General features: G+C 50.3%; 19 protein-coding genes across 19 annotated transcripts in view; 18 read left to right on the forward strand and 1 right to left on the reverse strand.

Moving 5' to 3' along the window:
* Positions 1–308: 308 nt before the first annotated feature.
* C4H6orf58 (chromosome 4 C6orf58 homolog) lies at positions 309–11614 on the reverse strand. Its single transcript, XM_060190835.1, has 6 exons — positions 11314–11614; positions 8263–8346; positions 5945–6129; positions 4465–4565; positions 2735–2973; positions 309–340 (listed from the first exon to the last, which is right to left on the reverse strand). The coding sequence occupies exons 1-6, from the start codon at positions 11612–11614 to the stop codon at positions 309–311; spliced, it is 942 nt and encodes a 313-aa protein (XP_060046818.1).
* A 33617-nt stretch (positions 11615–45231) lies between these two features.
* On the forward strand, positions 45232–46908 carry LOC132538216 (ubiquitin carboxyl-terminal hydrolase 17-like protein 6). Its single transcript, XM_060190836.1, has 2 exons — positions 45232–45450; positions 45592–46908. The coding sequence occupies exons 1-2, from the start codon at positions 45232–45234 to the stop codon at positions 46906–46908; spliced, it is 1536 nt and encodes a 511-aa protein (XP_060046819.1).
* A 3468-nt stretch (positions 46909–50376) lies between these two features.
* LOC132538217 (ubiquitin carboxyl-terminal hydrolase 17-like protein 24) lies at positions 50377–52065 on the forward strand. The gene is made up of 3 exons (XM_060190837.1): positions 50377–50490; positions 50737–51542; positions 51639–52065. The coding sequence occupies exons 1-3, from the start codon at positions 50377–50379 to the stop codon at positions 52063–52065; spliced, it is 1347 nt and encodes a 448-aa protein (XP_060046820.1).
* A 3470-nt stretch (positions 52066–55535) lies between these two features.
* LOC132538218 (ubiquitin carboxyl-terminal hydrolase 17-like protein 6) lies at positions 55536–57218 on the forward strand. The gene is made up of 2 exons (XM_060190838.1): positions 55536–55649; positions 55896–57218. The coding sequence occupies exons 1-2, from the start codon at positions 55536–55538 to the stop codon at positions 57216–57218; spliced, it is 1437 nt and encodes a 478-aa protein (XP_060046821.1).
* A 3468-nt stretch (positions 57219–60686) lies between these two features.
* LOC132538219 (ubiquitin carboxyl-terminal hydrolase 17-like protein 24) lies at positions 60687–62375 on the forward strand. The gene is made up of 3 exons (XM_060190840.1): positions 60687–60800; positions 61047–61852; positions 61949–62375. The coding sequence occupies exons 1-3, from the start codon at positions 60687–60689 to the stop codon at positions 62373–62375; spliced, it is 1347 nt and encodes a 448-aa protein (XP_060046823.1).
* Positions 62376–65849: 3474 nt separating this feature from the next.
* Positions 65850–67538, forward strand: LOC132538220 (ubiquitin carboxyl-terminal hydrolase 17-like protein 24). The gene is made up of 3 exons (XM_060190841.1): positions 65850–65963; positions 66210–67015; positions 67112–67538. The coding sequence occupies exons 1-3, from the start codon at positions 65850–65852 to the stop codon at positions 67536–67538; spliced, it is 1347 nt and encodes a 448-aa protein (XP_060046824.1).
* A 3470-nt stretch (positions 67539–71008) lies between these two features.
* On the forward strand, positions 71009–72697 carry LOC132538221 (ubiquitin carboxyl-terminal hydrolase 17-like protein 24). The gene is made up of 3 exons (XM_060190842.1): positions 71009–71122; positions 71369–72174; positions 72271–72697. Exons 1-3 carry the CDS (start codon positions 71009–71011, stop codon positions 72695–72697), a joined length of 1347 nt encoding a protein of 448 aa, XP_060046825.1.
* A 3470-nt stretch (positions 72698–76167) lies between these two features.
* LOC132538222 (ubiquitin carboxyl-terminal hydrolase 17-like protein 6) lies at positions 76168–77853 on the forward strand. Its single transcript, XM_060190843.1, has 2 exons — positions 76168–76281; positions 76528–77853. Exons 1-2 carry the CDS (start codon positions 76168–76170, stop codon positions 77851–77853), a joined length of 1440 nt encoding a protein of 479 aa, XP_060046826.1.
* A 3470-nt stretch (positions 77854–81323) lies between these two features.
* On the forward strand, positions 81324–83000 carry LOC132538223 (ubiquitin carboxyl-terminal hydrolase 17-like protein 6). Its single transcript, XM_060190844.1, has 2 exons — positions 81324–81437; positions 81684–83000. Exons 1-2 carry the CDS (start codon positions 81324–81326, stop codon positions 82998–83000), a joined length of 1431 nt encoding a protein of 476 aa, XP_060046827.1.
* A 3464-nt stretch (positions 83001–86464) lies between these two features.
* LOC132538224 (ubiquitin carboxyl-terminal hydrolase 17-like protein 6) lies at positions 86465–88147 on the forward strand. Its single transcript, XM_060190845.1, has 2 exons — positions 86465–86578; positions 86825–88147. Exons 1-2 carry the CDS (start codon positions 86465–86467, stop codon positions 88145–88147), a joined length of 1437 nt encoding a protein of 478 aa, XP_060046828.1.
* Positions 88148–91617: 3470 nt separating this feature from the next.
* Positions 91618–93294, forward strand: LOC132538225 (ubiquitin carboxyl-terminal hydrolase 17-like protein 6). The gene is made up of 2 exons (XM_060190847.1): positions 91618–91731; positions 91978–93294. The coding sequence occupies exons 1-2, from the start codon at positions 91618–91620 to the stop codon at positions 93292–93294; spliced, it is 1431 nt and encodes a 476-aa protein (XP_060046830.1).
* A 3464-nt stretch (positions 93295–96758) lies between these two features.
* On the forward strand, positions 96759–98435 carry LOC132538226 (ubiquitin carboxyl-terminal hydrolase 17-like protein 6). Its single transcript, XM_060190848.1, has 2 exons — positions 96759–96872; positions 97119–98435. The coding sequence occupies exons 1-2, from the start codon at positions 96759–96761 to the stop codon at positions 98433–98435; spliced, it is 1431 nt and encodes a 476-aa protein (XP_060046831.1).
* A 3464-nt stretch (positions 98436–101899) lies between these two features.
* LOC132538227 (ubiquitin carboxyl-terminal hydrolase 17-like protein 6) lies at positions 101900–103576 on the forward strand. Its single transcript, XM_060190849.1, has 2 exons — positions 101900–102013; positions 102260–103576. Exons 1-2 carry the CDS (start codon positions 101900–101902, stop codon positions 103574–103576), a joined length of 1431 nt encoding a protein of 476 aa, XP_060046832.1.
* A 3464-nt stretch (positions 103577–107040) lies between these two features.
* LOC132538228 (ubiquitin carboxyl-terminal hydrolase 17-like protein 6) lies at positions 107041–108708 on the forward strand. The gene is made up of 2 exons (XM_060190850.1): positions 107041–107154; positions 107401–108708. The coding sequence occupies exons 1-2, from the start codon at positions 107041–107043 to the stop codon at positions 108706–108708; spliced, it is 1422 nt and encodes a 473-aa protein (XP_060046833.1).
* Positions 108709–112188: 3480 nt separating this feature from the next.
* LOC132538229 (ubiquitin carboxyl-terminal hydrolase 17-like protein 24) lies at positions 112189–113892 on the forward strand. The gene is made up of 3 exons (XM_060190851.1): positions 112189–112302; positions 112558–113363; positions 113466–113892. Exons 1-3 carry the CDS (start codon positions 112189–112191, stop codon positions 113890–113892), a joined length of 1347 nt encoding a protein of 448 aa, XP_060046834.1.
* A 3482-nt stretch (positions 113893–117374) lies between these two features.
* LOC132538230 (ubiquitin carboxyl-terminal hydrolase 17-like protein 6) lies at positions 117375–119072 on the forward strand. Its single transcript, XM_060190852.1, has 2 exons — positions 117375–117488; positions 117747–119072. Exons 1-2 carry the CDS (start codon positions 117375–117377, stop codon positions 119070–119072), a joined length of 1440 nt encoding a protein of 479 aa, XP_060046835.1.
* Positions 119073–122550: 3478 nt separating this feature from the next.
* LOC132538231 (ubiquitin carboxyl-terminal hydrolase 17-like protein 6) lies at positions 122551–124221 on the forward strand. The gene is made up of 2 exons (XM_060190853.1): positions 122551–122783; positions 122874–124221. Exons 1-2 carry the CDS (start codon positions 122551–122553, stop codon positions 124219–124221), a joined length of 1581 nt encoding a protein of 526 aa, XP_060046836.1.
* A 3002-nt stretch (positions 124222–127223) lies between these two features.
* Positions 127224–128921, forward strand: LOC132538232 (ubiquitin carboxyl-terminal hydrolase 17-like protein 24). The gene is made up of 3 exons (XM_060190855.1): positions 127224–127337; positions 127584–128389; positions 128495–128921. Exons 1-3 carry the CDS (start codon positions 127224–127226, stop codon positions 128919–128921), a joined length of 1347 nt encoding a protein of 448 aa, XP_060046838.1.
* Positions 128922–132375: 3454 nt separating this feature from the next.
* Positions 132376–133322, forward strand: part of LOC132538233 (ubiquitin carboxyl-terminal hydrolase 17-like protein 24) — a 1704-nt gene continuing 757 nt past the window's right edge. Inside the window, exons 1-2 of the mRNA XM_060190856.1 lie at positions 132376–132489; positions 132736–133322. The exon at positions 132736–133322 is cut by the window's right edge and continues 219 nt beyond it. Of these exons, the coding sequence (XP_060046839.1) occupies positions 132376–132489; positions 132736–133322 (701 nt within the window). The remainder of the gene's footprint in view (positions 132490–132735) is intronic.

Here is a 133322-nt window from a genome sequence, read left to right on the forward strand (position 1 = left end):
GATGGTGTATATGATACTGCAAATCCTAACAAAGGGATTTTTTAAGTTAACCCAATTGCCAAGCAATGTGATTATAGCAATAACTTTCTATTGTCTTCTTAAACCCTAAGACAGCAGGAACCTCCCGCTCCCACTATAGAGCTTATATTTCCCAATCTCCTGGAACCTCTGGGGTGGGGCTCACTTTCCTGCATGCTTCTCTCAAGTCATACCGAATGATACTGCATCCACCACTTCTTCTTCTAGCGTTTGCCCATCTACCACTGATCCCAACCTAATCAATGCAACGTGTACCACCTCAGCATGCCTCACTTCAGACTGTCCAGAGTCTGAATCAACCCTGGAACAACAACAGTAGAGAATGTTCCATCCTCTGAAGGGAGGATGGACAACATACTCTATGCTGCTCCTGAGGAAGATGGGTTGATACCGGGGCAGCATGGAATGTTCCTACTCATGACCACAGAATGTGAGCTCAGATTTACAGGGATGCAGAGGTCACATAGGCACTTAAGCTATTTATGGGCCCCAGATCACATCAAATTGACGGGGTTTACAGTCAACAACATTCATATCCCTTTCCCATATTAGGGAGCTACTCTCTTCCCTGATCCAGCTTTCTGGTCCCTTCTCCAGCCATGACATCATTTCCCCAGACAATAACTTAGATCCACTGGCATAGCAGATTTCAGGCTCAGGGGTGAAAAGAAAAGGGGAAAAAAAAAAAACTAGTATAGCCACAGGCCCTTTGGAATTTAACTAAAATATGTCTACTAGCTATCTATATAATAGAGGACCCCCCCCCCAACTCTCCATCTCCACTATTCCAGCCCTTAGGTCCATGATTGGTCAACAGTTTGTTTGGCTCTGTATGTTAATTCTCTTGTCCACCACCAGGTTCCAGATGCTAGCATGATGCCAACCAGACTTCCCTGGACAGACAACCTCACCAATGTGTCCTGGAGCTATGCTTCCCCACAAACCCACACCACTAGGGAAAGAGAGAGGCAGGCTGGGAGTATGGATTGACAACGTCCATGTTCAGAGGGGAAGCAATTACAGAAGCCAGACTTTCCACTTTCTGTATCCCACAATAACCTTGGGTTCATACTCCCAGAGGGATAAAGAATGGGAAAGCTATCAGGGGAGGGGATGGGATACAGAATTCTAGTGGTGGGGATTGTGCGAAGTTGTACCCCTCTTATCCTATGGTTTTGTCAATGTTTCCTTTTTATAAATAAAAAAAAAGAGCTATTTTGCAGGTCTGTTTTAGTTTTTTTTTAATTGACTGTCAGTATTTTATGTTAAAATTATCTGAATTTTGATTATAAGTCTGCAAGGCATATTACTCTAAAGCTTATTAAGTTAGGTTACATAGGATAATAACAAAAATTGAAAGTTTAATATGTATTTATTAATTTATGATTTTGAATAGCTTAATACAATCTTCATGATGCTCAAAATATTTGAAGTACTGATAAATTTTTAAAAATTAAAACTTAATAATTATTAGTAATAATAATTCCATTTCTTTGAATGTAAGACTAGAAATGTACAAATGAAATCTTGTCAAACATCAACTATAAACAAAGAAACTATGTCTTAATCACATAAAATTTTTGAAATTATTATTGTTTTGTCGGTAATAATTACTCATTTTTATTCATTAGACAATCAGAAACACAATTAAGTATATAATTCAAGAATTACTTCCACAATCTTTTGCATTAATTTTTTTATACCAGGTATCTTCAGTAAAAGTTTCCATATAGTTAAGAGTAATGAGCCTATAAGAGAGATAAAAATATTGTATGTAAATATAAACAAGCATTTTGATCATTTGCAACAAAATGAATTTCTGCACATAAATATTATCTGATCATAATATGTTATCTACATAATATTTCCTAATGTATAATTTACTTACAAGGTCTTTATATTTGCTTTGTAAATATTTTGTGCCTTTCTTTTTCTCTTGTTCTCTGTTTATTTAGCCACTTTCTCTAGGAACAGGCTCAACTTCTTTTTTTTTCTCCCTCTCTTTTGTATTTCTACTGTAGACTTTTGTTTTATGTTTCCCACAAAATTTGCATAAGTACTCTATCCCTCTTTCTGAAACCTCCATACTGTGAATATATTTAGTTCAATCCAATAAGTTCTGCAAAGTATCTGCACTCTTTTTAACTTCATTTTTCTTTGTAGTCCTCTAATTAGATGAATGCACTGCTTGTTTATAAAGTTCGCCCGTATTTTCTTTCAGTTTATTTATTTGCTGCTGAAACTCTCCACTGAATTTGTCAGTTATTTGATAGGTGTAAAATTAGAAAATTGCCTCCAGTCTGCAGCTATTTTAAACAAATGAATGGAAACTTTACAGTGTACAAGGACCCTAATTCACGCCCCCCTGTCCCCACATGCAGAGTGGAAGCTTCACAAGTGGTGAAGGAGTGCTGCAGTTGTCTTTTTCTCCCTCACCTCAATTTCTCTCTGTCTCTATCAAAAATAAACAAGCAAAGAAAATATTATGAAAAATAGCAAAATACATCTAGGTTGTAGATTAAAAGAGTAAACTTAGTCTGGTGTATTAATCTGGTTTCCTTGGTTAATACGTTCCACAAGAAAGATAAAGGCATGAGTCAGAGGGCCAAAATGTGTGAAAGGAATGTTTCCAGAAAACCATGACTTCCTTTCTCATTAGGAGTTGTAGTTAAGATATTCTTTATAATATCCTTACCTGCTTTGCTGTTAACACAGTAAAGAATATTTACAAAAGACAGAAGCATGTTCTGTAAGTCAGTAAAGTCACTGATGAAGGGAGCTTTGTCATCAGTAGCAAGCAATCTTGGTGGCAGGCCCTTCTGGAATGCATATACTTTATGAAGAACCGTAGGAAATTTATAAATAGCTAAATATTCCACCACCACAATCCAAGCTTTTCCAAAATTTGTCTCTGGAACAGCGTAATTATCAAACCTAAGAGATGAATGGAAATATATACAATTATAATTAGTTCACTCACAATTTCAACTACACTGTTTTATGAAATGCTATCTACCCAAAACTATTTCTCTTCACAATTTCATTAATTAGAATATAAGCTTTAGAACATGATGGCTTAGAATATGATAGCTAGTTTATGCTTTTGAAAATATAAGTACATGTGGTTAAAATTTCAAAAGTGAGAAAGGTTGGCCCATCAATAAGTTATACATTTATATCCTATTATTTCCACTAAAGAGACAGAGATAGATAGATGACTGAATAAATAGGTAGACAGACAGATGATAGAAGGTATGCATTACAGCAGCAGATTTTACCCTGGTGGCAGTTTGTCCCCATATATGCCAGAGGTTGAACATGAGGTAGCACAAGGCAAGGAACCCATCATACTATGTTATCTATCTCCTGGTCCCTTAGTGAATTACATCTCATTTTTAAGTTTTTATCTCTGTAACCAGACATTGTATACTTGAATATCATATATTAATCAAATACTAAATCATTATTAAGTATTACATCCTCCAATCAATTTATCATATTTATCATGTATAAGAAAAATTCTCCTAAATGATGATCTTTAAAATGAACCGGGTTCTCCCAGGTTCCACAGTGGCTGCTAAACTTTGAACCTTTGAACTGAAATAAAATAGATATCTACAAATAATAGGTAAGTCAGACTCTATTATAGGGGTTAATTATCTATTGTTCTATCATATATATATATATATATATATATATATATATAGTATTTATCTAGGCAACACTAATAAAGTACTACTCATAACAACACAAAAATCATTTTTACACTTTCCCATCTGAGTGCATAATGCTGTATGTGGAATGTTGTGTTCATTTAATGTAAGTCTTGTGCTAAATCTGAGACTGGCTGATATTTTCCCTGCTTATGTAACATGTATGTCTCTGGTCAGTAGGATACAGATAACTTTTATTTAAAATTTTATTTCTTTATTCCCTTGTATTGCCCTTGTTTTATTGCTGTAGTTATTGTTGTTACTGATGTCGTTGTTGTTGGAAAGGACAGAGAGAAATGGAGAGAAGAGGGGGAGACAGAGTGGGGAAGAAAAAGACTGACACCTGCAGACCTGCTTCACCGCCTGTGAAGCGACTCCCCTGCAGGTGGGCAGCTGGAGGCTCGAACCAGGTTCCTTACTCTGATCTTTGAGCTTTTACCCGCTACGCTACCACCCCACTCCCAACAGATAACTTTAATAGTGAGTAATCAATTGAATATTTTATCAGTTTGTTGTAAGACTGTCTGGTTGACTGACTAGTCTATAATGTTTTCTTAAAAATTTCCCCTTCAGAAGACATTTTTAAATTTAGAAAATCTCCAATTATTTGATATATTGCTTCCAGGAAGATTTACATTGAAAGTAGAAGAATGAAAAAAGGCATTCATAAGACCAAAAATCACATACCATGTTAATTAGGTATTATTCTTACCTATCTTCAAAATATTTGGAGGTTGCAAAAAGTGTTGAGGTATGTGCAGCCCACAAGTCCACCAACAGGCCATCAAAGTTCCTACAATCTGACTTTAAATGCTATATTTTTTAAAAAAAGAGACAAACATAAATAATATTTGAGCCACTGTCACAGTTTCTATAGCTATAATGTATTCTTGCTCAAGTTCACATTTCTCATAGACTAACATTTCTACATAAGAGGGACAATTTTTTTCCTGAGAAATCATTTCTTTGTGCTTTCTGTGACACTTGTAAGGACTATCATAGTCTATTAGTTTCAATAACACTGTATCAACAAACGAACTATCCCTAGTAAACATTTTATACTGGTGTGGAGATCTTTAATTCTGTTTATTATGTGTTTTGTTATTGTTATATTGAAATCACCACCAAGGTCAATATTAAGTAAAGGGATTAAGTAAAATAATTTTTTTCATTTTTAATTTGGAATTAATAGCAGGTTACAAAATTGTAAAACTGTAGAGTATAGTTCCACACCACACCAAGCAACAAGAGTTTTGTGTCCTCACCCTCCTATCTCCCAAAGATAACCACCATAGTTATAACTATATTCTCACAGTCTTAGCAACAGTTTCCTTCCTTTTTTCTTTTTCTGCAAGTTCATGCATACCAGTTCAGTAAAGGGACTTTTTAATAGTATGCTTAATTATAGAGAGAAGTTAACTAGTGATTTGTAGAATTGGTAAATCTGTCTTTTTGGCATTGTCGTAAGTTAGTAGCTATACTTAACAATTGTATTTCAACTGAGTTGTTGTATATTCAGTTTTGATTATCACATGAGCTTTTTGTTCTACCAATATGAAATTAAAAATTCATTTGAACTAAGTTAATGTACTGCTGTACAACAACAAAATGCATTGTCATATTTCTGCTCAAGAGTTATCTCTTGATTGACTTCAATATGCAACTGGGAAAAATTATCTTGTGCATCTTGATCAGAAGTATTTTGAAATTTGTTCTCACTGCTTGTGTAGTTTATTTAGGGTGGTTAGATATGAGTGGCTAGATATTAGGTTAACATTGTATTTATTGATCTAGAAGAGATTGGTGATATATAGCACCTTATTGCAGGGGCTGTGTGGTGTTGCACCTGGTTAAGCACACATGTGGCAATGTGCAATGACCAGGATTCAAGCCTCTAGTTCCCACCTGAAGGAGGAAAGCTTCTTCACTAGTGGTAAAGCAGTGTAGGAGGCATCTCTCTTTCTCTTTTCTATATTCATCATCCGCTCTCAATTTCTCTCTATATCAAATTTATATATAAAAATATTTTAAAGTCTTATTGCAATGTAATAAGGATAATATATCTTACAAACAATTTTAGATTTTTATATTTAGGAACATAGTCTATACTTAACAGAAGAAACAACTAAACAAATGCAATTTTCTAATCCTCTCTTAAGATAATAAGCCACAGAATTGAAAAAAAAAGAAACCTGATAAAAGGTATTCCACTTTTTCATTAACTCAGGATAGGATGACCAACAACTAGAAACCGTAAGACAAAACTTTGTCTGACTTGTAGGTGGCGGCAAAAGTATCACTTGGTCTGGTTGTATCCCCATTATGCCAGAGTCAACAGCAGAAAGGAATGGTAACACACATAGAAAGTAATTCAAATCTGTAAGTACAAAATACTTAATATTAACACAAACACTAACAAAGATGTTAAAGACATTATTAAATAATATGTAATTATCCGGGACACACACACACACACACACACATATATATATATATATGCAGTTGGGAATCTTTTGAAAGATGATATACATATATATTAAGTATTCCTTTGAATAAATAGCACCACAATCATAAAATATATATGCTAAAGTAGTTTGCTACTATTTTAAAACATAAAGTAATTTTAATGGATTTGGTAATTTAATTTTTTTAAGAAACTAAATATAAAAAGAAATAAAAGTGCACAGAATCATACAGCACCTCTAACTGAAATTTTAACCTGAAACATTATTTACTAGAACATTTTGATATATCTAGAGCATTGATAGTTTGTTTTTTATTTAGGAAAATTGAATGTACAATCATGATTTTACAAAGTCCTTCTGTTAGGTCTTGAGAGAAAAAATATTTGCATTAGTATTGACAATAACAATCTGGATAGTTAAACTGACAATGATTCATATTATTTATATCTATCTGAATAATAGCTCTTCCAGGAAATTTAGATAGTATATATAGTTGAATAACTTGTGTCGATCCCTACTGGTGATGTAATGCATTTTTGTCATAGACATGTGTTTCTAAATGTTGTCCTCTGTCTCAGTGAAGCAGGGCTGAGAACTTAAAAATCCTAAATGAAACTGAGATTAAACAAGTCTAGATTATAAATCTGTGGCCATGATCATCTGTACTCTTTGAAAAGAACAAATAGGTGCTATAATAGAACAATATGTAAAAGTATAGATGTCATGTATATGCCAAGAAAGTGAAATTTAAGGTGGTGATGGTTCTATTATAAAATGTCTCTAAGAAATTGTATGTTAAAAAAAGCATCATTGCTGCCCCATATCACATCAAATCAATGGGGTTTACAGTCAACAATATTTATACCCTTTCCCATATTTCCCTCTTCCCTGATCCAGCTTTCTAATCCTTTTTCCAGCCATGACATCATCTCCCCAGACAATAACTTGGATCCTCCTGCATATCAGATTTCAGGCTCATGGAAGGGGAAAAAAAGAACTAGTATAGCCACAGGCCCTTTGGAATATAACTAAAATATGCCTACTACCTTATCTATAAAATGGAGGACCTCCCAATTCTTCATCTGCACTATTCCAGCCTTTAGGTTCATGATTGGTCAACAACTTATTTGGTTTTATATATTAACTCTCTTTTCAGCTACCAGATTCCAGATGCTAGCATATGCCAACCAGACTTCCCTGGACAGACAACCCCACAAATATGTCCTGGAGCTCCACTTCCCCAGAGCCTTGCCTCACTAAGGAAAGAGTTAGGAAGAATCGGAGTATGGATTGACCTGTCAATGCCCATGTTCAGCGTTGGGGAAATAATTACAGAAGCCAGATCTTCCACCTTCTGTATGCCACAATGACTTTGGGTCCATACTCCCAGAGGGTTAAAGAATGGGAAAGCTCTCAGGGGAGGGAATGGGATATGGAGTTCTGGTGGTGGGAATTGTGTGGAGTTGTACCCCTCTTATCCTATGGTTTTGTCATTGTTTCCTTTTCATAAATAAAAAAAATAAAAAGTATCATTGCTAAAGTAAAATAAATTAAAAATTTGAAGATATCTTTCAAATGTCTTATATTCAATGTATGACTGAAGGCCTAGACTACTGATTGACACATATTTTGTGGTAGATTAACCTCTAGTGGGTTTATAGGGTTAAAGGTTAAGCACATTTGGTCTAAACAAGTGGGAAAAAGTGTCATTTTCTTGTTTTCTAAGTTTTCACCCTTCTTCATTCTGGAGACTCCTGTTCCCTGGTGGAAACTCTCACTAAGAACATCATGCCTCCTACTTTTCTTGTTTTAATCCTTCTGAAAAGATGAATATGTGAAAAAATATATGTGTGTGTGTTGAAGAGTCTATTAACATGGTGACTATAAGTCCTAGAATGTGACATTAAATCCACAAGATACTCAATGAAGCATACTTTATTTTAGAAGGAAATTATAGTTTTTTTTTAATTTTGTCTATAACCCTATGATTTAGGTGAATACTTTGGGTTAGGTTGTTACCAACTTCACTATAATAAAGAGCCTACCAGCCCACCAGCTTTCTTCAGAGATACAGAAAGGATTTGATTCATAACCACAGTCTGTCCTTCCTGTGGGATCAGCTAATCTGCCTAGAAGAAAAGATACAAAGGTTATTATGCATATTTTAAAGATGATTATAATTTTTACTTAGCTGATATATTTTATTTATGACACAAAATATTTATCTTCTAAATGGTTTAACTTTATGTATTTTATTCATAATTTTCCATCTTTGAATCAGTTTGTTTGCATTATTTAATGCCACAATGGTCTAGCTTTGAATTATTTGCTTTGACTAGCTTTTGCCTTTAAATTATTCTCTTCTAAATCTTCTCTACTTATAGTCAAAACTTAAGGAATAGTGTGCAGAGATGAAAAAAGAAAAAACAAAAACCCAAGAACCAACACAAATCTAGCTCTTTTAGTTACTACCTTGACCTTTGCTAAATAATCTATTAAAAGTTATATTCCTTATCTAAAAAACAAGGTCAATAACATGAACTACATTAAAAGAAACAGTGTCAAATGGGAAAAACCAAAAGAAGTATATTTTCCATTACTATGATTTTTTTCTTTACTTCTCTGAATGACAGTGACTATTTCCTAAATCTCTGGTTGTTTTTTTTTTTTGGGGGGGGGTATTTTACATCATTTTCTTACCTCCTTTATTTTTCCTTTGGTCATCTCTTCATATTTTCTGCCATGTGCCCCCTCATCTGTTCAGCTATTGTTTCTTCCAATGTCACCATTTTTCATTTAGTTTATTATGCTTTATTTGTTTTGAATTTTTAGCCTAACTCATCTATAATTTATTATCTTCATTCCTGCTAATACTCCCTTCCTTGTCTTCTAGGGAAAATGAAGGACACTTTTATTTCAGCTTTTCCCTTACATCTGTATCTCTACAGAATAATGTGTTCATTGTACATTTTATTTTATTTTCTACTCTTCTCTTTAACTTACATTCTTTACTTTTTACTTTCCAAAACATTTCCATCTTTATTCTTTCTTCCACCTAAATGTGTCCATCTCTTTACCATTTATATCTTCAGCTGTAGTTTTCTTTTTCATCTTATATTCCCCCCTCCCCCCAGTTTTCCTTTACCTGATCATTGTCAAAGCAATGTACACTGAAGAACTTAATACTTTAATTTTTTTTTCTTTTTTGCTTCCAGGGTTATTGATGGTGCTCAGTGCCTGTACTATGAATCCACTGCTCCTGGAGGCCTTTCCCCACCCTTTTGTTGCCCTTGTTGTTCATCGTTGTTGTTGTTATTGGATAGGAAAGAGAGAAATCGAAAGGAGGGAAAGACAGAGAAGGGGAGAAAAAGATAGACACCTGCATACTTGCTTCACTGTTTGTGAAGTGAACCTCTTGAAGTTGGGGATCCGGGGATCGAACCCGGTTCTATAAGCCAGTCCTTGAGCTTTGCGCCATGTGTGCTTAACCTGCTGCACCACCGCCCGGCTCCAATGCTTTTTTTAAAAAGAAAGAAAGAGGAGTAAGAAGGGCACTGGTGCACTAGCACATTCATCTTCACTCACCACATACCTCTGACTTCCTGAGTCAGACATGCTTCTAATAGTTAGTAAACTTTATGCCAGATATTTATCTTGGACCCTGGTGATTCTGATCCCAAAGAAAGAAAGATAAATAAGAATAGGTTCAGGCCTCAGGTTGTCCTTTTAAAGATGAAGCTTTTTCAACTTCAGTAGCTCCTGCATATGTCTTTTGCTCAAACCTCCAGATAAACCTTAACTTTCTCCCATTTTCCCCTGACAAATTTTCCTATTGACAGTGCTGACTATATAGAGTAGGCAGGAAGAACAACTTTCCTCACTTAGGAATCACTGGCCCAAACATATCTTCCAGCGTACACCAGTGTGTACTTGATTTTTAAATGGAGCTAAAAACTTGCAAAGAAATATCTTCATGAACAAAATGTCACTTGGTGCCTAGCACATCTCTATGTAGACAAAATCACATTCACTGTTTTAAGAAACTCAAACTAATTAGGGGCCAGGTGGTGGCTTATGAGCACATAGCACCATACGGAAGGACCCCAGTTCAAGTCTTGGTTCCCCATCTGCAGGGGCGACGCTTCAGGAGCGGTGAAACAGGTTTGCAGGTGTCTTTTTCTCTCCCGCTAAATCTCCTTTTCATCTCTTAATTTCTCTCTGCCCTTTCAAATAAAACAGAAAAAATAAATGCAGACTGAGTTCTAAATCAGTTTCTGTTTGAAACTTGTATCTCCTTGTTTTGTTCAGATCAGTACTTACAATAGTCTGACATCTAGTAGAAGATCAGTAATACTTGGAAAAGTTTCAGTAGATTCAATTTAAAGTTCTTTTGCATATTACACCTATATCTCTCCTATATATCATTTCTTTGTTTCTTTTTATTATTTATTTATTTATTATTGAACAGAGACAGAGAGAAATTGAAAGAGAAAAGGGAGAGAGGGTAAGAAATTCCTGTAGCACTACTTCATACTTGCAAAGCTTTTCCATTGCAGATAGAGCCCTGAAGCTTGAACCCAGGTCTTTGTGTATTATAATATGTGCTCTCAACCAGATGCACCAGCAATTTTTTAAAATAAATTATTTGTTTTTGGATAGAGACAAAGAAAAGTTGAGAGAGAAGGGGAAACTAGAGAGAGAAAAAGACAATGGCTGCACTGCTCCACCACTTCTGAAGTCCTCCCATCCTCCTTGCCTGTGGGGACCAGGGTTTGAACCCCAGAGCCCTTATACACTATAATATGTGTGCTCGACCAGCTGCACCAATTCTTGGACCATCCCCAGAATTTATTTCTTATATCTCAATGCATTGCATTTTTCAAAACAAGGACAAGGAGGCAGACAGAGAGTGAACAGACATCAGCACTGAAACTTGCTTCAGTGTGGTGGGGGATAGGCTCAGACCTGGGCCATTCATATGACACAGCAGCACACTATCCAAGTGAGCTATTTCACCAGACCCTCATTTCAATGTCTACATTACCATGTGGCTATATAGGTAGATGGTTACAAATGAAAACACCAGTCCTTCTTACCTGAGCCATATTGCCAGCCATGTTGCAGGGGCAACCCCCATAAAGTATTTTGCTCATTTTCTGGTCCATATGTTTCAAAATATTTGGCTGTCTTGTTCAATAGGATTCTGTACATCCCCATTCTCTCAAGGTATATCCAGGGATCAATAATGTATTTTCTATTCTCTACTCTGTAGTCACTGAGCTGACCAGGACTCTCATCCCACAGAGGGGGATACACAGCTGAGAGATTCAATGCTTCTGCTAAAGAAGCAGAGAAACAACCAACTAGCACACAGGCCCACAGAGAAAAGAAAGCCATCCTTTCAAGGTTGGGGATGAAGTTTTTCACAGAGCTTTTATTGGGAAACAGAGGAAGCAATCCTGACATTTACTAATGATCCTTTACAGCAATTCTTTGTTTACGTTTCCATAGGTCTAATAAATGACTGACTCATAAAACAAAGCCATTGCTTCACTTGTCATGCATGAAAATTTTAATGATGTGTAAATATTTGTATAGTTTTTAGAAAAGGGCTGTGATTTTACACTGTATTTTATACCTGTCAAAATAGTACACACAGAACTTTATTCATCTAAAAATGTAAATAGATGGCATTTACTAAGTTTACTTTATTTGTAAAAGTTTGTTTTTTTAATCTTAAGCCTTCTGTCCTTATAAAATGTTTAACTGCATGGTTGATTTAGGATGCTACCTAGGCATATGACTTTCAAAATTTCCAAGCAGCTGTGAAAAGAAATAGAGTAAGGCACTATGCCAAATCCATGCACACTATTATTTATGCTAAACATGTGGTTTCCTGGTAGAAGCTGAAATTTTAGCCTTACAGAGCCTCTGATAAGTTGGGTCTTTGGGGGACAGGTGGTGGTGTACCTGGTTAAGCACACATGCTACAATGCACAAGAAGCGAGGTCTGAGCCTCTAGTCCTCACCTACAGAGGGAAAGCTTTGCAAGTGGTGAAGCAGTGCTTCAAGTGCCTCTCTGTCTCTCTTCCTCACTATCTCTCCCTTCTCTCTCAACTTATGACAGTCTATGCAATAAGTTAATTTTAAAAATAATAAATTTTTTAAAGAAATTGTGTTGAGTCTTTCATGGACAACTTCATGAGTAGATATGTCACGGACATGTAACTACTTTTCTTAGTGGAGAAGAAAATGTTTTCTGTATGATCTTTTACAGAAGGACTATGAGGTAAAGGGGAGAATACTTACTGCATTTTACAGGGACATTCCTTCACACTTTGTTTATTTCCTTTCCCTTATGTAGAGAAGAAATTAGTATGGAGAAAGTATAACAGGCCAGGTGGTGGCACATCCGGTTGAGTGCACGTTACAGTGCACAAGGACCTGGGTTCAAACCCCCAGTCCCCATTGGCAGCGGGGAAGCTTCAGGAGTGAAGCAATTCTGTATCAGTGGCTGCATGACAAGCTAAGCAATGGCTTTGTTTTATGGGGGGTACAAAGGAACTTTTCTACACTGCTTGTGGGAATGTAAATTGGTCCAACCTCTGTGGAGAACAGTCTGGAGAACATTCAGAAGACTAAAAGTGGGCCTACCTTATGACCCTACAATTCCTCTCCTGAGGACATGTCCTAAGGAACCAAACATATACATCCAAAAAGACTTTGTGTATACCTATATTCATAGCAGAACAGTTTGTAATAGCCAAAACCTGGAAGCAACTCAGGTGTTCAACAACAGGTGAGTGGCTGAGTAAGTTATGGTGTATATGTAAATCAAATACTACTCAGCTATTAAAAATAGTGAATTCCCCTTCTTCACCCCATCTTGGATGGAGCTTGAAGAAATCATATTAAGTGAAATAACTCAGAAACAGAAGGTTGAATATGGAATGTTCTCACTCATAGACAGAAGTTGAAAAACAAGATCAGAAGGGAAAACACTAAGCAGAACTTGAACTGGAGTTGGTGTATAGCACCAATGTAGAAGACTTAAGGGTAAGGATTCAGGTCCTGGAATATGATGGCAGAGGAGGACCTAGTGGAGATTAAATTGTTACATGGAAAACTAGGAATTGTTATGCATTGAAAAACGACTGTATTGTACTGCCACTGTAAACCATTAATCCCCCAATAAAGAAATTAAAAAAATATATGATATTGTGAGAAAATCTAGTCCCTTAATAAAAACTATTGAGTTTTCTTTTACATATGTTCTATTTAACTAGAACTTGGTTGGTTATGTACAGACAATCAATGTGTTGGTTTATATTTAAAATACAGTAGAGCTTTGAACTCCATCTCAGAACTTAGGTTAGGCTAACTCTAAATTATTGATAAAACTACTCATCAAATGTAATATTTTAGCAGTTCCCTAGCCTAAATTATGATTGCAAAATACTGTATCAATAATAATGGGCACTTCTTTCTAAAATGAATAATTAAATAAATGAAATCAGCATTCTAGATAAATAGCAGCTCAGCTAGTAGAGCACAGACCTTGCACACCTGAGGCTTTTGGTTCAATTCCCCATGATGTACCACTTATTCCTTCCTTACATTGCTGTTGGATTATGGATATGATGGCCAAAATTGTACCCTGCATTTAAAGACAGTGACATTAAGTTAGGAATGGAAGAATACAAAATTGAAATTTGTGTGAGTTCCAGAGACTATGGAACAATGAAGTATGCCTTAATCCCAACATCTGAATTTTATTTGAGAAAGAAACAACATCTAGTTTTATTTAAACCACTGGCATCTGGGTTTTTAATTGTCTTCAGTGAAAATCATGACTTCATTAGTAAGAAATGCTTCTAGAAAGCCCTAGTTTTCTTATGGACATTTGTTTATAACAGATAAATGACATGACTTACTCCTGGATAGTCCAGGAGAGGTATACCTTAAAAAATACTCAACTGTCTTAATCCAGTCATCTACCTAACAGCCTTCTGTCACTAATTATTCAACTTTCCAACAATAGTAACAAAGGAACATAGTGGTAATTACTGTTTGGTTCTGAGTGGAAAAAGAAAACTATTTTGGACTTGAAAATGTGGATAACATGTTACTTTGTCATATATGTGACCCAAGTTTGTGTCTGCCCCCTGCCCCATTGCATTGAAGGAAGCGTCAGTGCTGTGGTTTCTTTGACTCTCACTCTGTTCCTCTGCCTTCTCTGTCTTTGTTTAGTAAAATTAATATTCCATCTTCACTTTTAATTTTTTATTGGGGGATCAGTGGTTTATACTGAATAGTAAATATAGTAGTATATGAGTAAAACTTCTCAGTTTTCTGCAAGATATTCTAACCCACAACCTAGGTCCTCCTCTGTCATCATGCACCAGAAACTGAAAGCCTTCCCCTTCCCCTAGAGTACTTTAGTTTGGCACAGTACACCAAACCCAGTCCAAGTTATGTCTTGTGTTTCCCTTTCTGTTCTTATTTCTCAAAATCTGTCTATGAGTAAGATTGTCCCATGTTTATCCTTTTCTTTCTGGCTCATCTTACTTAACATGATTCCTTCAAGCTCTATCCAAGAGGATTTGAAGAGGAAGGTGAATTCATTATTCTTTATAGCTGAATTGTATATACCACAATTTTCTCAGCCACTCATTCATTGTTGGACATCCAAGTTGCTTCTAGGTTTGGGCTATTACAAATTGTACTGGGTATGTCTGACTCCTTCGGATATATCCCCAGGAGGGGAATTTCTGAGTCACAAGGTAGGTCCATTTCTAGCCATCTGAGAGTTCTCCAGACTGCTCTCCACAGTGGTTGGACCAATTTACATTCCCACCAGCAGTGCAGAAGGGTCTTTTGTCCCCAGAACCTCTCCTGCAGTATCTCATTATTGAGAGAGTGAGGGGAGGGAGTCAGCTGTTGCAGACCTGGAGAAATTTTTCCTAAAGTTGCACAACTTTAGGGACTTTCTCATGCTCCTGGGTCTGCAATTTCAGTAACTCCCATGTTAGCTTCCCCATTCACCTTTGCAGTCTAGACCAATATTATACCTATAGCCTCATACTTAGATGGTACACACTGAATAAATGTTAAAAATTAAGACCCAATGTTTATAATTATAATCTGATCAGGTGTTACCAGACTACAGTGTGATCTCCTTTGCTCTTGCTTTTTGGCCAAAAGATTTCTGCCAAGAGATAAATCTGCAAGCAGAATAGACTTACTGCAGAAAGTAAAGTACAGATTTATTTGCACAGATAGCACCCCCAAAGAAATTCAGAGTAGGTTGTTTTCAAAGGAGGAAATACCTATGGTATAACAGCAAAATAGGAGAAGTATAATTGAAGAGAGTGGCAGTACCATTAATTGGGTGCTCTGTTTTAAGGGCTTCCCAGGTGTTATCTCACACTGCTCACTTCTCCCACCTAATACATATAGAAATTTGTATTGTTGAAGATGCCTCTAAATTCTAGATGGACAAGAGTGCTGTCAATATTTTCCTCTAAGTATTTGATAATTTATGGTCTAACATCCAAGTCTTTGCTTTATTTGGAGTTTACTTTTGTGTGTCATGAAACGTAAGTGTTCAGTTTCATTCTTCTGCATATTTTACTTCAGAAGAGACTCTCTTTTTTCCATTTAATAGTTTAGGTGTCCTTGTCAAAAATTAAATGCTAATAGGTATGGAGGCTCCATCTGCATCTTTAAAGATAAATATATGAATATGTCCTATGAGATATATTTCTAAAACCAGATACCTTCATTATGATTATGGAAGTGTACTTTTAAAATTCTTTTTTTTGAAATTTTTTAATTAATTTTTTTATTTTTGAGAGAGATGAAGAGAGAGAGAAGAGAGAGGAGAGAGAGAGAAACATCAGAGCACTGCTCAGCTCAGGCTTATGGTGGTGCAGGGGATTGAACCTGGGACTTAGGAGCCTCAGGCATGAGAGTCTATTTGCATAACCATTATGCTGTCTCTCCTGCCCTAAAATTCTGATATAGGAAAGGCCCGGGGTAGCTTACCTAGATGAGTACACACATTCTTATATGAAAGAACCCAGGTTCAAATACCATTTCTTGAGTGGTAAAGCAGTGCTGCATTGCAGCAAGTGTCTCTTTTCTTCTCTCCCTCTCTATTTATCCCTCCCCTTTTAATTTATCCTATCACATAAAAGAAATTTGAAAAACAAAAAAAGAAAGAAACCTTCCAATGGAGGGGATGGGATATGGAACTCTGGTGGTGGGAATTATATAGAATTATACCCCTCTTTTCCTAAAATCTTGTTATTCAGTATTACATTACTAATAAAATAAATAAATAAGTAAAGGCTACTGGGAGTGGTGGATTTGTGGTGCAGGCACTGAACCCCAGCAATAACCCTGGTGGCCAATAAATAAAATAAACAAATATAGATATAGAGAAAAATATCACTATAACCACAATAACTTGCTATTATTTGAATTATCATACAGCTTAGAATAAATAAAATATACTAATATTAGATTTATAAACTCGTTAATGAGAAAATGTTATTATAGTTACAGATGTACAACTGTATTTGGAAAGGACTTTAAAATCAGTTTAAGGTTCAATTTCATAGAATAAAAGAATTGAATACAATGGCCAAAACTAAATTAGCATAAGTAATCCAATACATTGGTTTTTTATGTAAAAACTTGGTAATAGGGCTGGGGATCTACCATAGTGGTTATGCAAGTAGACTTTAGTTCCTGAAGCTCTACATTCTAGGTTCAATCTCCAGAGCCACCATAAACTAGAGCTGAGTAGTGCTCCTGTAAAACAGGACCTTTCTGGTCCTTTTTCCAGCCATGACATCCTTTCCCCAGACAATAACTTGGATCTTCCTACATATCAGATTTCAGGCTCAGGGGAAAAATTAAAAAAAAAAAAAACACTAGTATAGCCACAGGCCCTTTGGAATATAACTAAAATATGCCTACTAGCTATCTACAAAATGGAGGACCCCCCTCAACTCTTCATCTGCACCACTCCAGCCCTTATGTTCATGATTAGTCAACAATTTGTTTGGCTTTGTATGTTAACACTCTTTTCAGCCACCAGTTTCCAGATGCTAGCATGATACTGACCATGATGCTAGCATGATACTTCCCTGACCAGACAACCCCACCAATATTTCCTAAAGCTCTGATTCCCCAGATCCTCGCCCTGCTAGGGAAAGAGAGAGGCAAGTTGGGAGTATGGATCGACCTGTCAACGCCCATGTTCAGTGGAGAAGCAATTAAAGAAGCCAGACCTTCCTCCTTCTGCATCCCACAATGACCTTGGGTCCATACTCTAAGAGGGTTAAAAAATAGAAAAGCAATAAAGGGGGGGTGGGGGTGGGATATGGAGTTCTGGTGGTGGGAATTGTGTAGAGTTGTAGCCTTCTTATCCTAATAGTTTTTGTCAGTGTTTCCTTTTTATAAATAAAAAAAAGTTGGTAATGTAATGTGTGAAGTTAGAGAAAAGTTTTTATTTAAAATTTCAATAGGAGAATTAAATAATGTAGGAATAAATTTCAGTGTCCTAAATAAAGACAAAAAAGTCTTTCAAATGTGTGATCTAAACACTGACAGTTGATAGAGTGGCTTAAACAAGACAGGTGAGAAAGAGTACCCACCTGCAGGGGGGAAGCTTCATGAGTGGTGAAGCAGGGCTGCAGGTGTCTTTCTGTTTCTCTTCCTCTCTACTTTACCCTCCCTTTTGTTTTCTAGCTATCTCTGTAAAATAAATAAATAAATATAATAAAAAAGAATGAAAGAATACCATTGAGGCTCCTGTGTTTTATAGATCTAATTGACTTAGACAATTGACTGTTGGCAGTCACTTGTATCTGAAACCAAGAACAAGGAAAAAATATTGCAGGCTGTTAGGGAAAAGAAGAAAGTCACAGGTTAAGGCAGAACCAGGATTATCACTAAATATCTATACCTGCACTTACTCCACTAGCTGCAGAGGATATTTTGGAAATCATCAGGCAATACAGTAAGGTGTCAGGCTACAAAATTAACATGCAAAAGTCAGTGGCATGCCTCTATGCAAACACTAAGTTAGAAGAACATGAGATCCAGAAATCAATTCCTTTTACAATAGCAACAAAAATAATAAAATACCTAGGAGTAAGCCTAACCAAAGAAGTGAAAGATTTGTATGCTGAAAATTATGAGTCACTACTCAAGAAAATTGAAAAAGACACAAAGAAGTGGAAAGATATTCCATGTTCACGGGTTGGAAGAATTAACATCATCAAAATGAATATACTACCCAGAGCCATCTACAAATTTTATGGTATCTCCATCAAGATCCCAAGCACATTTTTTAGGAGAATAGAACAAATGCTACAAATGTTTATCTGGAACCAGAAAAGACCTAGAATTGCCAAAACAATCTTGAGAAGAAAGAACAGAACTGGAGGCTTCACACTCCCAGATCTCAAATTATATTATAGGGGCATTGTAATAAAAACTGCTTGGTACTGAAACATGAATAGATACACTGACCAATGGAATAGAATTGAGAGCTTGGAATTAAGCCTCCACACCTATGGACATCTAATCTTTGACAAAGATTCCCAGACTATTAAATGGGGAAAGCAGAGTCTCTTCAGCAAAAGGTGGTGGAAAAAAATGGGTTGAAACATGCAGAAGAATGAAACTGAACCACTATATTTCACCAAATACAAAAGTAAATTCCAAGTGGATCAAGGACATGAATGTAGACCAGAAACTCTCAGATACTTAAAGGAAAATATTGGCAGAACTCTTTTCTGCATAAATTTTAAAGACATCTTCAATGAAATGAATCCAATTACAAAGAAGACTAAGGCAAGCATAAACCTATGGAACTACATCAAATTAAAAAGCTTCTTCACAGCAAAAGAAACCAATACCCAAAAAGACCCCTCACAAAATAGGAGAAGATGTTTACATGCCATACATCAGACAAGAATTTAATAAGTAAAATATATAAATATCTTGCCAAACTCAACTATAAGAAAACAAACAACCTCATCCAAAAATGGGGAGAGGACATGGACAGAATATTCACCACAGAAGAGATCCAAAAGGCCAAGAAACACATTAAAAAATGCTCCAAGTCTTTGTCAGAGAAATGCAAATAAAGACAACAATGAGATACCACTTCACTCCTGTGAGAATGTCATACATCAGAAAAAGTAACTGCAGCAAATGCTGGAGAGGTTGTGGGGTCAAAGGAACCCTCCTGCACTGCTGGTGGGAATGTAAATTGGTCCAATCTCTGTGGAGAACTGTCTGGAGAAATTTCAGAAGACTAGAAATGGACCTACCCTATGATCCTGCAATTCCTCTCCTGAGGATATATCCTTAGGAACCCAACACACCCACCAAAAAAGATCTGAGTACACAGATGTTCTTAGCAGCACAATTTGTAATAGCCAAAACCTGGAAGCAACCCAGGTGTCCAACAACAGATAAGTGGCTGAACAAGTTGTGGTATATATACACAATGGAATACTACTCAGCTATAAAAAAAAAAGGTGACCTCACTATTTTCAGCCAATCTTGGATAGACCTTGAAAAATTCATTTTAAGTGAAATAAGTCAGAAACAAAAGCATGAATGTGGGCTGATCTCACTCTCAGGCAGAAGTTGAAAAACAAGATTAGAAGAGAAAACACAAGTAGAACCTCAACTGGAATTGTTGTATTGCACCAAAGTAAAAGACTCTGGGGTGGGTTAATACAGGTCCAAAATGGATGACAGAGGACCTAGTGGAGGTGTATTGTTATATGGAAAACGGGGACGTCATGCTAGTGTTGTGAGAGAGAGAGATGACCCAGGAACCAAGCTCATGGCAGCAGGACAATTCAAATCTTTATATTCATTCAAGCATCCCAGAGTCAGGCAGTAACACACCTGGTTAAGCCACGTGGTGCAAACCGCCATGGCTGGAGTCCACCTCCTGTTCTGTCCACCTGCACTCCTCCATCTCAGAACATGGAAGAGACAAGACAGAGATGGAAGTGGCTTGACAATACCATACATGATCAGGAAAGGGGTGGAAAAAGGCAAAGGATGCCAGGAATTGTATGGACCTCCCCAGCAACTATTGCTAGGGGCTTAATTGGTAGGATTAGCAATACCCTGTGGGGAATTAAGAAGGAGACATTTAGTCATTTGTAAGACAAAGCTGAAAATTGATATGTACATAATAAAAGGAGGGGCCATAGTATTAGGGAATGTAGGCTGGAGCAGGCTTAATGTTTTAAGGAATGCCAGCCTCCTGGAGGAAGGAAGATGCAGGATGTTTTTGTGAGGCAGGGAAGACTTAAAATGGCCACCAACCTTTTGAGGTTCATGTGTTCCCCTTTTTGCTCAACCCTTCCGTAGAGAGAGAGGCTTACCAGGAGGGACTCACCTCTCAGGTCAAACCCTGCCAGGCTCCACCACATCCCCACAACCTCCCTACACTGGGAAATGGTATTCATGTACAAACTATTGTATTTACTGTCTAATGTAAAATATTAATTTCTGCTGGTCTAGCTTCACAGGCAGGAGAGAGACGACCAGGGACTCATGGCTGAGTGGGACGCAGTTCAATCTTTATTGATGAGGAATACAATGCAATCTATCTAATCTAAGCTCTCTTCATTAGAAAGCCCTGTCCTTTATATGTCCTGAGGTGGAAGTGTCAGGTCAGAAGAGGATGTACATATAGGATAGGGGGTTGGGAGAAGGAAAAAGCGCACTAACCAGTGGGGATTAAATGGTGGAAAACGGGATGTGACTAGGAGAGGGGGCAGAGTGGAAAAAGAGCTCGAACCAATGGGGATTAAACCAGTGCAAACAAAACGATTATGTAAATAGACCACAGTGTCAAGCAATGCAACAGAAGGGGTCTTAGAAGCAGAATTTAGAAGCAGACCAACAAATTTCCCAAGAAATAAATTAAAAATAAAATAAAATAAAAAGAAAGTACAGACTTCTAAATGAAATGTTTCAGGATTAAGCTGATAAAGATAAAGGTCTTCCAGAAGTCATCCTGACAATTTCCCACTAACTAGGAGATATTTCACTTTAAATGGAAGGAATCATGCTGGTTTATTGTAAATGGTTTACAGTGTTTAAATATCTGAACGCTGAAATAAAAAAGAGAAAATGGCTTCTTTTTTTGATATTTATTTATTTATTCCCTTTTGTTGCCCTTGTTTTATTGTTGTAGTTATTATTGTTGTTGTCATTGTTGGATAAGACAGAGAGAAGTGGAGAGAGAAGGGAAAGACTGAGAAAGGGAGAGAAAGACACCTGCAGACACCTGCTTCCCACCTGTGAATCAACTCCCCTGAAGGTGGGGAGCCGGAGGCTCGAACTCGCATCCTTACGCCAGTCCTTGCACTTTGCACCACCTGCACTTAACCCGCTGCACTACTGCTTGACTCCCTAGAAAATGTCTTCTTAAGTACAGTTCAATTTTATGATTTTGAAATGACAAAAGTCTAGTGAAGTTCTTTCTGTGATTTACTTTTCTTTTAAGATTTGACCCAATCTAAATCCAAGGATTCTTTACACCCCCACCACCATCCCTGGATCCCTAATCTTCATTCTAGTCCTGTGTCAAGAACCACCCCTTAAAGGAGAACCTCTCACAGCTGGAACTAAATCAGAGCTAAATCAACCCTAAGGAGTCACTTAACTGGGTTATGATTTTACTTTTCTGTTGTTACACTGAATCCTTTGATATTTTCCATTGCATCCTTAGCTTCACTTAAGCAACTGGTAAATATAATCCTGTTCTCTTTGCAGATTGTCCTTTTGTTGAGGGATAATTCAAGACACAGAGGGTCCTGAAGAGTACACACATGAACTGTAATGCACACTAGCATGTTTTATTTTCACTGAGATTGCACAGGTAGAAGAGAGCTTCACTTGGTGAAATATTTCCCTTTTTCCTTTTTGTGCTATATGAAGGGGAGGGGTTTACTCCACTGGGCCAATGAAAAGTGAGCCCCAGTGTGATGTAAGAAGGGTTATAAAGGAGGAGAACTTGGACAGAGGGGGATCTTTAGCCTTGGTCATTGTCTTTGGTTTTTTTAGCCTGCATTTTTGGGCCCAAAGACCCTTGGGAAATCTATCTGCCAAAACTTTCTCTTAACTTTGTACATCTAATAAAGAATTTAGAAACCATGCACCAGAATCTGAGTCCTTTGAAATTCTTTTCATCAGAGCAGCAGTGAATCAAAAGGGGGAATCTTCTTGACCCCACTGTTCTCTCAACACTTATGTCTCTATTTCTTTGTCTTAACTGACACTAGTCTTTCCTTTGACATTGTTTTCCCTAGATGAATAGCTCCTGGGCATTGTTATCCGCTAGCAGCTCACTAAAATGGGAACTAAACCCTTTAAATAGTTTATTCACACAGTTACATAACACTTCTTTTTCTGTCTATTAGTATCTTTATTTGTCCATTATTTTGGTTATTCCCATTGATTTTTTTTTTCTTTTACAGACAGAATGAGAATTGCAGAGGGAAAGACATCATAGCATAGATAGCATGATACTTTCTCCAATATGGTTGGGGGTCTAGCTCAAAGTTGGGTTACATGCACAGCAAAGCAGACATCTTCCTAGATAATCTTGCCTGCCCTGTTGCTAGTGTTATTTTTTTTTTAATATTAGCCTGGAAATCTATATAGTGATTTATACAAACTCAAAGAATTTTCTTGCCTGAAACCTGGAAATCTCAGGTTCAATCTTCCACACTAGTATAGCTGAACAGAGATCTTGAAAAAAAAAAAAAGTCTGGAAGGTTGTACAGTGATTAGAATGCTGTATTTGTAAGCATGTTATTTTGAGTTCATCCTGGGCATTATATATGTTTGAGTGGTTGTCTGATTCTCTCTTTTGTAAAGAAATAAATTATCATCAATAATTTTGTTTGTTTTTAACCAGAATACTGTTCAGTTCTAGCTTATGGTGTTCCAGGGAATTGAACCTGGGTCCTTCAAGTATCAGAGATATAATAACCAGAGATTATTTTATAATCATTATCTTATTATTTCTTCTTTAAAATTATCAATTTGTGGGCTCAGGTGATAGTGCACATGGTTGAGCACACACACTATAATGTGCAAGATGCAAGGATCTAAGTTCAAGCCCCAGCCTATACCTGCAGAAAAGAAATATCATAAGAAACAAGAATTTCTCTCTCCCTCTCTCTCTCTCCCCCACTATTTATTTCCCTTTCTTTCAATTTCTCTCTATCTTTATCCAATAAACAATAAATAAATAAAATATATACAAATAATAATAAATATTAAAATAATTTCAGTTTGGTCCTTCATGTAATAGTAGTGAGGTAGGTTGGCTAGACAGATGGGGAACATAGAAGAGTTGTGTTATTCAACATACATCGACAAGGAATTCCTAAAAAAAAAAAAAAAAAAAGGAATTCCTTCAAGGCAGCAGAAAAAAAAATGTATATGAAATCTCTTCCTCACCCCTCACATGGCTGCAGTCACCATGTGATATACTTCAACCTATAGCACCAAGATAGAAGGATACACCACTCACAAAGCTTTTCCTCTGCAGGTGGGAACTGGGGTCTTGAACCTGGGTCCTTGCACATTGTGATAAGTGTGTTCAACCAGATGCGCCACCCTCCATCCCCTGAAAGATGCAAGGAGATCATTTATGAAGACTTATCTCAGTGGTCTGGGAGTTGGTACTGTGGATAAAACATTGGACTCTCAGGCATAAGGTCCTAAGTTCAATCCCCAGCAGTACATACAGCAGAGTAATGTCTTGTTCTTTCTCTCTCTCTCCGTCTCAGTAATAAATAAAATCTTTAAGAAAAAAAGATTTATCTCACAAATTTCTTGCTTTTCTCTTAACCCAAGATAAAGGGAGAGTTACATTTGCGAAAAGTCTGTGAAACTTGAAAAACTAAACATTCCCCAGCCCCATGGGTTTTTACATCCTAAGTAGTATGCACATGTTAATGTGATAGTGGGAGGAGCAGTCAAAGGAATTCAGTTCTTTCAACAGCCATTTAATTCTACCTAACATTATTATGAGCAAGTTTCTGTTTCTTACTAAAGACCAGCAAACTCACTGTCTCTATTTCCCTCCTACCTTTCCAATAAATAAATTCTTTAGATTTTAACTTTGGAAGTTTTTTTTTTAATTTGCTCTTACCCCCTTTTGTTTCCCTTGTTGTTTTATTGTTGTTGTTATTGATGTCATTGTTGGATAGGACAGAGAGAAATAGAGAGAGGAGGGGAAAATAGAGAGGTGGAGGAGAAAGACACCTGCAGACCTGCTTCACCACCTGTGAAGTGACTCCTCTGCAGTTGGGAAGCTGGGAGCTTGAACCAGGATCCTTACGTGGGTCCTTGTGTTTCACGCCTCTTGAATTTAACCCACTTCACTACCATTCAACACCCAGGAAATTTTTTTAAATATATTTTTATAGGAGGGATTAATGGCATGCAGTAAATACAGTTATTGGTATAGATGTAAAATTTTTCAGTTTTCTGCAAAATACTCTGACCTTACCCTGGTTTGGAACATTGCTTTTACTTACAGTGAGCAAAAGGAATTATGGGACATGAGCATAATTGGTGTACAGCTGATGTCAGTCTAATGTCAAGAGTACACAACAGACATTTGTAAACTCACAAAGGATTGTGGGTATAGGAGTTACTTAACTAAGCATCTGACTAAAATTCAGCTCTTCGGGCTCTTTTCCTGCTTGCTCTTTGCCTGGTTGTCTCCGACTTCACTCTGGACCTGATGATAACATTTCCCCCAGGGAAAAAGCAGGCAAGTAACGCCCCCCCAGAGGCAAAAAACGCCCCCCTCAGGCCTTCCCTTGGCAGTACACTGGTTCTTGTTGCTCTCTTACATGTTCCTCCATGTTTGTGCCAGTTTCTTTTTTAAAATATGCCTGTACGATATAGGTTTCTGTTCACCCCACACCCCTGATACTATGGTCAGTTGAAAAGAAAAGGGGGAATTGTTGCTATGTTTCACATTGGTTTGGTCTTGCCCCCCACCCCCCGCCTCTGGGAGGTGGTGGTTTAGCCTCTGCTAGTTTTGCACACCCCCTTGCCCCTGCCCCCAGCCCCTACGGACTTCCTGAGTTCCTGCCACTGTGACCGGAGGAGAAGGATGCAGGACAGATCTGTGTGGTGATTAGTTTTAGGTTAGTTTTTGAATCGTTGCTCCTGAATAAAGAAAAACAGCTTCTCTGCCCTGCCGTGTGTCCCTGAGTCTCTGTCTACTGCCGCGAAGCTAGTCCAGCCTACTGGAGCCCCGAACTCTAACGACAAATTTGTTTGACTTTATGTTAACTCTCTTTTCAGCCACCAAGTTCCAAATGCTAGCATGATGCCGACCAGACTTTCCTGGACAGACAACCCCAACAATGTGTCCTGGAGCTCTGCTTCCCCAGAGTCCCACCGCCCCACTAGAAAAAGAGAGAGGCAGGCTGGGAGTATAGACCAACCTGTCAATGCCCATGTTCAGTGTTGGGGAAGCAATTACAGAAGCCAGACCTTCCACCTTCTGCATCCCACAATGACCTTGGGTCCATACGCCCAGAGGGTTAAAGAATGGGAAAGCTATCAGGGGAGGGGATAGGATATGGAGTTCTGGTGGTGGGAATTGTGTGGAGTTCTACCCCTCTTATCCTATGGTTTTGTCAGTGTTTCCTTTTTATAAATGAATAAATAAATAAATAATAGTAAAAAAAGAATTGCTGAACAGAGATTCAGCAAAGGGGAACTAAGTTGTCCTAAGACATGTACTTTACTCACTGAATTTTAACTCCTTGACCTAGTCTAGATTTGAAATCCTCTCGATGCAAGATGGTAAAGAGGATAGAAATTTTGAGATAGAAAACAACTGATTGGATGTCAGAACTAAACAAATGAATTATCTGGTGAGGATTATTTAATTATTGAGGGACAGGAAGTACCTGGAGGGGGCACCATGATGGAATTCATTCTGCCTATCAAATGGAGTACTGACAGCTGTGGCTTGGAAAAGTGGAGATGGGGCTTGGGTATTATAAGCTAGACCTATAGGCATTGTGTGGCTCTCAACCCTAGGAGAGCACCCCATCAATATGTGAGTAAGAAAGCTTTGAGTGGCTTCTCTCTCTTTGTGTCTTTCTCTCACTCTCTTGCATAGGTTGGCCTCTGAAGAGATGTAAGGGGGCTTCTTTCTCTCTCTCTTTTGGCCAAACATGTAAATGTTCTAAATTTTCCCAAATAAAGTTTAAAATTCTTGAAAATCACACACCCTCATCAGTTCTTTGTTGAGATTATGCGTGATGAACTTTTAAATGCTGGGAAAACAAATTCTTGGTCAGTTCCCCCAATACATAATGAATTATGCCAAGGGAATATTCCTTAGTCACACTGAGAACATTTTTTAACTGAGTAAAATTTATAAATAAATTAATGTTTGGATAATAATATGCTCACAGTGTTACAGAAAACAGAATTTCATCTTTTCTTCTTGGACAAAAGATTTCCTCCTAAAGGCAGTTTCAAATAGGAAAGATTTACTAGCATGGTCTCCTCATTTCTTGTCTTCTCAGGTCAATGATTTCTACTGAGAGACAAATGGTTGCAAACAGAGAAGATTTACTACCATTGTGAACTTACAGACTTACTTATTACAGACAGTAAGCACAAAAGAGTGTATTCATTTTCTAAGCTATTTTTCTCTCCCTCTGCTTCCATTTTTGAAATTGTGGTCATTTTTATCCTTGAATCTTGAACTTCTCTCCTCTACATGTTGGGTCATCTTCCAGGGTTTACCAATTGAACCTACATCTGATTTATAAAATCTGTCATGCACATGGAAAGTTCTCAAGGACTGGCCATGTGTTGGGACACAAAGACATCCTTAATAAATACGTGAATATTTAAATCATAAAAGTATCTTTTCTAATCATGAGGTGTTGGGTGAGGTTAGAAATGAACCACAATATATATACACAATATATATACACAATGGACAATATACACAATACTACTCAGCTATTAAAAATAGTGATTTAACCATTTTCAGCCCATATTGGATAGAGCCTGAATAAATCATGTTAAGTGAGATAAGTCAGAAACAGAAGGATGAATATGGGATGATCTCACTCACCAGCAGAAGTTGAGAAGCAAGATCAGAAGAGAAAACACTAATCAGAACTTGGACTGGAGTTGGTGTATTGCACCAAAGTAAAAAAAGACTCTGGGGTGCGGGGGTGGGAGAGAGAGTACAGGTCCTGAAAAAGGATGACAGAGGTGGGACTTTATTATTATGTGGAAAACTGAAAATTGTTATGCATGTACAAACTATTGTATTTACTGTTGACTGTAAAACATTAATCCCCTAATAAAGAAATTTTTAAAAAAGAATAAACCACAAAAAGAAATTCTCCCAAACTATAGAGCTTGGACAATACATTTCATTTTTTTTTTTTATTCCCCCCTTTCCCCACTTTCTTTTTTTTTTTTTAATTTCTTTCTTTTAATTTTTTTCAGATAATACATTTCTGAATAACACCTGATTCACTGAAGAAATAAAAATAGAAATTAAAAATTACTTGGAGAACAATGAAAATGAAAATACTACCAGATCCTGTGGGATGAAGCAAAAGCTCTCCTAAGGAAAATATATGGCAGTACAAACCCATAAACAAGCAGCTAAGATCTCAAGTAAGCTATCTACTGTCACAACTGAGTCAACTAGAAAATAAGTAACAATGAGATCTCAAAAGTCAGCAGGACAAAATAGTCAAAATCAGTGCACAAATTTATAAAATAGAGTCCAGAAAGATTATCCAAAAAATTAATGAAACCAAGATCTGGTTCTTCCAAAGGATAAAAAAAAATAGATAAGCCACTGGCTAAACTCACAAAAAAGAAAAAGAAAGAAAAATGTGATAAAAAATAAAGCAAGCAGGAATGAGAGAAATGAAATTACACCTGAAGATAGAAAGACACAAGGAATCACAAGTGAATATTATGAACACCTCTGCCACGGACCACTACAGCGGAAGAGCAGCAGGAAGGATCAGGGAACTCTGAAGGCGACCACCTGGTGGGTCAGGAGTTGGCACAAGGGAGAACAGAATACACCACACTCTGTTGGAGGGTGAATCTGAGCTCAATTTTTATTCAGCCAGTGAGAGTTTATATATCTTTCAGTCTTACATAAACAATATCTGGAAAAGAAAGTAAAGCTCATTTCTTGATTAGATGGCCTTGTGGTTTTACACATAAATGTCATACTTCATGAGGTGATGCATTTCTGAGTAATAGACTTAGCAGATAGTATTTTATGTAGAGTTTTAACATATTTCATAAGAGGAGGTGAGTAAGTATTATTAAGATTTTTTCCTAAAACTTTATGTACTTGATGACCCATAACTTCGTCCACCTCATTTCATGTTCATCTGTATCTAATCTGGGAACAGGGGCTGTTCATCCCCGATTACACGGCATCATTACCATGTACATAATGAAAACAATAATCAGAGTTTCCAATTTAGATCTGCTCAGGATGCCAAGACCCACTCCCAGAATTCTTCTTTCTTGAAGAGAGTTTTCCGGGGTGCTGACCCTGTCAGACCCGTCGTTCTGGAGTTGAGTGGGGCATGGCATTTCTTCCTTTTTTATTTAATTTATTTGATAATAATTTAATGAGATGAATTTTTGTCTGGAGTTGTTTGAGGGATCTCAACAGGAATCTGAGGATGACTGGTGAACAGAGAACAAGAATTAGTACTAGAGTAACAGTTCCAAGCATGATAAGAAAATGGATCTAACTTACAGGATTAAGTGAAATGATTTTATCTTAACCCACCTAAAGAAATCTTCTGCTGCAAAGCATGTAGACTCTTCTTTGGCCAACTCCTGCACATATGAAAGTTTACCAAACCCCAGCTAACTAAAGTTTACTTACCCTTACCCACACAATCACTTACTCTTACCCACACAAGTTCACTTACTTTTACCCACATATCTTCTAAACCTGACAGCTTTTCTTTTTCTAACCCATCTTACCCAACTAAAGAAATCCTCTGCTGCAAATCATGAGGACTCTTCCCTGGCCAACTCCTGCACATATGAAAGTTTACCAACCCCCAGACAACGAAAGTTTATTTACTCTTACCCACACAAGTTCACTTACTTTTATGCACACATCTTATTTACATCAAACCTCATTATCAGAGCCTCTTTCTAATTTCACTTTAGTTTTCTTTTTACTTTTGCCTTACTGTAACATTTTTTTAGTTTTATCTACACACTCTCAAGTATGATTATCATTCTTAAAAACTTAACTCAATTTTACTTGATTAGAACTTCTGCTTTTATACAATTTCACAGTTACATAAACATTGGTACAAAATGAAAGCAAAAAATAAGCATCAGGGTTTGTGGTTTTGCCTAGAATCATAGTTCCTGCTCTGTACTGTACATGCAGCACTATTTTCTTTTAGTTAATTTGTTTTTACCGGGACATTTGTATAATCAGCTGGCTTATCAGTGACTTTATTGTTTGTCCTGCAAATTCTTTTAGCTCGGATTTTTGGAGCATGAGTCTTATGAGTGCACGCCTAGTATGTTTTTGTGGGGGGTGCCATCTTCTAGTCTTAGGGGATTTATCATGCATAGGGGCTGCTTTTGGAAAGTTACCAGGTTCCCAAGCTACTACAGCTAGCTCAGTCATCAGCCCTTTGCGGTGTCTTAGCCCCTTCCTGGGGATGCAGTTTTCTTGAAGTCTGTCATCCTCATGGCCATGGCAGTTGACCTTGTCAGCTCCACGGGGGGGGAAGGGGGGGGGTCGAGGCATGGGGCACCTCACAACTCTATGAAAATCAACTGGAAAGCCTAGATAAAATGGATGAATTTCTAGAATCATACCACTTGCCAAGCTTAAATAAGTCAATAACTAGTATAGAAATTGAATCAGTCATCAAAAATCTTTCCAAGAATAAAATTCCAGGCCCAGAGGGCTTTACTAACAAATTCTAAAAACTTTCAAAGATTTGAAAAAATAACACTGATTCTCCTCAAACTATTCCAGAAAATTGTAGAAAGGCAAACACAATCAAACATGTCCCATGAGACTAACATCACTTTGATCCCCCAAACAGGAAAGGACTCTACCAGAAAAGAAAACTATAGATCTATCTCCCTCATGAACATTGATGCAAAGATCCTGAACAAGATCTTGGAAAACTGAATCCAACAGCATATCCAGAGAATAATTCATCAATACCAACTGGGATTCATCCCTGAGAAAAAAAGATGGCTTAACATTCGCAAATCAATCACTGTAGTTCATCATATGGTCATATCAATTGATGCCAGAAAGGCATTTGACAAGACCCAATGCCTATTTATGAGAAATATCCTCCAGAAACTGGGAATAGAAGGACCATTCCTTAACATAATAAAGACCATTTACAACAAACCCACACTTAACATCATTTTCAATGGGGAAAATCTTAAAGCTTTCCCTCTAAAATCAGGAACCAGACAAGGGAGTCCACCATCTCCACTCTTATTCAACAAATTGCTTGGAGTCATTGCCACTGTAGTCAGTCAAGAAAGAGATATCAAAGGTATACAGATTACAAAAGAAGAAACCAAAATATTATTATCTGTTGATGACATGATACCTAGAGAACCCCAAAGACTCCACCAAAAAATTTACTGGAAATAATTAATAAATTCAGTAAAGTATCAGGATACATTATCAATACCCACAAATCTGTGGCATTTCTGTATACAAACAAGGAGTCAGAGGAAAGAGAAATGAAGGACTCAGTCCCATTTACAGTCAAACCCAAAAAGATAAAATGCTTTATGGCGAATCTTTACAACGAAAGCTATAGGACAGTGCTAAAAGAAATAGAGAAGGACACACAAAAATAGATGACTGAAATAAGGAAACAGTGGAATATATATATATAAATGTATATATATTCAGTGAAATGCTACTTAGCCATTAGGAAAGATGACATCCCTCCTTCCTAAACTAAATGGATGAGGAGCAGGGTAGTAAAGCACCTAGTTAAGCACACACATTACAGTGCTCAAGGACCCAGGTTCAAGTTCCTGGTCCTCACCTTCAGGGGGAAAGTTTCACAAGTGGTAAAGCAGGGCTGCAGGTATCTGTCTCTTTCCCTCTCTACCTCCCCCTCTCCTCTCAGTTTCTCTCTGCCTCTATCCAATAATAAATAAACATTGTAAAAGAATTTATTAAATAAAAATAATAATTTTTTAAAATTAAAAAGAGGATGGAACTCAAGGTAACTAAGTAAAATAAGAAAGTGAAAGACTACTGGATAATTTTACTCTTGTGGAATATAATGGAAATAAATGAAATTACAAGAACAACAATTGCAAACTCAGTTTCTAGATTGTGTAATCAGCTTGGTTACTGAAGGACATAAGGGACAGCAGTAGAGGAATTAAGTAGAGTTCCTTTTAATATAAGGACACAGACATTTTCATTATGGTTGTGAGGAGTTTTTCATTAAATTATCAACTTTTATAATACTGTAAGCCAGTGTGAACTCAATAAAAGTAATAAAAGCTGAATGTGTGCTTTGTTGTGTGCATGACCCAGGTTTCCAAGTAGCACCCCATTGTGTTGAAGGAAATTTCAGTATTGTCCTCTCTCTCTCTCTCTCTCTCTCTCTCTCTCTCTCTCTCTCTCTCCTTTTATCTAAAAAATAACCAAATGGAAATAAAGAAAAGTTTATATCTATTTCCTGTTATACATGGGTTAAGAGAAGTCCCACTATTCTTTCACCTCTCAGTAGAGTTTTTATAGCTAACATGAATCAATGCAAAGTCCTCAGAAAGTATGAGCTCCAACTCCTAACAGATGTCTTTTTCAACCTAGCATCCAGCTGCTTTGGAGGAACAGATCCTGGGGTCTGGTGGTGATGCATCTGAGAGAGAGCACACATTAAAATATGCAAGTACTTGGGTTCAATCCCCCCAGTGCCCACCTATGGGGTGACAGTTTCACTAGTGGTAAAGTAGTGCTGCAGTGCTTCCTCCCCTTCTTGATCTACCATTTCCTTCTAGATTTCTCTCTGTCTCTATCCAATCAATAAGGAATAGAATATTAAAAATAAACAAATAACCTGTTTCAATTTCTACACGTTACTTGCAAGTTGAGTTTATCTGCTTCCTCTTGTGTCAGGATTGGTAATTGGTAAAACACCAAGAATTTGTCCATTTCTTCTAGGTTGTCAGATTTATTTGCATATAGATATTTTGTTTGCATATAGTTCATAATTGTCTTACATCATTTTTGTATATCGATATCATCATTTGTAATCTCTTATTTCTGAGTGAAATATTTTTATCATAGCTTTCTTTCTCAATTTTTCTCTTAGTGAGTGTAGCTAATGGTTTATCTAATGGTTTCATTAGTCTTCCTGATTTTTTCCCGTTAATTTCTACTCTAATTTTTAACTATTTCATGTCTCCTGATAATTTTTGGGTTTTTTAAAAAATATTTATTTATTTTCTTTTGTTGCCCTTACTGTTTCATTGTTGTAGTTATTATTGTTGTTGTCATTGTTGGATAGGACAGAGAGAAATAGAGAGAGGGGAGGAAGACATAGAGGGGGAAAGAAAGACAGAACACCTGCAGACCTGCTTCATTGCTTGTGAAGTGACTCCCCTGCAGGTGGGGAGCTGGGGGCTGGAACCAGGATCCTTAAGCCAGTCCTTGCACTTGGTGCCACATGTGCTTAACCCACTGTGCTATCTCCCGACTCCCTTGGATTTTTTTATTTAGTAGGGCTCTTTGATGATTTTTTAGTGACCTCTCCTCTTTGTTAGTGTGTGACAGTAGCTATGAAATTCCCTCTCAGGACTGCTTGTGCAGCATCCCATAGTGCAGTGTGACTACAGTCATGTTCACACAAGATTAATAAAATTTTGTTTGATAAGTCAGATGAATAAAATAGGTCTTCTGGTCAAACTTTCTTAAATTTCACCTTAGTATTCTTCCTTCTTCTTTCTTCTTCTGGCTTGTTTCACTTGTCGTGATTATAAAGTTCTATTCATATTGTAACAGAAAGAAAATATCACCTTTTTTATAAATGAGTAGGATTTCATTGAAAATCATGATGAATTAAATTACTGAAATTAAATTAAATTACTTACATGAAAATTTATTTACAAACTTACAAAGTTTATACTTTTCTACAAAATAAATTCTAAACTAAGTATAATTGCCTGAGCCCAACAGCTAATATGCAAGTGGGCTACCATGATGACAACCTGACTTCCCTGGGTAGACAACCTCACCAATGTGTCCTGGAATCCCACTTCCCCAGAGCCCTACCACCTAGGGAAAAATAGAAACAGGCTGGGGGAGGAGGGGCTGGATGGTGGTGCACCTAGTTAAGCACAGGTATTATAATGCACAAGGATCTGGGTTTAAGCCCCCGGTCCCCACCCGCAGGGGGAAAGTTTCATGAGTGGTGAAACAGGGCGCAGTTGTGTCTGTTTCTCCCTCTCTATTGCTCCCTTCCCTCTTGATTTCTGGCTGTCTCTATCCAGTAAATAAAGATAATTTTTAAAAATTAAAAAAAAGAGAGAAAAGAAATGTGCTGGAGGTATGGATCAACTTGTCAATGCCTGTGTCCAGCAGAGAAGCAATTATAGAAGCCAGAACTCCCACCTTCTGCTCCCCATAAAGATTTTTGGTCCATATTCCCAGAAGGATAAAGAATAGGGAACCTTCTAATGGAGGGGGGAGGGGATAAGAAACTCTGGAGGTGAAAATTAAATTGTATGAAATTGTACCCCTCTTACTCCACAATCTTGACAATCATTATTAAATCACTAATAAAAAATAAGTAGGAGTCAAGGCTATAGTGCAGTGGGTTAAGCACAGGTGGCGCAAAGCACAAGAACCGGTGTAAGGATCCCGATTTGAACCCCCAGCTCCCCACCTGCAGGAGAGCTGCTTCACAAGCTGTGAAGAAGGTCTGCAGGTGTTTATCTTTCTCTCCCCCTCTGTCTTCCCCTCCTTTCGATTTCTCTCTGTCCTATCCAACAATGACGACAACAATAATAACTACAATAATAAAACAACAAGGGCCAACAAAAGGCAATAAATAAATAAATATTTTTTAAAATAAAATAAAAATAATTAAAAAACAAAAAAATAAACAATTGTACACAAAGCAATCAAATATTACGTATTTTACTATATATAGGAAGAAACGGTACATCACGTTAGTACTGAAGTATTATTTAGATACAACCTTCTTTTTTAAAAAATTTCTTCATTGGGGCATTAATGTTTTGATACACCCTTCTACTAAGGCTACACCACATAGGTTTTGCCTTTTAAAAGTCTATCTGCCCAGGAAGAATGCGTGACAATGTTCCAATGCTGCCATCATGTGGCAAAAGAGAACATCAGATTCCAACTAACAGGCAGAAAAGAATGGTTTGATTTATTTGTAGAATTTGAAGCTTTCTGTCTCCCCACAAAAAACTGCTCATATTTTAAATAAATTTTCTTGACATACTTTTCTGATGCTTTTATTTGAAAAATATATAAACAATACTATTTATGAAGTAGGAAGTGAAATATTTGAGAAACTAAAACTGATTGATATGTGTCCTTAATGATTTGTAATTTATGGGAGTTGGGTGGTAGCACAGTGGATTAGGTGCACGTGGTGCAAAGCGCAAGGACCAGAGTAAGGATCCCAGTTAGATCCCCCGGCTTCCCACCTGCAGGGGAGTCGCTTCACAGGTGGTGAAGCAGGTCTGCAGGTGTCTGTCTTTCTCTCCCCCTCTCTGTCTTCCCCTCCTCTCTCCATTTCTCTCTGTCCTATCTAACAACAACGACATCAATAACTACAACAATGTTAACAAGGGCAACAGAAGGGAAAATAAATAATATAATTAAATAAATAAATACAAGAAGGGCAACCAAAGGGAAAATAAATAAAATTTAAAAATTAAAATATAATAATTTGTAATTTATTTATATTTGTAACAATAATAATAAACAAAGCAAGCCTTTGGTAGATGTTCTTCACATATTTTTACATTCTTACTTTCATCAAGTGGAATTATAATAAAAGTTTTATAGCTGTTATTGCTACATTAAGTTTAATCCTCTTATCCATTCAGACACATTGATACTTTTAAAAGGTCAAGCTCTTAAAAATTTCCTTGTTATTTCTATGGTTAATATAAGAATACATTTTATGGACCGGGTATTGCCACACCTGGTTGAGTGCACATGTTACAATGCACAAGGATTCGGGTTCAAGCTCCAGTCCCCACTTGCAAGAGGAAAGTTTTACAAGTGGGGAAGCAGAGACGCAGGTGTCTCTCTGCTTCTCTTCCTCTCTTTCTCCCCCTTCCCTCTCAATTTCTGCCGGTCTCTATCTGATAAATAAAGATAATAATAGCATAAATTTAAAAGAATACACTTTACAGGGTGGGGGTAGATAGCATAATGGTTATGCAAAGAGACTCTCCTGCCTGAGTCTCTAAAGTTCCAGGTTCAATCCCCTGCACCACCATAAACCAGAGCTGAATAGTGCTCTGGTAAAAGAAAACAGAAAAAAAAATACACTTTATATACATAACACCAGCCCGTTAGCAGTGAAAATTTAATGATTATAGATTCTTATTATATGATTTAGCATACCACTCCCAGTATTTCATATGCTACCTAGCACAAAATTGACAATGGATATTTTATAATAGAAAATGTGTAGCTTCAATAGGAAATCATTTCCTTCAGGTCAAAACAAATTAAACTTGAATTTTTGTTCCTGCATGGAAGTTCAGAGAGATTAATTTAATTACACTACTATGTGCATTTAACCAGATATGCCACTGTCCAGGCCCTGGTTATTTCTTTCTATTGTAGCAGACTCTAGGATTCTAAGTGAGGAGATAGGAGGGGAAGAAGCAGTTTAGTGACCCATTGCCCTATGGTGAAGGACAAAGACAAATTGCTAGAGGGTGTGTGGTACTGAAAGGGGGATGTGAACTTGCACTACATACCTGTGACATCCTTGTAAATCAACATTTCTTCAGGAAAGAAATCTGTAAACAGAAGGAGGAAGAGAAAAGAGGAGGAGGATGAGGAAGGGGGGAGGAAGGCCAGGCAGTAGCACACCTTGTTAAAAACACTTATTATAGTGTGCAAGGACCTGGGTTCAAGCCCCTGGTCCCCACCTGCAGGGGGAAAGCTTCACGAGTGGTGAAACAGGTCTGCAGGTGTCTCTCTATCTCTTTCCCTTTCTACCACTCTCCCCTCTCAATTTCTCTCTGTCTCTGTTCAATAATAAATAAAACATTTTTAAAAGAATTTAAAAAGAGAAGAAGTAAAAGAAGAAGAAGAACAACAAAATAATGTCAATCACAATCAACTAAGAAGTTACAAAGATGGTAAATTATACCTATCATGATCTGTATCATTGAAGACTACTTGATTTATGATGGAGGTATCTTTACTTCAGTTTAAAGGTATAAAAGGAAGAAAACATTTGCAAACTTATAAGAATGAACACCCCTTATTGATTAGTTTCTGTATAATTTAGAGTGTGGGAAGTAAATGTGGTCAGTGTTCAAGGCAGAGCCATGATAAGCTAAGTGTTCAGTGCCTCAGAAATAATACACACTCTTATCCCCAACTTCAGCCTTTTTCTGTCATACACCAGGATCCCTAGGTGTTCCCCACTCACCAGCCTTCCTTTTTCACCATCACAGGGAAATGAGAAACTGTACCTATGTGTCAACAACTATAATGTAATCCATTAACCTCCAATAAAGTAAATAATAATAATAATAATAATAATAATAATAATAATAATATATACTTTTATGCTGTTGTGTCTTCAACATAGTCACAATCATTAAAGTGAAGTTGGAGTGTAGATTAAAAAAAAGAAGACTGTGAATAGATATAGGATTTGATTGCTATGTCAGTAGGTTTTTACCTTAGAAATCAGAATGAGAGGCAGGAGTGACTCAGCTGGTGTGAGTGATAGAGTGCACCTGTTGCCATGAGCTACGCAGAATAAAGGTTAAGTAGCTAGTCACCATTAATGGGGGGAAGGTTCACAAGCAATGGAGTAGTGCTATGATTTTCTCTCCCTCTCTGTCTTTCACCTCTATAAGAAAGAAAGAAGAGAAGAAGGAAGGAAAAGGAGGGAAGAAGGTGTGCTATTCAGAGAGAATAATAAAAAGTTCTCCCTAGTTAGTGTTTAGTGTTCATCTAAAGCCCACCATTGCTTCTTAGGAAAGTTCTTTACCAACATAAAAAAAAAAAAAGCATAGAATGATTTGAAGGAGCAACCAATAGCACAGCTATATACAAGATACTGGGTACTGTACAGCAAACCATAACAAAAGGACTTTTCAAAGTTAACCCAATTACCAAACAATGTGATGATAACATTAACTATCAATTGTCTTTTTGAACCCTAAGACAGCAGGAACCTCACATCTCCACTATAGAGCCTCTACTTCCCCCAGTCCTGGAACCCTTGGATAGGGCCCACTTTCCTGTATGCCTCTCCCAATCCATATCAAATAATATTGCATCAGCCAATCACAACCTAACCAACACAACGATTGCCACCTCAACATGCTTCACTTCAGACTGTGTCCAGAGACTTCACGTGTGGAATGACAACCCTTCAACTTCAATACTCGGGTGAGACCTTTCATTTCATAGTATACTCTAATTTCATCTCAGGTGGTTCACTTTCTAAGAAAGTCCCAAAACCTAGATATACACCAGTTTCTGTGAGAGAGAGCATATGTTCACACGTATCCGTAAACTACGGCAAAATATATACCTGAAAGCAGAAGTGCACTAGAGTTTGCAGTGAGTATCCCCCTAAGGTTTCATCTCCACTATTCCAAGCTTTGGGTCCATGATTGCTCAACAATTTGTTTGGCTTCGTATGTTAACTCTCTTTTCAGTCACCAGGTTCCAGATGTCATCAGGATGCTGGCCAGGCTTCCCTCGACTGAAGACCCCACCAATGTGTCCTGGAGCTCAGCTTCCCCAGAGACCCACCCTACTAGGGAAAGAGAGAGGCAGACTGGGAGTATGGACCGACCAGTCAACGCCCATGTTCAGCGGGGAAGCAATTACAGAAGCCAGATCTTCTACCTTCTGCAACCCACAAGGACCCTGGGTCCATGCTCCCAGAGGGATAGAGAATGGGAAAGCTATCAGGGAAGAGGGTGGGAAATGGAAATTGGGTGGTGGGAATTGTATGGAATTGTACCCCTCCTACCCTATGGTTTTGTTAATTAATCCTTTCTTAAATAAAAAATAAAATAAAATAAAGAATGATTTGAAGGAAAGCACTCTTTCAACACATATACTTAGTTTTCCCTTTCTGAATACAAAAACAAAAACAACAAAAGAGCTAATCTATTCACATTCATATTTACACTTTGGAATCACCACCCTTAATTTAATGTTAATTAAGCAAGTGGACATTTTTAATAAGCAAGCTAACATCACTGGTTTGTGGTAGATCAGTTTTAATGCTCCATTTCCATTTGTTTTTATTAGTTGAGGGAAAAGTAGCTTACATTTCGACATTTGAGAATTTAGATGATGTTTTATTATTTTAAAAAAGAGGGGACAGGGGAGATAGCATAGTAGTTATGCAAACAGACTTTCATGCCTGAGGTTTCCAGGTCCCAAATTCAACCCACCATACCACCATAAGCCGAGATGAACAGTGCTCTGGTTAAAAAAACAAAATCACATAGTCTGGGTAGATTTGTTTTCTTGCCACTAATATTAAAATGAAATATTTGTCTAAAATAAGAGAAAGGTGATTTTAGCAATTTCTGGAAGGTATGACACTGATTAAAGTGGTGAGTAGCACCCAGCATTTTAATTGCCCTGATAAAGAATCAATAAATATTTTTCAGAAAGGTTTGGGACATAGTCAATCTCTAAGGGGCAAGGAACAGAGGCAACTCTGGCCTGAAGTTGACAAGTAATGAACGAAGGAGAAAGGGAGTTCTATACTTTACCCTGTTGGAAAACGAATGTAATCAGCACATGGCTGACATCAGTCTGACAGGAAACCCAAGGATCATACAGATATAAGCAAACCCACAAGTGATTGTGGATGTGTTGGAAGTTATTTAAATGAATGTCTGGTGGAAATCACTCTCTTTTCCTACTTGTTCCATTATGGCTCTTCTCTGGTTTGGCTCTGTTCCTGTTGTTGCTGCTCACCTCTCCCGATCCACCATGCTACTTCCCTGGGGACTGGAACACATGTATAAATACATTGGTAACTAAGCTTATGGTGAAACATGGCTCCACGCCATCATTGCTAACCAGTCTTTGCCTATTTTGCTGCCACCATTTTTATATACCCAAATAACCTGCAATGTAATAAACCACCCATTCACTAAACCCCAACAAAACACTGCAGAAGTTTTCATTTTTAAAAATTACTTATTACCTTATTGACATTTTTTTCCCATAAGGGTTATCATTGGGGCTGGTTGCCTATATCACTCCTTCATTCTTGACGGACTTTTATTCTTTCCTTTCCATAGAGGATGAGAGACAGATATAGAGAAGGAGAGGAATGAAAGGTGAGACACTTGTAGTACTGCTGCACACTCAGTGGACTTTCCCCCACAAGTAGGGATTAGACTCTTTAATCCTGCTCCTTGCACATGGTAAAATGTGTGCTCTCACAGAATGAGCTGAGATCTACTAGGATGCAGAGGTCACATAGGCTCCTAAGCTAAATATGGGCCTCAGATCACATCAAATCAGTGGGGTTTACAGTCAACAATACTTACACAACTTTCCCATATTTGGGAGCTACTCTCTTCTCTGATCCAGCTTTCTGGTCCCTTTTCCAGCCATGACATCATCTCCCCAGACATTAACTTTGATCCTCCTGCATATCAGATTTCAGACTCAGGGAAGGGAAAAAAATAGTATAGCCACAGGCCCTTTGGAATATAACTAAAATATGCCTACTAGCTATCTACAGAATGGAGACCCCCACCCACCAATTCTTCATCTGCACTATTACAGACTTTAGGTTCATGATTAATCAACAAATTGTTTGGCTTTGTATGTTAACTCTCTTTTCAGCCACCAGATTCCAGATGCTAACATGATGCCAACCAGACTTCCCTAGACAGACAACCCCACCAATGTGTCCTGGAGCTATGCTTTCCCTCAACCTTGCCCCACTAGGGAAAGAGAGAGGCAGGCTGGGAGTATGGATTGACTTGTCAATGCCCATGTTCAGTGGGGAAGCAGTTACAGAAGTCAGATCTTCCACCTTCTGCACTCCTTACTGTCCCTTGGTCCATACGACCAGAAGGATGAAAAATGGGAAAGCTATCAAGGGAGGGGATGAGATACAGAGTTCTGGTGATGGGAATTATGTGGAGTTCTACCCCTCTTATCCTATGATTTCTGCCAGTGTTTCATTTTTATAAATAAATTTTTTTTAAAAGTGTGCTCTACTGAGTGAACCCACATCTGCCCCCACCCTATACACACATAATACATATCTTTTGGAGGCATAAATGGGTGCTAGTTCACAGAATCCTATCTTCACTTGAATGAGATGATCACAGGTAAATGAATCTAACAATCTATATTATACTTAATCATTTAAATTATAAACAATAAAAAACAGACCTAGAAATTAAAATTAAAATAATGATGACTCTATTATACATGAGATGAGACTGCACCACTGCTTATTATTGCTCAGTATTTTCTCAGAAAGTGTTTTGTTTGTTTGTTTTACCTAGAGAGACAGAGAGACAAAGAACCTGAGAGAGAGAGAACGAGACCATAGCACCCAAGCTTAACTCAGTATAGTGTGGGCAGGGTTCAAACCTGAGTTGTTCACATGGCAAAGTGAAGCACAGAAAGTTTTAACTGAGAGAAAAGGTGGGAGAATAAAAGAGAAAAATTATGGCTGGGGAGATAGCATAATGGTCATGCAAAAAGTCCTGAGGCACCAAGCTCCCAGGTTTAATCCCTAGCACCATCATAAGCCAGAGCTGAGCAGTGCTATGGTGTTTCTTTCTGTGTCTTTCTAATTAAAAATAAAATAAAATATTTTTTTTAAGAAAGAAAAGAGAAAAATTAAAAATGGTGGAGAAGAGTGATGAAAGGTGAAAGACAAAAATAGGATATACATAAGTATAAAGGAGAAGGAACTTTATTATTAGTTATAAGTCAAAATAATGTAGAGGGTCGGGAAGTAGCAGAGCGGGTTAAGTGTATGTGACACAAAGCGATGGATAGACAAAGGATCCCTGTTTAAACCTCCGACTGCTCACATGCAGGGGAATCCCTTCACAGGCAGTGAAACAGTTCTTCAGGTATCTATTTTTGTCTCCCCCTCTCTGTCTTCCCCTTCTCTCTCCACTTTTCTCTATCCTATCCAGCAATGACATCAATAATAACAATAATAATAACTACAACAATAAAACAACAAAGGCAACAAAAGGAAAAAAAAGAAAAATATGAATGTAGAAATTCTTAGATAATCAAAGAAACATCAATATAGGAGCTTAGAAAAGGGAGCAAATATATACCTATGTGTGTGTATATGTTATTTATATGTGTGTTATGTACCCTCAAGACTAGTAGTAGATTTATGGTGGAGGCACTAACCCCTGCAAGAGCCATGGTGGGACACAGCCCTTCTTCAAAGGAGAACACAGCCCCCACCGCTAAACGCACCCACACTGCCTCTGCAGCCACCACTGCTCCAGCCACGACCAGAGCCACCAAGAGGAGGAACAAGAAGGAACAAGAAGACCAACAAGAAGAAGATGCAGCTCACCTTGCCCAACGCACAGCACTGCCATGCCTATAGGTGTAGACAACAAGGTGCTTGCTCACCCCTTCTTCAGGACCAGGGAGCCCAAGGACTGGACCAAGGCTTCAGTTGCAGCCCCCCAGCAAGACACACCACAGCCCTCCTATCCACACCCGGGTCTTTTCCTGCAGCCTCCCTTGCCCAGAAAAGGAGCACACTCTGCACTCCTCCGCATCTGCACCTTTCTGCACTTCCCTGGAAGAAGGACAGACTCCTGGCTCTGCCAGGAGATGGGGCTGGAAGGCTCAGCCCATGCAGGACAAAGCCCTTCCAAACAGCATTCCCCTTATGCCCCTGAAGAAAAGACCCAGAACCACACCCAGACCAAGAACCGCAAACACACCCAGACCCAGACCCAGACCCAGACCCAGACCCAGACCCAGACCCAGAACCAGACACGAGTGGCTGCTGCTCAGGGAAATCTGTCTTCACAGCTCATCTCTCATGCCCTGGAAACCCTTCCCTTGGCAAGCGTCACCTCAATCACTCACCCCCTGGTACCTGGTCAGGGTTCACAGCCATTTCCTCTGGACTATTCGTGGACTGAACAGACAGCCCTGTGCCAGAATTTTGCCAAGGTTTCATGCTGGGAAGGAAGGAGCCTCGACATTTCCCACACAGTCTGCCCTCCTGCATTGTGTGATAGCTGTAATGGACTGTAATAATTCCTCTTTGAAATAAAGTGCTTCAAACATCAGAAAGTGTCTCCAACTCTCCTTTTTACTGAAGATGTTGTTTCCGTTGAGTCTTGCTTGATCTTGAAGTTAGGGAGATAGCGGAGGAGGAGCAGCTAAGGAACTTAGCAGGGTGAGGGTGAGGTGGAGATGTCCGCCCGATGGATGATGGATGGGATGCAAGAGCCTGGCATCAGCAGTGCTCCTTGCATGGGAAGAAGCTTCATTCCTGCTCGGCTGTTTGAGCAAGGGTCCTCAATCTCTTTCAGCTTGAAGGGCCCCTCCCTTCTCTCTCTCTCTCTCTCTCTCTCTCTCTCTCTCTCTCTCCCTCCCTGCCTCTCCCCCTCTCTCCAACCCTCCCTCCAACCTTCCTTTGCCACCCCCTCAGCAGACTTGACTGCGTCCAAGGAAGGCATGGAAACATTCCCTGTTGTCTCTTTGCACAGCTGTTTGGGCTTGACCTCAGCCCCTCAGGTGAAGCTTATGGACTGACTGAGAATCCCTTGGCATCTTGCCAGGGCTGTGGCTGGGACTCATCTCCCCTGAGGGCTATTGGTGCCAGCCTATGGGAGCCGATCAGAGGCAGAAGTCCCTGTTTTATCTTAATCAATTACTTCCTCTGGATTGAGGGATCAAACAGGGTGGAGGTTATGCTAATTGACAGTGGTTATGCAAATTGACAGTGGTTAAGCAAACTGACTCTCTAGCCTGAGCTCCCAAAGCCACAGGCCCCATCCCACCCACACCACGAAACAGTGTGCATTCATGCTCTTTCTCAGCTCTTGGTGACTAGATAGGAATGCAAGACGTCATCGAGTTTGATCTCCCAAGGGTTGTAGATATTCTGCTTTTTCTTACACTTTTGAAAGACAGTAAGAGATTGGAGGATGGTGCACCTAGATCAGAGCCAACATTCCAGAGCCCAAGGACCCTGGTTTAAACCCCAGTCACCTGCTGGACCTGGGAAGCTTCATAAGTGGTGAAACAGTATAGCATGGTGTCTCTCCACCCCTCTCCTCTGTTCCTCTCCTCTCCTCTCCCCTCCTATCCCCTTCCCTGTCCTCCCTTCCCCTAATCGTCCCTCCCCTCCCCCTCCTGTCCCCCTGCTTTTCCCCTACTTCCGTCCTATCTCCTGCCCTCACCAACCTTCTTCTCTCCTCTCCTTTCTTCTCTACTGCTCCCCTCTCCTTCCTATCCACTCCTTTCCTCCTCTCTGCCCTCTCTCCACCCAAGCTCTGATTTCCTTCATTCTCTATGTGGACTCACACATGAGAAAACAGTGGAAAAGGGACACTGTTTCTTGTTTGTTTGTTTGTTTGTTTGTTGTTTTGCATGAGTCTATGAAGTCCGTTGGTTCCTCATTCTTTAGGATTTTTAAAATTCTTTCTGGGGGATTCAAGTTTTGCATTCAAGAGTAAACACAATAGTTTGTCATGCATACCATTTCTCAGTTTCCCACGCAACAACCCAACCCCCACGAGGTCCTCTGCCATCCGTTTTGGACCTGTGCTCTCTCCCCACCCACCCCAGAGTCTGTGTTTTAGGTGCAATACACCCATCCCAGTTCAGGTTCTCCTTGTGTTTTCTCTTCGGGTCTTGTTTTCCCACTTCTGCATGAGAGTGGACTCGTCACATCTTCAAAGGGTAACCTTTTTGATTTGAAACATTTCATTTCTTGATGAGAACAAGAGGAGAGAAAGAAATAGCCAGCCATCAGGGTGTTGTGCTGTTCAGCTCTCTGCTCTCTGATGGTTTGTCAATTGACTCCATCCGCAGTCCTATGTCAGATCTCATCCTCTCCCTGTGTGGTGATTATCTGTGGGTACTCGGGGACAGTTTGTCATCTGTGTGGGCCCTTTCCCACTCCAAGGTGGACCCGCAAACAGTTGCAGTGTGAGTTCTTGTTGGCTGAGTAATCACATCAGGCTTAGTCAGCCCTGGTTTCAGGAGGTAGGCTGGGCGGGGATATGGAGCCCCACCCAGTGAGATTGTCCTGAGGCCAATGTGATTGGCCAGGACTAAGCTGGCGCCACCCCCGCAGCATCCTCTATGGCCAATGAGGGAAGGGGGAGTGTGCATGTTAGCAGAGCGCAGGGTCCTGAGAGGTATAAAAGGGTTTGTGGGGAGGGCGTGGCTCATCTTGCTGTAGGAGCTGCTGGAATCCCTCAGGAAGAGAGCAGGCCGCAGAGTAGGAGTCTTGTGCAAGCAGAAGCTCTCAGATCGCCCGAGTCGAGAAGATTCTCCTGGAAGGAAGAAAAGCTCCCAGTCTTGGGGTGTTGAAGAGGTAGTCAGGTGTTGGGGGGAGGACTCCTGTGGGGGAGGGTCGGCTGGGATTGACTGTGCGCCAGGGGACCCAGAAGTGCCCAGCAGCGGCAGCATGGGCGGGGGCATAGGCAGCCACGGGGGCGGCAGAGGCGGCGGCGGCACCTCATACCTGCCCCAAATGGATTTGGACCTGGACCTGCACGGAGACCTGGATGTGGACGTGCACGTGAGTGAGCAAGGAGCTGCTGGGGTGGGGGCTGGCCTACAGAACCTGGGCAACACTTGCTATGTGAATGCGGCTCTGCAATGCCTGACACACACCAGGCCCCTGGCATGGGCTCTGCAGTGGCGGAGGCGGTGGCAGCAGCAGCAGCAGCAGGAGCAGCAGCAGCAGGAGCAGCCGGAGCAGCAGCAGCAGCACTGCGCGGGCTGTTGCCCTGAGCATCCCAGCTGCGCCCTGTGCGCCCTGCAGGCCCACGTGGCCCGCGCCCTGCTGCAGCCCCGGCAGGTGCTGCGGCCCCCGCGAGCACTCCTGAGTGGGTTCCACCGCCAGCAGCAGGAAGACGCCCACGAATATCTGCTATACGTGCTGGATGCCCTGACACATGCCTGTGGCCAAGCTGCACCAGCACAGGCCCCTGGGCCAGCCCACATCCACAAGCCCTTGCACAGCACCAGCTGCGAGGACTCTGGGCTGGTGCCCAGCATCTTCGGCGGGCTGTGGAGGTCTCAGATTCGCTGCCTCCACTGCCACTCAGTGTCAGAGACCTTCGAACCTTACCTGGACATCGCCCTCAACATCCATGCCGCCTCCAGTGTGGAGCAAGCTCTGCGGGAGCTGGTGAAGCCTGAGCGCCTGGACGGGGACAACGCCTATGAGTGCGGACACTGCCAGCACAAGAGAGCCGCCTCCAAGACCTTGAGCCTGCACAGCCCTTCGCAGGTGCTCGTGCTGGCCCTGCAGCGCTTCTGCCCCTGGAGCCACAGCAAAGACGCCAAGGCCGTGGCCTACCCACAGGAGCTGGACCTGCGTGAATACACGTCAAAGCCACAGGGACCGCCTCTGCTCTACGGCCTCTACGCCATCCTGGTCCACGTGGGCTGCACCCCCCACAGCGGACACTACCTGGCCTATGTGCAGAGTGCCCAAGGACTCTGGTATCAGATGGACGACGCTCGGGTCACCGCCTGCCACGTGGCCTCTGCCCTCAGCCAGCAGGCCTATGTCCTCTTTTACCTGCGCAAGACACAGCTACCCCAGCAACAGCAGCAGCAGCAGCAGCAGCAGAACGACGACGAGGAGGAGGAGTTCAGGGCTTCCTGCCACCCTGCACCAGAACCAGCCTGCCCTGTCTTGCCCAGTGCACAGCCTGGCCTGCCGACCAGCCCCGATGAGCCCCAGAGAGACCAACGCCTTCCCAGACTGCAGCCGTCCCCGCAGCAGCCATGCCAACCAACACCACCAGCACAGATGACTTTGGACCAGTGGAGAGCTCTCCAGGAACACAAGCGGCCCACGACCCACTTGCAGCTCAGGACAGTGCCAGGTGACCTGCCTGCCCAGGCTGTGCTCATCCACCCCTCCACAGGAGGCAAGGCATGGGCCAGGCCACACAGCCCTTCCTCAAAGGAGAACACCGCCCCCAGCGCTGAACCCACCAACACTGCCTCTGCGACCACCACTGCTCCAGCCACGACCAGAGCCACCAAGAGGAGGAACAAGAAGACCCACAAGAAGATGCTGCTCACCTTGCCCAGCCCTCAGCCCTGCCATGCCTATAGGTGCTGACAACACGGTGCTTGCTCACCCCTTCTCCAGGACCAGGGAGCCCAAGGACCGGACCAAGGCTTCAGTTGCAGCCCCCCAGTCTGACACGCCACAAGCCCTCCTGTCCACACCCGGGTCTTTGCCTGCAGCCTCCCTTGCCCACAAAAGGAGCACACTCTGCACTCCTCGGCATCTGCACCTTTCTGCACTTCCCTGGAAGAAGGACAGACTCCTGGCTCTGCCAGGAGATGGGGCTGGAAGGCTCAGCCCAGGCAGGACACAGCCCTGCCAACCAGCATTCCCCTTGTGCCCCTGAAGAGAAGACCCAGAACCACACCCAGACCCAGAACCGCAAACAGACCCACTCCCAGACCCAGACACGAGTGGCTGCTGCTCAGGGAAATCTGTCTTCACAGCTCATCTCTCATGCCCTGGAAACCCTTCCCTTGGCAGGCATCACCTCAATCACTCACGCCCTGGTCCCTGGTCGGGAGTCACAGCCCCTTCCTCTGGACTATGCGTGGACTGAACGGACACCCCTGTGCCAGAGTTTTGCCAAGGTTTCACACTGGGAAGGAAGGAGCCTCGACTCTTCCCACACAGCCTGCCCTCCTGCATTGTGTGATAGCTGTAATGGACTGTACTCATTCCTCTCTGCAATAAAGTGCTTCAAACATCAGAAAGTGTCTCCAACTCTTCTTTTTACTGCAGACGGTGTTTGCTTTGAGTCTTGCTTGGTCTTGAAGTTAGGGAGATAGCAGGGGCGATCAGCTAAGGAACGTAGCGGGGTGAGGGTGAGGTGGAGGTGCCCGCCCGATGGATGATGGATGGGATGCAAGAGCCTGGCATCAGCAGTGCTCCTTGCATGGGAAGAAGCTTCATTCCTGTTGGTATGCATGAGACCCCTTCTGTTTCATTTGGTTTAAATCCCCCCTGCTGAACACTATTCTATTTACATAACCACTTCATTCTATTTACATAACCGCTGTTAACAAGCACCTCCCTCCAGGGCATTGGTTCAATCCCCACTGTTTCATGATATGTTTTTGCTCCACCCCCCCTCCTAGTCACACCCTGATCCCTTCTTTGTCACACCCTGATTTTCACCAGTCACTTTCCTCTCCACCTTCTCTATGTCACATCCTGTTTCCACCCTACTTGGGAAGTATATATAAAGACAGCATTGTGAGTTTTAGAGTGCTGTACCTTGAGTTTAGCTTAGCTCGTCTTAGATTGTGCTGCGTCCTGCATGAATAAAGAGATACTGCCTACAGCTCAACCATGAGTCCCTGGTCGTCTGTTACCCGCCCGTGAAGCCAGCCCGGCGAAAACAACATAACCTGTCGAAAACAACAATTCCTGCTCGGCTGTTTGAGCAAGGGTCCTCAATCTCTTTCAGCTTGAAAGGCCCCTCCCTTCTCTCTCTCTCTCTCTCTCTCTCTCTCTCTCCCTCCCTCCCTCTGCCCCTCTCTCCAACCCTCCCTCCAACCTTCCTTTGCCACCCCCTCAGCAGACTTGACTGTGTCCAAGGAAGGCATGGAAACATTCCCTGTTGTCTCTTTGCACAGCTGTTTGGGCTTGACCTCAGCCCCTCAGGTGAAGCTTATGGACTGACTGAGAATCCCTTGGCATCTTGCCAGGGCTGTGGCTGGGACTCATCTCCCCTGAGGGCTATTGGTGCCAGCCTATGGGAGCCGATCAGAGGCAGAAGTCCCTGTTTTATCTTAATCAATTACTTACTCTGGATTGAGGGATCAAACAGGGTGGAGGTTATGCTAATTGACAGTGGTTATGCAAATTGACAGTGGTTATGCAAACTGACTCTCTAGCCTGAGCTCCCAAAGCCACAGGCCCCATCCCACCCACACCACGAAACAGTGTGCATTCATGCTCTTTCTCAGCTCTTGGTGACTAGATAGGAATGCAAGACGTCATCGAGTTTGATCTCCCAAGGGTTGTAGATATTCTGCTTTTTCTTACACTTTTGAAAGACAGTAAGAGATTGGAGGATGGTCCACCTAGATCAGAGCCAACATTCCAGAGCCCAAGGACCCTGGTTTAAACCCCAGTCACCTGCTGGACCTGGGAAGCTTCATAAGTGGTGAAACAGTATACCATGGTGTCTCTCCACCCCTCTCCTCTGTTCCTCTCCTCTCCCTTCCACTCCCCTTCCCTCTTCTCCCTTCCCCTAATCGTACCTCTCGTCCCCTCCTGTCCCGCTCCTTTTCCCCTACTCCCGTCCTATCTCCTGTCCTCACCAACCTTCTTCTCTCCTCTCCTTTCTTCTCTCCTGCTCCCCTCTCCTTCCTCTCCACTCCTCTCTTCCCCTGTGCCCTCTCTCCACCCAAGCTCTGATTTCCTTCATTCTCTATGTGAACTCACACATGAGAAAACAGTGGAAAAGGGACACTGTTTCTTGTTTGTTTGTTTGTTTGTTGTTTTGCATGAGTCTATGAAGTCCGTTGGTTCCTCATTCTTTAGGATTTTTAAAATTCTTTCTGGGGGATTCAAGTTTTGCATTCAAGAGTAAACACAATAGTTTGTCATGCATACCATTTCTCAGTTTCCCACGCAACAACCCAACCCCCACGAGGTCCTCTGCCATCCGTTTTGGACCTGTGCTCTCTCCCCACCCACCCCAGAGTCTGTGTTTTAGGTGCAATACACCCATCCCAGTTCAGGTTCTCCTTGTGTTTTCTCTTCGGGTCTTGTTTTCCCACTTCTGCATGAGAGTGGACTCGTCACATCTTCAAAGGGTAACCTTTTTGATTTGAAACATTTCATTTCTTGATGAGAACAAGAGGAGAGAAAGAAATAGCCAGCCATCAGGGTGTTGTGCTGTTCAGCTCTCTGCTCTCTGATGGTTTGTCAATTGACTCCATCCGCAGTCCTATGTCAGATCTCATCCTCTCCCTGTGTGGTGATTATCTGTGGGTACTCGGGGACAGTTTGTCATCTGTGTGGGCCCTTTCCCACTCCAAGGTGGACCCGCAAACAGTTGCAGTGTGAGTTCTTGTTGGCTGAGTAATCACATCAGGCTTAGTCAGCCCTGGTTTCAGGAGGTAGGCTGGGCGGGGATATGGAGCCCCACCCAGTGAGATTGTCCTGAGGCCAATGTGATTGGCCAGGACTAAGCTGGCGCCACCCCCGCAGCATCCTCTATGGCCAATGAGGGAAGGGGGAGTGTGCATGTTAGCAGAGCACAGGGTCCTGAGAGGTATAAAAGGGTTTGTGGGGAGGGCGTGGCTCATCTTGCTGTAGGAGCTGCTGGAATCCCTCAGGAAGAGAGCAGGCCGCAGAGTAGGAGTCTTGTGCAAGCAGAAGCTCTCAGATCGCCCGAGTCGAGAAGATTCTCCTGGAAGGAAGAAAAGCTCCCAGTCTTGGGGTGTTGAAGAGGTAGTCAGGTGTTGGGGGGAGGACTCCTGTGGGGGAGGGTCGGCTGGGATTGACTGTGCGCCAGGGGACCCAGAAGTGCCCAGCAGCGGCAGCATGGGCGGGGGCATAGGCAGCCACGGGGGCGGCAGAGGCGGCGGCGGCACCTCATACCTGCCCCAAATGGATTTGGACCTGGACCTGCACGGAGACCTGGATGTGGACGTGCACGTGAGTGAGCAAGGAGCTGCTGGGGTGGGGGCTGGCCTACAGAACCTGGGCAACACTTGCTATGTGAATGCGGCTCTGCAATGCCTGACACACACCAGGCCCCTGGCATGGGCTCTGCAGTGGCGGAGGCGGTGGCAGCAGCAGCAGCAGCAGGAGCAGCAGCAGCAGGAGCAGCCGGAGCAGCAGCAGCAGCACTGCGCGGGCTGTTGCCCTGAGCATCCCAGCTGCGCCCTGTGCGCCCTGCAGGCCCACGTGGCCCGCGCCCTGCTGCAGCCCCGGCAGGTGCTGCGGCCCCCGCGAGCACTCCTGAGTGGGTTCCACCGCCAGCAGCAGGAAGACGCCCACGAATATCTGCTATACGTGCTGGATGCCCTGACACATGCCTGTGGCCAAGCTGCACCAGCACAGGCCCCTGGGCCAGCCCACATCCACAAGCCCTTGCACAGCACCAGCTGCGAGGACTCTGGGCTGGTGCCCAGCATCTTCGGCGGGCTGTGGAGGTCTCAGATTCGCTGCCTCCACTGCCACTCAGTGTCAGAGACCTTCGAACCTTACCTGGACATCGCCCTCAACATCCATGCCGCCTCCAGTGTGGAGCAAGCTCTGCGGGAGCTGGTGAAGCCTGAGCGCCTGGACGGGGACAACGCCTATGAGTGCGGACACTGCCAGCACAAGAGAGCCGCCTCCAAGACCTTGAGCCTGCACAGCCCTTCGCAGGTGCTCGTGCTGGCCCTGCAGCGCTTCTGCCCCTGGAGCCACAGCAAAGACGCCAAGGCCGTGGCCTACCCACAGGAGCTGGACCTGCGTGAATACACGTCAAAGCCGCAGGGACCGCCTCTGCTCTACGGCCTCTACGCCATCCTGGTCCACGTGGGCTGCACCCCCCACAGCGGACACTACCTGGCCTATGTGCAGAGTGCCCAAGGACTCTGGTATCAGATGGACGACGCTCGGGTCACCGCCTGCCACGTGGCCTCTGCCCTCAGCCAGCAGGCCTATGTCCTCTTTTACCTGCGCAAGACACAGCTACCCCAGCAACAGCAGCAGCAGCAGCAGCAGCAGCAGCAGCAGCAGAACGACGACGAGGAGGAGGAGTTCAGGGCTTCCTGCCACCCTGCACCAGAACCAGCCTGCCCTGTCTTGCCCAGTGCACAGCCTGGCCTGCCGACCAGCCCCGATGAGCCCCAGAGAGACCAACGCCTTCCCAGACTGCAGCCGTCCCCGCAGCAGCCATGCCAACCAACACCACCAGCACAGATGACTTTGGACCAGTGGAGAGCTCTCCAGGAACACAAGCGGCCCACGACCCACTTGCAGCTCAGGACAGTGCCAGGTGACCTGCCTGCCCAGGCTGTGCTCATCCACCCCTCCACAGGAGGCAAGGCATGGGCCAGGCCACACAGCCCTTCCTCAAAGGAGAACACCGCCCCCAGCGCTGAACCCACCAACACTGCCTCTGCGACCACCACTGCTCCAGCCACGACCAGAGCCACCAAGAGGAGGAACAAGAAGACCCACAAGAAGATGCTGCTCACCTTGCCCAGCCCTCAGCCCTGCCATGCCTATAGGTGCTGACAACACGGTGCTTGCTCACCCCTTCTCCAGGACCAGGGAGCCCAAGGACCGGACCAAGGCTTCAGTTGCAGCCCCCCAGTCTGACACGCCACAAGCCCTCCTGTCCACACCCGGGTCTTTGCCTGCAGCCTCCCTTGCCCACAAAAGGAGCACGCTCTGCACTCCTCGGCATCTGCACCTTTCTGCACTTCCCTGGAAGAAGGACAGACTCCTGGCTCTGCCAGGAGATGGGGCTGGAAGGCTCAGCCCAGGCAGGACACAGCCCTGCCAACCAGCATTCCCCTTGTGCCCCTGAAGAGAAGACCCAGAACCACACCCAGACCCAGAACCGCAAACAGACCCACTCCCAGACCCAGACACGAGTGGCTGCTGCTCAGGGAAATCTGTCTTCACAGCTCATCTCTCATGCCCTGGAAACCCTTCCCTTGGCAGGCATCACCTCAATCACTCACGCCCTGGTCCCTGGTCGGGAGTCACAGCCCCTTCCTCTGGACTATGCGTGGACTGAACGGACACCCCTGTGCCAGAGTTTTGCCAAGGTTTCACACTGGGAAGGAAGGAGCCTCGACTCTTCCCACACAGCCTGCCCTCCTGCATTGTGTGATAGCTGTAATGGACTGTACTCATTCCTCTCTGCAATAAAGTGCTTCAAACATCAGAAAGTGTCTCCAACTCTTCTTTTTACTGCAGACGGTGTTTGCTTTGAGTCTTGCTTGGTCTTGAAGTTAGGGAGATAGCAGGGGCGATCAGCTAAGGAACGTAGCGGGGTGAGGGTGAGGTGGAGGTGCCCGCCCGATGGATGATGGATGGGATGCAAGAGCCTGGCATCAGCAGTGCTCCTTGCATGGGAAGAAGCTTCATTCCTGTTGGTATGCATGAGACCCCTTCTGTTTCATTTGGTTTAAATCCCCCCTGCTGAACACTATTCTATTTACATAACCACTTCATTCTATTTACATAACCGCTGTTAACAAGCACCTCCCTCCAGGGCATTGGTTCAATCCCCACTGTTTCATGATATGTTTTTGCTCCACCCCCCCTCCTAGTCACACCCTGATCCCTTCTTTGTCACACCCTGATTTTCACCAGTCACTTTCCTCTCCACCTTCTCTATGTCACATCCTGTTTCCACCCTACTTGGGAAGTATATATAAAGACAGCATTGTGAGTTTTAGAGTGCTGTACCTTGAGTTTAGCTTAGCTCGTCTTAGATTGTGCTGCGTCCTGCATGAATAAAGAGATACTGCCTACAGCTCAACCATGAGTCCCTGGTCGTCTGTTACCCGCCCGTGAAGCCAGCCCGGCGAAAACAACATAACCTGTCGAAAACAACAATTCCTGCTCGGCTGTTTGAGCAAGGGTCCTCAATCTCTTTCAGCTTGAAAGGCCCCTCCCTTCTCTCTCTCTCTCTCTCTCTCTCTCTCTCTCTCCCTCCCTCCCTCTGCCCCTCTCTCCAACCCTCCCTCCAACCTTCCTTTGCCACCCCCTCAGCAGACTTGACTGTGTCCAAGGAAGGCATGGAAACATTCCCTGTTGTCTCTTTGCACAGCTGTTTGGGCTTGACCTCAGCCCCTCAGGTGAAGCTTATGGACTGACTGAGAATCCCTTGGCATCTTGCCAGGGCTGTGGCTGGGACTCATCTCCCCTGAGGGCTATTGGTGCCAGCCTATGGGAGCCGATCAGAGGCAGAAGTCCCTGTTTTATCTTAATCAATTACTTACTCTGGATTGAGGGATCAAACAGGGTGGAGGTTATGCTAATTGACAGTGGTTATGCAAATTGACAGTGGTTATGCAAACTGACTCTCTAGCCTGAGCTCCCAAAGCCACAGGCCCCATCCCACCCACACCACGAAACAGTGTGCATTCATGCTCTTTCTCAGCTCTTGGTGACTAGATAGGAATGCAAGACGTCATCGAGTTTGATCTCCCAAGGGTTGTAGATATTCTGCTTTTTCTTACACTTTTGAAAGACAGTAAGAGATTGGAGGATGGTCCACCTAGATCAGAGCCAACATTCCAGAGCCCAAGGACCCTGGTTTAAACCCCAGTCACCTGCTGGACCTGGGAAGCTTCATAAGTGGTGAAACAGTATACCATGGTGTCTCTCCACCCCTCTCCTCTGTTCCTCTCCTCTCCCTTCCACTCCCCTTCCCTCTTCTCCCTTCCCCTAATCGTACCTCTCGTCCCCTCCTGTCCCGCTCCTTTTCCCCTACTCCCGTCCTATCTCCTGTCCTCACCAACCTTCTTCTCTCCTCTCCTTTCTTCTCTCCTGCTCCCCTCTCCTTCCTCTCCACTCCTCTCTTCCCCTGTGCCCTCTCTCCACCCAAGCTCTGATTTCCTTCATTCTCTATGTGAACTCACACATGAGAAAACAGTGGAAAAGGGACACTGTTTCTTGTTTGTTTGTTTGTTTGTTGTTTTGCATGAGTCTATGAAGTCCGTTGGTTCCTCATTCTTTAGGATTTTTAAAATTCTTTCTGGGGGATTCAAGTTTTGCATTCAAGAGTAAACACAATAGTTTGTCATGCATACCATTTCTCAGTTTCCCACGCAACAACCCAACCCCCACGAGGTCCTCTGCCATCCGTTTTGGACCTGTGCTCTCTCCCCACCCACCCCAGAGTCTGTGTTTTAGGTGCAATACACCCATCCCAGTTCAGGTTCTCCTTGTGTTTTCTCTTCGGGTCTTGTTTTCCCACTTCTGCATGAGAGTGGACTCGTCACATCTTCAAAGGGTAACCTTTTTGATTTGAAACATTTCATTTCTTGATGAGAACAAGAGGAGAGAAAGAAATAGCCAGCCATCAGGGTGTTGTGCTGTTCAGCTCTCTGCTCTCTGATGGTTTGTCAATTGACTCCATCCGCAGTCCTATGTCAGATCTCATCCTCTCCCTGTGTGGTGATTATCTGTGGGTACTCGGGGACAGTTTGTCATCTGTGTGGGCCCTTTCCCACTCCAAGGTGGACCCGCAAACAGTTGCAGTGTGAGTTCTTGTTGGCTGAGTAATCACATCAGGCTTAGTCAGCCCTGGTTTCAGGAGGTAGGCTGGGCGGGGATATGGAGCCCCACCCAGTGAGATTGTCCTGAGGCCAATGTGATTGGCCAGGACTAAGCTGGCGCCACCCCCGCAGCATCCTCTATGGCCAATGAGGGAAGGGGGAGTGTGCATGTTAGCAGAGCACAGGGTCCTGAGAGGTATAAAAGGGTTTGTGGGGAGGGCGTGGCTCATCTTGCTGTAGGAGCTGCTGGAATCCCTCAGGAAGAGAGCAGGCCGCAGAGTAGGAGTCTTGTGCAAGCAGAAGCTCTCAGATCGCCCGAGTCGAGAAGATTCTCCTGGAAGGAAGAAAAGCTCCCAGTCTTGGGGTGTTGAAGAGGTAGTCAGGTGTTGGGGGGAGGACTCCTGTGGGGGAGGGTCGGCTGGGATTGACTGTGCGCCAGGGGACCCAGAAGTGCCCAGCAGCGGCAGCATGGGCGGGGGCATAGGCAGCCACGGGGGCGGCAGAGGCGGCGGCGGCACCTCATACCTGCCCCAAATGGATTTGGACCTGGACCTGCACGGAGACCTGGATGTGGACGTGCACGTGAGTGAGCAAGGAGCTGCTGGGGTGGGGGCTGGCCTACAGAACCTGGGCAACACTTGCTATGTGAATGCGGCTCTGCAATGCCTGACACACACCAGGCCCCTGGCATGGGCTCTGCAGTGGCGGAGGCGGTGGCAGCAGCAGCAGCAGCAGGAGCAGCAGCAGCAGGAGCAGCCGGAGCAGCAGCAGCAGCACTGCGCGGGCTGTTGCCCTGAGCATCCCAGCTGCGCCCTGTGCGCCCTGCAGGCCCACGTGGCCCGCGCCCTGCTGCAGCCCCGGCAGGTGCTGCGGCCCCCGCGAGCACTCCTGAGTGGGTTCCACCGCCAGCAGCAGGAAGACGCCCACGAATATCTGCTATACGTGCTGGATGCCCTGACACATGCCTGTGGCCAAGCTGCACCAGCACAGGCCCCTGGGCCAGCCCACATCCACAAGCCCTTGCACAGCACCAGCTGCGAGGACTCTGGGCTGGTGCCCAGCATCTTCGGCGGGCTGTGGAGGTCTCAGATTCGCTGCCTCCACTGCCACTCAGTGTCAGAGACCTTCGAACCTTACCTGGACATCGCCCTCAACATCCATGCCGCCTCCAGTGTGGAGCAAGCTCTGCGGGAGCTGGTGAAGCCTGAGCGCCTGGACGGGGACAACGCCTATGAGTGCGGACACTGCCAGCACAAGAGAGCCGCCTCCAAGACCTTGAGCCTGCACAGCCCTTCGCAGGTGCTCGTGCTGGCCCTGCAGCGCTTCTGCCCCTGGAGCCACAGCAAAGACGCCAAGGCCGTGGCCTACCCACAGGAGCTGGACCTGCGTGAATACACGTCAAAGCCGCAGGGACCGCCTCTGCTCTACGGCCTCTACGCCATCCTGGTCCACGTGGGCTGCACCCCCCACAGCGGACACTACCTGGCCTATGTGCAGAGTGCCCAAGGACTCTGGTATCAGATGGACGACGCTCGGGTCACCGCCTGCCACGTGGCCTCTGCCCTCAGCCAGCAGGCCTATGTCCTCTTTTACCTGCGCAAGACACAGCTACCCCAGCAACAGCAGCAGCAGCAGCAGCAGCAGCAGCAGAACGACGACGAGGAGGAGGAGTTCAGGGCTTCCTGCCACCCTGCACCAGAACCAGCCTGCCCTGTCTTGCCCAGTGCACAGCCTGGCCTGCCGACCAGCCCCGATGAGCCCCAGAGAGACCAACGCCTTCCCAGACTGCAGCCGTCCCCGCAGCAGCCATGCCAACCAACACCACCAGCACAGATGACTTTAGACCAGTGGAGAGCTCTCCAGGAACACAAGCGGCCCACGACCCACTTGCAGCTCAGGACAGTGCCAGGTGACCTGCCTGCCCAGGCTGTGCTCATCCACCCCTCCACAGGAGGCAAGGCATGGGCCAGGCCACACAGCCCTTCCTCAAAGGAGAACACCGCCCCCAGCGCTGAACCCACCAACACTGCCTCTGCGACCACCACTGCTCCAGCCACGACCAGAGCCACCAAGAGGAGGAACAAGAAGACCCACAAGAAGATGCTGCTCACCTTGCCCAGCCCTCAGCCCTGCCATGCCTATAGGTGCTGACAACACGGTGCTTGCTCACCCCTTCTCCAGGACCAGGGAGCCCAAGGACCGGACCAAGGCTTCAGTTGCAGCCCCCCAGTCTGACACGCCACAAGCCCTCCTGTCCACACCCGGGTCTTTGCCTGCAGCCTCCCTTGCCCACAAAAGGAGCACACTCTGCACTCCTCGGCATCTGCACCTTTCTGCACTTCCCTGGAAGAAGGACAGACTCCTGGCTCTGCCAGGAGATGGGGCTGGAAGGCTCAGCCCAGGCAGGACACAGCCCTGCCAACCAGCATTCCCCTTGTGCCCCTGAAGAGAAGACCCAGAACCACACCCAGACCCAGAACCGCAAACAGACCCACTCCCAGACCCAGACACGAGTGGCTGCTGCTCAGGGAAATCTGTCTTCACAGCTCATCTCTCATGCCCTGGAAACCCTTCCCTTGGCAGGCATCACCTCAATCACTCACGCCCTGGTCCCTGGTCGGGAGTCACAGCCCCTTCCTCTGGACTATGCGTGGACTGAACGGACACCCCTGTGCCAGAGTTTTGCCAAGGTTTCACACTGGGAAGGAAGGAGCCTCGACTCTTCCCACACAGCCTGCCCTCCTGCATTGTGTGATAGCTGTAATGGACTGTACTCATTCCTCTCTGCAATAAAGTGCTTCAAACATCAGAAAGTGTCTCCAACTCTTCTTTTTACTGCAGACGGTGTTTGCTTTGAGTCTTGCTTGGTCTTGAAGTTAGGGAGATAGCAGGGGCGATCAGCTAAGGAACGTAGCGGGGTGAGGGTGAGGTGGAGGAGCCCGCCCGATGGATGATGGATGGGATGCAAGAGCCTGGCATCAGCAGTGCTCCTTGCATGGGAAGAAGCTTCATTCCTGTTGGTATGCATGAGACCCCTTCTGTTTCATTTGGTTTAAATCCCCCCTGCTGAACACTATTCTATTTACATAACCACTTCATTCTATTTACATAACCGCTGTTAACAAGCACCTCCCTCCAGGGCATTGGTTCAATCCCCACTGTTTCATGATATGTTTTTGCTCCACCCCCCCTCCTAGTCACACCCTGATCCCTTCTTTGTCACACCCTGATTTTCACCAGTCACTTTCCTCTCCACCTTCTCTATGTCACATCCTGTTTCCACCCTACTTGGGAAGTATATATAAAGACAGCATTGTGAGTTTTAGAGTGCTGTACCTTGAGTTTAGCTTAGCTCGTCTTAGATTGTGCTGCGTCCTGCATGAATAAAGAGATACTGCCTACAGCTCAACCATGAGTCCCTGGTCGTCTGTTACCCGCCCGTGAAGCCAGCCCGGCGAAAACAACATAACCTGTCGAAAACAACAATTCCTGCTCGGCTGTTTGAGCAAGGGTCCTCAATCTCTTTCAGCTTGAAAGGCCCCTCCCTTCTCTCTCTCTCTCTCTCTCTCTCTCTCTCTCCCTCCCTCCCTCTGCCCCTCTCTCCAACCCTCCCTCCAACCTTCCTTTGCCACCCCCTCAGCAGACTTGACTGTGTCCAAGGAAGGCATGGAAACATTCCCTGTTGTCTCTTTGCACAGCTGTTTGGGCTTGACCTCAGCCCCTCAGGTGAAGCTTATGGACTGACTGAGAATCCCTTGGCATCTTGCCAGGGCTGTGGCTGGGACTCATCTCCCCTGAGGGCTATTGGTGCCAGCCTATGGGAGCCGATCAGAGGCAGAAGTCCCTGTTTTATCTTAATCAATTACTTACTCTGGATTGAGGGATCAAACAGGGTGGAGGTTATGCTAATTGACAGTGGTTATGCAAATTGACAGTGGTTATGCAAACTGACTCTCTAGCCTGAGCTCCCAAAGCCACAGGCCCCATCCCACCCACACCACGAAACAGTGTGCATTCATGCTCTTTCTCAGCTCTTGGTGACTAGATAGGAATGCAAGACGTCATCGAGTTTGATCTCCCAAGGGTTGTAGATATTCTGCTTTTTCTTACACTTTTGAAAGACAGTAAGAGATTGGAGGATGGTCCACCTAGATCAGAGCCAACATTCCAGAGCCCAAGGACCCTGGTTTAAACCCCAGTCACCTGCTGGACCTGGGAAGCTTCATAAGTGGTGAAACAGTATACCATGGTGTCTCTCCACCCCTCTCCTCTGTTCCTCTCCTCTCCCTTCCACTCCCCTTCCCTCTTCTCCCTTCCCCTAATCGTACCTCTCGTCCCCTCCTGTCCCGCTCCTTTTCCCCTACTCCCGTCCTATCTCCTGTCCTCACCAACCTTCTTCTCTCCTCTCCTTTCTTCTCTCCTGCTCCCCTCTCCTTCCTCTCCACTCCTCTCTTCCCCTGTGCCCTCTCTCCACCCAAGCTCTGATTTCCTTCATTCTCTATGTGAACTCACACATGAGAAAACAGTGGAAAAGGGACACTGTTTCTTGTTTGTTTGTTTGTTTGTTGTTTTGCATGAGTCTATGAAGTCCGTTGGTTCCTCATTCTTTAGGATTTTTAAAATTCTTTCTGGGGGATTCAAGTTTTGCATTCAAGAGTAAACACAATAGTTTGTCATGCATACCATTTCTCAGTTTCCCACGCAACAACCCAACCCCCACGAGGTCCTCTGCCATCCGTTTTGGACCTGTGCTCTCTCCCCACCCACCCCAGAGTCTGTGTTTTAGGTGCAATACACCCATCCCAGTTCAGGTTCTCCTTGTGTTTTCTCTTCGGGTCTTGTTTTCCCACTTCTGCATGAGAGTGGACTCGTCACATCTTCAAAGGGTAACCTTTTTGATTTGAAACATTTCATTTCTTGATGAGAACAAGAGGAGAGAAAGAAATAGCCAGCCATCAGGGTGTTGTGCTGTTCAGCTCTCTGCTCTCTGATGGTTTGTCAATTGACTCCATCCGCAGTCCTATGTCAGATCTCATCCTCTCCCTGTGTGGTGATTATCTGTGGGTACTCGGGGACAGTTTGTCATCTGTGTGGGCCCTTTCCCACTCCAAGGTGGACCCGCAAACAGTTGCAGTGTGAGTTCTTGTTGGCTGAGTAATCACATCAGGCTTAGTCAGCCCTGGTTTCAGGAGGTAGGCTGGGCGGGGATATGGAGCCCCACCCAGTGAGATTGTCCTGAGGCCAATGTGATTGGCCAGGACTAAGCTGGCGCCACCCCCGCAGCATCCTCTATGGCCAATGAGGGAAGGGGGAGTGTGCATGTTAGCAGAGCACAGGGTCCTGAGAGGTATAAAAGGGTTTGTGGGGAGGGCGTGGCTCATCTTGCTGTAGGAGCTGCTGGAATCCCTCAGGAAGAGAGCAGGCCGCAGAGTAGGAGTCTTGTGCAAGCAGAAGCTCTCAGATCGCCCGAGTCGAGAAGATTCTCCTGGAAGGAAGAAAAGCTCCCAGTCTTGGGGTGTTGAAGAGGTAGTCAGGTGTTGGGGGGAGGACTCCTGTGGGGGAGGGTCGGCTGGGATTGACTGTGCGCCAGGGGACCCAGAAGTGCCCAGCAGCGGCAGCATGGGCGGGGGCATAGGCAGCCACGGGGGCGGCAGAGGCGGCGGCGGCACCTCATACCTGCCCCAAATGGATTTGGACCTGGACCTGCACGGAGACCTGGATGTGGACGTGCACGTGAGTGAGCAAGGAGCTGCTGGGGTGGGGGCTGGCCTACAGAACCTGGGCAACACTTGCTATGTGAATGCGGCTCTGCAATGCCTGACACACACCAGGCCCCTGGCATGGGCTCTGCAGTGGCGGAGGCGGTGGCAGCAGCAGCAGCAGCAGGAGCAGCAGCAGCAGGAGCAGCCGGAGCAGCAGCAGCAGCACTGCGCGGGCTGTTGCCCTGAGCATCCCAGCTGCGCCCTGTGCGCCCTGCAGGCCCACGTGGCCCGCGCCCTGCTGCAGCCCCGGCAGGTGCTGCGGCCCCCGCGAGCACTCCTGAGTGGGTTCCACCGCCAGCAGCAGGAAGACGCCCACGAATATCTGCTATACGTGCTGGATGCCCTGACACATGCCTGTGGCCAAGCTGCACCAGCACAGGCCCCTGGGCCAGCCCACATCCACAAGCCCTTGCACAGCACCAGCTGCGAGGACTCTGGGCTGGTGCCCAGCATCTTCGGCGGGCTGTGGAGGTCTCAGATTCGCTGCCTCCACTGCCACTCAGTGTCAGAGACCTTCGAACCTTACCTGGACATCGCCCTCAACATCCATGCCGCCTCCAGTGTGGAGCAAGCTCTGCGGGAGCTGGTGAAGCCTGAGCGCCTGGACGGGGACAACGCCTATGAGTGCGGACACTGCCAGCACAAGAGAGCCGCCTCCAAGACCTTGAGCCTGCACAGCCCTTCGCAGGTGCTCGTGCTGGCCCTGCAGCGCTTCTGCCCCTGGAGCCACAGCAAAGACGCCAAGGCCGTGGCCTACCCACAGGAGCTGGACCTGCGTGAATACACGTCAAAGCCGCAGGGACCGCCTCTGCTCTACGGCCTCTACGCCATCCTGGTCCACGTGGGCTGCACCCCCCACAGCGGACACTACCTGGCCTATGTGCAGAGTGCCCAAGGACTCTGGTATCAGATGGACGACGCTCGGGTCACCGCCTGCCACGTGGCCTCTGCCCTCAGCCAGCAGGCCTATGTCCTCTTTTACCTGCGCAAGACACAGCTACCCCAGCAACAGCAGCAGCAGCAGCAGCAGCAGCAGCAGCAGCAGAACGACGACGAGGAGGAGGAGTTCAGGGCTTCCTGCCACCCTGCACCAGAACCAGCCTGCCCTGTCTTGCCCAGTGCACAGCCTGGCCTGCCGACCAGCCCCGATGAGCCCCAGAGAGACCAACGCCTTCCCAGACTGCAGCCGTCCCCGCAGCAGCCATGCCAACCAACACCACCAGCACAGATGACTTTGGACCAGTGGAGAGCTCTCCAGGAACACAAGCGGCCCACGACCCACTTGCAGCTCAGGACAGTGCCAGGTGACCTGCCTGCCCAGGCTGTGCTCATCCACCCCTCCACAGGAGGCAAGGCATGGGCCAGGCCACACAGCCCTTCCTCAAAGGAGAACACCGCCCCCAGCGCTGAACCCACCAACACTGCCTCTGCGACCACCACTGCTCCAGCCACGACCAGAGCCACCAAGAGGAGGAACAAGAAGACCCACAAGAAGATGCTGCTCACCTTGCCCAGCCCTCAGCCCTGCCATGCCTATAGGTGCTGACAACACGGTGCTTGCTCACCCCTTCTCCAGGACCAGGGAGCCCAAGGACCGGACCAAGGCTTCAGTTGCAGCCCCCCAGTCTGACACGCCACAAGCCCTCCTGTCCACACCCGGGTCTTTGCCTGCAGCCTCCCTTGCCCACAAAAGGAGCACACTCTGCACTCCTCGGCATCTGCACCTTTCTGCACTTCCCTGGAAGAAGGACAGACTCCTGGCTCTGCCAGGAGATGGGGCTGGAAGGCTCAGCCCAGGCAGGACACAGCCCTGCCAACCAGCATTCCCCTTGTGCCCCTGAAGAGAAGACCCAGAACCACACCCAGACCCAGAACCGCAAACAGACCCACTCCCAGACCCAGACACGAGTGGCTGCTGCTCAGGGAAATCTGTCTTCACAGCTCATCTCTCATGCCCTGGAAACCCTTCCCTTGGCAGGCATCACCTCAATCACTCACGCCCTGGTCCCTGGTCGGGAGTCACAGCCCCTTCCTCTGGACTATGCGTGGACTGAACGGACACCCCTGTGCCAGAGTTTTGCCAAGGTTTCACACTGGGAAGGAAGGAGCCTCGACTCTTCCCACACAGCCTGCCCTCCTGCATTGTGTGATAGCTGTAATGGACTGTACTCATTCCTCTCTGCAATAAAGTGCTTCAAACATCAGAAAGTGTCTCCAACTCTTCTTTTTACTGCAGACGGTGTTTGCTTTGAGTCTTGCTTGGTCTTGAAGTTAGGGAGATAGCAGGGGCGATCAGCTAAGGAACGTAGCGGGGTGAGGGTGAGGTGGAGGTGCCCGCCCGATGGATGATGGATGGGATGCAAGAGCCTGGCATCAGCAGTGCTCCTTGCATGGGAAGAAGCTTCATTCCTGTTGGTATGCATGAGACCCCTTCTGTTTCATTTGGTTTAAATCCCCCCTGCTGAACACTATTCTATTTACATAACCACTTCATTCTATTTACATAACCGCTGTTAACAAGCACCTCCCTCCAGGGCATTGGTTCAATCCCCACTGTTTCATGATATGTTTTTGCTCCACCCCCCCTCCTAGTCACACCCTGATCCCTTCTTTGTCACACCCTGATTTTCACCAGTCACTTTCCTCTCCACCTTCTCTATGTCACATCCTGTTTCCACCCTACTTGGGAAGTATATATAAAGACAGCATTGTGAGTTTTAGAGTGCTGTACCTTGAGTTTAGCTTAGCTCGTCTTAGATTGTGCTGCGTCCTGCATGAATAAAGAGATACTGCCTACAGCTCAACCATGAGTCCCTGGTCGTCTGTTACCCGCCCGTGAAGCCAGCCCGGCGAAAACAACATAACCTGTCGAAAACAACAATTCCTGCTCGGCTGTTTGAGCAAGGGTCCTCAATCTCTTTCAGCTTGAAAGGCCCCTCCCTTCTCTCTCTCTCTCTCTCTCTCTCTCTCTCTCTCTCTCCCTCCCTCCCTCTGCCCCTCTCTCCAACCCTCCCTCCAACCTTCCTTTGCCACCCCCTCAGCAGACTTGACTGTGTCCAAGGAAGGCATGGAAACATTCCCTGTTGTCTCTTTGCACAGCTGTTTGGGCTTGACCTCAGCCCCTCAGGTGAAGCTTATGGACTGACTGAGAATCCCTTGGCATCTTGCCAGGGCTGTGGCTGGGACTCATCTCCCCTGAGGGCTATTGGTGCCAGCCTATGGGAGCCGATCAGAGGCAGAAGTCCCTGTTTTATCTTAATCAATTACTTACTCTGGATTGAGGGATCAAACAGGGTGGAGGTTATGCTAATTGACAGTGGTTATGCAAATTGACAGTGGTTATGCAAACTGACTCTCTAGCCTGAGCTCCCAAAGCCACAGGCCCCATCCCACCCACACCACGAAACAGTGTGCATTCATGCTCTTTCTCAGCTCTTGGTGACTAGATAGGAATGCAAGAAGTCATCGAGTTTGATCTCCCAAGGGTTGTAGATATTCTGCTTTTTCTTACACTTTTGAAAGACAGTAAGAGATTGGAAGATGGTCCACCTAGATCAGAGCCAACATTCCAGAGCCCAAGGACCCTGGTTTAAACCCCAGTCACCTGCTGGACCTGGGAAGCTTCATAAGTGGTGAAACAGTATACCATGGTGTCTCTCCACCCCTCTCCTCTGTTCCTCTCCTCTCCCTTCCACTCCCCTTCCCTCTTCTCCCTTCCCCTAATCGTACCTCTCGTCCCCTCCTGTCCCGCTCCTTTTCCCCTACTCCCGTCCTATCTCCTGTCCTCACCAACCTTCTTCTCTCCTCTCCTTTCTTCTCTCCTGCTCCCCTCTCCTTCCTCTCCACTCCTCTCTTCCCCTGTGCCCTCTCTCCACCCAAGCTCTGATTTCCTTCATTCTCTATGTGAACTCACACATGAGAAAACAGTGGAAAAGGGACACTGTTTCTTGTTTGTTTGTTTGTTTGTTGTTTTGCATGAGTCTATGAAGTCCGTTGGTTCCTCATTCTTTAGGATTTTTAAAATTCTTTCTGGGGGATTCAAGTTTTGCATTCAAGAGTAAACACAATAGTTTGTCATGCATACCATTTCTCAGTTTCCCACGCAACAACCCAACCCCCACGAGGTCCTCTGCCATCCGTTTTGGACCTGTGCTCTCTCCCCACCCACCCCAGAGTCTGTGTTTTAGGTGCAATACACCCATCCCAGTTCAGGTTCTCCTTGTGTTTTCTCTTCGGGTCTTGTTTTCCCACTTCTGCATGAGAGTGGACTCGTCACATCTTCAAAGGGTAACCTTTTTGATTTGAAACATTTCATTTCTTGATGAGAACAAGAGGAGAGAAAGAAATAGCCAGCCATCAGGGTGTTGTGCTGTTCAGCTCTCTGCTCTCTGATGGTTTGTCAATTGACTCCATCCGCAGTCCTATGTCAGATCTCATCCTCTCCCTGTGTGGTGATTATCTGTGGGTACTCGGGGACAGTTTGTCATCTGTGTGGGCCCTTTCCCACTCCAAGGTGGACCCGCAAACAGTTGCAGTGTGAGTTCTTGTTGGCTGAGTAATCACATCAGGCTTAGTCAGCCCTGGTTTCAGGAGGTAGGCTGGGCGGGGATATGGAGCCCCACCCAGTGAGATTGTCCTGAGGCCAATGTGATTGGCCAGGACTAAGCTGGCGCCACCCCCGCAGCATCCTCTATGGCCAATGAGGGAAGGGGGAGTGTGCATGTTAGCAGAGCACAGGGTCCTGAGAGGTATAAAAGGGTTTGTGGGGAGGGCGTGGCTCATCTTGCTGTAGGAGCTGCTGGAATCCCTCAGGAAGAGAGCAGGCCGCAGAGTAGGAGTCTTGTGCAAGCAGAAGCTCTCAGATCGCCCGAGTCGAGAAGATTCTCCTGGAAGGAAGAAAAGCTCCCAGTCTTGGGGTGTTGAAGAGGTAGTCAGGTGTTGGGGGGAGGACTCCTGTGGGGGAGGGTCGGCTGGGATTGACTGTGCGCCAGGGGACCCAGAAGTGCCCAGCAGCGGCAGCATGGGCGGGGGCATAGGCAGCCACGGGGGCGGCAGAGGCGGCGGCGGCACCTCATACCTGCCCCAAATGGATTTGGACCTGGACCTGCACGGAGACCTGGATGTGGACGTGCACGTGAGTGAGCAAGGAGCTGCTGGGGTGGGGGCTGGCCTACAGAACCTGGGCAACACTTGCTATGTGAATGCGGCTCTGCAATGCCTGACACACACCAGGCCCCTGGCATGGGCTCTGCAGTGGCGGAGGCGGTGGCAGCAGCAGCAGCAGCAGGAGCAGCAGCAGCAGGAGCAGCCGGAGCAGCAGCAGCAGCACTGCGCGGGCTGTTGCCCTGAGCATCCCAGCTGCGCCCTGTGCGCCCTGCAGGCCCACGTGGCCCGCGCCCTGCTGCAGCCCCGGCAGGTGCTGCGGCCCCCGCGAGCACTCCTGAGTGGGTTCCACCGCCAGCAGCAGGAAGACGCCCACGAATATCTGCTATACGTGCTGGATGCCCTGACACATGCCTGTGGCCAAGCTGCACCAGCACAGGCCCCTGGGCCAGCCCACATCCACAAGCCCTTGCACAGCACCAGCTGCGAGGACTCTGGGCTGGTGCCCAGCATCTTCGGCGGGCTGTGGAGGTCTCAGATTCGCTGCCTCCACTGCCACTCAGTGTCAGAGACCTTCGAACCTTACCTGGACATCGCCCTCAACATCCATGCCGCCTCCAGTGTGGAGCAAGCTCTGCGGGAGCTGGTGAAGCCTGAGCGCCTGGACGGGGACAACGCCTATGAGTGCGGACACTGCCAGCACAAGAGAGCCGCCTCCAAGACCTTGAGCCTGCACAGCCCTTCGCAGGTGCTCGTGCTGGCCCTGCAGCGCTTCTGCCCCTGGAGCCACAGCAAAGACGCCAAGGCCGTGGCCTACCCACAGGAGCTGGACCTGCGTGAATACACGTCAAAGCCGCAGGGACCGCCTCTGCTCTACGGCCTCTACGCCATCCTGGTCCACGTGGGCTGCACCCCCCACAGCGGACACTACCTGGCCTATGTGCAGAGTGCCCAAGGACTCTGGTATCAGATGGACGACGCTCGGGTCACCGCCTGCCACGTGGCCTCTGCCCTCAGCCAGCAGGCCTATGTCCTCTTTTACCTGCGCAAGACACAGCTACCCCAGCAACAGCAGCAGCAGCAGCAGCAGCAGCAGCAGCAGCAGAACGACGACGAGGAGGAGGAGTTCAGGGCTTCCTGCCACCCTGCACCAGAACCAGCCTGCCCTGTCTTGCCCAGTGCACAGCCTGGCCTGCCGACCAGCCCCGATGAGCCCCAGAGAGACCAACGCCTTCCCAGACTGCAGCCGTCCCCGCAGCAGCCATGCCAACCAACACCACCAGCACAGATGACTTTGGACCAGTGGAGAGCTCTCCAGGAACACAAGCGGCCCACGACCCACTTGCAGCTCAGGACAGTGCCAGGTGACCTGCCTGCCCAGGCTGTGCTCATCCACCCCTCCACAGGAGGCAAGGCATGGGCCAGGCCACACAGCCCTTCCTCAAAGGAGAACACCGCCCCCAGCGCTGAACCCACCAACACTGCCTCTGCGACCACCACTGCTCCAGCCATGACCAGAGCCACCAAGAGGAGGAACAAGAAGACCCACAAGAAGATGCTGCTCACCTTGCCCAGCCCTCAGCCCTGCCATGCCTATAGGTGCTGACAACACGGTGCTTGCTCACCCCTTCTCCAGGACCAGGGAGCCCAAGGACCGGACCAAGGCTTCAGTTGCAGCCCCCCAGTCTGACACGCCACAAGCCCTCCTGTCCACACCCGGGTCTTTGCCTGCAGCCTCCCTTGCCCACAAAAGGAGCACACTCTGCACTCCTCGGCATCTGCACCTTTCTGCACTTCCCTGGAAAAAGGACAGACTCCTGGCTCTGCCAGGAGATGGGGCTGGAAGGCTCAGCCCAGGCAGGACACAGCCCTGCCAACCAGCATTCCCCTTGTGCCCCTGAAGAGAAGACCCAGAACCACACCCAGACCCAGAACCGCAAACAGACCCACTCCCAGACCCAGACACGAGTGGCTGCTGCTCAGGGAAATCTGTCTTCACAGCTCATCTCTCATGCCCTGGAAACCCTTCCCTTGGCAGGCATCACCTCAATCACTCACGCCCTGGTCCCTGGTCGGGAGTCACAGCCCCTTCCTCTGGACTATGCATGGACTGAACGGACACCCCTGTGCCAGAGTTTTGCCAAGGTTTCACACTGGGAAGGAAGGAGCCTCGACTCTTCCCACACAGCCTGCCCTCCTGCATTGTGTGATAGCTGTAATGGACTGTACTCATTCCTCTCTGCAATAAAGTGCTTCAAACATCAGAAAGTGTCTCCAACTCTTCTTTTTACTGCAGACGGTGTTTGCTTTGAGTCTTGCTTGGTCTTGAAGTTAGGGAGATAGCAGGGGCGATCAGCTAAGGAACGTAGCGGGGTGAGGGTGAGGTGGAGGTGCCCGCCCGATGGATGATGGATGGGATGCAAGAGCCTGGCATCAGCAGTGCTCCTTGCATGGGAAGAAGCTTCATTCCTGTTGGTATGCATGAGACCCCTTCTGTTTCATTTGGTTTAAATCCCCCCTGCTGAACACTATTCTATTTACATAACCACTTCATTCTATTTACATAACCGCTGTTAACAAGCACCTCCCTCCAGGGCATTGGTTCAATCCCCACTGTTTCATGATATGTTTTTGCTCCACCCCCCCTCCTAGTCACACCCTGATCCCTTCTTTGTCACACCCTGATTTTCACCAGTCACTTTCCTCTCCACCTTCTCTATGTCACATCCTGTTTCCACCCTACTTGGGAAGTATATATAAAGACAGCATTGTGAGTTTTAGAGTGCTGTACCTTGAGTTTAGCTTAGCTCGTCTTAGATTGTGCTGCGTCCTGCATGAATAAAGAGATACTGCCTACAGCTCAACCATGAGTCCCTGGTCGTCTGTTACCCGCCCGTGAAGCCAGCCCGGCGAAAACAACATAACCTGTCGAAAACAACAATTCCTGCTCGGCTGTTTGAGCAAGGGTCCTCAATCTCTTTCAGCTTGAAAGGCCCCTCCCTTCTCTCTCTCTCTCTCTCTCTCTCTCTCTCTCTCCCTCCCTCCCTCTGCCCCTCTCTCCAACCCTCCCTCCAACCTTCCTTTGCCACCCCCTCAGCAGACTTGACTGTGTCCAAGGAAGGCATGGAAACATTCCCTGTTGTCTCTTTGCACAGCTGTTTGGGCTTGACCTCAGCCCCTCAGGTGAAGCTTATGGACTGACTGAGAATCCCTTGGCATCTTGCCAGGGCTGTGGCTGGGACTCATCTCCCCTGAGGGCTATTGGTGCCAGCCTATGGGAGCCGATCAGAGGCAGAAGTCCCTGTTTTATCTTAATCAATTACTTACTCTGGATTGAGGGATCAAACAGGGTGGAGGTTATGCTAATTGACAGTGGTTATGCAAATTGACAGTGGTTATGCAAACTGACTCTCTAGCCTGAGCTCCCAAAGCCACAGGCCCCATCCCACCCACACCACGAAACAGTGTGCATTCATGCTCTTTCTCAGCTCTTGGTGACTAGATAGGAATGCAAGACGTCATCGAGTTTGATCTCCCAAGGGTTGTAGATATTCTGCTTTTTCTTACACTTTTGAAAGACAGTAAGAGATTGGAGGATGGTCCACCTAGATCAGAGCCAACATTCCAGAGCCCAAGGACCCTGGTTTAAACCCCAGTCACCTGCTGGACCTGGGAAGCTTCATAAGTGGTGAAACAGTATACCATGGTGTCTCTCCACCCCTCTCCTCTGTTCCTCTCCTCTCCCTTCCACTCCCCTTCCCTCTTCTCCCTTCCCCTAATCGTACCTCTCGTCCCCTCCTGTCCCGCTCCTTTTCCCCTACTCCCGTCCTATCTCCTGTCCTCACCAACCTTCTTCTCTCCTCTCCTTTCTTCTCTCCTGCTCCCCTCTCCTTCCTCTCCACTCCTCTCTTCCCCTGTGCCCTCTCTCCACCCAAGCTCTGATTTCCTTCATTCTCTATGTGAACTCACACATGAGAAAACAGTGGAAAAGGGACACTGTTTCTTGTTTGTTTGTTTGTTTGTTGTTTTGCATGAGTCTATGAAGTCCGTTGGTTCCTCATTCTTTAGGATTTTTAAAATTCTTTCTGGGGGATTCAAGTTTTGCATTCAAGAGTAAACACAATAGTTTGTCATGCATACCATTTCTCAGTTTCCCACGCAACAACCCAACCCCCACGAGGTCCTCTGCCATCCGTTTTGGACCTGTGCTCTCTCCCCACCCACCCCAGAGTCTGTGTTTTAGGTGCAATACACCCATCCCAGTTCAGGTTCTCCTTGTGTTTTCTCTTCGGGTCTTGTTTTCCCACTTCTGCATGAGAGTGGACTCGTCACATCTTCAAAGGGTAACCTTTTTGATTTGAAACATTTCATTTCTTGATGAGAACAAGAGGAGAGAAAGAAATAGCCAGCCATCAGGGTGTTGTGCTGTTCAGCTCTCTGCTCTCTGATGGTTTGTCAATTGACTCCATCCGCAGTCCTATGTCAGATCTCATCCTCTCCCTGTGTGGTGATTATCTGTGGGTACTCGGGGACAGTTTGTCATCTGTGTGGGCCCTTTCCCACTCCAAGGTGGACCCGCAAACAGTTGCAGTGTGAGTTCTTGTTGGCTGAGTAATCACATCAGGCTTAGTCAGCCCTGGTTTCAGGAGGTAGGCTGGGCGGGGATATGGAGCCCCACCCAGTGAGATTGTCCTGAGGCCAATGTGATTGGCCAGGACTAAGCTGGCGCCACCCCCGCAGCATCCTCTATGGCCAATGAGGGAAGGGGGAGTGTGCATGTTAGCAGAGCACAGGGTCCTGAGAGGTATAAAAGGGTTTGTGGGGAGGGCGTGGCTCATCTTGCTGTAGGAGCTGCTGGAATCCCTCAGGAAGAGAGCAGGCCGCAGAGTAGGAGTCTTGTGCAAGCAGAAGCTCTCAGATCGCCCGAGTCGAGAAGATTCTCCTGGAAGGAAGAAAAGCTCCCAGTCTTGGGGTGTTGAAGAGGTAGTCAGGTGTTGGGGGGAGGACTCCTGTGGGGGAGGGTCGGCTGGGATTGACTGTGCGCCAGGGGACCCAGAAGTGCCCAGCAGCGGCAGCATGGGCGGGGGCATAGGCAGCCACGGGGGCGGCAGAGGCGGCGGCGGCACCTCATACCTGCCCCAAATGGATTTGGACCTGGACCTGCACGGAGACCTGGATGTGGACGTGCACGTGAGTGAGCAAGGAGCTGCTGGGGTGGGGGCTGGCCTACAGAACCTGGGCAACACTTGCTATGTGAATGCGGCTCTGCAATGCCTGACACACACCAGGCCCCTGGCATGGGCTCTGCAGTGGCGGAGGCGGTGGCAGCAGCAGCAGCAGCAGGAGCAGCAGCAGCAGGAGCAGCCGGAGCAGCAGCAGCAGCACTGCGCGGGCTGTTGCCCTGAGCATCCCAGCTGCGCCCTGTGCGCCCTGCAGGCCCACGTGGCCCGCGCCCTGCTGCAGCCCCGGCAGGTGCTGCGGCCCCCGCGAGCACTCCTGAGTGGGTTCCACCGCCAGCAGCAGGAAGACGCCCACGAATATCTGCTATACGTGCTGGATGCCCTGACACATGCCTGTGGCCAAGCTGCACCAGCACAGGCCCCTGGGCCAGCCCACATCCACAAGCCCTTGCACAGCACCAGCTGCGAGGACTCTGGGCTGGTGCCCAGCATCTTCGGCGGGCTGTGGAGGTCTCAGATTCGCTGCCTCCACTGCCACTCAGTGTCAGAGACCTTCGAACCTTACCTGGACATCGCCCTCAACATCCATGCCGCCTCCAGTGTGGAGCAAGCTCTGCGGGAGCTGGTGAAGCCTGAGCGCCTGGACGGGGACAACGCCTATGAGTGCGGACACTGCCAGCACAAGAGAGCCGCCTCCAAGACCTTGAGCCTGCACAGCCCTTCGCAGGTGCTCGTGCTGGCCCTGCAGCGCTTCTGCCCCTGGAGCCACAGCAAAGACGCCAAGGCCGTGGCCTACCCACAGGAGCTGGACCTGCGTGAATACACGTCAAAGCCGCAGGGACCGCCTCTGCTCTACGGCCTCTACGCCATCCTGGTCCACGTGGGCTGCACCCCCCACAGCGGACACTACCTGGCCTATGTGCAGAGTGCCCAAGGACTCTGGTATCAGATGGACGACGCTCGGGTCACCGCCTGCCACGTGGCCTCTGCCCTCAGCCAGCAGGCCTATGTCCTCTTTTACCTGCGCAAGACACAGCTACCCCAGCAACAGCAGCAGCAGCAGCAGCAGCAGCAGCAGCAGCAGAACGACGACGAGGAGGAGGAGTTCAGGGCTTCCTGCCACCCTGCACCAGAACCAGCCTGCCCTGTCTTGCCCAGTGCACAGCCTGGCCTGCCGACCAGCCCCGATGAGCCCCAGAGAGACCAACGCCTTCCCAGACTGCAGCCGTCCCCGCAGCAGCCATGCCAACCAACACCACCAGCACAGATGACTTTAGACCAGTGGAGAGCTCTCCAGGAACACAAGCGGCCCACGACCCACTTGCAGCTCAGGACAGTGCCAGGTGACCTGCCTGCCCAGGCTGTGCTCATCCACCCCTCCACAGGAGGCAAGGCATGGGCCAGGCCACACAGCCCTTCCTCAAAGGAGAACACCGCCCCCAGCGCTGAACCCACCAACACTGCCTCTGCGACCACCACTGCTCCAGCCACGACCAGAGCCACCAAGAGGAGGAACAAGAAGACCCACAAGAAGATGCTGCTCACCTTGCCCAGCCCTCAGCCCTGCCATGCCTATAGGTGCTGACAACACGGTGCTTGCTCACCCCTTCTCCAGGACCAGGGAGCCCAAGGACCGGACCAAGGCTTCAGTTGCAGCCCCCCAGTCTGACACGCCACAAGCCCTCCTGTCCACACCCGGGTCTTTGCCTGCAGCCTCCCTTGCCCACAAAAGGAGCACACTCTGCACTCCTCGGCATCTGCACCTTTCTGCACTTCCCTGGAAGAAGGACAGACTCCTGGCTCTGCCAGGAGATGGGGCTGGAAGGCTCAGCCCAGGCAGGACACAGCCCTGCCAACCAGCATTCCCCTTGTGCCCCTGAAGAGAAGACCCAGAACCACACCCAGACCCAGAACCGCAAACAGACCCACTCCCAGACCCAGACACGAGTGGCTGCTGCTCAGGGAAATCTGTCTTCACAGCTCATCTCTCATGCCCTGGAAACCCTTCCCTTGGCAGGCATCACCTCAATCACTCACGCCCTGGTCCCTGGTCGGGAGTCACAGCCCCTTCCTCTGGACTATGCGTGGACTGAACGGACACCCCTGTGCCAGAGTTTTGCCAAGGTTTCACACTGGGAAGGAAGGAGCCTCGACTCTTCCCACACAGCCTGCCCTCCTGCATTGTGTGATAGCTGTAATGGACTGTACTCATTCCTCTCTGCAATAAAGTGCTTCAAACATCAGAAAGTGTCTCCAACTCTTCTTTTTACTGCAGACGGTGTTTGCTTTGAGTCTTGCTTGGTCTTGAAGTTAGGGAGATAGCAGGGGCGATCAGCTAAGGAACGTAGCGGGGTGAGGGTGAGGTGGAGGAGCCCGCCCGATGGATGATGGATGGGATGCAAGAGCCTGGCATCAGCAGTGCTCCTTGCATGGGAAGAAGCTTCATTCCTGTTGGTATGCATGAGACCCCTTCTGTTTCATTTGGTTTAAATCCCCCCTGCTGAACACTATTCTATTTACATAACCACTTCATTCTATTTACATAACCGCTGTTAACAAGCACCTCCCTCCAGGGCATTGGTTCAATCCCCACTGTTTCATGATATGTTTTTGCTCCACCCCCCCTCCTAGTCACACCCTGATCCCTTCTTTGTCACACCCTGATTTTCACCAGTCACTTTCCTCTCCACCTTCTCTATGTCACATCCTGTTTCCACCCTACTTGGGAAGTATATATAAAGACAGCATTGTGAGTTTTAGAGTGCTGTACCTTGAGTTTAGCTTAGCTCGTCTTAGATTGTGCTGCGTCCTGCATGAATAAAGAGATACTGCCTACAGCTCAACCATGAGTCCCTGGTCGTCTGTTACCCGCCCGTGAAGCCAGCCCGGCGAAAACAACATAACCTGTCGAAAACAACAATTCCTGCTCGGCTGTTTGAGCAAGGGTCCTCAATCTCTTTCAGCTTGAAAGGCCCCTCCCTTCTCTCTCTCTCTCTCTCTCTCTCTCTCTCTCTCCCTCCCTCCCTCTGCCCCTCTCTCCAACCCTCCCTCCAACCTTCCTTTGCCACCCCCTCAGCAGACTTGACTGTGTCCAAGGAAGGCATGGAAACATTCCCTGTTGTCTCTTTGCACAGCTGTTTGGGCTTGACCTCAGCCCCTCAGGTGAAGCTTATGGACTGACTGAGAATCCCTTGGCATCTTGCCAGGGCTGTGGCTGGGACTCATCTCCCCTGAGGGCTATTGGTGCCAGCCTATGGGAGCCGATCAGAGGCAGAAGTCCCTGTTTTATCTTAATCAATTACTTACTCTGGATTGAGGGATCAAACAGGGTGGAGGTTATGCTAATTGACAGTGGTTATGCAAATTGACAGTGGTTATGCAAACTGACTCTCTAGCCTGAGCTCCCAAAGCCACAGGCCCCATCCCACCCACACCACGAAACAGTGTGCATTCATGCTCTTTCTCAGCTCTTGGTGACTAGATAGGAATGCAAGACGTCATCGAGTTTGATCTCCCAAGGGTTGTAGATATTCTGCTTTTTCTTACACTTTTGAAAGACAGTAAGAGATTGGAGGATGGTCCACCTAGATCAGAGCCAACATTCCAGAGCCCAAGGACCCTGGTTTAAACCCCAGTCACCTGCTGGACCTGGGAAGCTTCATAAGTGGTGAAACAGTATACCATGGTGTCTCTCCACCCCTCTCCTCTGTTCCTCTCCTCTCCCTTCCACTCCCCTTCCCTCTTCTCCCTTCCCCTAATCGTACCTCTCGTCCCCTCCTGTCCCGCTCCTTTTCCCCTACTCCCGTCCTATCTCCTGTCCTCACCAACCTTCTTCTCTCCTCTCCTTTCTTCTCTCCTGCTCCCCTCTCCTTCCTCTCCACTCCTCTCTTCCCCTGTGCCCTCTCTCCACCCAAGCTCTGATTTCCTTCATTCTCTATGTGAACTCACACATGAGAAAACAGTGGAAAAGGGACACTGTTTCTTGTTTGTTTGTTTGTTTGTTGTTTTGCATGAGTCTATGAAGTCCGTTGGTTCCTCATTCTTTAGGATTTTTAAAATTCTTTCTGGGGGATTCAAGTTTTGCATTCAAGAGTAAACACAATAGTTTGTCATGCATACCATTTCTCAGTTTCCCACGCAACAACCCAACCCCCACGAGGTCCTCTGCCATCCGTTTTGGACCTGTGCTCTCTCCCCACCCACCCCAGAGTCTGTGTTTTAGGTGCAATACACCCATCCCAGTTCAGGTTCTCCTTGTGTTTTCTCTTCGGGTCTTGTTTTCCCACTTCTGCATGAGAGTGGACTCGTCACATCTTCAAAGGGTAACCTTTTTGATTTGAAACATTTCATTTCTTGATGAGAACAAGAGGAGAGAAAGAAATAGCCAGCCATCAGGGTGTTGTGCTGTTCAGCTCTCTGCTCTCTGATGGTTTGTCAATTGACTCCATCCGCAGTCCTATGTCAGATCTCATCCTCTCCCTGTGTGGTGATTATCTGTGGGTACTCGGGGACAGTTTGTCATCTGTGTGGGCCCTTTCCCACTCCAAGGTGGACCCGCAAACAGTTGCAGTGTGAGTTCTTGTTGGCTGAGTAATCACATCAGGCTTAGTCAGCCCTGGTTTCAGGAGGTAGGCTGGGCGGGGATATGGAGCCCCACCCAGTGAGATTGTCCTGAGGCCAATGTGATTGGCCAGGACTAAGCTGGCGCCACCCCCGCAGCATCCTCTATGGCCAATGAGGGAAGGGGGAGTGTGCATGTTAGCAGAGCACAGGGTCCTGAGAGGTATAAAAGGGTTTGTGGGGAGGGCGTGGCTCATCTTGCTGTAGGAGCTGCTGGAATCCCTCAGGAAGAGAGCAGGCCGCAGAGTAGGAGTCTTGTGCAAGCAGAAGCTCTCAGATCGCCCGAGTCGAGAAGATTCTCCTGGAAGGAAGAAAAGCTCCCAGTCTTGGGGTGTTGAAGAGGTAGTCAGGTGTTGGGGGGAGGACTCCTGTGGGGGAGGGTCGGCTGGGATTGACTGTGCGCCAGGGGACCCAGAAGTGCCCAGCAGCGGCAGCATGGGCGGGGGCATAGGCAGCCACGGGGGCGGCAGAGGCGGCGGCAGCACCTCATACCTGCCCCAAATGGATTTGGACCTGGACCTGCACGGAGACCTGGATGTGGACGTGCACGTGAGTGAGCAAGGAGCTGCTGGGGTGGGGGCTGGCCTACAGAACCTGGGCAACACTTGCTATGTGAATGCGGCTCTGCAATGCCTGACACACACCAGGCCCCTGGCATGGGCTCTGCAGTGGCGGAGGCGGTGGCAGCAGCAGCAGCAGCAGGAGCAGCAGCAGCAGGAGCAGCCGGAGCAGCAGCAGCAGCACTGCGCGGGCTGTTGCCCTGAGCATCCCAGCTGCGCCCTGTGCGCCCTGCAGGCCCACGTGGCCCGCGCCCTGCTGCAGCCCCGGCAGGTGCTGCGGCCCCCGCGAGCACTCCTGAGTGGGTTCCACCGCCAGCAGCAGGAAGACGCCCACGAATATCTGCTATACGTGCTGGATGCCCTGACACATGCCTGTGGCCAAGCTGCACCAGCACAGGCCCCTGGGCCAGCCCACATCCACAAGCCCTTGCACAGCACCAGCTGCGAGGACTCTGGGCTGGTGCCCAGCATCTTCGGCGGGCTGTGGAGGTCTCAGATTCGCTGCCTCCACTGCCACTCAGTGTCAGAGACCTTCGAACCTTACCTGGACATCGCCCTCAACATCCATGCCGCCTCCAGTGTGGAGCAAGCTCTGCGGGAGCTGGTGAAGCCTGAGCGCCTGGACGGGGACAACGCCTATGAGTGCGGACACTGCCAGCACAAGAGAGCCGCCTCCAAGACCTTGAGCCTGCACAGCCCTTCGCAGGTGCTCGTGCTGGCCCTGCAGCGCTTCTGCCCCTGGAGCCACAGCAAAGACGCCAAGGCCGTGGCCTACCCACAGGAGCTGGACCTGCGTGAATACACGTCAAAGCCGCAGGGACCGCCTCTGCTCTACGGCCTCTACGCCATCCTGGTCCACGTGGGCTGCACCCCCCACAGCGGACACTACCTGGCCTATGTGCAGAGTGCCCAAGGACTCTGGTATCAGATGGACGACGCTCGGGTCACCGCCTGCCACGTGGCCTCTGCCCTCAGCCAGCAGGCCTATGTCCTCTTTTACCTGCGCAAGACACAGCTACCCCAGCAACAGCAGCAGCAGCAGCAGCAGCAGCAGCAGCAGAACGACGACGAGGAGGAGGAGTTCAGGGCTTCCTGCCACCCTGCACCAGAACCAGCCTGCCCTGTCTTGCCCAGTGCACAGCCTGGCCTGCCGACCAGCCCCGATGAGCCCCAGAGAGACCAACGCCTTCCCAGACTGCAGCCGTCCCCGCAGCAGCCATGCCAACCAACACCACCAGCACAGATGACTTTGGACCAGTGGAGAGCTCTCCAGGAACACAAGCGGCCCACGACCCACTTGCAGCTCAGGACAGTGCCAGGTGACCTGCCTGCCCAGGCTGTGCTCATCCACCCCTCCACAGGAGGCAAGGCATGGGCCAGGCCACACAGCCCTTCCTCAAAGGAGAACACCGCCCCCAGCGCTGAACCCACCAACACTGCCTCTGCGACCACCACTGCTCCAGCCACGACCAGAGCCACCAAGAGGAGGAACAAGAAGACCCACAAGAAGATGCTGCTCACCTTGCCCAGCCCTCAGCCCTGCCATGCCTATAGGTGCTGACAACACGGTGCTTGCTCACCCCTTCTCCAGGACCAGGGAGCCCAAGGACCGGACCAAGGCTTCAGTTGCAGCCCCCCAGTCTGACACGCCACAAGCCCTCCTGTCCACACCCGGGTCTTTGCCTGCAGCCTCCCTTGCCCACAAAAGGAGCACACTCTGCACTCCTCGGCATCTGCACCTTTCTGCACTTCCCTGGAAGAAGGACAGACTCCTGGCTCTGCCAGGAGATGGGGCTGGAAGGCTCAGCCCAGGCAGGACACAGCCCTGCCAACCAGCATTCCCCTTGTGCCCCTGAAGAGAAGACCCAGAACCACACCCAGACCCAGAACCGCAAACAGACCCACTCCCAGACCCAGACACGAGTGGCTGCTGCTCAGGGAAATCTGTCTTCACAGCTCATCTCTCATGCCCTGGAAACCCTTCCCTTGGCAGGCATCACCTCAATCACTCACGCCCTGGTCCCTGGTCGGGAGTCACAGCCCCTTCCTCTGGACTATGCGTGGACTGAACGGACACCCCTGTGCCAGAGTTTTGCCAAGGTTTCACACTGGGAAGGAAGGAGCCTCGACTCTTCCCACACAGCCTGCCCTCCTGCATTGTGTGATAGCTGTAATGGACTGTACTCATTCCTCTCTGCAATAAAGTGCTTCAAACATCAGAAAGTGTCTCCAACTCTTCTTTTTACTGCAGACGGTGTTTGCTTTGAGTCTTGCTTGGTCTTGAAGTTAGGGAGATAGCAGGGGCGATCAGCTAAGGAACGTAGCGGGGTGAGGGTGAGGTGGAGGTGCCCGCCCGATGGATGATGGATGGGATGCAAGAGCCTGGCATCAGCAGTGCTCCTTGCATGGGAAGAAGCTTCATTCCTGTTGGTATGCATGAGACCCCTTCTGTTTCATTTGGTTTAAATCCCCCCTGCTGAACACTATTCTATTTACATAACCACTTCATTCTATTTACATAACCGCTGTTAACAAGCACCTCCCTCCAGGGCATTGGTTCAATCCCCACTGTTTCATGATATGTTTTTGCTCCACCCCCCCTCCTAGTCACACCCTGATCCCTTCTTTGTCACACCCTGATTTTCACCAGTCACTTTCCTCTCCACCTTCTCTATGTCACATCCTGTTTCCACCCTACTTGGGAAGTATATATAAAGACAGCATTGTGAGTTTTAGAGTGCTGTACCTTGAGTTTAGCTTAGCTCGTCTTAGATTGTGCTGCGTCCTGCATGAATAAAGAGATACTGCCTACAGCTCAACCATGAGTCCCTGGTCGTCTGTTACCCGCCCGTGAAGCCAGCCCGGCGAAAACAACATAACCTGTCGAAAACAACAATTCCTGCTCGGCTGTTTGAGCAAGGGTCCTCAATCTCTTTCAGCTTGAAAGGCCCCTCCCTTCTCTCTCTCTCTCTCTCTCTCTCTCTCTCTCTCCCTCCCTCCCTCTGCCCCTCTCTCCAACCCTCCCTCCAACCTTCCTTTGCCACCCCCTCAGCAGACTTGACTGTGTCCAAGGAAGGCATGGAAACATTCCCTGTTGTCTCTTTGCACAGCTGTTTGGGCTTGACCTCAGCCCCTCAGGTGAAGCTTATGGACTGACTGAGAATCCCTTGGCATCTTGCCAGGGCTGTGGCTGGGACTCATCTCCCCTGAGGGCTATTGGTGCCAGCCTATGGGAGCCGATCAGAGGCAGAAGTCCCTGTTTTATCTTAATCAATTACTTACTCTGGATTGAGGGATCAAACAGGGTGGAGGTTATGCTAATTGACAGTGGTTATGCAAATTGACAGTGGTTATGCAAACTGACTCTCTAGCCTGAGCTCCCAAAGCCACAGGCCCCATCCCACCCACACCACGAAACAGTGTGCATTCATGCTCTTTCTCAGCTCTTGGTGACTAGATAGGAATGCAAGAAGTCATCGAGTTTGATCTCCCAAGGGTTGTAGATATTCTGCTTTTTCTTACACTTTTGAAAGACAGTAAGAGATTGGAAGATGGTCCACCTAGATCAGAGCCAACATTCCAGAGCCCAAGGACCCTGGTTTAAACCCCAGTCACCTGCTGGACCTGGGAAGCTTCATAAGTGGTGAAACAGTATACCATGGTGTCTCTCCACCCCTCTCCTCTGTTCCTCTCCTCTCCCTTCCACTCCCCTTCCCTCTTCTCCCTTCCCCTAATCGTACCTCTCGTCCCCTCCTGTCCCGCTCCTTTTCCCCTACTCCCGTCCTATCTCCTGTCCTCACCAACCTTCTTCTCTCCTCTCCTTTCTTCTCTCCTGCTCCCCTCTCCTTCCTCTCCACTCCTCTCTTCCCCTGTGCCCTCTCTCCACCCAAGCTCTGATTTCCTTCATTCTCTATGTGAACTCACACATGAGAAAACAGTGGAAAAGGGACACTGTTTCTTGTTTGTTTGTTTGTTTGTTGTTTTGCATGAGTCTATGAAGTCCGTTGGTTCCTCATTCTTTAGGATTTTTAAAATTCTTTCTGGGGGATTCAAGTTTTGCATTCAAGAGTAAACACAATAGTTTGTCATGCATACCATTTCTCAGTTTCCCACGCAACAACCCAACCCCCACGAGGTCCTCTGCCATCCGTTTTGGACCTGTGCTCTCTCCCCACCCACCCCAGAGTCTGTGTTTTAGGTGCAATACACCCATCCCAGTTCAGGTTCTCCTTGTGTTTTCTCTTCGGGTCTTGTTTTCCCACTTCTGCATGAGAGTGGACTCGTCACATCTTCAAAGGGTAACCTTTTTGATTTGAAACATTTCATTTCTTGATGAGAACAAGAGGAGAGAAAGAAATAGCCAGCCATCAGGGTGTTGTGCTGTTCAGCTCTCTGCTCTCTGATGGTTTGTCAATTGACTCCATCCGCAGTCCTATGTCAGATCTCATCCTCTCCCTGTGTGGTGATTATCTGTGGGTACTCGGGGACAGTTTGTCATCTGTGTGGGCCCTTTCCCACTCCAAGGTGGACCCGCAAACAGTTGCAGTGTGAGTTCTTGTTGGCTGAGTAATCACATCAGGCTTAGTCAGCCCTGGTTTCAGGAGGTAGGCTGGGCGGGGATATGGAGCCCCACCCAGTGAGATTGTCCTGAGGCCAATGTGATTGGCCAGGACTAAGCTGGCGCCACCCCCGCAGCATCCTCTATGGCCAATGAGGGAAGGGGGAGTGTGCATGTTAGCAGAGCACAGGGTCCTGAGAGGTATAAAAGGGTTTGTGGGGAGGGCGTGGCTCATCTTGCTGTAGGAGCTGCTGGAATCCCTCAGGAAGAGAGCAGGCCGCAGAGTAGGAGTCTTGTGCAAGCAGAAGCTCTCAGATCGCCCGAGTCGAGAAGATTCTCCTGGAAGGAAGAAAAGCTCCCAGTCTTGGGGTGTTGAAGAGGTAGTCAGGTGTTGGGGGGAGGACTCCTGTGGGGGAGGGTCGGCTGGGATTGACTGTGCGCCAGGGGACCCAGAAGTGCCCAGCAGCGGCAGCATGGGCGGGGGCATAGGCAGCCACGGGGGCGGCAGAGGCGGCGGCGGCACCTCATACCTGCCCCAAATGGATTTGGACCTGGACCTGCACGGAGACCTGGATGTGGACGTGCACGTGAGTGAGCAAGGAGCTGCTGGGGTGGGGGCTGGCCTACAGAACCTGGGCAACACTTGCTATGTGAATGCGGCTCTGCAATGCCTGACACACACCAGGCCCCTGGCATGGGCTCTGCAGTGGCGGAGGCGGTGGCAGCAGCAGCAGCAGCAGGAGCAGCAGCAGCAGGAGCAGCCGGAGCAGCAGCAGCAGCACTGCGCGGGCTGTTGCCCTGAGCATCCCAGCTGCGCCCTGTGCGCCCTGCAGGCCCACGTGGCCCGCGCCCTGCTGCAGCCCCGGCAGGTGCTGCGGCCCCCGCGAGCACTCCTGAGTGGGTTCCACCGCCAGCAGCAGGAAGACGCCCACGAATATCTGCTATACGTGCTGGATGCCCTGACACATGCCTGTGGCCAAGCTGCACCAGCACAGGCCCCTGGGCCAGCCCACATCCACAAGCCCTTGCACAGCACCAGCTGCGAGGACTCTGGGCTGGTGCCCAGCATCTTCGGCGGGCTGTGGAGGTCTCAGATTCGCTGCCTCCACTGCCACTCAGTGTCAGAGACCTTCGAACCTTACCTGGACATCGCCCTCAACATCCATGCCGCCTCCAGTGTGGAGCAAGCTCTGCGGGAGCTGGTGAAGCCTGAGCGCCTGGACGGGGACAACGCCTATGAGTGCGGACACTGCCAGCACAAGAGAGCCGCCTCCAAGACCTTGAGCCTGCACAGCCCTTCGCAGGTGCTCGTGCTGGCCCTGCAGCGCTTCTGCCCCTGGAGCCACAGCAAAGACGCCAAGGCCGTGGCCTACCCACAGGAGCTGGACCTGCGTGAATACACGTCAAAGCCGCAGGGACCGCCTCTGCTCTACGGCCTCTACGCCATCCTGGTCCACGTGGGCTGCACCCCCCACAGCGGACACTACCTGGCCTATGTGCAGAGTGCCCAAGGACTCTGGTATCAGATGGACGACGCTCGGGTCACCGCCTGCCACGTGGCCTCTGCCCTCAGCCAGCAGGCCTATGTCCTCTTTTACCTGCGCAAGACACAGCTACCCCAGCAACAGCAGCAGCAGCAGCAGCAGCAGAACGACGACGAGGAGGAGGAGTTCAGGGCTTCCTGCCACCCTGCACCAGAACCAGCCTGCCCTGTCTTGCCCAGTGCACAGCCTGGCCTGCCGACCAGCCCCGATGAGCCCCAGAGAGACCAACGCCTTCCCAGACTGCAGCCGTCCCCGCAGCAGCCATGCCAACCAACACCACCAGCACAGATGACTTTGGACCAGTGGAGAGCTCTCCAGGAACACAAGCGGCCCACGACCCACTTGCAGCTCAGGACAGTGCCAGGTGACCTGCCTGCCCAGGCTGTGCTCATCCACCCCTCCACAGGAGGCAAGGCATGGGCCAGGCCACACAGCCCTTCCTCAAAGGAGAACACCGCCCCCAGCGCTGAACCCACCAACACTGCCTCTGCGACCACCACTGCTCCAGCCACGACCAGAGCCACCAAGAGGAGGAACAAGAAGACCCACAAGAAGATGCTGCTCACCTTGCCCAGCCCTCAGCCCTGCCATGCCTATAGGTGCTGACAACACGGTGCTTGCTCACCCCTTCTCCAGGACCAGGGAGCCCAAGGACCGGACCAAGGCTTCAGTTGCAGCCCCCCAGTCTGACACGCCACAAGCCCTCCTGTCCACACCCGGGTCTTTGCCTGCAGCCTCCCTTGCCCACAAAAGGAGCACACTCTGCACTCCTCGGCATCTGCACCTTTCTGCACTTCCCTGGAAGAAGGACAGACTCCTGGCTCTGCCAGGAGATGGGGCTGGAAGGCTCAGCCCAGGCAGGACACAGCCCTGCCAACGAGCATTCCCCTTGTGCCCCTGAAGAGAAGACCCAGAACCACACCCAGACCCAGAACCGCAAACAGACCCACTCCCAGACCCAGACACGAGTGGCTGCTGCTCAGGGAAATCTGTCTTCACAGCTCATCTCTCATGCCCTGGAAACCCTTCCCTTGGCAGGCATCACCTCAATCACTCACGCCCTGGTCCCTGGTCGGGAGTCACAGCCCCTTCCTCTGGACTATGCGTGGACTGAACGGACACCCCTGTGCCAGAGTTTTGCCAAGGTTTCACACTGGGAAGGAAGGAGCCTCGACTCTTCCCACACAGCCTGCCCTCCTGCATTGTGTGATAGCTGTAATGGACTGTACTCATTCCTCTCTGCAATAAAGTGCTTCAAACATCAGAAAGTGTCTCCAACTCTTCTTTTTACTGCAGACGGTGTTTGCTTTGAGTCTTGCTTGGTCTTGAAGTTAGGGAGATAGCAGGGGCGATCAGCTAAGGAACGTAGCGGGGTGAGGGTGAGGTGGAGGAGCCCGCCCGATGGATGATGGATGGGATGCAAGAGCCTGGCATCAGCAGTGCTCCTTGCATGGGAAGAAGCTTCATTCCTGTTGGTATGCATGAGACCCCTTCTGTTTCATTTGGTTTAAATCCCCCCTGCTGAACACTATTCTATTTACATAACCACTTCATTCTATTTACATAACCGCTGTTAACAAGCACCTCCCTCCAGGGCATTGGTTCAATCCCCACTGTTTCATGATATGTTTTTGCTCCACCCCCCCTCCTAGTCACACCCTGATCCCTTCTTTGTCACACCCTGATTTTCACCAGTCACTTTCCTCTCCACCTTCTCTATGTCACATCCTGTTTCCACCCTACTTGGGAAGTATATATAAAGACAGCATTGTGAGTTTTAGAGTGCTGTACCTTGAGTTTAGCTTAGCTCGTCTTAGATTGTGCTGCGTCCTGCATGAATAAAGAGATACTGCCTACAGCTCAACCATGAGTCCCTGGTCGTCTGTTACCCGCCCGTGAAGCCAGCCCGGCGAAAACAACATAACCTGTCGAAAACAACAATTCCTGCTCGGCTGTTTGAGCAAGGGTCCTCAATCTCTTTCAGCTTGAAAGGCCCCTCCCTTCTCTCTCTCTCTCTCTCTCTCTCTCTCCCTCCCTCCCTCTGCCCCTCTCTCCAACCCTCCCTCCAACCTTCCTTTGCCACCCCCTCAGCAGACTTGACTGTGTCCAAGGAAGGCATGGAAACATTCCCTGTTGTCTCTTTGCACAGCTGTTTGGGCTTGACCTCAGCCCCTCAGGTGAAGCTTATGGACTGACTGAGAATCCCTTGGCATCTTGCCAGGGCTGTGGCTGGGACTCATCTCCCCTGAGGGCTATTGGTGCCAGCCTATGGGAGCCGATCAGAGGCAGAAGTCCCTGTTTTATCTTAATCAATTACTTACTCTGGATTGAGGGATCAAACAGGGTGGAGGTTATGCTAATTGACAGTGGTTATGCAAATTGACAGTGGTTATGCAAACTGACTCTCTAGCCTGAGCTCCCAAAGCCACAGGCCCCATCCCACCCACACCACGAAACAGTGTGCATTCATGCTCTTTCTCAGCTCTTGGTGACTAGATAGGAATGCAAGACGTCATCGAGTTTGATCTCCCAAGGGTTGTAGATATTCTGCTTTTTCTTACACTTTTGAAAGACAGTAAGAGATTGGAGGATGGTCCACCTAGATCAGAGCCAACATTCCAGAGCCCAAGGACCCTGGTTTAAACCCCAGTCACCTGCTGGACCTGGGAAGCTTCATAAGTGGTGAAACAGTATACCATGGTGTCTCTCCACCCCTCTCCTCTGTTCCTCTCCTCTCCCTTCCACTCCCCTTCCCTCTTCTCCCTTCCCCTAATCGTACCTCTCGTCCCCTCCTGTCCCGCTCCTTTTCCCCTACTCCCGTCCTATCTCCTGTCCTCACCAACCTTCTTCTCTCCTCTCCTTTCTTCTCTCCTGCTCCCCTCTCCTTCCTCTCCACTCCTCTCTTCCCCTGTGCCCTCTCTCCACCCAAGCTCTGATTTCCTTCATTCTCTATGTGAACTCACACATGAGAAAACAGTGGAAAAGGGACACTGTTTCTTGTTTGTTTGTTTGTTTGTTGTTTTGCATGAGTCTATGAAGTCCGTTGGTTCCTCATTCTTTAGGATTTTTAAAATTCTTTCTGGGGGATTCAAGTTTTGCATTCAAGAGTAAACACAATAGTTTGTCATGCATACCATTTCTCAGTTTCCCACGCAACAACCCAACCCCCACGAGGTCCTCTGCCATCCGTTTTGGACCTGTGCTCTCTCCCCACCCACCCCAGAGTCTGTGTTTTAGGTGCAATACACCCATCCCAGTTCAGGTTCTCCTTGTGTTTTCTCTTCGGGTCTTGTTTTCCCACTTCTGCATGAGAGTGGACTCGTCACATCTTCAAAGGGTAACCTTTTTGATTTGAAACATTTCATTTCTTGATGAGAACAAGAGGAGAGAAAGAAATAGCCAGCCATCAGGGTGTTGTGCTGTTCAGCTCTCTGCTCTCTGATGGTTTGTCAATTGACTCCATCCGCAGTCCTATGTCAGATCTCATCCTCTCCCTGTGTGGTGATTATCTGTGGGTACTCGGGGACAGTTTGTCATCTGTGTGGGCCCTTTCCCACTCCAAGGTGGACCCGCAAACAGTTGCAGTGTGAGTTCTTGTTGGCTGAGTAATCACATCAGGCTTAGTCAGCCCTGGTTTCAGGAGGTAGGCTGGGCGGGGATATGGAGCCCCACCCAGTGAGATTGTCCTGAGGCCAATGTGATTGGCCAGGACTAAGCTGGCGCCACCCCCGCAGCATCCTCTATGGCCAATGAGGGAAGGGGGAGTGTGCATGTTAGCAGAGCACAGGGTCCTGAGAGGTATAAAAGGGTTTGTGGGGAGGGCGTGGCTCATCTTGCTGTAGGAGCTGCTGGAATCCCTCAGGAAGAGAGCAGGCCGCAGAGTAGGAGTCTTGTGCAAGCAGAAGCTCTCAGATCGCCCGAGTCGAGAAGATTCTCCTGGAAGGAAGAAAAGCTCCCAGTCTTGGGGTGTTGAAGAGGTAGTCAGGTGTTGGGGGGAGGACTCCTGTGGGGGAGGGTCGGCTGGGATTGACTGTGCGCCAGGGGACCCAGAAGTGCCCAGCAGCGGCAGCATGGGCGGGGGCATAGGCAGCCACAGGGGCGGCAGAGGCGGCGGCGGCACCTCATACCTGCCCCAAATGGATTTGGACCTGGACCTGCACGGAGACCTGGATGTGGACGTGCACGTGAGTGAGCAAGGAGCTGCTGGGGTGGGGGCTGGCCTACAGAACCTGGGCAACACTTGCTATGTGAATGCGGCTCTGCAATGCCTGACACACACCAGGCCCCTGGCATGGGCTCTGCAGTGGCGGAGGCGGTGGCAGCAGCAGCAGCAGCAGGAGCAGCAGCAGCAGGAGCAGCCGGAGCAGCAGCAGCAGCACTGCGCGGGCTGTTGCCCTGAGCATCCCAGCTGCGCCCTGTGCGCCCTGCAGGCCCACGTGGCCCGCGCCCTGCTGCAGCCCCGGCAGGTGCTGCGGCCCCCGCGAGCACTCCTGAGTGGGTTCCACCGCCAGCAGCAGGAAGACGCCCACGAATATCTGCTATACGTGCTGGATGCCCTGACACATGCCTGTGGCCAAGCTGCACCAGCACAGGCCCCTGGGCCAGCCCACATCCACAAGCCCTTGCACAGCACCAGCTGCGAGGACTCTGGGCTGGTGCCCAGCATCTTCGGCGGGCTGTGGAGGTCTCAGATTCGCTGCCTCCACTGCCACTCAGTGTCAGAGACCTTCGAACCTTACCTGGACATCGCCCTCAACATCCATGCCGCCTCCAGTGTGGAGCAAGCTCTGCGGGAGCTGGTGAAGCCTGAGCGCCTGGACGGGGACAACGCCTATGAGTGCGGACACTGCCAGCACAAGAGAGCCGCCTCCAAGACCTTGAGCCTGCACAGCCCTTCGCAGGTGCTCGTGCTGGCCCTGCAGCGCTTCTGCCCCTGGAGCCACAGCAAAGACGCCAAGGCCGTGGCCTACCCACAGGAGCTGGACCTGCGTGAATACACGTCAAAGCCGCAGGGACCGCCTCTGCTCTACGGCCTCTACGCCATCCTGGTCCACGTGGGCTGCACCCCCCACAGCGGACACTACCTGGCCTATGTGCAGAGTGCCCAAGGACTCTGGTATCAGATGGACGACGCTCGGGTCACCGCCTGCCACGTGGCCTCTGCCCTCAGCCAGCAGGCCTATGTCCTCTTTTACCTGCGCAAGACACAGCTACCCCAGCAACAGCAGCAGCAGCAGCAGCAGCAGCAGCAGAACGACGACGAGGAGGAGGAGTTCAGGGCTTCCTGCCACCCTGCACCAGAACCAGCCTGCCCTGTCTTGCCCAGTGCACAGCCTGGCCTGCCGACCAGCCCCGATGAGCCCCAGAGAGACCAACGCCTTCCCAGACTGCAGCCGTCCCCGCAGCAGCCATGCCAACCAACACCACCAGCACAGATGACTTTGGACCAGTGGAGAGCTCTCCAGGAACACAAGCGGCCCACGACCCACTTGCAGCTCAGGACAGTGCCAGGTGACCTGCCTGCCCAGGCTGTGCTCATCCACCCCTCCACAGGAGGCAAGGCATGGGCCAGGCCACACAGCCCTTCCTCAAAGGAGAACACCGCCCCCAGCGCTGAACCCACCAACACTGCCTCTGCGACCACCACTGCTCCAGCCACGACCAGAGCCACCAAGAGGAGGAACAAGAAGACCCACAAGAAGATGCTGCTCACCTTGCCCAGCCCTCAGCCCTGCCATGCCTATAGGTGCTGACAACACGGTGCTTGCTCACCCCTTCTCCAGGACCAGGGAGCCCAAGGACCGGACCAAGGCTTCAGTTGCAGCCCCCCAGTTGACACGCCACAAGCCCTCCTGTCCACACCCGGGTCTTTGCCTGCAGCCTCCCTTGCCCACAAAAGGAGCACACTCTGCACTCCTCGGCATCTGCACCTTTCTGCACTTCCCTGGAAGAAGGACAGACTCCTGGCTCTGCCAGGAGATGGGGCTGGAAGGCTCAGCCCAGGCAGGACACAGCCCTGCCAACCAGCATTCCCCTTGTGCCCCTGAAGAGAAGACCCAGAACCACACCCAGACCCAGAACCGCAAACAGACCCACTCCCAGACCCAGACACGAGTGGCTGCTGCTCAGGGAAATCTGTCTTCACAGCTCATCTCTCATGCCCTGGAAACCCTTCCCTTGGCAGGCATCACCTCAATCACTCACGCCCTGGTCCCTGGTCGGGAGTCACAGCCCCTTCCTCTGGACTATGCGTGGACTGAACGGACACCCCTGTGCCAGAGTTTTGCCAAGGTTTCACACTGGGAAGGAAGGAGCCTCGACTCTTCCCACACAGCCTGCCCTCCTGCATTGTGTGATAGCTGTAATGGACTGTACTCATTCCTCTCTGCAATAAAGTGCTTCAAACATCAGAAAGTGTCTCCAACTCTTCTTTTTACTGCAGACGGTGTTTGCTTTGAGTCTTGCTTGGTCTTGAAGTTAGGGAGATAGCAGGGGCGATCAGCTAAGGAACGTAGCGGGGTGAGGGTGAGGTGGAGGAGCCCGCCCCGATGGATGATGGATGGGATGCAAGAGCCTGGCATCAGCAGTGCTCCTTGCATGGGAAGAAGCTTCATTCCTGTTGGTATGCATGAGACCCCTTCTGTTTCATTTGGTTTAAATCCCCCCTGCTGAACACTATTCTATTTACATAACCACTTCATTCTATTTACATAACCGCTGTTAACAAGCACCTCCCTCCAGGGCATTGGTTCAATCCCCACTGTTTCATGATATGTTTTTGCTCCACCCCCCCTCCTAGTCACACCCTGATCCCTTCTTTGTCACACCCTGATTTTCACCAGTCACTTTCCTCTCCACCTTCTCTATGTCACATCCTGTTTCCACCCTACTTGGGAAGTATATATAAAGACAGCATTGTGAGTTTTAGAGTGCTGTACCTTGAGTTTAGCTTAGCTCGTCTTAGATTGTGCTGCGTCCTGCATGAATAAAGAGATACTGCCTACAGCTCAACCATGAGTCCCTGGTCGTCTGTTACCCGCCCGTGAAGCCAGCCCGGCGAAAACAACATAACCTGTCGAAAACAACAATTCCTGCTCGGCTGTTTGAGCAAGGGTCCTCAATCTCTTTCAGCTTGAAAGGCCCCTCCCTTCTCTCTCTCTCTCTCTCTCTCTCTCTCTCTCTCCCTCCCTCCCTCTGCCCCTCTCTCCAACCCTCCCTCCAACCTTCCTTTGCCACCCCCTCAGCAGACTTGACTGTGTCCAAGGAAGGCATGGAAACATTCCCTGTTGTCTCTTTGCACAGCTGTTTGGGCTTGACCTCAGCCCCTCAGGTGAAGCTTATGGACTGACTGAGAATCCCTTGGCATCTTGCCAGGGCTGTGGCTGGGACTCATCTCCCCTGAGGGCTATTGGTGCCAGCCTATGGGAGCCGATCAGAGGCAGAAGTCCCTGTTTTATCTTAATCAATTACTTACTCTGGATTGAGGGATCAAACAGGGTGGAGGTTATGCTAATTGACAGTGGTTATGCAAATTGACAGTGGTTATGCAAACTGACTCTCTAGCCTGAGCTCCCAAAGCCACAGGCCCCATCCCACCCACACCACGAAACAGTGTGCATTCATGCTCTTTCTCAGCTCTTGGTGACTAGATAGGAATGCAAGAAGTCATCGAGTTTGATCTCCCAAGGGTTGTAGATATTCTGCTTTTTCTTACACTTTTGAAAGACAGTAAGAGATTGGAAGATGGTCCACCTAGATCAGAGCCAACATTCCAGAGCCCAAGGACCCTGGTTTAAACCCCAGTCACCTGCTGGACCTGGGAAGCTTCATAAGTGGTGAAACAGTATACCATGGTGTCTCTCCACCCCTCTCCTCTGTTCCTCTCCTCTCCCTTCCACTCCCCTTCCCTCTTCTCCCTTCCCCTAATCGTACCTCTCGTCCCCTCCTGTCCCGCTCCTTTTCCCCTACTCCCGTCCTATCTCCTGTCCTCACCAACCTTCTTCTCTCCTCTCCTTTCTTCTCTCCTGCTCCCCTCTCCTTCCTCTCCACTCCTCTCTTCCCCTGTGCCCTCTCTCCACCCAAGCTCTGATTTCCTTCATTCTCTATGTGAACTCACACATGAGAAAACAGTGGAAAAGGGACACTGTTTCTTGTTTGTTTGTTTGTTTGTTGTTTTGCATGAGTCTATGAAGTCCGTTGGTTCCTCATTCTTTAGGATTTTTAAAATTCTTTCTGGGGGATTCAAGTTTTGCATTCAAGAGTAAACACAATAGTTTGTCATGCATACCATTTCTCAGTTTCCCACGCAACAACCCAACCCCCACGAGGTCCTCTGCCATCCGTTTTGGACCTGTGCTCTCTCCCCACCCACCCCAGAGTCTGTGTTTTAGGTGCAATACACCCATCCCAGTTCAGGTTCTCCTTGTGTTTTCTCTTCGGGTCTTGTTTTCCCACTTCTGCATGAGAGTGGACTCGTCACATCTTCAAAGGGTAACCTTTTTGATTTGAAACATTTCATTTCTTGATGAGAACAAGAGGAGAGAAAGAAATAGCCAGCCATCAGGGTGTTGTGCTGTTCAGCTCTCTGCTCTCTGATGGTTTGTCAATTGACTCCATCCGCAGTCCTATGTCAGATCTCATCCTCTCCCTGTGTGGTGATTATCTGTGGGTACTCGGGGACAGTTTGTCATCTGTGTGGGCCCTTTCCCACTCCAAGGTGGACCCGCAAACAGTTGCAGTGTGAGTTCTTGTTGGCTGAGTAATCACATCAGGCTTAGTCAGCCCTGGTTTCAGGAGGTAGGCTGGGCGGGGATATGGAGCCCCACCCAGTGAGATTGTCCTGAGGCCAATGTGATTGGCCAGGACTAAGCTGGCGCCACCCCCGCAGCATCCTCTATGGCCAATGAGGGAAGGGGGAGTGTGCATGTTAGCAGAGCACAGGGTCCTGAGAGGTATAAAAGGGTTTGTGGGGAGGGCGTGGCTCATCTTGCTGTAGGAGCTGCTGGAATCCCTCAGGAAGAGAGCAGGCCGCAGAGTAGGAGTCTTGTGCAAGCAGAAGCTCTCAGATCGCCCGAGTCGAGAAGATTCTCCTGGAAGGAAGAAAAGCTCCCAGTCTTGGGGTGTTGAAGAGGTAGTCAGGTGTTGGGGGGAGGACTCCTGTGGGGGAGGGTCGGCTGGGATTGACTGTGCGCCAGGGGACCCAGAAGTGCCCAGCAGCGGCAGCATGGGCGGGGGCATAGGCAGCCACGGGGGCGGCAGAGGCGGCGGCGGCACCTCATACCTGCCCCAAATGGATTTGGACCTGGACCTGCACGGAGACCTGGATGTGGACGTGCACGTGAGTGAGCAAGGAGCTGCTGGGGTGGGGGCTGGCCTACAGAACCTGGGCAACACTTGCTATGTGAATGCGGCTCTGCAATGCCTGACACACACCAGGCCCCTGGCATGGGCTCTGCAGTGGCGGAGGCGGTGGCAGCAGCAGCAGCAGCAGGAGCAGCAGCAGCAGGAGCAGCCGGAGCAGCAGCAGCAGCACTGCGCGGGCTGTTGCCCTGAGCATCCCAGCTGCGCCCTGTGCGCCCTGCAGGCCCACGTGGCCCGCGCCCTGCTGCAGCCCCGGCAGGTGCTGCGGCCCCCGCGAGCACTCCTGAGTGGGTTCCACCGCCAGCAGCAGGAAGACGCCCACGAATATCTGCTATACGTGCTGGATGCCCTGACACATGCCTGTGGCCAAGCTGCACCAGCACAGGCCCCTGGGCCAGCCCACATCCACAAGCCCTTGCACAGCACCAGCTGCGAGGACTCTGGGCTGGTGCCCAGCATCTTCGGCGGGCTGTGGAGGTCTCAGATTCGCTGCCTCCACTGCCACTCAGTGTCAGAGACCTTCGAACCTTACCTGGACATCGCCCTCAACATCCATGCCGCCTCCAGTGTGGAGCAAGCTCTGCGGGAGCTGGTGAAGCCTGAGCGCCTGGACGGGGACAACGCCTATGAGTGCGGACACTGCCAGCACAAGAGAGCCGCCTCCAAGACCTTGAGCCTGCACAGCCCTTCGCAGGTGCTCGTGCTGGCCCTGCAGCGCTTCTGCCCCTGGAGCCACAGCAAAGACGCCAAGGCCGTGGCCTACCCACAGGAGCTGGACCTGCGTGAATACACGTCAAAGCCGCAGGGACCGCCTCTGCTCTACGGCCTCTACGCCATCCTGGTCCACGTGGGCTGCACCCCCCACAGCGGACACTACCTGGCCTATGTGCAGAGTGCCCAAGGACTCTGGTATCAGATGGACGACGCTCGGGTCACCGCCTGCCACGTGGCCTCTGCCCTCAGCCAGCAGGCCTATGTCCTCTTTTACCTGCGCAAGACACAGCTACCCCAGCAACAGCAGCAGCAGCAGCAGCAGCAGAACGACGACGAGGAGGAGGAGTTCAGGGCTTCCTGCCACCCTGCACCAGAACCAGCCTGCCCTGTCTTGCCCAGTGCACAGCCTGGCCTGCCGACCAGCCCCGATGAGCCCCAGAGAGACCAACGCCTTCCCAGACTGCAGCCGTCCCCGCAGCAGCCATGCCAACCAACACCACCAGCACAGATGACTTTGGACCAGTGGAGAGCTCTCCAGGAACACAAGCGGCCCACGACCCACTTGCAGCTCAGGACAGTGCCAGGTGACCTGCCTGCCCAGGCTGTGCTCATCCACCCCTCCACAGGAGGCAAGGCATGGGCCAGGCCACACAGCCCTTCCTCAAAGGAGAACACCGCCCCCAGCGCTGAACCCACCAACACTGCCTCTGCGACCACCACTGCTCCAGCCACGACCAGAGCCACCAAGAGGAGGAACAAGAAGACCCACAAGAAGATGCTGCTCACCTTGCCCAGCCCTCAGCCCTGCCATGCCTATAGGTGCTGACAACACGGTGCTTGCTCACCCCTTCTCCAGGACCAGGGAGCCCAAGGACCGGACCAAGGCTTCAGTTGCAGCCCCCCAGTCTGACACGCCACAAGCCCTCCTGTCCACACCCGGGTCTTTGCCTGCAGCCTCCCTTGCCCACAAAAGGAGCACACTCTGCACTCCTCGGCATCTGCACCTTTCTGCACTTCCCTGGAAGAAGGACAGACTCCTGGCTCTGCCAGGAGATGGGGCTGGAAGGCTCAGCCCAGGCAGGACACAGCCCTGCCAACCAGCATTCCCCTTGTGCCCCTGAAGAGAAGACCCAGAACCACACCCAGACCCAGAACCGCAAACAGACCCACTCCCAGACCCAGACACGAGTGGCTGCTGCTCAGGGAAATCTGTCTTCACAGCTCATCTCTCATGCCCTGGAAACCCTTCCCTTGGCAGGCATCACCTCAATCACTCACGCCCTGGTCCCTGGTCGGGAGTCACAGCCCCTTCCTCTGGACTATGCGTGGACTGAACGGACACCCCTGTGCCAGAGTTTTGCCAAGGTTTCACACTGGGAAGGAAGGAGCCTCGACTCTTCCCACACAGCCTGCCCTCCTGCATTGTGTGATAGCTGTAATGGACTGTACTCATTCCTCTCTGCAATAAAGTGCTTCAAACATCAGAAAGTGTCTCCAACTCTTCTTTTTACTGCAGACGGTGTTTGCTTTGAGTCTTGCTTGGTCTTGAAGTTAGGGAGATAGCAGGGGCGATCAGCTAAGGAACGTAGCGGGGTGAGGGTGAGGTGGAGGAGCCCGCCCGATGGATGATGGATGGGATGCAAGAGCCTGGCATCAGCAGTGCTCCTTGCATGGGAAGAAGCTTCATTCCTGTTGGTATGCATGAGACCCCTTCTGTTTCATTTGGTTTAAATCCCCCCTGCTGAACACTATTCTATTTACATAACCACTTCATTCTATTTACATAACCGCTGTTAACAAGCACCTCCCTCCAGGGCATTGGTTCAATCCCCACTGTTTCATGATATGTTTTTGCTCCACCCCCCCTCCTAGTCACACCCTGATCCCTTCTTTGTCACACCCTGATTTTCACCAGTCACTTTCCTCTCCACCTTCTCTATGTCACATCCTGTTTCCACCCTACTTGGGAAGTATATATAAAGACAGCATTGTGAGTTTTAGAGTGCTGTACCTTGAGTTTAGCTTAGCTCGTCTTAGATTGTGCTGCGTCCTGCATGAATAAAGAGATACTGCCTACAGCTCAACCATGAGTCCCTGGTCGTCTGTTACCCGCCCGTGAAGCCAGCCCGGCGAAAACAACATAACCTGTCGAAAACAACAATTCCTGCTCGGCTGTTTGAGCAAGGGTCCTCAATCTCTTTCAGCTTGAAAGGCCCCTCCCTTCTCTCTCTCTCTCTCTCTCTCTCTCTCCCTCCCTCCCTCTGCCCCTCTCTCCAACCCTCCCTCCAACCTTCCTTTGCCACCCCCTCAGCAGACTTGACTGTGTCCAAGGAAGGCATGGAAACATTCCCTGTTGTCTCTTTGCACAGCTGTTTGGGCTTGACCTCAGCCCCTCAGGTGAAGCTTATGGACTGACTGAGAATCCCTTGGCATCTTGCCAGGGCTGTGGCTGGGACTCATCTCCCCTGAGGGCTATTGGTGCCAGCCTATGGGAGCCGATCAGAGGCAGAAGTCCCTGTTTTATCTTAATCAATTACTTACTCTGGATTGAGGGATCAAACAGGGTGGAGGTTATGCTAATTGACAGTGGTTATGCAAATTGACAGTGGTTATGCAAACTGACTCTCTAGCCTGAGCTCCCAAAGCCACAGGCCCCATCCCACCCACACCACGAAACAGTGTGCATTCATGCTCTTTCTCAGCTCTTGGTGACTAGATAGGAATGCAAGAAGTCATCGAGTTTGATCTCCCAAGGGTTGTAGATATTCTGCTTTTTCTTACACTTTTGAAAGACAGTAAGAGATTGGAAGATGGTCCACCTAGATCAGAGCCAACATTCCAGAGCCCAAGGACCCTGGTTTAAACCCCAGTCACCTGCTGGACCTGGGAAGCTTCATAAGTGGTGAAACAGTATACCATGGTGTCTCTCCACCCCTCTCCTCTGTTCCTCTCCTCTCCCTTCCACTCCCCTTCCCTCTTCTCCCTTCCCCTAATCGTACCTCTCGTCCCCTCCTGTCCCGCTCCTTTTCCCCTACTCCCGTCCTATCTCCTGTCCTCACCAACCTTCTTCTCTCCTCTCCTTTCTTCTCTCCTGCTCCCCTCTCCTTCCTCTCCACTCCTCTCTTCCCCTGTGCCCTCTCTCCACCCAAGCTCTGATTTCCTTCATTCTCTATGTGAACTCACACATGAGAAAACAGTGGAAAAGGGACACTGTTTCTTGTTTGTTTGTTTGTTTGTTGTTTTGCATGAGTCTATGAAGTCCGTTGGTTCCTCATTCTTTAGGATTTTTAAAATTCTTTCTGGGGGATTCAAGTTTTGCATTCAAGAGTAAACACAATAGTTTGTCATGCATACCATTTCTCAGTTTCCCACGCAACAACCCAACCCCCACGAGGTCCTCTGCCATCCGTTTTGGACCTGTGCTCTCTCCCCACCCACCCCAGAGTCTGTGTTTTAGGTGCAATACACCCATCCCAGTTCAGGTTCTCCTTGTGTTTTCTCTTCGGGTCTTGTTTTCCCACTTCTGCATGAGAGTGGACTCGTCACATCTTCAAAGGGTAACCTTTTTGATTTGAAACATTTCATTTCTTGATGAGAACAAGAGGAGAGAAAGAAATAGCCAGCCATCAGGGTGTTGTGCTGTTCAGCTCTCTGCTCTCTGATGGTTTGTCAATTGACTCCATCCGCAGTCCTATGTCAGATCTCATCCTCTCCCTGTGTGGTGATTATCTGTGGGTACTCGGGGACAGTTTGTCATCTGTGTGGGCCCTTTCCCACTCCAAGGTGGACCCGCAAACAGTTGCAGTGTGAGTTCTTGTTGGCTGAGTAATCACATCAGGCTTAGTCAGCCCTGGTTTCAGGAGGTAGGCTGGGCGGGGATATGGAGCCCCACCCAGTGAGATTGTCCTGAGGCCAATGTGATTGGCCAGGACTAAGCTGGCGCCACCCCCGCAGCATCCTCTATGGCCAATGAGGGAAGGGGGAGTGTGCATGTTAGCAGAGCACAGGGTCCTGAGAGGTATAAAAGGGTTTGTGGGGAGGGCGTGGCTCATCTTGCTGTAGGAGCTGCTGGAATCCCTCAGGAAGAGAGCAGGCCGCAGAGTAGGAGTCTTGTGCAAGCAGAAGCTCTCAGATCGCCCGAGTCGAGAAGATTCTCCTGGAAGGAAGAAAAGCTCCCAGTCTTGGGGTGTTGAAGAGGTAGTCAGGTGTTGGGGGGAGGACTCCTGTGGGGGAGGGTCGGCTGGGATTGACTGTGCGCCAGGGGACCCAGAAGTGCCCAGCAGCGGCAGCATGGGCGGGGGCATAGGCAGCCACGGGGGCGGCAGAGGCGGCGGCGGCACCTCATACCTGCCCCAAATGGATTTGGACCTGGACCTGCACGGAGACCTGGATGTGGACGTGCACGTGAGTGAGCAAGGAGCTGCTGGGGTGGGGGCTGGCCTACAGAACCTGGGCAACACTTGCTATGTGAATGCGGCTCTGCAATGCCTGACACACACCAGGCCCCTGGCATGGGCTCTGCAGTGGCGGAGGCGGTGGCAGCAGCAGCAGCAGCAGGAGCAGCAGCAGCAGGAGCAGCCGGAGCAGCAGCAGCAGCACTGCGCGGGCTGTTGCCCTGAGCATCCCAGCTGCGCCCTGTGCGCCCTGCAGGCCCACGTGGCCCGCGCCCTGCTGCAGCCCCGGCAGGTGCTGCGGCCCCCGCGAGCACTCCTGAGTGGGTTCCACCGCCAGCAGCAGGAAGACGCCCACGAATATCTGCTATACGTGCTGGATGCCCTGACACATGCCTGTGGCCAAGCTGCACCAGCACAGGCCCCTGGGCCAGCCCACATCCACAAGCCCTTGCACAGCACCAGCTGCGAGGACTCTGGGCTGGTGCCCAGCATCTTCGGCGGGCTGTGGAGGTCTCAGATTCGCTGCCTCCACTGCCACTCAGTGTCAGAGACCTTCGAACCTTACCTGGACATCGCCCTCAACATCCATGCCGCCTCCAGTGTGGAGCAAGCTCTGCGGGAGCTGGTGAAGCCTGAGCGCCTGGACGGGGACAACGCCTATGAGTGCGGACACTGCCAGCACAAGAGAGCCGCCTCCAAGACCTTGAGCCTGCACAGCCCTTCGCAGGTGCTCGTGCTGGCCCTGCAGCGCTTCTGCCCCTGGAGCCACAGCAAAGACGCCAAGGCCGTGGCCTACCCACAGGAGCTGGACCTGCGTGAATACACGTCAAAGCCGCAGGGACCGCCTCTGCTCTACGGCCTCTACGCCATCCTGGTCCACGTGGGCTGCACCCCCCACAGCGGACACTACCTGGCCTATGTGCAGAGTGCCCAAGGACTCTGGTATCAGATGGACGACGCTCGGGTCACCGCCTGCCACGTGGCCTCTGCCCTCAGCCAGCAGGCCTATGTCCTCTTTTACCTGCGCAAGACACAGCTACCCCAGCAACAGCAGCAGCAGCAGCAGCAGCAGAACGACGACGAGGAGGAGGAGTTCAGGGCTTCCTGCCACCCTGCACCAGAACCAGCCTGCCCTGTCTTGCCCAGTGCACAGCCTGGCCTGCCGACCAGCCCCGATGAGCCCCAGAGAGACCAACGCCTTCCCAGACTGCAGCCGTCCCCGCAGCAGCCATGCCAACCAACACCACCAGCACAGATGACTTTGGACCAGTGGAGAGCTCTCCAGGAACACAAGCGGCCCACGACCCACTTGCAGCTCAGGACAGTGCCAGGTGACCTGCCTGCCCAGGCTGTGCTCATCCACCCCTCCACAGGAGGCAAGGCATGGGCCAGGCCACACAGCCCTTCCTCAAAGGAGAACACCGCCCCCAGCGCTGAACCCACCAACACTGCCTCTGCGACCACCACTGCTCCAGCCACGACCAGAGCCACCAAGAGGAGGAACAAGAAGACCCACAAGAAGATGCTGCTCACCTTGCCCAGCCCTCAGCCCTGCCATGCCTATAGGTGCTGACAACACGGTGCTTGCTCACCCCTTCTCCAGGACCAGGGAGCCCAAGGACCGGACCAAGGCTTCAGTTGCAGCCCCCCAGTCTGACACGCCACAAGCCCTCCTGTCCACACCCGGGTCTTTGCCTGCAGCCTCCCTTGCCCACAAAAGGAGCACACTCTGCACTCCTCGGCATCTGCACCTTTCTGCACTTCCCTGGAAGAAGGACAGACTCCTGGCTCTGCCAGGAGATGGGGCTGGAAGGCTCAGCCCAGGCAGGACACAGCCCTGCCAACCAGCATTCCCCTTGTGCCCCTGAAGAGAAGACCCAGAACCACACCCAGACCCAGAACCGCAAACAGACCCACTCCCAGACCCAGACACGAGTGGCTGCTGCTCAGGGAAATCTGTCTTCACAGCTCATCTCTCATGCCCTGGAAACCCTTCCCTTGGCAGGCATCACCTCAATCACTCACGCCCTGGTCCCTGGTCGGGAGTCACAGCCCCTTCCTCTGGACTATGCGTGGACTGAACGGACACCCCTGTGCCAGAGTTTTGCCAAGGTTTCACACTGGGAAGGAAGGAGCCTCGACTCTTCCCACACAGCCTGCCCTCCTGCATTGTGTGATAGCTGTAATGGACTGTACTCATTCCTCTCTGCAATAAAGTGCTTCAAACATCAGAAAGTGTCTCCAACTCTTCTTTTTACTGCAGACGGTGTTTGCTTTGAGTCTTGCTTGGTCTTGAAGTTAGGGAGATAGCAGGGGCGATCAGCTAAGGAACGTAGCGGGGTGAGGGTGAGGTGGAGGAGCCCGCCCGATGGATGATGGATGGGATGCAAGAGCCTGGCATCAGCAGTGCTCCTTGCATGGGAAGAAGCTTCATTCCTGTTGGTATGCATGAGACCCCTTCTGTTTCATTTGGTTTAAATCCCCCCTGCTGAACACTATTCTATTTACATAACCACTTCATTCTATTTACATAACCGCTGTTAACAAGCACCTCCCTCCAGGGCATTGGTTCAATCCCCACTGTTTCATGATATGTTTTTGCTCCACCCCCCCTCCTAGTCACACCCTGATCCCTTCTTTGTCACACCCTGATTTTCACCAGTCACTTTCCTCTCCACCTTCTCTATGTCACATCCTGTTTCCACCCTACTTGGGAAGTATATATAAAGACAGCATTGTGAGTTTTAGAGTGCTGTACCTTGAGTTTAGCTTAGCTCGTCTTAGATTGTGCTGCGTCCTGCATGAATAAAGAGATACTGCCTACAGCTCAACCATGAGTCCCTGGTCGTCTGTTACCCGCCCGTGAAGCCAGCCCGGCGAAAACAACATAACCTGTCGAAAACAACAATTCCTGCTCGGCTGTTTGAGCAAGGGTCCTCAATCTCTTTCAGCTTGAAAGGCCCCTCCCTTCTCTCTCTCTCTCTCTCTCTCTCTCTCCCTCCCTCCCTCTGCCCCTCTCTCCAACCCTCCCTCCAACCTTCCTTTGCCACCCCCTCAGCAGACTTGACTGTGTCCAAGGAAGGCATGGAAACATTCCCTGTTGTCTCTTTGCACAGCTGTTTGGGCTTGACCTCAGCCCCTCAGGTGAAGCTTATGGACTGACTGAGAATCCCTTGGCATCTTGCCAGGGCTGTGGCTGGGACTCATCTCCCCTGAGGGCTATTGGTGCCAGCCTATGGGAGCCGATCAGAGGCAGAAGTCCCTGTTTTATCTTAATCAATTACTTACTCTGGATTGAGGGATCAAACAGGGTGGAGGTTATGCTAATTGACAGTGGTTATGCAAATTGACAGTGGTTATGCAAACTGACTCTCTAGCCTGAGCTCCCAAAGCCACAGGCCCCATCCCACCCACACCACGAAACAGTGTGCATTCATGCTCTTTCTCAGCTCTTGGTGACTAGATAGGAATGCAAGACGTCATCGAGTTTGATCTCCCAAGGGTTGTAGATATTCTGCTTTTTCTTACACTTTTGAAAGACAGTAAGAGATTGGAGGATGGTCCACCTAGATCAGAGCCAACATTCCAGAGCCCAAGGACCCTGGTTTAAACCCCAGTCACCTGCTGGACCTGGGAAGCTTCATAAGTGGTGAAACAGTATACCATGGTGTCTCTCCACCCCTCTCCTCTGTTCCTCTCCTCTCCCTTCCACTCCCCTTCCCTCTTCTCCCTTCCCCTAATCGTACCTCTCGTCCCCTCCTGTCCCGCTCCTTTTCCCCTACTCCCGTCCTATCTCCTGTCCTCACCAACCTTCTTCTCTCCTCTCCTTTCTTCTCTCCTGCTCCCCTCTCCTTCCTCTCCACTCCTCTCTTCCCCTGTGCCCTCTCTCCACCCAAGCTCTGATTTCCTTCATTCTCTATGTGAACTCACACATGAGAAAACAGTGGAAAAGGGACACTGTTTCTTGTTTGTTTGTTTGTTTGTTGTTTTGCATGAGTCTATGAAGTCCGTTGGTTCCTCATTCTTTAGGATTTTTAAAATTCTTTCTGGGGGATTCAAGTTTTGCATTCAAGAGTAAACACAATAGTTTGTCATGCATACCATTTCTCAGTTTCCCACGCAACAACCCAACCCCCACGAGGTCCTCTGCCATCCGTTTTGGACCTGTGCTCTCTCCCCACCCACCCCAGAGTCTGTGTTTTAGGTGCAATACACCCATCCCAGTTCAGGTTCTCCTTGTGTTTTCTCTTCGGGTCTTGTTTTCCCACTTCTGCATGAGAGTGGACTCGTCACATCTTCAAAGGGTAACCTTTTTGATTTGAAACATTTCATTTCTTGATGAGAACAAGAGGAGAGAAAGAAATAGCCAGCCATCAGGGTGTTGTGCTGTTCAGCTCTCTGCTCTCTGATGGTTTGTCAATTGACTCCATCCGCAGTCCTATGTCAGATCTCATCCTCTCCCTGTGTGGTGATTATCTGTGGGTACTCGGGGACAGTTTGTCATCTGTGTGGGCCCTTTCCCACTCCAAGGTGGACCCGCAAACAGTTGCAGTGTGAGTTCTTGTTGGCTGAGTAATCACATCAGGCTTAGTCAGCCCTGGTTTCAGGAGGTAGGCTGGGCGGGGATATGGAGCCCCACCCAGTGAGATTGTCCTGAGGCCAATGTGATTGGCCAGGACTAAGCTGGCGCCACCCCCGCAGCATCCTCTATGGCCAATGAGGGAAGGGGGAGTGTGCATGTTAGCAGAGCACAGGGTCCTGAGAGGTATAAAAGGGTTTGTGGGGAGGGCGTGGCTCATCTTGCTGTAGGAGCTGCTGGAATCCCTCAGGAAGAGAGCAGGCCGCAGAGTAGGAGTCTTGTGCAAGCAGAAGCTCTCAGATCGCCCGAGTCGAGAAGATTCTCCTGGAAGGAAGAAAAGCTCCCAGTCTTGGGGTGTTGAAGAGGTAGTCAGGTGTTGGGGGGAGGACTCCTGTGGGGGAGGGTCGGCTGGGATTGACTGTGCGCCAGGGGACCCAGAAGTGCCCAGCAGCGGCAGCATGGGCGGGGGCATAGGCAGCCACGGGGGCGGCAGAGGCGGCGGCGGCACCTCATACCTGCCCCAAATGGATTTGGACCTGGACCTGCACGGAGACCTGGATGTGGACGTGCACGTGAGTGAGCAAGGAGCTGCTGGGGTGGGGGCTGGCCTACAGAACCTGGGCAACACTTGCTATGTGAATGCGGCTCTGCAATGCCTGACACACACCAGGCCCCTGGCATGGGCTCTGCAGTGGCGGAGGCGGTGGCAGCAGCAGCAGCAGCAGGAGCAGCAGCAGCAGGAGCAGCCGGAGCAGCAGCAGCAGCACTGCGCGGGCTGTTGCCCTGAGCATCCCAGCTGCGCCCTGTGCGCCCTGCAGGCCCACGTGGCCCGCGCCCTGCTGCAGCCCCGGCAGGTGCTGCGGCCCCCGCGAGCACTCCTGAGTGGGTTCCACCGCCAGCAGCAGGAAGACGCCCACGAATATCTGCTATACGTGCTGGATGCCCTGACACATGCCTGTGGCCAAGCTGCACCAGCACAGGCCCCTGGGCCAGCCCACATCCACAAGCCCTTGCACAGCACCAGCTGCGAGGACTCTGGGCTGGTGCCCAGCATCTTCGGCGGGCTGTGGAGGTCTCAGATTCGCTGCCTCCACTGCCACTCAGTGTCAGAGACCTTCGAACCTTACCTGGACATCGCCCTCAACATCCATGCCGCCTCCAGTGTGGAGCAAGCTCTGCGGGAGCTGGTGAAGCCTGAGCGCCTGGACGGGGACAACGCCTATGAGTGCGGACACTGCCAGCACAAGAGAGCCGCCTCCAAGACCTTGAGCCTGCACAGCCCTTCGCAGGTGCTCGTGCTGGCCCTGCAGCGCTTCTGCCCCTGGAGCCACAGCAAAGACGCCAAGGCCGTGGCCTACCCACAGGAGCTGGACCTGCGTGAATACACGTCAAAGCCGCAGGGACCGCCTCTGCTCTACGGCCTCTACGCCATCCTGGTCCACGTGGGCTGCACCCCCCACAGCGGACACTACCTGGCCTATGTGCAGAGTGCCCAAGGACTCTGGTATCAGATGGACGACGCTCGGGTCACCGCCTGCCACGTGGCCTCTGCCCTCAGCCAGCAGGCCTATGTCCTCTTTTACCTGCGCAAGACACAGCTACCCCAGCAACAGCAGCAGCAGCAGCAGCAGCAGAACGACGACGAGGAGGAGGAGTTCAGGGCTTCCTGCCACCCTGCACCAGAACCAGCCTGCCCTGTCTTGCCCAGTGCACAGCCTGGCCTGCCGACCAGCCCCGATGAGCCCCAGAGAGACCAACGCCTTCCCAGACTGCAGCCGTCCCCGCAGCAGCCATGCCAACCAACACCACCAGCACAGATGACTTTGGACCAGTGGAGAGCTCTCCAGGAACACAAGCGGCCCACGACCCACTTGCAGCTCAGGACAGTGCCAGGTGACCTGCCTGCCCAGGCTGTGCTCATCCACCCCTCCACAGGAGGCAAGGCATGGGCCAGGCCACACAGCCCTTCCTCAAAGGAGAACACCGCCCCCAGCGCTGAACCCACCAACACTGCCTCTGCGACCACCACTGCTCCAGCCACGACCAGAGCCACCAAGAGGAGGAACAAGAAGACCCACAAGAAGATGCTGCTCACCTTGCCCAGCCCTCAGCCCTGCCATGCCTATAGGTGCTGACAACACGGTGCTTGCTCACCCCTTCTCCAGGACCAGGGAGCCCAAGGACCGGACCAAGGCTTCAGTTGCAGCCCCCCAGTCTGACACGCCACAAGCCCTCCTGTCCACACCCGGGTCTTTGCCTGCAGCCTCCCTTGCCCACAAAAGGAGCACACTCTGCACTCCTCGGCATCTGCACCTTTCTGCACTTCCCTGGAAGAAGGACAGACTCCTGGCTCTGCCAGGAGATGGGGCTGGAAGGCTCAGCCCAGGCAGGACACAGCCCTGCCAACGAGCATTCCCCTTGTGCCCCTGAAGAGAAGACCCAGAACCACACCCAGACCCAGAACCGCAAACAGACCCACTCCCAGACCCAGACACGAGTGGCTGCTGCTCAGGGAAATCTGTCTTCACAGCTCATCTCTCATGCCCTGGAAACCCTTCCCTTGGCAGGCATCACCTCAATCACTCACGCCCTGGTCCCTGGTCGGGAGTCACAGCCCCTTCCTCTGGACTATGCGTGGACTGAACGGACACCCCTGTGCCAGAGTTTTGCCAAGGTTTCACACTGGGAAGGAAGGAGCCTCGACTCTTCCCACACAGCCTGCCCTCCTGCATTGTGTGATAGCTGTAATGGACTGTACTCATTCCTCTCTGCAATAAAGTGCTTCAAACATCAGAAAGTGTCTCCAACTCTTCTTTTTACTGCAGACGGTGTTTGCTTTGAGTCTTGCTTGGTCTTGAAGTTAGGGAGATAGCAGGGGCGATCAGCTAAGGAACGTAGCGGGGTGAGGGTGAGGTGGAGGAGCCCGCCCGATGGATGATGGATGGGATGCAAGAGCCTGGCATCAGCAGTGCTCCTTGCATGGGAAGAAGCTTCATTCCTGTTGGTATGCATGAGACCCCTTCTGTTTCATTTGGTTTAAATCCCCCCTGCTGAACACTATTCTATTTACATAACCACTTCATTCTATTTACATAACCGCTGTTAACAAGCACCTCCCTCCAGGGCATTGGTTCAATCCCCACTGTTTCATGATATGTTTTTGCTCCACCCCCCCTCCTAGTCACACCCTGATCCCTTCTTTGTCACACCCTGATTTTCACCAGTCACTTTCCTCTCCACCTTCTCTATGTCACATCCTGTTTCCACCCTACTTGGGAAGTATATATAAAGACAGCATTGTGAGTTTTAGAGTGCTGTACCTTGAGTTTAGCTTAGCTCGTCTTAGATTGTGCTGCGTCCTGCATGAATAAAGAGATACTGCCTACAGCTCAACCATGAGTCCCTGGTCGTCTGTTACCCGCCCGTGAAGCCAGCCCGGCGAAAACAACATAACCTGTCGAAAACAACAATTCCTGCTCGGCTGTTTGAGCAAGGGTCCTCAATCTCTTTCAGCTTGAAAGGCCCCTCCCTTCTCTCTCTCTCTCTCTCTCTCTCTCTCCCTCCCTCCCTCTGCCCCTCTCTCCAACCCTCCCTCCAACCTTCCTTTGCCACCCCCTCAGCAGACTTGACTGTGTCCAAGGAAGGCATGGAAACATTCCCTGTTGTCTCTTTGCACAGCTGTTTGGGCTTGACCTCAGCCCCTCAGGTGAAGCTTATGGACTGACTGAGAATCCCTTGGCATCTTGCCAGGGCTGTGGCTGGGACTCATCTCCCCTGAGGGCTATTGGTGCCAGCCTATGGGAGCCGATCAGAGGCAGAAGTCCCTGTTTTATCTTAATCAATTACTTACTCTGGATTGAGGGATCAAACAGGGTGGAGGTTATGCTAATTGACAGTGGTTATGCAAATTGACAGTGGTTATGCAAACTGACTCTCTAGCCTGAGCTCCCAAAGCCACAGGCCCCATCCCACCCACACCACGAAACAGTGTGCATTCATGCTCTTTCTCAGCTCTTGGTGACTAGATAGGAATGCAAGACGTCATCGAGTTTGATCTCCCAAGGGTTGTAGATATTCTGCTTTTTCTTACACTTTTGAAAGACAGTAAGAGATTGGAGGATGGTCCACCTAGATCAGAGCCAACATTCCAGAGCCCAAGGACCCTGGTTTAAACCCCAGTCACCTGCTGGACCTGGGAAGCTTCATAAGTGGTGAAACAGTATACCATGGTGTCTCTCCACCCCTCTCCTCTGTTCCTCTCCTCTCCCTTCCACTCCCCTTCCCTCTTCTCCCTTCCCCTAATCGTACCTCTCGTCCCCTCCTGTCCCGCTCCTTTTCCCCTACTCCCGTCCTATCTCCTGTCCTCACCAACCTTCTTCTCTCCTCTCCTTTCTTCTCTCCTGCTCCCCTCTCCTTCCTCTCCACTCCTCTCTTCCCCTGTGCCCTCTCTCCACCCAAGCTCTGATTTCCTTCATTCTCTATGTGAACTCACACATGAGAAAACAGTGGAAAAGGGACACTGTTTCTTGTTTGTTTGTTTGTTTGTTGTTTTGCATGAGTCTATGAAGTCCGTTGGTTCCTCATTCTTTAGGATTTTTAAAATTCTTTCTGGGGGATTCAAGTTTTGCATTCAAGAGTAAACACAATAGTTTGTCATGCATACCATTTCTCAGTTTCCCACGCAACAACCCAACCCCCACGAGGTCCTCTGCCATCCGTTTTGGACCTGTGCTCTCTCCCCACCCACCCCAGAGTCTGTGTTTTAGGTGCAATACACCCATCCCAGTTCAGGTTCTCCTTGTGTTTTCTCTTCGGGTCTTGTTTTCCCACTTCTGCATGAGAGTGGACTCGTCACATCTTCAAAGGGTAACCTTTTTGATTTGAAACATTTCATTTCTTGATGAGAACAAGAGGAGAGAAAGAAATAGCCAGCCATCAGGGTGTTGTGCTGTTCAGCTCTCTGCTCTCTGATGGTTTGTCAATTGACTCCATCCGCAGTCCTATGTCAGATCTCATCCTCTCCCTGTGTGGTGATTATCTGTGGGTACTCGGGGACAGTTTGTCATCTGTGTGGGCCCTTTCCCACTCCAAGGTGGACCCGCAAACAGTTGCAGTGTGAGTTCTTGTTGGCTGAGTAATCACATCAGGCTTAGTCAGCCCTGGTTTCAGGAGGTAGGCTGGGCGGGGATATGGAGCCCCACCCAGTGAGATTGTCCTGAGGCCAATGTGATTGGCCAGGACTAAGCTGGCGCCACCCCCGCAGCATCCTCTATGGCCAATGAGGGAAGGGGGAGTGTGCATGTTAGCAGAGCACAGGGTCCTGAGAGGTATAAAAGGGTTTGTGGGGAGGGCGTGGCTCATCTTGCTGTAGGAGCTGCTGGAATCCCTCAGGAAGAGAGCAGGCCGCAGAGTAGGAGTCTTGTGCAAGCAGAAGCTCTCAGATCGCCCGAGTCGAGAAGATTCTCCTGGAAGGAAGAAAAGCTCCCAGTCTTGGGGTGTTGAAGAGGTAGTCAGGTGTTGGGGGGAGGACTCCTGTGGGGGAGGGTCGGCTGGGATTGACTGTGCGCCAGGGGACCCAGAAGTGCCCAGCAGCGGCAGCATGGGCGGGGGCATAGGCAGCCACAGGGGCGGCAGAGGCGGCGGCGGCACCTCATACCTGCCCCAAATGGATTTGGACCTGGACCTGCACGGAGACCTGGATGTGGACGTGCACGTGAGTGAGCAAGGAGCTGCTGGGGTGGGGGCTGGCCTACAGAACCTGGGCAACACTTGCTATGTGAATGCGGCTCTGCAATGCCTGACACACACCAGGCCCCTGGCATGGGCTCTGCAGTGGCGGAGGCGGTGGCAGCAGCAGCAGCAGCAGGAGCAGCAGCAGCAGGAGCAGCCGGAGCAGCAGCAGCAGCACTGCGCGGGCTGTTGCCCTGAGCATCCCAGCTGCGCCCTGTGCGCCCTGCAGGCCCACGTGGCCCGCGCCCTGCTGCAGCCCCGGCAGGTGCTGCGGCCCCCGCGAGCACTCCTGAGTGGGTTCCACCGCCAGCAGCAGGAAGACGCCCACGAATATCTGCTATACGTGCTGGATGCCCTGACACATGCCTGTGGCCAAGCTGCACCAGCACAGGCCCCTGGGCCAGCCCACATCCACAAGCCCTTGCACAGCACCAGCTGCGAGGACTCTGGGCTGGTGCCCAGCATCTTCGGCGGGCTGTGGAGGTCTCAGATTCGCTGCCTCCACTGCCACTCAGTGTCAGAGACCTTCGAACCTTACCTGGACATCGCCCTCAACATCCATGCCGCCTCCAGTGTGGAGCAAGCTCTGCGGGAGCTGGTGAAGCCTGAGCGCCTGGACGGGGACAACGCCTATGAGTGCGGACACTGCCAGCACAAGAGAGCCGCCTCCAAGACCTTGAGCCTGCACAGCCCTTCGCAGGTGCTCGTGCTGGCCCTGCAGCGCTTCTGCCCCTGGAGCCACAGCAAAGACGCCAAGGCCGTGGCCTACCCACAGGAGCTGGACCTGCGTGAATACACGTCAAAGCCGCAGGGACCGCCTCTGCTCTACGGCCTCTACGCCATCCTGGTCCACGTGGGCTGCACCCCCCACAGCGGACACTACCTGGCCTATGTGCAGAGTGCCCAAGGACTCTGGTATCAGATGGACGACGCTCGGGTCACCGCCTGCCACGTGGCCTCTGCCCTCAGCCAGCAGGCCTATGTCCTCTTTTACCTGCGCAAGACACAGCTACCCCAGCAACAGCAGCAGCAGCAGCAGAACGACGAGGAGGAGGAGTTCAGGGCTTCCTGCCACCCTGCACCAGAACCAGCCTGCCCTGTCTTGCCCAGTGCACAGCCTGGCCTGCCGACCAGCCCCGATGAGCCCCAGAGAGACCAACGCCTTCCCAGACTGCAGCCGTCCCCGCAGCAGCCATGCCAACCAACACCACCAGCACAGATGACTTTGGACCAGTGGAGAGCTCTCCAGGAACACAAGCGGCCCACGACCCACTTGCAGCTCAGGACAGTGCCAGGTGACCTGCCTGCCCAGGCTGTGCTCATCCACCCCTCCACAGGAGGCAAGGCATGGGCCAGGCCACACAGCCCTTCCTCAAAGGAGAACACCGCCCCCAGCGCTGAACCCACCAACACTGCCTCTGCGACCACCACTGCTCCAGCCACGACCAGAGCCACCAAGAGGAGGAACAAGAAGACCCACAAGAAGATGCTGCTCACCTTGCCCAGCCCTCAGCCCTGCCATGCCTATAGGTGCTGACAACACGGTGCTTGCTCACCCCTTCTCCAGGACCAGGGAGCCCAAGGACCGGACCAAGGCTTCAGTTGCAGCCCCCCAGTCTGACACGCCACAAGCCCTCCTGTCCACACCCGGGTCTTTGCCTGCAGCCTCCCTTGCCCACAAAAGGAGCACACTCTGCACTCCTCGGCATCTGCACCTTTCTGCACTTCCCTGGAAGAAGGACAGACTCCTGGCTCTGCCAGGAGATGGGGCTGGAAGGCTCAGCCCAGGCAGGACACAGCCCTGCCAACCAGCATTCCCCTTGTGCCCCTGAAGAGAAGACCCAGAACCACACCCAGACCCAGAACCGCAAACAGACCCACTCCCAGACCCAGACACGAGTGGCTGCTGCTCAGGGAAATCTGTCTTCACAGCTCATCTCTCATGCCCTGGAAACCCTTCCCTTGGCAGGCATCACCTCAATCACTCACGCCCTGGTCCCTGGTCGGGAGTCACAGCCCCTTCCTCTGGACTATGCGTGGACTGAACGGACAGCCCTGTGCCAGAGTTTTGCCAAGGTTTCACACTGGGAAGGAAGGAGCCTCGACTCTTCCCACACAGCCTGCCCTCCTGCATTGTGTGATAGCTGTAATGGACTGTACTCATTCCTCTCTGCAATAAAGTGCTTCAAACATCAGAAAGTGTCTCCAACTCTTCTTTTTACTGCAGACGGTGTTTGCTTTGAGTCTTGCTTGGTCTTGAAGTTAGGGAGATAGCAGGGGCGATCAGCTAAGGAACGTAGCGGGGTGAGGGTGAGGTGGAGGTGCCCGCCCGATGGATGATGGATGGGATGCAAGAGCCTGGCATCAGCAGTGCTCCTTGCATGGGAAGAAGCTTCATTCCTGTTGGTATGCATGAGACCCCTTCTGTTTCATTTGGTTTAAATCCCCCCTGCTGAACACTATTCTATTTACATAACCACTTCATTCTATTTACATAACCGCTGTTAACAAGCACCTCCCTCCAGGGCATTGGTTCAATCCCCACTGTTTCATGATATGTTTTTGCTCCACCCCCCCTCCTAGTCACACCCTGATCCCTTCTTTGTCACACCCTGATTTTCACCAGTCACTTTCCTCTCCACCTTCTCTATGTCACATCCTGTTTCCACCCTACTTGGGAAGTATATATAAAGACAGCATTGTGAGTTTTAGAGTGCTGTACCTTGAGTTTAGCTTAGCTCGTCTTAGATTGTGCTGCGTCCTGCATGAATAAAGAGATACTGCCTACAGCTCAACCATGAGTCCCTGGTCGTCTGTTACCCGCCCGTGAAGCCAGCCCGGCGAAAACAACATAACCTGTCGAAAACAACAATTCCTGCTCGGCTGTTTGAGCAAGGGTCCTCAATCTCTTTCAGCTTGAAAGGCCCCTCCCTTCTCTCTCTCTCTCTCTCTCTCTCTCTCTCTCTCTCTCTCTCTCCCTCCCTCCCTCTGCCCCTCTCTCCAACCCTCCCTCCAACCTTCCTTTGCCACCCCCTCAGCAGACTTGACTGTGTCCAAGGAAGGCATGGAAACATTCCCTGTTGTCTCTTTGCACAGCTGTTTGGGCTTGACCTCAGCCCCTCAGGTGAAGCTTATGGACTGACTGAGAATCCCTTGGCATCTTGCCAGGGCTGTGGCTGGGACTCATCTCCCCTGAGGGCTATTGGTGCCAGCCTATGGGAGCCGATCAGAGGCAGAAGTCCCTGTTTTATCTTAATCAATTACTTACTCTGGATTGAGGGATCAAACAGGGTGGAGGTTATGCTAATTGACAGTGGTTATGCAAATTGACAGTGGTTATGCAAACTGACTCTCTAGCCTGAGCTCCCAAAGCCACAGGCCCCATCCCACCCACACCACGAAACAGTGTGCATTCATGCTCTTTCTCAGCTCTTGGTGACTAGATAGGAATGCAAGACGTCATCGAGTTTGATCTCCCAAGGGTTGTAGATATTCTGCTTTTTCTTACACTTTTGAAAGACAGTAAGAGATTGGAGGATGGTCCACCTAGATCAGAGCCAACATTCCAGAGCCCAAGGACCCTGGTTTAAACCCCAGTCACCTGCTGGACCTGGGAAGCTTCATAAGTGGTGAAACAGTATACCATGGTGTCTCTCCACCCCTCTCCTCTGTTCCTCTCCTCTCCCTTCCACTCCCCTTCCCTCTTCTCCCTTCCCCTAATCGTACCTCTCGTCCCCTCCTGTCCCGCTCCTTTTCCCCTACTCCCGTCCTATCTCCTGTCCTCACCAACCTTCTTCTCTCCTCTCCTTTCTTCTCTCCTGCTCCCCTCTCCTTCCTCTCCACTCCTCTCTTCCCCTGTGCCCTCTCTCCACCCAAGCTCTGATTTCCTTCATTCTCTATGTGAACTCACACATGAGAAAACAGTGGAAAAGGGACACTGTTTCTTGTTTGTTTGTTTGTTTGTTGTTTTGCATGAGTCTATGAAGTCCGTTGGTTCCTCATTCTTTAGGATTTTTAAAATTCTTTCTGGGGGATTCAAGTTTTGCATTCAAGAGTAAACACAATAGTTTGTCATGCATACCATTTCTCAGTTTCCCACGCAACAACCCAACCCCCACGAGGTCCTCTGCCATCCGTTTTGGACCTGTGCTCTCTCCCCACCCACCCCAGAGTCTGTGTTTTAGGTGCAATACACCCATCCCAGTTCAGGTTCTCCTTGTGTTTTCTCTTCGGGTCTTGTTTTCCCACTTCTGCATGAGAGTGGACTCGTCACATCTTCAAAGGGTAACCTTTTTGATTTGAAACATTTCATTTCTTGATGAGAACAAGAGGAGAGAAAGAAATAGCCAGCCATCAGGGTGTTGTGCTGTTCAGCTCTCTGCTCTCTGATGGTTTGTCAATTGACTCCATCCGCAGTCCTATGTCAGATCTCATCCTCTCCCTGTGTGGTGATTATCTGTGGGTACTCGGGGACAGTTTGTCATCTGTGTGGGCCCTTTCCCACTCCAAGGTGGACCCGCAAACAGTTGCAGTGTGAGTTCTTGTTGGCTGAGTAATCACATCAGGCTTAGTCAGCCCTGGTTTCAGGAGGTAGGCTGGGCGGGGATATGGAGCCCCACCCAGTGAGATTGTCCTGAGGCCAATGTGATTGGCCAGGACTAAGCTGGCGCCACCCCCGCAGCATCCTCTATGGCCAATGAGGGAAGGGGGAGTGTGCATGTTAGCAGAGCACAGGGTCCTGAGAGGTATAAAAGGGTTTGTGGGGAGGGCGTGGCTCATCTTGCTGTAGGAGCTGCTGGAATCCCTCAGGAAGAGAGCAGGCCGCAGAGTAGGAGTCTTGTGCAAGCAGAAGCTCTCAGATCGCCCGAGTCGAGAAGATTCTCCTGGAAGGAAGAAAAGCTCCCAGTCTTGGGGTGTTGAAGAGGTAGTCAGGTGTTGGGGGGAGGACTCCTGTGGGGGAGGGTCGGCTGGGATTGACTGTGCGCCAGGGGACCCAGAAGTGCCCAGCAGCGGCAGCATGGGCGGGGGCATAGGCAGCCACGGGGGCGGCAGAGGCGGCGGCGGCACCTCATACCTGCCCCAAATGGATTTGGACCTGGACCTGCACGGAGACCTGGATGTGGACGTGCACGTGAGTGAGCAAGGAGCTGCTGGGGTGGGGGCTGGCCTACAGAACCTGGGCAACACTTGCTATGTGAATGCGGCTCTGCAATGCCTGACACACACCAGGCCCCTGGCATGGGCTCTGCAGTGGCGGAGGCGGTGGCAGCAGCAGCAGCAGCAGCAGCAGCAGGAGCAGCAGCAGCAGGAGCAGCCGGAGCAGCAGCAGCAGCACTGCGCGGGCTGTTGCCCTGAGCATCCCAGCTGCGCCCTGTGCGCCCTGCAGGCCCACGTGGCCCGCGCCCTGCTGCAGCCCCGGCAGGTGCTGCGGCCCCCGCGAGCACTCCTGAGTGGGTTCCACCGCCAGCAGCAGGAAGACGCCCACGAATATCTGCTATACGTGCTGGATGCCCTGACACATGCCTGTGGCCAAGCTGCACCAGCACAGGCCCCTGGGCCAGCCCACATCCACAAGCCCTTGCACAGCACCAGCTGCGAGGACTCTGGGCTGGTGCCCAGCATCTTCGGCGGGCTGTGGAGGTCTCAGATTCGCTGCCTCCACTGCCACTCAGTGTCAGAGACCTTCGAAGCTTACCTGGACATCGCCCTCAACATCCATGCCGCCTCCAGTGTGGAGCAAGCTCTGCGGGAGCTGGTGAAGCCTGAGCGCCTGGACGGGGACAACGCCTATGAGTGCGGACACTGCCAGCACAAGAGAGCCGCCTCCAAGACCTTGAGCCTGCACAGCCCTTCGCAGGTGCTCGTGCTGGCCCTGCAGCGCTTCTGCCCCTGGAGCCACAGCAAAGACGCCAAGGCCGTGGCCTACCCACAGGAGCTGGACCTGCGTGAATACACGTCAAAGCCGCAGGGACCGCCTCTGCTCTACGGCCTCTACGCCATCCTGGTCCACGTGGGCTGCACCCCCCACAGCGGACACTACCTGGCCTATGTGCAGAGTGCCCAAGGACTCTGGTATCAGATGGACGACGCTCGGGTCACCGCCTGCCACGTGGCCTCTGCCCTCAGCCAGCAGGCCTATGTCCTCTTTTACCTGCGCAAGACACAGCTACCCCAGCAACAGCAGCAGCAGCAGCAGCAGCAGCAGCAGCAGCAGCAGCAGAACGACGACGAGGAGGAGGAGTTCAGGGCTTCCTGCCACCCTGCACCAGAACCAGCCTGCCCTGTCTTGCCCAGTGCACAGCCTGGCCTGCCGACCAGCCCCGATGAGCCCCAGAGAGACCAACGCCTTCCCAGACTGCAGCCGTCCCCGCAGCAGCCATGCCAACCAACACCACCAGCACAGATGACTTTGGACCAGTGGAGAGCTCTCCAGGAACACAAGCGGCCCACGACCCACTTGCAGCTCAGGACAGTGCCAGGTGACCTGCCTGCCCAGGCTGTGCTCATCCACCCCTCCACAGGAGGCAAGGCATGGGCCAGGCCACACAGCCCTTCCTCAAAGGAGAACACCGCCCCCAGCGCTGAACCCACCAACACTGCCTCTGCGACCACCACTGCTCCAGCCACGACCAGAGCCACCAAGAGGAGGAACAAGAAGACCCACAAGAAGATGCTGCTCACCTTGCCCAGCCCTCAGCCCTGCCATGCCTATAGGTGCTGACAACACGGTGCTTGCTCACCCCTTCTCCAGGACCAGGGAGCCCAAGGACCGGACCAAGGCTTCAGTTGCAGCCCCCCAGTCTGACACGCCACAAGCCCTCCTGTCCACACCCGGGTCTTTGCCTGCAGCCTCCCTTGCCCACAAAAGGAGCACGCTCTGCACTCCTCGGCATCTGCACCTTTCTGCACTTCCCTGGAAGAAGGACAGACTCCTGGCTCTGCCAGGAGATGGGGCTGGAAGGCTCAGCCCAGGCAGGACACAGCCCTGCCAACCAGCATTCCCCTTGTGCCCCTGAAGAGAAGACCCAGAACCACACCCAGACCCAGAACCGCAAACAGACCCACTCCCAGACCCAGACACGAGTGGCTGCTGCTCAGGGAAATCTGTCTTCACAGCTCATCTCTCATGCCCTGGAAACCCTTCCCTTGGCAGGCATCACCTCAATCACTCACGCCCTGGTCCCTGGTCGGGAGTCACAGCCCCTTCCTCTGGACTATGCGTGGACTGAACGGACAGCCCTGTGCCAGAGTTTTGCCAAGGTTTCACACTGGGAAGGAGGGAGCCTCGACTCTTCCCACACAGCCTGCCCTCCTGCATTGTGTGATAGCTGTAATGGACTGTACTCATTCCTCTCTGCAATAAAGTGCTTCAAACATCAGAAAGTGTCTCCAACTCTTCTTTTTACTGCAGACGGTGTTTGCTTTGAGTCTTGCTTGGTCTTGAAGTTAGGGAGATAGCAGGGGCGATCAGCTAAGGAACGTAGCGGGGTGAGGGTGAGGTGGAGGTGCCCGCCCGATGGATGATGGATGGGATGCAAGAGCCTGGCATCAGCAGTGCTCCTTGCATGGGAAGAAGCTTCATTCCTGTTGGTATGCATGAGACCCCTTCTGTTTCATTTGGTTTAAATCCCCCCTGCTGAACACTATTCTATTTACATAACCACTTCATTCTATTTACATAACCGCTGTTAACAAGCACCTCCCTCCAGGGCATTGGTTCAATCCCCACTGTTTCATGATATGTTTTTGCTCCACCCCCCCTCCTAGTCACACCCTGATCCCTTCTTTGTCACACCCTGATTTTCACCAGTCACTTTCCTCTCCACCTTCTCTATGTCACATCCTGTTTCCACCCTACTTGGGAAGTATATATAAAGACAGCATTGTGAGTTTTAGAGTGCTGTACCTTGAGTTTAGCTTAGCTCGTCTTAGATTGTGCTGCGTCCTGCATGAATAAAGAGATACTGCCTACAGCTCAACCATGAGTCCCTGGTCGTCTGTTACCCGCCCGTGAAGCCAGCCCGGCGAAAACAACATAACCTGTCGAAAACAACAATTCCTGCTCGGCTGTTTGAGCAAGGGTCCTCAATCTCTTTCAGCTTGAAAGGCCCCTCCCTTCTCTCTCTCTCTCTCTCTCTCTCTCTCTCTCTCTCTCTCTCTCTCCCTCCCTCCCTCTGCCCCTCTCTCCAACCCTCCCTCCAACCTTCCTTTGCCACCCCCTCAGCAGACTTGACTGTGTCCAAGGAAGGCATGGAAACATTCCCTGTTGTCTCTTTGCACAGCTGTTTGGGCTTGACCTCAGCCCCTCAGGTGAAGCTTATGGACTGACTGAGAATCCCTTGGCATCTTGCCAGGGCTGTGGCTGGGACTCATCTCCCCTGAGGGCTATTGGTGCCAGCCTATGGGAGCCGATCAGAGGCAGAAGTCCCTGTTTTATCTTAATCAATTACTTACTCTGGATTGAGGGATCAAACAGGGTGGAGGTTATGCTAATTGACAGTGGTTATGCAAATTGACAGTGGTTATGCAAACTGACTCTCTAGCCTGAGCTCCCAAAGCCACAGGCCCCATCCCACCCACACCACGAAACAGTGTGCATTCATGCTCTTTCTCAGCTCTTGGTGACTAGATAGGAATGCAAGAAGTCATCGAGTTTGATCTCCCAAGGGTTGTAGATATTCTGCTTTTTCTTACACTTTTGAAAGACAGTAAGAGATTGGAGGATGGTCCACCTAGATCAGAGCCAACATTCCAGAGCCCAAGGACCCTGGTTTAAACCCCAGTCACCTGCTGGACCTGGGAAGCTTCATAAGTGGTGAAACAGTATACCATGGTGTCTCTCCACCCCTCTCCTCTGTTCCTCTCCTCTCCCTTCCACTCCCCTTCCCTCTTCTCCCTTCCCCTAATCGTACCTCTCGTCCCCTCCTGTCCCGCTCCTTTTCCCCTACTCCCGTCCTATCTCCTGTCCTCACCAACCTTCTTCTCTCCTCTCCTTTCTTCTCTCCTGCTCCCCTCTCCTTCCTCTCCACTCCTCTCTTCCCCTGTGCCCTCTCTCCACCCAAGCTCTGATTTCCTTCATTCTCTATGTGAACTCACACATGAGAAAACAGTGGAAAAGGGACACTGTTTCTTGTTTGTTTGTTTGTTTGTTGTTTTGCATGAGTCTATGAAGTCCGTTGGTTCCTCATTCTTTAGGATTTTTAAAATTCTTTCTGGGGGATTCAAGTTTTGCATTCAAGAGTAAACACAATAGTTTGTCATGCATACCATTTCTCAGTTTCCCACGCAACAACCCAACCCCCACGAGGTCCTCTGCCATCCGTTTTGGACCTGTGCTCTCTCCCCACCCACCCCAGAGTCTGTGTTTTAGGTGCAATACACCCATCCCAGTTCAGGTTCTCCTTGTGTTTTCTCTTCGGGTCTTGTTTTCCCACTTCTGCATGAGAGTGGACTCGTCACATCTTCAAAGGGTAACCTTTTTGATTTGAAACATTTCATTTCTTGATGAGAACAAGAGGAGAGAAAGAAATAGCCAGCCATCAGGGTGTTGTGCTGTTCAGCTCTCTGCTCTCTGATGGTTTGTCAATTGACTCCATCCGCAGTCCTATGTCAGATCTCATCCTCTCCCTGTGTGGTGATTATCTGTGGGTACTCGGGGACAGTTTGTCATCTGTGTGGGCCCTTTCCCACTCCAAGGTGGACCCGCAAACAGTTGCAGTGTGAGTTCTTGTTGGCTGAGTAATCACATCAGGCTTAGTCAGCCCTGGTTTCAGGAGGTAGGCTGGGCGGGGATATGGAGCCCCACCCAGTGAGATTGTCCTGAGGCCAATGTGATTGGCCAGGACTAAGCTGGCGCCACCCCCGCAGCATCCTCTATGGCCAATGAGGGAAGGGGGAGTGTGCATGTTAGCAGAGCACAGGGTCCTGAGAGGTATAAAAGGGTTTGTGGGGAGGGCGTGGCTCATCTTGCTGTAGGAGCTGCTGGAATCCCTCAGGAAGAGAGCAGGCCGCAGAGTAGGAGTCTTGTGCAAGCAGAAGCTCTCAGATCGCCCGAGTCGAGAAGATTCTCCTGGAAGGAAGAAAAGCTCCCAGTCTTGGGGTGTTGAAGAGGTAGTCAGGTGTTGGGGGGAGGACTCCTGTGGGGGAGGGTCGGCTGGGATTGACTGTGCGCCAGGGGACCCAGAAGTGCCCAGCAGCGGCAGCATGGGCGGGGGCATAGGCAGCCACGGGGGCGGCAGAGGCGGAGGCGGCACCTCATACCTGCCCCAAATGGATTTGGACCTGGACCTGCACGGAGACCTGGATGTGGACGTGCACGTGAGTGAGCAAGGAGCTGCTGGGGTGGGGGCTGGCCTACAGAACCTGGGCAACACTTGCTATGTGAATGCGGCTCTGCAATGCCTGACACACACCAGGCCCCTGGCATGGGCTCTGCAGTGGCGGAGGCGGTGGCAGCAGCAGCATCAGCAGCAGCAGCAGCAGGAGCAGCAGCAGCAGGAGCAGCCGGAGCAGCAGCAGCAGCACTGCGCGGGCTGTTGCCCTGAGCATCCCAGCTGCGCCCTGTGCGCCCTGCAGGCCCACGTGGCCCGCGCCCTGCTGCAGCCCCGGCAGGTGCTGCGGCCCCCGCGAGCACTCCTGAGTGGGTTCCACCGCCAGCAGCAGGAAGACGCCCACGAATATCTGCTATACGTGCTGGATGCCCTGACACATGCCTGTGGCCAAGCTGCACCAGCACAGGCCCCTGGGCCAGCCCACATCCACAAGCCCTTGCACAGCACCAGCTGCGAGGACTCTGGGCTGGTGCCCAGCATCTTCGGCGGGCTGTGGAGGTCTCAGATTCGCTGCCTCCACTGCCACTCAGTGTCAGAGACCTTCGAACCTTACCTGGACATCGCCCTCAACATCCATGCCGCCTCCAGTGTGGAGCAAGCTCTGCGGGAGCTGGTGAAGCCTGAGCGCCTGGACGGGGACAACGCCTATGAGTGCGGACACTGCCAGCACAAGAGAGCCGCCTCCAAGACCTTGAGCCTGCACAGCCCTTCGCAGGTGCTCGTGCTGGCCCTGCAGCGCTTCTGCCCCTGGAGCCACAGCAAAGACGCCAAGGCCGTGGCCTACCCACAGGAGCTGGACCTGCGTGAATACACGTCAAAGCCGCAGGGACCGCCTCTGCTCTACGGCCTCTACGCCATCCTGGTCCACGTGGGCTGCACCCCCCACAGCGGACACTACCTGGCCTATGTGCAGAGTGCCCAAGGACTCTGGTATCAGATGGACGACGCTCGGGTCACCGCCTGCCACGTGGCCTCTGCCCTCAGCCAGCAGGCCTATGTCCTCTTTTACCTGCGCAAGACACAGCTACCCCAGCAACAGCAGCAGCAGCAGCAGCAGCAGCAGCAGCAGAACGACGACGAGGAGGAGGAGTTCAGGGCTTCCTGCCACCCTGCACCAGAACCAGCCTGCCCTGTCTTGCCCAGTGCACAGCCTGGCCTGCCGACCAGCCCCGATGAGCCCCAGAGAGACCAACGCCTTCCCAGACTGCAGCCGTCCCCGCAGCAGCCATGCCAACCAACACCACCAGCACAGATGACTTTGGACCAGTGGAGAGCTCTCCAGGAACACAAGCGGCCCACGACCCACTTGCAGCTCAGGACAGTGCCAGGTGACCTGCCTGCCCAGGCTGTGCTCATCCACCCCTCCACAGGAGGCAAGGCATGGGCCAGGCCACACAGCCCTTCCTCAAAGGAGAACACCACCCCCAGCGCTGAACCCACCAACACTGCCTCTGCGACCACCACTGCTCCAGCCACGACCAGAGCCACCAAGAGGAGGAACAAGAAGACCCACAAGAAGATGCTGCTCACCTTGCCCAGCCCTCAGCCCTGCCATGCCTATAGGTGCTGACAACACGGTGCTTGCTCACCCCTTCTCCAGGACCAGGGAGCCCAAGGACCGGACCAAGGCTTCAGTTGCAGCCCCCCAGTCTGACACGCCACAAGCCCTCCTGTCCACACCCGGGTCTTTGCCTGCAGCCTCCCTTGCCCACAAAAGGAGCACACTCTGCACTCCTCGGCATCTGCACCTTTCTGCACTTCCCTGGAAGAAGGACAGACTCCTGGCTCTGCCAGGAGATGGGGCTGGAAGGCTCAGCCCAGGCAGGACACAGCCCTGCCAACCAGCATTCCCCTTGTGCCCCTGAAGAGAAGACCCAGAACCACACCCAGACCCAGAACCGCAAACAGACCCACTCCCAGACCCAGACACGAGTGGCTGCTGCTCAGGGAAATCTGTCTTCACAGCTCATCTCTCATGCCCTGGAAACCCTTCCCTTGGCAGGCATCACCTCAATCACTCACGCCCTGGTCCCTGGTCGGGAGTCACAGCCCCTTCCTCTGGACTATGCGTGGACTGAACGGACAGCCCTGTGCCAGAGTTTTGCCAAGGTTTCACACTGGGAAGGAAGGAGCCTCGACTCTTCCCACACAGCCTGCCCTCCTGCATTGTGTGATAGCTGTAATGGACTGTACTCATTCCTCTCTGCAATAAAGTGCTTCAAACATCAGAAAGTGTCTCCAACTCTTCTTTTTACTGCAGACGGTGTTTGCTTTGAGTCTTGCTTGGTCTTGAAGTTAGGGAGATAGCAGGGGCGATCAGCTAAGGAACGTAGCGGGGTGAGGGTGAGGTGGAGGTGCCCGCCCGATGGATGATGGATGGGATGCAAGAGCCTGGCATCAGCAGTGCTCCTTGCATGGGAAGAAGCTTCATTCCTGTTGGTATGCATGAGACCCCTTCTGTTTCATTTGGTTTAAATCCCCCCTGCTGAACACTATTCTATTTACATAACCACTTCATTCTATTTACATAACCGCTGTTAACAAGCACCTCCCTCCAGGGCATTGGTTCAATCCCCACTGTTTCATGATATGTTTTTGCTCCACCCCCCCTCCTAGTCACACCCTGATCCCTTCTTTGTCACACCCTGATTTTCACCAGTCACTTTCCTCTCCACCTTCTCTATGTCACATCCTGTTTCCACCCTACTTGGGAAGTATATATAAAGACAGCATTGTGAGTTTTAGAGTGCTGTACCTTGAGTTTAGCTTAGCTCGTCTTAGATTGTGCTGCGTCCTGCATGAATAAAGAGATACTGCCTACAGCTCAACCATGAGTCCCTGGTCGTCTGTTACCCGCCCGTGAAGCCAGCCCGGCGAAAACAACATAACCTGTCGAAAACAACAATTCCTGCTCGGCTGTTTGAGCAAGGGTCCTCAATCTCTTTCAGCTTGAAAGGCCCCTCCCTTCTCTCTCTCTCTCTCTCTCTCTCTCTCTCTCTCTCTCTCTCCCTCCCTCCCTCTGCCCCTCTCTCCAACCCTCCCTCCAACCTTCCTTTGCCACCCCCTCAGCAGACTTGACTGTGTCCAAGGAAGGCATGGAAACATTCCCTGTTGTCTCTTTGCACAGCTGTTTGGGCTTGACCTCAGCCCCTCAGGTGAAGCTTATGGACTGACTGAGAATCCCTTGGCATCTTGCCAGGGCTGTGGCTGGGACTCATCTCCCCTGAGGGCTATTGGTGCCAGCCTATGGGAGCCGATCAGAGGCAGAAGTCCCTGTTTTATCTTAATCAATTACTTACTCTGGATTGAGGGATCAAACAGGGTGGAGGTTATGCTAATTGACAGTGGTTATGCAAATTGACAGTGGTTATGCAAACTGACTCTCTAGCCTGAGCTCCCAAAGCCACAGGCCCCATCCCACCCACACCACGAAACAGTGTGCATTCATGCTCTTTCTCAGCTCTTGGTGACTAGATAGGAATGCAAGAAGTCATCGAGTTTGATCTCCCAAGGGTTGTAGATATTCTGCTTTTTCTTACACTTTTGAAAGACAGTAAGAGATTGGAGGATGGTCCACCTAGATCAGAGCCAACATTCCAGAGCCCAAGGACCCTGGTTTAAACCCCAGTCACCTGCTGGACCTGGGAAGCTTCATAAGTGGTGAAACAGTATACCATGGTGTCTCTCCACCCCTCTCCTCTGTTCCTCTCCTCTCCCTTCCACTCCCCTTCCCTCTTCTCCCTTCCCCTAATCGTACCTCTCATCCCCTCCTGTCCCGCTCCTTTTCCCCTACTCCCGTCCTATCTCCTGTCCTCACCAACCTTCTTCTCTCCTCTCCTTTCTTCTCTCCTGCTCCCCTCTCCTTCCTCTCCACTCCTCTCTTCCCCTGTGCCCTCTCTCCACCCAAGCTCTGATTTCCTTCATTCTCTATGTGAACTCACACATGAGAAAACAGTGGAAAAGGGACACTGTTTCTTGTTTGTTTGTTTGTTTGTTGTTTTGCATGAGTCTATGAAGTCCGTTGGTTCCTCATTCTTTAGGATTTTTAAAATTCTTTCTGGGGGATTCAAGTTTTGCATTCAAGAGTAAACACAATAGTTTGTCATGCATACCATTTCTCAGTTTCCCACGCAACAACCCAACCCCCACGAGGTCCTCTGCCATCCGTTTTGGACCTGTGCTCTCTCCCCACCCACCCCAGAGTCTGTGTTTTAGGTGCAATACACCCATCCCAGTTCAGGTTCTCCTTGTGTTTTCTCTTCGGGTCTTGTTTTCCCACTTCTGCATGAGAGTGGACTCGTCACATCTTCAAAGGGTAACCTTTTTGATTTGAAACATTTCATTTCTTGATGAGAACAAGAGGAGAGAAAGAAATAGCCAGCCATCAGGGTGTTGTGCTGTTCAGCTCTCTGCTCTCTGATGGTTTGTCAATTGACTCCATCCGCAGTCCTATGTCAGATCTCATCCTCTCCCTGTGTGGTGATTATCTGTGGGTACTCGGGGACAGTTTGTCATCTGTGTGGGCCCTTTCCCACTCCAAGGTGGACCCGCAAACAGTTGCAGTGTGAGTTCTTGTTGGCTGAGTAATCACATCAGGCTTAGTCAGCCCTGGTTTCAGGAGGTAGGCTGGGCGGGGATATGGAGCCCCACCCAGTGAGATTGTCCTGAGGCCAATGTGATTGGCCAGGACTAAGCTGGCGCCACCCCCGCAGCATCCTCTATGGCCAATGAGGGAAGGGGGAGTGTGCATGTTAGCAGAGCACAGGGTCCTGAGAGGTATAAAAGGGTTTGTGGGGAGGGCGTGGCTCATCTTGCTGTAGGAGCTGCTGGAATCCCTCAGGAAGAGAGCAGGCCGCAGAGTAGGAGTCTTGTGCAAGCAGAAGCTCTCAGATCGCCCGAGTCGAGAAGATTCTCCTGGAAGGAAGAAAAGCTCCCAGTCTTGGGGTGTTGAAGAGGTAGTCAGGTGTTGGGGGGAGGACTCCTGTGGGGGAGGGTCGGCTGGGATTGACTGTGCGCCAGGGGACCCAGAAGTGCCCAGCAGCGGCAGCATGGGCGGGGGCATAGGCAGCCACGGGGGCGGCAGAGGCGGCGGCGGCACCTCATACCTGCCCCAAATGGATTTGGACCTGGACCTGCACGGAGACCTGGATGTGGACGTGCACGTGAGTGAGCAAGGAGCTGCTGGGGTGGGGGCTGGCCTACAGAACCTGGGCAACACTTGCTATGTGAATGCGGCTCTGCAATGCCTGACACACACCAGGCCCCTGGCATGGGCTCTGCAGTGGCGGAGGCGGTGGCAGCAGCAGCAGCAGCAGGAGCAGCAGCAGCAGCAGCAGCAGCACTGCGCGGGCTGTTGCCCTGAGCCTCCCAGCTGCGCCCTGTGCGCTCTGCAGGCCCACGTGGCCCGCGCCCTGCTGCAGCCCCGGCAGGTGCTGCGGCCCCCGCGAGGACTCCTGCGTGGGTTCCACCGCCAGCAGCAGGAAGACGCCCACGAATATCTGCTATACGTGCTGGATGCCCTGACACATGCCTGTGGCCAAGCTGCACCAGCACAGGCCCCTGGGCCAGCCCACATCCACAAGCCCTTGCACAGCACCAGCTGCGAGGACTCTGGGCTGGTGCCCAGCATCTTCGGTGGGCTGTGGAGGTCTCAGATTCGCTGCCTCCACTGCCACTCAGTGTCAGAGACCTTCGAACCTTACCTGGACATCGCCCTCAACATCCATGCCGCCTCCAGTGTGGAGCAAGCTCTGCGGGAGCTGGTGAAGCCTGAGCGCCTGGACGGGGACAACGCCTATGAGTGCGGACACTGCCAGCACAAGAGAGCCGCCTCCAAGACCTTGAGCCTGCACAGCCCTTCGCAGGTGCTCGTGCTGGCCCTGCAGCGCTTCTGCCCCTGGAGCCACAGCAAAGACGCCAAGGCCGTGGCCTACCCACAGGAGCTGGACCTGCGTGAATACACGTCAAAGCCGCAGGGACCGCCTCTGCTCTACGGCCTCTACGCCATCCTGGTCCACGTGGGCTGCACCCCCCACAGCGGACACTACCTGGCCTATGTGCAGAGTGCCCAAGGACTCTGGTATCAGATGGACGACGCTCGGGTCACCGCCTGCCACGTGGCCTCTGCCCTCAGCCAGCAGGCCTATGTCCTCTTTTACCTGCGCAAGACACAGCTACCCCAGCAACAGCAGCAGCAGCAGCAGCAGCAGCAGCAGCAGAACGACGACGAGGAGGAGGAGTTCAGGGCTTCCTGCCACCCTGCACCAGAACCAGCCTGCCCTGTCTTGCCCAGTGCACAGCCTGGCCTGCCGACCAGCCCCGATGAGCCCCAGAGAGACCAACGCCTTCCCAGACTGCAGCCGTCCCCGCAGCAGCCATGCCAACCAACACCACCAGCACAGATGACTTTGGACCAGTGGAGAGCTCTCCAGGAACACAAGCGGCCCACGACCCACTTGCAGCTCAGGACAGTGCCAGGTGACCTGCCTGCCCAGGCTGTGCTCATCCACCCCTCCACAGGAGGCAAGGCATGGGCCAGGCCACACAGCCCTTCCTCAAAGGAGAACACCGCCCCCAGCGCTGAACCCACCAACACTGCCTCTGCGACCACCACTGCTCCAGCCACGACCAGAGCCACCAAGAGGAGGAACAAGAAGACCCACAAGAAGATGCTGCTCACCTTGCCCAGCCCTCAGCCCTGCCATGCCTATAGGTGCTGACAACACGGTGCTTGCTCACCCCTTCTCCAGGACCAGGGAGCCCAAGGACCGGACCAAGGCTTCAGTTGCAGCCCCCCAGTCTGACACGCCACAAGCCCTCCTGTCCACACCCGGGTCTTTGCCTGCAGCCTCCCTTGCCCACAAAAGGAGCACGCTCTGCACTCCTCGGCATCTGCACCTTTCTGCACTTCCCTGGAAGAAGGACAGACTCCTGGCTCTGCCAGGAGATGGGGCTGGAAGGCTCAGCCCAGGCAGGACACAGCCCTGCCAACCAGCATTCCCCTTGTGCCCCTGAAGAGAAGACCCAGAACCACACCCAGACCCAGAACCGCAAACAGACCCACTCCCAGACCCAGACACGAGTGGCTGCTGCTCAGGGAAATCTGTCTTCACAGCTCATCTCTCATGCCCTGGAAACCCTTCCCTTGGCAGGCATCACCTCAATCACTCACGCCCTGGTCCCTGGTCGGGAGTCACAGCCCCTTCCTCTGGACTATGCGTGGACTGAACGGACACCCCTGTGCCAGAGTTTTGCCAAGGTTTCACACTGGGAAGGAAGGAGCCTCGACTCTTCCCACACAGTCTGCCCTCCTGCATTGTGTGATAGCTGTAATGGACTGTAATAATTCCTCTTTGAAATAAAGTGCTTCAAACATCAGAAAGTGTCTCCAACTCTCCTTTTTACTGAAGATGTTGTTTCCGTTGAGTCTTGCTTGATCTTGAAGTTAGGGAGATAGCGGAGGAGGAGCAGCTAAGGAACTTAGCAGGGTGAGGGTGAGGTGGAGATGTCCGCCCCATGGATGATGGATGGGATGCAAGAGCCTGGCATCAGCAGTGCTCCTTGCATGGGAAGAAGCTTCATTCCTGCTCGGCTGTTTGAGCAAGGGTCCTCAATCTCTTTCAGCTTGAAGGGCCCCTCCCTTCTCTCTCTCTCTCTCTCTCTCCCTCCCTGCCTCTCCCCCTCTCTCCAACCCTCCCTCCAACCTTCCTTTGCCACCCCCTCAGCAGACTTGACTGTGTCCAAGGAAGGCATGGAAACATTCCCTGTTGTCTCTTTGCACAGCTGTTTGGGCTTGACCTCAGCCCCTCAGGTGAAGCTTATGGACTGACTGAGAATCCCTTGGCATCTTGCCAGGGCTGTGGCTGGGACTCATCTCCCCTGAGGGCTATTGGTGCCAGCCTATGGGAGCCGATCAGAGGCAGAAGTCCCTGTTTTATCTTAATCAATTACTTCCTCTGGATTGAGGGATCAAACAGGGTGGAGGTTATGCTAATTGACAGTGGTTATGCAAATTGACAGTGGTTAAGCAAACTGACTCTCTAGCCTGAGCTCCCAAAGCCACAGGCCCCATCCCACCCACACCACGAAACAGTGTGCATTCATGCTCTTTCTCAGCTCTTGGTGACTAGATAGGAATGCAAGACGTCATCGAGTTTGATCTCCCAAGGGTTGTAGATATTCTGCTTTTTCTTACACTTTTGAAAGACAGTAAGAGATTGGAGGATGGTGCACCTAGATCAGAGCCAACATTCCAGAGCCCAAGGACCCTGGTTTAAACCCCAGTCACCTGCTGGACCTGGGAAGCTTCATAAGTGGTGAAACAGTATAGCATGGTCTCTCTCCACCCCTCTCCTCTGTTCCTCTCCTCTCCTCTCCCCTCCTATCCCCTTCCCTGTCCTCCCTTCCCCTAATCGTCCCTCCCCTCCCCCTCCTGTCCCCCTGCTTTTCCCCTACTTCCGTCCTATCTCCTGCCCTCACCAACCTTCTTCTCTCCTCTCCTTTCTTCTCTACTGCTCCCCTCTCCTTCCTATCCACTCCTTTCCTCCTCTCTGCCCTCTCTCCACCCAAGCTCTGATTTCCTTCATTCTCTATGTGGACTCACACATGAGAAAACAGTGGAAAAGGGACACTGTTTCTTGTTTGTTTGTTTGTTTGTTTGTTTGTTTGTTGTTTTGCATGAGTCTATGAAGTCCGTTGCTTCCTCATTCTTTAGGATTTTTAAAATTCTTTCTGGGGGATTCAAGTTTTGCATTCAAGAGTAAACACAATAGTTTGTCATGCATACCATTTCTCAGTTTCCCACGCAACAACCCAACCCCCACGAGGTCCTCTGCCATCCGTTTTGGACCTGTGCTCTCTCCCCACCCACCCCAGAGTCTGTGTTTTAGGTGCAATACACCCATCCCAGTTCAGGTTCTCCTTGTGTTTTCTCTTCGGGTCTTGTTTTCCCACTTCTGCATGAGAGTGGACTCGTCACATCTTCAAAGGGTAACCTTTTTGATTTGAAACATTTCATTTCTTGATGAGAACAAGAGGAGAGAAAGAAATAGCCAGCCATCAGGGTGTTGTGCTGTTCAGCTCTCTGCTCTCTGATGGTTTGTCAATTGACTCCATCCGCAGTCCTATGTCAGATCTCATCCTCTCCCTGTGTGGTGATTATCTGTGGGTACTCGGGGACAGTTTGTCATCTGTGTGGGCCCTTTCCCACTCCAAGGTGGACCCGCAAACAGTTGCAGTGTGAGTTCTTGTTGGCTGAGTAATCACATCAGGCTTAGTCAGCCCTGGTTTCAGGAGGTAGGCTGGGCGAGGATATGGAGCCCCACCCAGTGAGATTGTCCTGAGGCCAATGTGATTGGCCAGGACTAAGCTGGCGCCACCCCCGCAGCATCCTCGATGGCCAATGAGGGAAGGGGGAGTGTGCATGTTAGCAGAGCACAGGGTCCTGAGAGGTATAAAAGGGTTTGTGGGGAGGGCGTGGCTCATCTTGCTGTAGGAGCTGCTGGAATCCCTCAGGAAGAGAGCAGGCCGCAGAGTAGGAGTCTTGTGCAAGCAGAAGCTCTCAGATCGCCCGAGTCGAGAAGATTCTCCTGGAAGGAAGAAAAGCTCCCAGTCTTGGGGTGTTGAAGAGGTAGTCAGGTGTTGGGGGGAGGACTCCTGTGGGGGAGGGTCGGCTGGGATTGACTGTGCGCCAGGGGACCCAGAAGTGCCCAGCAGCGGCAGCATGGGCGGGGGCATAGGCAGCCGCGGGGGCGGCAGAGGCGGCGGCGGCACCTCATACCTGCCCCAAATGGATTTGGACCTGGACCTGCACGGAGACCTGGATGTGGACGTGCACGTGAGTGAGCAAGGAGCTGCTGGGGTGGGGGCTGGCCTACAGAACCTGGGCAACACTTGCTATGTGAATGCGGCTCTGCAATGCCTGACACACACCAGGCCCCTGGCATGGGCTCTGCAGTGGCGGAGGCGGTGGCAGCAGCAGCAGCAGCAGGAGCAGCAGCAGCAGGAGCAGCCGGAGCAGCAGCAGCAGCACTGCGCGGGCTGTTGCCCTGAGCATCCCAGCTGCGCCCTGTGCGCCCTGCAGGCCCACGTGGCCCGCGCCCTGCTGCAGCCCCGGCAGGTGCTGCGGCCCCCGCGAGCACTCCTGAGTGGGTTCCACCGCCAGCAGCAGGAAGACGCCCACGAATATCTGCTATACGTGCTGGATGCCCTGACACATGCCTGTGGCCAAGCTGCACCAGCACAGGCCCCTGGGCCAGCCCACATCCACAAGCCCTTGCACAGCACCAGCTGCGAGGACTCTGGGCTGGTGCCCAGCATCTTCGGCGGGCTGTGGAGGTCTCAGATTCGCTGCCTCCACTGCCACTCAGTGTCAGAGACCTTCGAACCTTACCTGGACATCGCCCTCAACATCCATGCCGCCTCCAGTGTGGAGCAAGCTCTGCGGGAGCTGGTGAAGCCTGAGCGCCTGGACGGGGACAACGCCTATGAGTGCGGACACTGCCAGCACAAGAGAGCCGCCTCCAAGACCTTGAGCCTGCACAGCCCTTCGCAGGTGCTCGTGCTGGCCCTGCAGCGCTTCTGCCCCTGGAGCCACAGCAAAGACGCCAAGGCCGTGGCCTACCCACAGGAGCTGGACCTGCGTGAATACACGTCAAAGCCGCAGGGACCGCCTCTGCTCTACGGCCTCTACGCCATCCTGGTCCACGTGGGCTGCACCCCCCACAGCGGACACTACCTGGCCTATGTGCAGAGTGCCCAAGGACTCTGGTATCAGATGGACGACGCTCGGGTCACCGCCTGCCACGTGGCCTCTGCCCTCAGCCAGCAGGCCTATGTCCTCTTTTACCTGCGCAAGACACAGCTACCCCAGCAACAGCAGCAGCAGCAGCAGCAGCAGCAGCAGCAGCAGCAGCAGCAGAACGACGACGAGGAGGAGGAGTTCAGGGCTTCCTGCCACCCTGCACCAGAACCAGCCTGCCCTGTCTTGCCCAGTGCACAGCCTGGCCTGCCGACCAGCCCCGATGAGCCCCAGAGAGACCAACGCCTTCCCAGACTGCAGCCGTCCCCGCAGCAGCCATGCCAACCAACACCACCAGCACAGATGACTTTGGACCAGTGGAGAGCTCTCCAGGAACACAAGCGGCCCACGACCCACTTGCAGCTCAGGACAGTGCCAGGTGACCTGCCTGCCCAGGCTGTGCTCATCCACCCCTCCACAGGAGGCAAGGCATGGGCCAGGCCACACAGCCCTTCCTCAAAGGAGAACACCGCCCCCAGCGCTGAACCCACCAACACTGCCTCTGCGACCACCACTGCTCCAGCCACGACCAGAGCCACCAAGAGGAGGAACAAGAAGACCCACAAGAAGATGCTGCTCACCTTGCCCAGCCCTCAGCCCTGCCATGCCTATAGGTGCTGACAACACGGTGCTTGCTCACCCCTTCTCCAGGACCAGGGAGCCCAAGGACCGGACCAAGGCTTCAGTTGCAGCCCCCCAGTCTGACACGCCACAAGCCCTCCTGTCCACACCCGGGTCTTTGCCTGCAGCCTCCCTTGCCCACAAAAGGAGCACACTCTGCACTCCTCGGCATCTGCACCTTTCTGCACTTCCCTGGAAGAAGGACAGACTCCTGGCTCTGCCAGGAGATGGGGCTGGAAGGCTCAGCCCAGGCAGGACACAGCCCTGCCAACCAGCATTCCCCTTGTGCCCCTGAAGAGAAGACCCAGAACCACACCCAGACCCAGAACCGCAAACAGACCCACTCCCAGACCCAGACACGAGTGGCTGCTGCTCAGGGAAATCTGTCTTCACAGCTCATCTCTCATGCCCTGGAAACCCTTCCCTTGGCAGGCATCACCTCAATCACTCACGCCCTGGTCCCTGGTCGGGAGTCACAGCCCCTTCCTCTGGACTATGCGTGGACTGAACGGACAGCCCTGTGCCAGAGTTTTGCCAAGGTTTCACACTGGGAAGGAAGGAGCCTCGACTCTTCCCACACAGCCTGCCCTCCTGCATTGTGTGATAGCTGTAATGGACTGTACTCATTCCTCTCCACAATAAAGTGCTTCAAACATCAGAAAGTGTCTCCAACTCTTCTTTTTACTGCAGACGGTGTTTGCTTTGAGTCTTGCTTGGTCTTGAAGTTAGGGAGATAGCAGGGGGGATCAGCTAAGGAACGTAGCAGGGTGAGGGTGAGGTGGAGGTGCCCGCCCGATGGATGATGGATGGGATGCAAGAGCCTGGCATCAGCAGTGCTCCTTGCATGGGAAGAAGCTTCATTCCTGTTGGTATGCATGAGACCCCTTCTGTTTCATTTGGTTTAAATCCCCCCTGCTGAACACTATTCTATTTACATAACCACTTCATTCTATTTACATAACCGCTGTTAACAAGCACCTCCCTCCAGGGCATTGGTTCAATCCCCACTGTTTCATGATATGTTTTTGCTCCACCCCCCCCCTCCTTGTCACACCCTGATCCCTTCTTTGTCACACCCTGATTTTCACCAGTCACTTTCCTCTCCACCCTCACTATGTCACATCCTGTTTCCACCCTACTTGGGAAGTATATATAAAGACAGCATTGTGAGTTTTAGAGTGCTGTACCTTGAGTTTAGCTTAGCTCGTCTTAGATTGTGCTGCGTCCTGCATGAATAAAGAGATACTGCCTACAGCTCAACCATGAGTCCCTGGTCGTCTGTTACCCGCCCGTGAAGCCAGCCTGGCGAAAACAACATAACCTGTCGAAAACAACAATTCCTGCTCGGCTGTTTGAGCAAGGGTCCTCAATCTCTTTCAGCTTGAAAGGCCCCTCCCTTCTCTCTCTCTCTCTCTCTCCCTCCCTCCCTCTGCCCCTCTCTCCAACCCTCCCTCCAACCTTCCTTTGCCACCCCCTCAGCAGACTTGACTGTGTCCAAGGAAGGCATGGAAACATTCCCTGTTGTCTCTTTGCACAGCTGTTTGGGCTTGACCTCAGCCCCTCAGGTGAAGCTTATGGACTGACTGAGAATCCCTTGGCATCTTGCCAGGGCTGTGGCTGGGACTCATCTCCCCTGAGGGCTATTGGTGCCAGCCTATGGGAACCGATCAGAGGCAGAAGTCCCTGTTTTATCTTAATCAATTACTTACTCTGGATTGAGGGATCAAACAGGGTGGAGGTTATGCTAATTGACAGTGGTTATGCAAATTGACAGTGGTTATGCAAACTGACTCTCTAGCCTGAGCTCCCAAAGCCACAGGCCCCATCCCACCCACACCACGAAACAGTGTGCATTCATGCTCTTTCTCAGCTCTTGGTGACTAGATAGGAATGCAAGACGTCATCGAGTTTGATCTCCCAAGGGTTGTAGATATTCTGCTTTTTCTTACACTTTTGAAAGACAGTAAGAGATTGGAGGATGGTCCACCTAGATCAGAGCCAACATTCCAGAGCCCAAGGACCCTGGTTTAAACCCCAGTCACCTGCTGGACCTGGGAAGCTTCATAAGTGGTGAAACAGTATAGCATGGTGTCTCTCCACCCCTCTCCTCTGTTCCTCTCCTCTCCCTTCCACTCCCCTTCCCTCTTCTCCCTTCCCCTAATCGTACCTCTCGTCCCCTCCTGTCCCGCTCCTTTTCCCCTACTCCCGTCCTATCTCCTGTCCTCACCAACCTTCTTCTCTCCTCTCCTTTCTTCTCTCCTGCTCCCCTCTCCTTCCTCTCCACTCCTCTCTTCCCCTGTGCCCTCTCTCCACCCAAGCTCTGATTTCCTTCATTCTCTATGTGAACTCACACATGAGAAAACAGTGGAAAAGGGACACTGTTTCTTGTTTGTTTGTTTGTTGTTTTGCATGAGTCTATGAAGTCCGTTGGTTCCTCATTCTTTAGGATTTTTAAAATTCTTTCTGGGGGATTCAAGTTTTGCATTCAAGAGTAAACACAATAGTTTGTCATGCATACCATTTCTCAGTTTCCCACGCAACAACCCAACCCCCACGAGGTCCTCTGCCATCCGTTTTGGACCTGTGCTCTCTCCCCACCCACCCCAGAGTCTGTGTTTTAGGTGCAATACACCCATCCCAGTTCAGGTTCTCCTTGTGTTTTCTCTTCGGGTCTTGTTTTCCCACTTCTGCATGAGAGTGGACTCGTCACATCTTCAAAGGGTAACCTTTTTGATTTGAAACATTTCATTTCTTGATGAGAACAAGAGGAGAGAAAGAAATAGCCAGCCATCAGGGTGTTGTGCTGTTCAGCTCTCTGCTCTCTGATGGTTTGTCAATTGACTCCATCCGCAGTCCTATGTCAGATCTCATCCTCTCCCTGTGTGGTGATTATCTGTGGGTACTCGGGGACAGTTTGTCATCTGTGTGGGCCCTTTCCCACTCCAAGGTGGACCCGCAAACAGTTGCAGTGTGAGTTCTTGTTGGCTGAGTAATCACATCAGGCTTAGTCAGCCCTGGTTTCAGGAGGTAGGCTGGGCGGGGATATGGAGCCCCACCCAGTGAGATTGTCCTGAGGCCAATGTGATTGGCCAGGACTAAGCTGGCGCCACCCCCGCAGCATCCTCTATGGCCAATGAGGGAAGGGGGAGTGTGCATGTTAGCAGAGCACAGGGTCCTGAGAGGTATAAAAGGGTTTGTGGGGAGGGCGTGGCTCATCTTGCTGTAGGAGCTGCTGGAATCCCTCAGGAAGAGAGCAGGCCGCAGAGTAGGAGTCTTGTGCAAGCAGAAGCTCTCAGATCGCCCGAGTCGAGAAGATTCTCCTGGAAGGAAGAAAAGCTCCCAGTCTTGGGGTGTTGAAGAGGTAGTCAGGTGTTGGGGGGAGGACTCCTGTGGGGGAGGGTCGGCTGGGATTGACTGTGCGCCAGGGGACCCAGAAGTGCCCAGCAGCGGCAGCATGGGCGGGGGCATAGGCAGCCGCGGGGGCGGCAGAGGCGGCGGCGGCACCTCATACCTGCCCCAAATGGATTTGGACCTGGACCTGCACGGAGACCTGGATGTGGACGTGCACGTGAGTGAGCAAGGAGCTGCTGGGGTGGGGGCTGGCCTACAGAACCTGGGCAACACTTGCTATGTGAATGCGGCTCTGCAATGCCTGACACACACCAGGCCCCTGGCATGGGCTCTGCAGTGGCGGAGGCGGTGGCAGCAGCAGCAGCAGCAGGAGCAGCAGCAGCAGGAGCAGCCGGAGCAGCAGCAGCAGCACTGCGCGGGCTGTTGCCCTGAGCATCCCAGCTGCGCCCTGTGCGCCCTGCAGGCCCACGTGGCCCGCGCCCTGCTGCAGCCCCGGCAGGTGCTGCGGCCCCCGCGAGCACTCCTGAGTGGGTTCCACCGCCAGCAGCAGGAAGACGCCCACGAATATCTGCTATACGTGCTGGATGCCCTGACACATGCCTGTGGCCAAGCTGCACCAGCACAGGCCCCTGGGCCAGCCCACATCCACAAGCCCTTGCACAGCACCAGCTGCGAGGACTCTGGGCTGGTGCCCAGCATCTTCGGCGGGCTGTGGAGGTCTCAGATTCGCTGCCTCCACTGCCACTCAGTGTCAGAGACCTTCGAACCTTACCTGGACATCGCCCTCAACATCCATGCCGCCTCCAGTGTGGAGCAAGCTCTGCGGGAGCTGGTGAAGCCTGAGCGCCTGGACGGGGACAACGCCTATGAGTGCGGACACTGCCAGCACAAGAGAGCCGCCTCCAAGACCTTGAGCCTGCACAGCCCTTCGCAGGTGCTCGTGCTGGCCCTGCAGCGCTTCTGCCCCTGGAGCCACAGCAAAGACGCCAAGGCCGTGGCCTACCCACAGGAGCTGGACCTGCGTGAATACACGTCAAAGCCGCAGGGACC

Source organism: Erinaceus europaeus, chromosome 4, assembly GCF_950295315.1.
Source record: "Erinaceus europaeus chromosome 4, mEriEur2.1, whole genome shotgun sequence".
NCBI lineage: Eukaryota > Metazoa > Chordata > Mammalia > Eulipotyphla > Erinaceidae > Erinaceus > Erinaceus europaeus.

What these genes read in the sequence shown, in the direction of transcription:
- LOC132538228 (XM_060190850.1), top strand. Translation starts at nt 107,041, where the DNA reads ATGGGCGGGGGCATAGGCAGCCACAGGGGCGGCAGAGGCGGCGGCGGC. An exon ending in ACCTGGATGTGGACGTGCAC is followed by an intron (nt 107,155 to 107,400) that starts GTGAGTGAGCAA and finishes TGCGCCCTGCAG; the next exon opens with GCCCACGTGGCCCGCGCCCT.
- LOC132538232 (XM_060190855.1), top strand. Translation starts at nt 127,224, where the DNA reads ATGGGCGGGGGCATAGGCAGCCGCGGGGGCGGCAGAGGCGGCGGCGGC. An exon ending in ACCTGGATGTGGACGTGCAC is followed by an intron (nt 127,338 to 127,583) that starts GTGAGTGAGCAA and finishes TGCGCCCTGCAG; the next exon opens with GCCCACGTGGCCCGCGCCCT. An exon ending in CAGCAACAGCAGCAGCAGCA is followed by an intron (nt 128,390 to 128,494) that starts GCAGCAGCAGCA and finishes TGTCTTGCCCAG; the next exon opens with TGCACAGCCTGGCCTGCCGA.
- C4H6orf58 (XM_060190835.1), bottom strand. Translation starts at nt 11,614, where the DNA reads ATGGCTTTCTTTTCTCTGTGGGCCTGTGTGCTAGTTGGTTGTTTCTCT. An exon ending in AGTGGAATACCTTTTATCAG is followed by an intron (nt 4,566 to 5,944) that starts GTTTCTTTTTTT and finishes TAAAAAATATAG; the next exon opens with CATTTAAAGTCAGATTGTAG. An exon ending in TCCAAATATTTTGAAGATAG is followed by an intron (nt 2,974 to 4,464) that starts GTAAGAATAATA and finishes TTCATCTCTTAG; the next exon opens with GTTTGATAATTACGCTGTTC.
- LOC132538223 (XM_060190844.1), top strand. Translation starts at nt 81,324, where the DNA reads ATGGGCGGGGGCATAGGCAGCCACGGGGGCGGCAGAGGCGGCGGCGGC. An exon ending in ACCTGGATGTGGACGTGCAC is followed by an intron (nt 81,438 to 81,683) that starts GTGAGTGAGCAA and finishes TGCGCCCTGCAG; the next exon opens with GCCCACGTGGCCCGCGCCCT.
- LOC132538222 (XM_060190843.1), top strand. Translation starts at nt 76,168, where the DNA reads ATGGGCGGGGGCATAGGCAGCCACGGGGGCGGCAGAGGCGGCGGCAGC. An exon ending in ACCTGGATGTGGACGTGCAC is followed by an intron (nt 76,282 to 76,527) that starts GTGAGTGAGCAA and finishes TGCGCCCTGCAG; the next exon opens with GCCCACGTGGCCCGCGCCCT.
- LOC132538221 (XM_060190842.1), top strand. Translation starts at nt 71,009, where the DNA reads ATGGGCGGGGGCATAGGCAGCCACGGGGGCGGCAGAGGCGGCGGCGGC. An exon ending in ACCTGGATGTGGACGTGCAC is followed by an intron (nt 71,123 to 71,368) that starts GTGAGTGAGCAA and finishes TGCGCCCTGCAG; the next exon opens with GCCCACGTGGCCCGCGCCCT. An exon ending in CAGCAACAGCAGCAGCAGCA is followed by an intron (nt 72,175 to 72,270) that starts GCAGCAGCAGCA and finishes TGTCTTGCCCAG; the next exon opens with TGCACAGCCTGGCCTGCCGA.
- LOC132538216 (XM_060190836.1), top strand. Translation starts at nt 45,232, where the DNA reads ATGGGCGGGGGCATAGGCAGCCACGGGGGCGGCAGAGGCGGCGGCGGC. An exon ending in TGACACACACCAGGCCCCTG is followed by an intron (nt 45,451 to 45,591) that starts GCATGGGCTCTG and finishes TGCGCCCTGCAG; the next exon opens with GCCCACGTGGCCCGCGCCCT.
- LOC132538226 (XM_060190848.1), top strand. Translation starts at nt 96,759, where the DNA reads ATGGGCGGGGGCATAGGCAGCCACGGGGGCGGCAGAGGCGGCGGCGGC. An exon ending in ACCTGGATGTGGACGTGCAC is followed by an intron (nt 96,873 to 97,118) that starts GTGAGTGAGCAA and finishes TGCGCCCTGCAG; the next exon opens with GCCCACGTGGCCCGCGCCCT.
- LOC132538217 (XM_060190837.1), top strand. Translation starts at nt 50,377, where the DNA reads ATGGGCGGGGGCATAGGCAGCCACGGGGGCGGCAGAGGCGGCGGCGGC. An exon ending in ACCTGGATGTGGACGTGCAC is followed by an intron (nt 50,491 to 50,736) that starts GTGAGTGAGCAA and finishes TGCGCCCTGCAG; the next exon opens with GCCCACGTGGCCCGCGCCCT. An exon ending in CAGCAACAGCAGCAGCAGCA is followed by an intron (nt 51,543 to 51,638) that starts GCAGCAGCAGCA and finishes TGTCTTGCCCAG; the next exon opens with TGCACAGCCTGGCCTGCCGA.
- LOC132538218 (XM_060190838.1), top strand. Translation starts at nt 55,536, where the DNA reads ATGGGCGGGGGCATAGGCAGCCACGGGGGCGGCAGAGGCGGCGGCGGC. An exon ending in ACCTGGATGTGGACGTGCAC is followed by an intron (nt 55,650 to 55,895) that starts GTGAGTGAGCAA and finishes TGCGCCCTGCAG; the next exon opens with GCCCACGTGGCCCGCGCCCT.
- LOC132538227 (XM_060190849.1), top strand. Translation starts at nt 101,900, where the DNA reads ATGGGCGGGGGCATAGGCAGCCACGGGGGCGGCAGAGGCGGCGGCGGC. An exon ending in ACCTGGATGTGGACGTGCAC is followed by an intron (nt 102,014 to 102,259) that starts GTGAGTGAGCAA and finishes TGCGCCCTGCAG; the next exon opens with GCCCACGTGGCCCGCGCCCT.
- LOC132538231 (XM_060190853.1), top strand. Translation starts at nt 122,551, where the DNA reads ATGGGCGGGGGCATAGGCAGCCACGGGGGCGGCAGAGGCGGCGGCGGC. An exon ending in CCCCTGGCATGGGCTCTGCA is followed by an intron (nt 122,784 to 122,873) that starts GTGGCGGAGGCG and finishes TGAGCCTCCCAG; the next exon opens with CTGCGCCCTGTGCGCTCTGC.
- LOC132538225 (XM_060190847.1), top strand. Translation starts at nt 91,618, where the DNA reads ATGGGCGGGGGCATAGGCAGCCACGGGGGCGGCAGAGGCGGCGGCGGC. An exon ending in ACCTGGATGTGGACGTGCAC is followed by an intron (nt 91,732 to 91,977) that starts GTGAGTGAGCAA and finishes TGCGCCCTGCAG; the next exon opens with GCCCACGTGGCCCGCGCCCT.
- LOC132538230 (XM_060190852.1), top strand. Translation starts at nt 117,375, where the DNA reads ATGGGCGGGGGCATAGGCAGCCACGGGGGCGGCAGAGGCGGAGGCGGC. An exon ending in ACCTGGATGTGGACGTGCAC is followed by an intron (nt 117,489 to 117,746) that starts GTGAGTGAGCAA and finishes TGCGCCCTGCAG; the next exon opens with GCCCACGTGGCCCGCGCCCT.
- LOC132538229 (XM_060190851.1), top strand. Translation starts at nt 112,189, where the DNA reads ATGGGCGGGGGCATAGGCAGCCACGGGGGCGGCAGAGGCGGCGGCGGC. An exon ending in ACCTGGATGTGGACGTGCAC is followed by an intron (nt 112,303 to 112,557) that starts GTGAGTGAGCAA and finishes TGCGCCCTGCAG; the next exon opens with GCCCACGTGGCCCGCGCCCT. An exon ending in CAGCAACAGCAGCAGCAGCA is followed by an intron (nt 113,364 to 113,465) that starts GCAGCAGCAGCA and finishes TGTCTTGCCCAG; the next exon opens with TGCACAGCCTGGCCTGCCGA.
- LOC132538220 (XM_060190841.1), top strand. Translation starts at nt 65,850, where the DNA reads ATGGGCGGGGGCATAGGCAGCCACGGGGGCGGCAGAGGCGGCGGCGGC. An exon ending in ACCTGGATGTGGACGTGCAC is followed by an intron (nt 65,964 to 66,209) that starts GTGAGTGAGCAA and finishes TGCGCCCTGCAG; the next exon opens with GCCCACGTGGCCCGCGCCCT. An exon ending in CAGCAACAGCAGCAGCAGCA is followed by an intron (nt 67,016 to 67,111) that starts GCAGCAGCAGCA and finishes TGTCTTGCCCAG; the next exon opens with TGCACAGCCTGGCCTGCCGA.
- LOC132538219 (XM_060190840.1), top strand. Translation starts at nt 60,687, where the DNA reads ATGGGCGGGGGCATAGGCAGCCACGGGGGCGGCAGAGGCGGCGGCGGC. An exon ending in ACCTGGATGTGGACGTGCAC is followed by an intron (nt 60,801 to 61,046) that starts GTGAGTGAGCAA and finishes TGCGCCCTGCAG; the next exon opens with GCCCACGTGGCCCGCGCCCT. An exon ending in CAGCAACAGCAGCAGCAGCA is followed by an intron (nt 61,853 to 61,948) that starts GCAGCAGCAGCA and finishes TGTCTTGCCCAG; the next exon opens with TGCACAGCCTGGCCTGCCGA.
- LOC132538224 (XM_060190845.1), top strand. Translation starts at nt 86,465, where the DNA reads ATGGGCGGGGGCATAGGCAGCCACAGGGGCGGCAGAGGCGGCGGCGGC. An exon ending in ACCTGGATGTGGACGTGCAC is followed by an intron (nt 86,579 to 86,824) that starts GTGAGTGAGCAA and finishes TGCGCCCTGCAG; the next exon opens with GCCCACGTGGCCCGCGCCCT.